Source organism: Sinohyriopsis cumingii, chromosome 3, assembly GCF_028554795.1.
Source record: "Sinohyriopsis cumingii isolate HCF-2022 chromosome 3, ASM2855479v2, whole genome shotgun sequence".
Taxonomy (NCBI): domain Eukaryota; kingdom Metazoa; phylum Mollusca; class Bivalvia; order Unionida; family Unionidae; genus Sinohyriopsis; species Sinohyriopsis cumingii.
In genome coordinates, this window is record NC_142963.1 from 38,379,709 (window position 1) to 38,501,604 (window position 121,896).

At 35.0% G+C, this 121,896-nt stretch overlaps 1 protein-coding gene across 2 annotated transcripts; it reads left to right on the forward strand.

Annotated features, from left to right (window-relative positions):
• The first annotated feature begins 60,178 nt into the window (after positions 1-60,178).
• On the forward strand, positions 60,179-120,759 carry LOC149802719 (intraflagellar transport protein 56-like). Of its 2 annotated transcripts, XM_089952129.1 has the most exons (18): positions 60,179-60,278; positions 66,924-67,061; positions 68,600-68,692; positions 70,989-71,103; positions 76,799-76,994; positions 78,120-78,189; positions 80,789-80,890; positions 84,752-84,826; positions 90,455-90,557; positions 92,599-92,708; positions 94,492-94,555; positions 97,844-97,932; positions 102,372-102,455; positions 105,192-105,261; positions 106,821-106,927; positions 108,455-108,588; positions 113,684-113,800; positions 118,982-120,759. In XM_089952129.1, coding segments are annotated over exons 1-18 (1,671 nt in total). In that variant the 5' UTR covers positions 60,179-60,275; the 3' UTR covers positions 118,983-120,759. The 2 variants fall into 2 exon arrangements, with proteins under 2 accessions (XP_089808255.1, XP_089808256.1); XM_089952130.1 differs by lacking the exon at positions 113,684-113,800.
• Positions 120,760-121,896: the final 1,137 nt, after the last annotated feature.

A 121,896-nucleotide genomic window follows, 5' to 3' on the forward strand; every position in this document is an offset into this window, starting at 1 on the left:
TATCTTTGGTCTGATTATTTCTTTGTATTAAAAGCCTCATTTACGATTAGAATAGTTCAGTTTCTGAGAGCATCATTAAGAGTTTAGGATATGCATTTTAAAATAACCTGATTTTGATAGTTGAGTAATTGACAAAAATACCTCCGACGACGACCGCGTGTAGTATGTCTGTCTGTCTGTCTGTCCTTCTCTCTGCGAATGCTAATATTTACATTTCAATCAATACTATACTTTAATATATTTATATGATGTCTCGCCACAGGAACGTTCTTTCCTTATCATGTTTATAATAGGTAACCGATAGAAATGAACCATTCTGTTCGCTTTTTTCTTTATCGGTGTTTTCGTCATTTAAACCTTTTTCTTTCTGCTTTATAGTGTGTGTGTGTGTGTGTGTGTGTGTGTGTGTCTGACGGCATAGCGCATAGAGGTTTACTATTGGTATCCATTATTTAGGTGCCGTTTTTGTTATTATTATATATCTTTTAGAGGCTTCTCGAAGTCATTAGCTAATTCTTTGATGTATCTAATGGATACAAAATTCATTATTCTATATTTGAAAGAATATACATGGAATCATCCCAACAGCTGAAGTTATTATTGAGCAATACACTTTCAAGGATGTGAAATGTCCTTTTCCTTGCTTTGCTGCGATTTAAATTTACTTGTATTTTTTAATCAAGGAAATAAAAAACAATTTTCTGATATTATATCCCTTGACGAAGAGAGAAGCTGTAAGGTAGAATACAGGTATTTAAGAACACTGAAATTTAGAAATGACAATATTATTCGCTAATAGGAACGTATGGGAGAAAGAGATTCACAAATGGTTGATACTTACTGTTTACGCTACACTTCCGCCAGAGTCCTGACCAGAATTTGTTATAGATGGCAGTTCCATTTGCATCTTCTACTTGTTTCTCCAGTGTATAGAGCCAGTAATCTGTGGCAACAGCAATGCAGAGTAAGCCAAATGCCGCGCACGCACAGCCACTCGTCATGACCATTAGTAACCTCTTTTTAGTGCAACAGTCCATGTTCTTCCCGCCCTTTCCACAAATTCATAAAATACATCAACCGTACTATCTCCGGAATCTTTACAGACGTAGAAGGGTTGAACTAGCGAATGCAGAAGCTCACAACCCCCCACCCTACCAAACAGTATGCGACATATGCAGCAGGCACAATTTTTTTCGCAGTATGCCATTCGCTACCTCACGTAGAGACAACACAATATTTTGCCTTTACCATTTCAGTAGGTGTAAGCAACTATTTGTGAAGAAACAATTAAATCCTCAATTATGATGTAGAGATTGCCCGTGATATAAAGTAAAGAACGTAAGCCCCAGGGTAGTAATATTCAGCCTCTTTCCAAATCGATTACCGTCATTCATTAACTACCTCTTCTGGTCAACACAAAATCCTATTAAAGCGTAGCTTGAAATCTGGTGAATGAACTTTGGTTTCAAGGATTAACTTATGAATTTTTACAAATAAAATACAGATTCTCGATAGTGCAGATAAATCCGTTTCATTCCTTTTCCAGCAGGACGGTTTTGCATAAATATTCTCTAGCTGGTGATATGAAAGAATATGCCATAATGCAATTCAATCAATTGACAGCGAGACTTCGGAGAAAATTATGGCCTCGGTAAAAGCAAGCATTTGTTTAATAGCACATGGGGCCGGACTCAGTAAAAGGCAGCCTCATATTCGGTTCTTTTATCGACCATATTAGTAAAGCTGGAAAGCTCGCGCCGTCAGTACAAAAGAAAGCATCACTAGCTCTGTACTATCATAAGAATCAGCTACATCATATTCATTCGATCGTCTGATGCACGACAAGTTAAGTCCATTAAAAGTATGTACCAGTGAGCATACAAAGAAAGAAACCTATAATTGAGGCAGAAAATTGTAATCCTTATTCGAATTTGTCAGGCTTCATTTCCCATGATGTTATCTTCAATTTATTTACACAGAGATATATAATGGTATAGCTTAAAGACATGAATCTATAGGCTGGACGTGACGTATAACATTATTCAGACAGTCTTAACTTGATAATTAATATGCACGCACGCGCGGTGCTAATATGAACTTCCAGGTGAAGGCTGATTTGGAACAGTGTGCGATAATGATCTCTGTACATCGAAATAAGAAGACGTGATGTCTTGCTGATTTGAGGAACAACGATTTAATGGAAGCTGTTTCAAGCTTTTATTGTAGATGGTGGCGAACCACAGTGCTGAATCATTTGATCTCAAATATTGAATGTCCCCAAATACAAGACGGAAATATCTCTTGTCAAATATTTTGAAACTCAGTTATAAACAGAAAAATTATCTTGAATTGTTATTTTGTGAGATTTTTTTGGTGCATTTTGAGCTGTTTTAAATCAATTGAGGCCAGTTTACATACATACATACATGTGTGCATACATTATCTATAAGATTCTGAAATATCTAATGACTTGGCTGCTATCAACATAGACTACTCAATGTTGAGGCGTAAAAAGTGTACATGGAATGTGTTTATTCATATCTTGTACTACCGTGAATAATAATATTAATACTAATAATTAGTAGTAGTAGAAGTAGTTTTGGTAGTAGCAACTTTTGTTAGTGCATTTTATGATGTTCACATCTTGTTGGGTACTGATCTAAAGGTTATCAAACACTGAACACAATCAAAACAAATTTTCTATCGAAATTTCACGTATCAACATTTCTCGATATAATGACCCCTTTTTAAATTTGCTTTCTGTCCAATCATCGAGAATTTATATTTTTGATGAAGCCGTTTGTAACGCTTAGCACACAATGTTATTGTCAAATATTACATGACAATGGATGTTCTTCACACTTTCCTGTATATTTTGTAGGAAAATTAAGAGACAACATTCTTTTCAAGTTCCAGGTTTTAATCCTGTCATTACCAAACAGTTGTATAAATGGGATACGGAGTATAGTCTTTTTGTTCTATTCTTTTTCAATTTATGGAATGGGTTTATTTGTTTGTAACTGAAATTATCAAAATTTAGACGATTTAAGATGATGTAGATAAGAAAAAGACATATTTTCTTAAATAAATCGATGATATACAAGACTTGTTTTTCAAGAAGATAGGCAGTTATGAAAAAAATTAAGACATGCTTCCTTAGCTATCAAAGTGTATGAACATAACAATTTACTTCATAATCAACATTAAAACCCATAAGAAAAACATTATGAAAATCTATATCTTCTCTTCCAGTAAACTCACCATCATGATGCTCCTTTGCTTGCATCTTGAAATCGAATTGCTGAAAGATCCTTAATATGTTTTCCGAAGTTTTGGGTTTGGGTCTCAGTTTAATTTTTATGCTCAGACTGTACGGCACATGAATGAAATGTTAAGCAGAGACTGTTATTTGGAAGATTGGAGTGCAAAAATGATCTCATTTATTTTAGAGAGAAATCACTCATTCTTAAAAAGATATACCTCTCCTTAGATAGGACATTTTATTTTACTGTCAATATATTAGATTTGGTGGTGTAAACCTTTTTAATAGACTTTGTCTTTACTACAAGCTATGAGTTTAAACACCCAGCAAACAAGAATCCTTCTATGTAATAACCTCTTCCTCAATCCACGAATGTAACTAAAAACAAAACAAAACTTTATTTTTCAGAAAGTTCCGAAAATTGATGCTCACGAAAATAAATAAATTCCCAGTAATTACTGTAAAATCAGCGATAAAACTGAAGACTAAATTAAAAAGAACACCACAACGTCTGAGATTATTTTGTTTACAAAAAAAGTCAGTATAATACGTGAATATAGTTTTAAATAGAGTCATAAACACTTTGTACTGATCCTTTTTTGGCAAGAAAATATATTCAATAAAGTAAACTCAAATACTTCATAAAAACTGAGGCGTTTGGTGCTTGGTTGAGCGTTTCATTGGTTAAATTTGGCCAAAGATGAAGAGCATTGTTTCTTTCTTTAATATGGTATATCAACTTTCCTGAAGTGAGTAGAAAAGTATACATACCTTTAAAACCATGTCATGGTTGAACTAAAGAGAACTCAAAAACGTGTCATAAGAACTGCCAGAATACGTTCCATTGCAATGAAATTGTACATCTAAAATATTTGTTTGTAATTATGGAGTTTGAATCTGGTCGTCACAAACACTTAACCATTGCATGTCTTTATCACATTTGTTTCATCTTGAATTCCTTTTTTTCCAAGTCATCAGGTGTATGCCTCTAAGGTAGTTTTAATGTTATATAGGTAGGAGTTATAAAAGAAGTAAACGCTGTTAGAAACATTGTCAAGTTCATTGGCCATTCCTTAAAGATACGTTCAATAGGACTCGCACGAGGAAGTGCTGAGTGCCAAAAAGATGACATTTATTCAACAGAAGACTTATCATTAAAGGAGAATAACATTACTACACCAGGAAGGTTTCTGTTATATAGTAGGTAATGAGAAAACACAAATTAAAGATCTGAACTTAATTCAATAATTCTAATTCAGGCGTAGTTACAGTATACGGATTCGATATATTTCGGTTCAGAATAATGGGCATACTACGTGATCTTCATTTCGATACTGAGCCAAAGGGACGTTTAAATTCAGTCATGAAGTTTGATTTTGTACAAAATTTACATTCAATAGCGTGAATTCAATTATTTTATTCTAACTGAGGCATTGAATTCCTCCTAGAGCACTGTTTTAATCAGCGCGGCTAAGTAGAACAGATGAAGAGCATTGATATATTTATATCTCATGACTTGTATATCCACCTTCCAAAAGTGCGTCCAAAAACAAACTGAAATGAGGAGAAGAAAATTAGAAATTGGTTTTAGTCATGTTAGTACAAGTTAGGCTATAGTGCGTGCAATAAAATCCAGTAAAGTCCAATTAAATTCACAAACTGATCTTTTATTCACTAGTTAGCATCATTACAGGTTCGCTAACCAATGAGTGAGAGACCTGTGTGGAATTCAAAACATCAATCAACATAATTTCTTTGTCGTGTATGAAGTCATGGAAATTAGCTATTTCGAGAATTGTTAACTCCCTTCAAACTACTCTAATGAAAATATTTACACGAAGAAAGGAACATGAAAACGAATACTATCTTATAGCGAAGGTTAATTCTTTCAAGGAATAAATGGTTTGTAAAGATTCATATTTCTAACAAATTATTAAAAAGCTTGAGCAGGGTCGCAGCTATCTATCAACGTAAATTCTATTTCGTGTAATAGGACTATTTCTGTAACAACGATTTTCTCCGAAACCAGTCTAATAAAATACCACATTATGCTCAACATTTAATAATGCTATGATGTGAATACAGGTCTTTGAACGCGACGTGCCATAAAGGGGGATTTCCTTGGATTGTCTGGGTTTAACAATATTGATAAGTAAAGACTAAATCAATTTCTTTCCAAAACAAATTAGCAGACCTGACATCTTGTTACAATGGTTTCGTTACGTTTAGTACAGAGAGAGAGAGAGAGAGAGAGAGAGAGATGGGGGGTCGGATGGATACATTTATCATGCCAAAGTATTGTATGATATACAAAAACACATTTACTGTGCTATATAATACTATTTCACGGTTAACACAAGAGCAACTATATTCCCAATGGAATAAATTCTTATTTTCCTTTTAGTTGCAAGGATATAGAATCGATAAAGCAAGATTTTTACGTTAATGCATCCCGAAAAATAGGCGTATTGTCACCTAATTATTATGCATAATTAAATGATTTATTTCCTACGTAGAAAAAGGAACCAAAATAGATATGTTAAACTGACGTCCATACCGTATCTCAATTAATAGTCACGGCAATTTTATTTATTTTGCTGAGGAGAAAGTCAATGATCGATTTAAAGCCATGTTTTAATCAAATCTGGGTTACAACCAAAGCAACATAATACAGTTATCAGCGCTGATTAATGTTTCGAAGAATGCTTGCTATGTCGATTCAGGTTCTCAAATAAACGGTTGAGCAGACAGCGTCACGCATATTAAGAAATTTCTATTTAGTTGTCAACGGCCCAAAGATGATGGGCTATTTCCAAACAAAGATTATCTCCTTAACACTCGAATAAAAAGTACTACATTATAGAAGCGCTGCATAGAAAAACTTAAAATATTAAATTTAACATAGTTAGTGTGAAAAGGCTGCTCTATGAAGGCAGTATGCCATAAAGGGGAATATCAGTGGTCTGTGTTGGCTTAAAAATATTTGTAAGTTAAGAAAAAAAATCAGTTTTTCCTAAAGCAAATCAGCAGTCCTGTAACGTCATCTTTGTCTTATATATCGCATTCTATTGCAAGTAAGCTTCCTTTTACTTTAGTTCACACATCTAATCTAATCAATGGGTACATGCAATAATATGCAACATGTGCATAGTCATCATGAAGCCTGTACGTTCTGCCATGCGTAGAGACAATGAAACAACAAAAAGCCCAACTAGGCCTGATATAACTTGCCTGTCTTGTACAACGTAGTAGTTGAATATATCGCTAAACAAGTTATATAGTATTGTCCGTACACAACCATATTAATATACGCAGGTCTCAGAACCCGTTTGAGACCATTATATGTTAATATAAGCATATTTACTACATTTGAGCAAATTGATCGAAACGGAGAGGCTAGCGTGATCTCAGCCAATCAAATGTAATATCATTCCATTAAAAGACATGGATATCATTCAATATCATACTAATCTGAAATCTTTATAATATAATTACATTTACCAAGTTTGATTAAAGGCTATTAGAAACAGGGCCTCTTGACTTAAACTCAGACTGTCAGATGTAACATCACCTATTAATATGCGTGAATAATGCTCGCAATGAAACTCTTTGGCCATCTTGATAATATAAGCCGGTGACCAAAGTTTGATTAAACTCGGATCGAAATTATAATATGCAGAGTGGTACAAGTCCAGCCAATCAGATCCACGAATTCTTGTTAAATTATATGACTATCACTTATTATAAATATGAATCGAGATATTGGTGTTATTCGTTTATACTCCATGTTTGAATACAATCTTACCGGAAATATAGCCTCGAGAGTGGTAACAAACCTAGCTAATTAGACTGGATTTCGCTTATTATTAACTCGTCCGAGTTAAACCAATATTCTTAGTTTGATAAATTTCTTTTAAGGTTCCAGGGGTTGTTGTCGCCTTGGGCGGATGTGGGATATAAGCACCCACTTCAACTGGAGATCCCCCAATGAATTGCGTCTGATAGATCCTCTGACAACCAGATCCAGTTCCAGACCTTCACGAGTGGCGGAACTTGTTTAAACTGACTGAAGAAGGGATGACAAGCGAGTTTCTGGCGCCTCAAACCCAGACGGTTTCGGCAGATGGGGCTCGTTAACCTAGCGTGGTAGCCCATCTAGGAGAAGGTAAACTCTGATTTCAAACATTCGCTGCTTTGCGACTCTACCCTCTGATGGGAAAGGTTAAGGGAGTAAACCGCAACAGAAAATTCAGAGGCGAAGTCCCTAAGGCTACTTATCATTGCTTTTAGTGTCATCTCGGCAACTTGTTCTTGTACAGGGTTACGCTGTTGGCGTCTCTCATGTCATGAGGCACTGACCCTTATCCCAGCACTGCCAGAGGAGACCGTGCAGGTGTGTGAGCATCACGCTGCATGTGCACTTGATGACCTCTGCGGGGATGCCATCCTGCCCTGGGACTTTACCTAAGGACAGTTTCTCTAAGGCCTTCGTTAGTTCGGCTACAGTAGGTTTCTAGTCCAGTTCTGCCATGAGAGGGAGATTTTCAACGCTCCATCTACTTGCCCTTGTTGTGGATTGTATCGCCTGCAGAAGACTTCAGTGGTACTGTAACTTTCTTCGTGGGACCCATTGCTTTGTTTATGCCATCGTACATTCCTCTGATGTTTCCGATATCTGCTGATGACTGTATGCTCTGACAGAGCTGAAGCCAGTATCCATTGGCGCACTGCCGTAATAACCTCTGCCTTTTGCATTTGGTAGACCTGTATGCCTGTAGTGTCTTCTGTCAGGGATGCCGTTTGTATTCCAGGTGAGCACTGCGGCGCTCTTCTGTGGCTGGCATGAGTGTGACGGAGTGGTTCTTCCGTTTCAACATCTACAGGGGCATATCCCGTCTCATCATCGTGGATAAAGTCTTCGCACGCGTCATCTTGAACAGACTACAGACGCTTGCTGACAGAGTGCATCCTGAGTGCAGTACGATGGCTCAACGTCCGACCCCTTTGACATCCGCAGCCCCCACGCTCTTCGGCATCTTCTTCGCTGTCCTGCTCAAGCACGCGTTTGAGACGTACACAGAAGGGATCTACCTGCAGACGCGATCAGACGGCAGACTGTTCAATCTGGCACGACTACAGGCAAATAGTAAAGTGCGTAATGCAAACATCAGGGACATGTTCTTCGGTGACGATGCTGCTCTAGCCACCCACACAAAAGCTGAGCTATAGCGCCTGATGGACCGCTTTGCTAAGGCATGCGATGAGTTTGGGCTGACCATCAGCCTAAAGAAAAGAAACGTGATGGCTCAGGACGCGCCCCCCTCCCCCAAGAATCATCATCAACAACGAGGAACTTGAGGTAGTCAGTCGTCGACTCTATCATCACCAACAACCTCTCGCTCAATGCTGAGGTCAACTAGTGGATTGGAAAGGCATCAACGACTCTATCCAGGTTGTCGCAGAGAGTGTGGAACAAAAGTATGCTGACCTGAACACTAAGATCTCCGTGTAGCGTGCCTGCGTGCTAAGCACTCTCCAGTATGACAGTGAAATCTGGACTCTGTGCACCTCACAAGAGAAAAGACTGAGCGCCTTTCACATGCAATGCCTCCGACGCATATTTGGTATCACCTGGAGCGATTGAGTAACAAACAATGAGGTGCTTGAACGTGCCAAGATTCCCCGCATGGCTACACTTCTCCGCCAACGTCGCATCAGATGACTGGGCCATGTATGTCGGATGGATGACGGACGGATCCCCTAAGAAATTCTTTATTCGAAACTTGCCTCTGGCAAAAGGTCGATCGGACGGCCACATCTCCGCTTCAAGGATGTCTGCTAGCGCGACATGAAAGCCCATGACATCGATGCAAACACATGGAAAGAGCTTGCTCTAAACAGGTTCAGCTGGCGACATGCTCTGATCACTGGTCTGAAAGCCGGCTAGCTGATGAAAAGTGATCGCAGTGGAAGAAGAAGCAGCTAAAATCCACACAAGACTCAACTTTCAAGTTCAGCAAGGACTGTCACTCCAGATGCTGCACAATCACCAACCGGGACAGGACATCACTTATGGGCGCACTTCCATCGTCTCTCGAGACTAATGGATGCCAACCATCAATGTCTTTTATTATTAAAATATATCTGAAATATGGCCTTCAGAGTGGTAACAAAATTGCTCATTAAACTCATTAAACATCTTGGTGATATAAGACTATTTGACGAGTTTTCATACAATTCACGAATTAATATGCTCGGATGTCTCTCATTATCGAACTAGTCCAAGATTTGGCGATACAGACCTATAATTGCTCAGATCGGATCGGAAGTATAGTCTTCAGATGGGTAACAAGCAACGACCCTGTAACACTCTCCTGAATGAATGATCATGTCCGCTTTATGACGATTTCATAGATTTATAGGTAGTTCTGGCCTACTGCAAATTGTAAATATGCAACTGTTTAAACTGCTGAAGTGACAGTGATTGACAAAGATTTAGACATATGTAAACTTACTTTCTACATTTTACCAATTTTACTGCTTGATCAAAAGAATTAGGAGCGAAATATTATTTAAACAATCAAGTCATTATATCTGTAAAATTGACACTCTTTGGACATGTAAAATTTAACATTGTACCACCATTTTGAAAATATGACCCTGTGCAGGTTATGGGAAGGTAATGTTTAAAACGTCTCAAGGTCTAATATCGTGGATCACTTCGGCGTTTGGCAAATTAACATAATGGGCCACTTTTGTACCCTATGGGAATTTAAGGTAAACAAACCCCAAACTTCAATATGTTTAACACTCCTGGTCACTTTGGCGAGTATGGGAATTAATTAATAAGGCGGTTATGGAATTTTAGCATGGGTCGGTATGGCGGTTATGGAAATTCACATTTGAGTCACTTTTGGCACATGGGTCATTTAATGTTGAAAACCTCCGAAGGTTTAAAATTGTTGATCACACTGAGGACTGTTGAAATTTAACATGGGCTGCCATGTTTAGGACGGTAAAGGAATTAAATGACGGCTGCCATTTCGGGCATACCATTTGTACCGTATTCTTGCGGTACTAAACAAAAGAAGAATCGTAAATAAATGATAATAATTTACATGCCAATGATGCTTTACTTGGTTTTTTAAAAATTCTATTTACAATAATGTATTCAGCAATAATATTGATAAGCCAGTTTTGCAGTAAACAACGATAAACAGAAAAGTCCAATAATGTGCCATTTACAATAAAATTGCTGAAATCATTATACGGAAGCGAAAGCAGATTGTAAAAGGGTCATGATGTCAATAACAAGACGCTGAATCGTTGCCTATAGCAAAATAAGCTCTCTGAAAATTACGAATTTGGAAAATATGTTCAGAGTTAAACTCATTATTAGTATAGAGAGATTTATTTCCAGTTATTATCTAAAGACATAATGATGTGCTCTTTACTCTGTACTCAAATATCTGAGCAGCACACTGACTCCATTGGGTCGGTCATAACATTATCCCCTCTTTTATTACATCCAGCTGATAGCGGTTGTCTGTAAGTACATTACCTTTTTGCCATTTTCCAGAAAGGAAACATTATTGACTGATTTCTTATTAGTTAAGATCAAACACGTCCTGAAAACAAAACTACCTCTATAAAAGACTTGCAGATGGTTCGATGATTAATTTAGAATGGAAATAGTCAATACCGCGAGATTATAAAACCAGCGAGAAAAGGAGATGCGACTATAGAACGATATGTATGGGGTCTAATGGGATTTTAACATTGTGGGTCACTGTAGGGATCTAACACACTTAATGACAATCCACGCACATCCCTACTAATCTGATGCCATAAAGGGCTCACGGTACTAATTCATTTCCCATAGTAAACCTAGGCAATCACCATGATATTAAAAATTCAATAACTTAAAACTGTTGAGTGCTCATGATCAAACCTATATTAATCAATATAGTTGAAACCTGGATGTCAGCTTCTGTATAGAGGAAAGGATATTTACCGCGACATTTTCTGGACCTGCATGTCTTTGAAACACGTGCTTTCAATTCAGCACCAAAGAGTCAGGTGCTAATTTTAGTAATGAGTGTTCCAAACTCAAAACTGTTAAAGGACTGAAATTCCATCAATAAAACAATGTCTCTATTTTTTTCCACTTACAACTAGGATAAGCTATCAAAAGATCATTTTTCCTAACACATAAATTACATTATTAACCAATCCTGGTCAACCAAACCCCATTTTGTGTTGACCCATTTACAGGCTGGTTCCCATTTTTCCATATCATTAGTACCGTTTGTCCTAAAGCCAATGCGGTGCACATAGACTTAGCATGAAATGTTCACGTGACTTTGTGAACTCCATGTTGGCGGCTGTAATGCGGTTATCTAGGTGAAGATAGAGTGTTTTGAAATAGACGGCTCATGTATATATATATATATATATATATATATATATATATATATATATATATATATATATATATATATATAATTAAACGGTATTAAGCGGATACTAAAATGTCACAGAATATTTTATTAAAATGGCTGAGACTAAACGTAATGCTAAAAGTCCGAAACTGACACTATGATATTGGAGAATAAAACAAATATATTTTATAAAAGTGTCCGAAACTTAAAACTAAATTTACAAAAGGATCACGTACTTTATTGAAAAAAAAATTATCATTTAGAAAACATGTAAAAATTGTATTTGAAAAATAAAATATTCAAAACTTTTAAAAGAGATATTTAAACACTTGTAAAACAAACTAACGGCGTTAGGGTGGGGTATGCAAAAGATGGATGGGAACTCAAACTGATCTGCATAATGTATCTGATATGTAATATCAGACATGCTATAATGTGCACTGGCTAAGAAAGAGAAGAAAAAAAAACATCGATTAAGATCGAAAGTTTAGAAAACTCTTAGTTTTAAAATCAGGAAATATGTGTTCATATTGAAACAAGCTGAAATTCAGTTGGGTCTTTTGTCTTAAAATGAAATGATTTGTTTTATTTTTAGAATATGCTATTTCTTTCTTTCAATTGAAGTTTATAATAAAAAGTAACATATTAAGTTAGTACAACTTTTCAAAAGAAATAGGAAAATTCCAGAAAATATTTTCAATCCGAATCACAATATCATAAAGCATAGACCGTATAGCACCCATTTAAACCTGCTAGAGCACGAATACTGCTTTTAAATGGGTCGAACATCAACGGGAGATCTCAGAGGCTTACAAACTTTAAAAAGGGAATTTTTCACAAAATAAATCAATTAATTAGTTAAATTGGTTGGGAGAGAGATGGATATGAGTCTGACCAGATTTAGCATTGTGCGATCTTCCAAACAGGTTTTGGGTTTCTGAAAAAAAGAAAGTTTGGTTTCTTCCGATGGCATAATGACTCAATTCTGCCTCTGACTGCAAGATTGTCTGAGAACATGATTAGAGAAAGCAAATTTTTCCACAAGACCACTTCTTCGGATAAGCATTCTATGGCAAGGTAATTTTCCAATATTTTTGTAATATTTATAACAGAATAGGACAATGAAAAGATAAATTGAAACTTAGATTCGCACTATGCATCTTGATTAATACGAAATTAGTAATTTTCCTATCAAGCGTAGCTTGAATACTTAGACGATTATATGCAAATTACCAACGGATCGATGACCAATAATATTCATGGTTGTTTACTTTAATTGTTTCTATGCTAGGATGAGGTATATTTGTCTTTTTCTTAATTTATAAAGAAATATTTGAAACTTGAACATCATCGTTTCAGCCAGATTCTTGAATTAAATGTACGTAAATAGCTTAAACTATAAAAAGACAAAATATCATAGTGGACAGATTGCAATCAGGACCTTTTCAAATGTAGCGAAAGATTAACTTATGTTATCATTTGCTATGACACCATATGCAAATGTTCGGTAGTTCAATTAACAGAAAATGACATCAACAAAAATAATCAATGTGGCCAGCTCATTCAGTCAGCTGCAAGCTTGAATAAATGGATTTATTATTCCACCTTGATGATTTTCCAAGAAAGATTAATTCCTTGAGACTGTCATTTCGAGACCTATTAGGATTATTGTTTCAAACATATTAATTGTTCGGTTTTGCAGGTCAGTTTCATCAAACTCTTAAAGTATATCAAATTGTTACTCATGTGGCATTGTCTCGGTCCGGGTTTCTCGTATCTGTCACACATAACTCGTATATTTAATTTCGTTTAGCCACAATAATATGCCTAGAAAATTGTAAATTTAGATAATTGTTTCTAAATACAACAGGCTAATATCCTCTCCAAACAAGATTCACGCTTACACCCCAGTTCATCCGAATTGTATTTCGGTGAAGGATTTACGTCTATATTTATATGTTACTATCCATATGTTAAACTGTCTATAAACATAGACCAAACACTATATACTAATCTCAAAAATGAACTTAAAGATATTAAAAGAATGGTATAAGAATGGAATAATTTATTTAACTTATTTGTTCCGTATGATACCAACTCCAGTGGCACATATTTTGAAAAACAATTAAACAAATATTCTGTAAATGTACTGGGAATAATACATTCGACATGTTAGGCACATCGACAATTATTAGCAAGTGTGAAAACAAAAAGCTTGAAAAGAATCATAAATGGTTCTTTATTGAATAACTCACGATATCTGACTTTTAATGACTCTAGTCGGAAAAAAATATCATCGATGACCTGCTTCACAAGCATAATAAATCCTGTCAAAATATCATAGATTTTTTTACCCCACAAACATAATCTCTCACTGGCAAACTACCACAGTTGAATTTCTTCATTAACATAATATATCCCTGGCAACATATCATAGATTACTTGCGCCACAAACATAATATATCACTGGCAAACTAACATAGTTTAATTTCTTCAAAAACATAATATATCCCTAGCAAATATCACAGTTTAATTTCTTCACAAACATAATATATCCTAGCAAAATATCATAGATTTTTTACCCAACAAACATAATCTCTCACTGGCAAAATATCACAGTTGAATTTCTTCAAAAACAGAACATATCCCTGGCAACATATCATAGATTACTTGCTTACAAACATAATATATCCTGGCAAAATATCATAGACTTCGTATTCTACAAACATAAAATATCTCTTACAAACTATCATAGATCAATTTCTTCGCAATCATAATATAACTCTGTCAAAATATGAAAAACTTTGTGCTCCACAAACATAATATATCCTGGCAAACTATCATGGATTAATTGCTTCACAGACATAATATATCCATGTAAATATCATCTATTACTTGCACCACAAACTTGTTATATCCCTGGCAAAATTTCGTAGATCAATTGCATCACAAAGATATTTTATCACTATCAAAATATTATAGATGACTAGCTTCACAAATATAATATCCCCAGAAAAATATAAAAGATCACTTGCTTCAAAAATATAATATATCTATGGCCAACTGGCATATATGCTTTGCTTCACATCGGGGCAAATCGAAGATTTCTTGGTTCACGAACATAAAATCTCATTACAAAATATCATAGCCTAATTGCTTTACAAATATAATAATTCAATAATCAAGAGTATTAGATGTCATCAATAGTATTAGATGCAATCAAGAGTATTAGATGTAATCACGAGAAGTAGATGCAGTTAAAAGAATTAGATGCAATCAAGAGTATTAGATGTAATCAATAGTATTTAGATGCAACCAAGGGTATTAGATGCAATCAAGAGTATTAGCAACCAAGGGTAATAGATGCAATCAAGAGTATTATATGCAATCAAGATTATTAGATGCAATCAAAAGAATTAGATGTAATCAATAGTATTATATACAATCAAGAGTATTTAATGCAATCAAGAGTATTAGATGCAATCAAGAGTATTAGATGCAATCAAGAGTATTAGATATAATCAATAGTATTAGATACAATCAAGAGTATTAGATGTAATCACGAGAAGTAGATGCAATCAAAAGAATTAGATACAATCAAGAGTATTTGATGCAATCAAGAGTATCAGACGCAACCAAGAGAATTAGATGCAATCAAGGGTATTAGATGCAATCAAGAGTATTAGAAGCAATCAAGAGTAATAATGCCATAAAGTGATTTGATGCAAGCAAATGTACTAGCTACAATCAAAAGTACTAGATGAAATCAAGATTAGATTCAATCAAGAAGATTAGATACAATCAAGAGTATTGAATGTAATAATTGGTATTAGATGCAATCAAGAGAATTAAATGCAATCAAGAGCATTAGATGCAAAAAAATGAATATGATGCAATTAAGAGTATTCGACGCAATTAGGAGTATTAGATGCAATCAAGTGTATTAGATGCTGTCAAGATTATTAGATAAAATCAAGAGAATTAGATGCAATCAAGTGTATTAGATGCAGTCAATAGTATTAGATGCAATCAAGAGAATTAGATGCAATCATAAAATCAAGAGAATTATTCTCAGTTAAGAGAATTAGATGCAAATATGAGCATTCGATGCAATCAAGAGTATTAGATGCAACTAAGAGTATTAGATGCAATCAAGAGTGTTATAAGCAATCAAAAGTATTAGAGGCAATCAAGAGTATTAGATACAATCAAGATAATTAGATGCAATCAAGAGCATTAGATACAATCACGATACTTAGATGCAATCAAGAGTATTATATGCTATCAAGGGAATTAGATGTTATCAAGAGTATTAGATGCAATCAAGAGAATTGGATAATCAAGAGAATTAGATAATCAAGAGAATTATATGCAATTAAGGTTATTAGATGCAATCAAGGGGAATAGATGCAATCAAGAGAATCAGATGTAATTAAGAGAATTAGATGCAATCAAGGGAATTAGTTGCAGTCAAGATTATTAGATGCAATCAAGGGCATTAGATGCAATGAAGAGTATTAGATGCAATCAAGGGTAATAGATGCAATTAAGAGAATTAGATGCAATTAGGATTATTATATGCAATCAAGGTTAATAGATGTAATCAAGAGAATCAGATGTAATTAAGAGAATTAGATGCAATCAAGGGAATTAGATGCAGTCAAGATTATTAGATGCAATCAAGGGCATTAGATGCAATGAAGAGTATTAGATGCAATCAAGGGTAATAGATGCAATTAAGAGAATTAGATGCAATTAGGATTATTATATGCAATCAAGGTTAATAGATGTAATCAAGAGAATTTGATGCAATTAAGAGAATTAGATGCAATCCAGAGTAATATATGCAATCAAGATAATTAGATCCAATTAAGATTATTAGACGCAATCAATGGTATTAGATGCAATCAAGAAAATTAGATGCAATTAAGATTATTATATGCAATTAAGATTATTACATGTAATCAAGAGAATTAGATGCAATCAAGTGCATTAGAAGCAATCAAGAGAATTAGATGCAATCAAGAGTAGTAGTTACAATAATTTGCAATCGCGAGTAATAGATGCAATCAAGAGAATCAGATGCAATCAAGAGTATTATTTACAATAAAGAGTATTAGCTATCATTTAGAGTGTTAGAAGCAATAAAGAGATTTAGATGCAATTAAGAGTAATAATTACAATAAAGATTGTTAGTTGCATTCAAGGGTAATAGTTACAATCAAGAGTATTAGATACAAGCAACATTATTAGTTCCAGTGAAACGTATTAGTGACAATGTGGTGTTTTAGTTACAATAAAGAGTTTTGTTTACAATAAAGATTATTAGTTGCAATCAAAAGTGTTAGTTAAAATCAAAAGTATTAATTACAGTTAAGAGTATTAGTTACAAGAAAGAGTATTAATTGCAATCAAAAGTATTAGTGACAATCAAAAGTATTATTAACAGTCAAACATATTACTGACAATCAGAATTATTTGTTACAATAAAGAAGATTAGTTACAATCAAAAGTATTAGTGACAATTAAAATTATTAGCGACAATAAAAAATATTAGCAACAATAAAGAAAATTAGTTACAATAAAGAGCATTTGTTGCAATCAAAACTATAAGTGACAATAAAGAGTATTATTTACAATAAAGAGCATTACTTAACATAAAGAGTACTAGTTATAATAAAGAGTTTTAGTTGGAATCAAGAGTACTAGTTGCAACCAAGGGTATTATTTGCAATCAAGTTTATTGGTAACAATAAAGAGTATTGCAGAATAAGTCACATGGGTCATGTGGGCATTCAAAACCGACTATTTCAGTAATGTGTGTCAGCTTTTAGAATTTGATTATACATACCTTTAAGTGGCAGGTATTTACTTCATTTGGATTCGTATGCATCCATATTTTTCTGGAAGCTCATTAGTTAGACGCTCAGAGAGGTGCATACGGCAAAATCAGTGTTAAAATACCTATACACTTTTGTACGAAATGAACCTAAAGGTGTGATTCAGTACAATCCGGATTGAATGTTGCACGCTGTGATGTCACAATAAAAACTACGCCTATTTTCAAACAAACCCTAGATTGCGACGATTCCAAGTACATGGCCACGATTGTAAAAGACCGTATAGATAGATAATTTTCGTCGGGAAGTTTCCTGATGACAGTTAAGGTACCGATCATTCAAAATTCAGGATTGAATAGACTTTGTTTAATGGAAATTATTGTTAAATAATACAAGAACAATTTATATTTAATTTTAAAATGCGTAAATGTGCATGCATGACCAATATGACTTTACTATAGTTACAATCAATTTTATTAGTAACAATCACGAGTTGTAGTTGCAATAAAGATTATTAAATATAATCAAGAGTATTAGCTACAATAAAGAGTTTCAGTAACAATAAATAGTACTAGTTGCATTTAAGGGTATTAGCTGCAATCAAAAATATCAGTAACAGCAAAGACTATTAGTTACAAGTAAACGTGTTAGTTGCATTCACGAATATTAGTCGCTATCATAAGTATTAGATTCAATCAAGACAATTAGTTCCAACTGCGACTATTCGTTTTAATAAAGACTATGAGTTACAATAAAAAGCATTAGCCACAATCAATAGTATTAGTTGCAATCAGGACTATTAGACACAATCAAGACTATTAATTACAATAAAGAGTATTAGTTGCACTCAGTAGCTTTAGTTGCAATCAAGAGTATTATATACAAAACAGTATTAGTTGCAATACTCTGTTGACAATTTATATTTATATGTTGACCACTCCGGTGGCCTAGTGGTTAGAGCGTCCGCCTCGGATGCGGGATGTGGTGGGTTCGATCCCCGGTTGAGTCATATCAAAGACTTACATAAATGGTTCTAACAGCTACCTAGCTTGGCGCTCAGCATTAAGAGGTTAGTGTTAGGACTGGTTGGCCTGGTGTCAGGATAATGTGACTGGGTGGACATCATGCTGCATTCAAGAGTATTAGGTACAAAGAGTATTAGTTGCAATCAAGAGTATTAGGTACAAAAGAGTATTAGTTGCAATCATGATTATTATATACAATCAAGAGTATTAGTTACATTAGAGAGTATTAATTGCAATCAAGAGTTTTGGAAACAATCAAGAGTGTTAAATACAATCAAGGATATTACTTACAATAAAACGTATTAGTTGCAATCACAAACATTAGATATAATCAAGAGAATTAGTTGCAATCAAGAGTATTAATTACAAAATAGAGTATTAGTTGTAATCAAGAGTATTAGTTGCAATCAAGAGTATTAGATACAATCAATAGTATTAGCTTCAATAAAGAGTACTTACAATCAAGAATATTAGTTACGATAAAAGTACGAGTTTCAATAAAGAGTATTAGAGACAATCAAGTGTATTAGTTACATTAAAGAGTGTTAGTTGCAATATCAAAAGTTTTAGATACAGATGAGTATTAGTTACGATCAAGAGTATTGTATACATTCAAGAGTATTAGTTACATTAGAGAGTATTAGTTGCAATCAAGATTTTTGGATACAATCAACAGTATTAGCTGCAATCAATAGAATTAGTTACTATAAAGTGTTTTAGTTGCAATCAAGAATAATAGATAGAATGAAGCTCATTAGTTTCAATAATGAATATTAGTTATAATATAGAGTATTAGTTACACCAGTGAGCATTAATTTCAATCAAGTGTATTAGATACAATCAAGACTATTTGTTGCAACCAAGAGTATTAGTTGCAATCAAGAGTATTATTTACAATCAAGACCATTAGTTTCAATCACGAGTATTATTTACAATAAAGAGCATTACTTGCAATCAAGAGTATTAGTTGCAATAAAGAGTATTATTTACAATCAAACATATTAGGTACAACCAAGACTCAAGGGTATTACTTGCAATCAAGAGTATTATTAGTTGCAATCAAGAATATTAGATATAATCAAAGGTATTACTTGCAATCAAGAGTATTAGTTGCAGTTAAGAGGTTTAGTTGCAAACAAGAGTATTGGATACAATCAAGAGTATTAGTTTCAATAAAGAGTTTTAGCTGCAATCAAGAGTATTAGATGCAATCAAGAGTATTAGTTACAATGAAGAGTATTAGTTGCATTCAAGTGTATTAGTTTTAAGCAAGGGTATTTCTTGCAATCAAGAGTATTAGTTGTAGTCAAGTCTTTTAGTTGCAATCAAGAGAAGAGTATTAGATACAACTGAGAGTATTAGTTTCAATAAAGAGTATTAGTTGTAATAAAAAGTATTCGTTACAATAAGAGTATTTGTTGCAATCAAGAGTATTAGATGCAACAAGAGTATTTGTTACAATAAAGATTATTAGTTGCAGTCATGAGGAGTAGATACAATTAAGATTATTAGTTGTAAACAACGGTGTTAGTTACTATAAAGAGTATTAGGCATGATATATGTTCGCCGGTCACTTTAACTTTATATTAACTAATTTGTCTTAGATGAACACCCTACCCGTACCAATTTTAAAATAAAGTTTTATAACAAGATACCCGACCCACTCCCAAATATTGTTCTTTTCAAATTCATATTTGACTCATTACCTTAGTCCTTTTCCAACACTTTGTTACACTGTTTCACAGCTATCAACTATATGCTACTCTAGAAGAAAATTCATGCAGTCTTTACCAAATATCCAGACCAACAAGTCTATGACCCTCTATCCACAAAAAATTACAACAACGGCCCCAGTAATAAAATACTTCAACTTTTATTATTGAAATTACAAGTACGAGGTTATTCACTTATTACACTTAGTACTTTGCCTATGCCAACATTAAGTGATAAACATCCACTACTAAGGCAGCTATACGGGCTACATTGTAACGAAAATAATACAGAATAGAGCACAATACGACGCACACTGTATGTAGCATAAAATTGCAAACAATCTTATACGTACTGACATTATAATGCACACGTCTGACAGCTGTTATATTACATCAGTTACATAGCCGATTGTTTCTTGTTACTCCTTCATAAAGATACATTTCTATATTCCGGTTATTCGATACTGCTCTAAATCCATCTGGTTCAATTTATCACACCCATGAACTAGTCTAATGTTAAATATTCTTTATACAAGAAATAATATCATAGCTTGTTTGATGATGCCAAATAGGATATTCATTTTCATTTATACTGATCCCTCCCTCTCTAATTTCTCTCTTTTTCTCTCTATCTTTTGACTAACCTGATAACCAAAACCTTACAAATTGTTCTAAATGTAGAAAACGCCGTAATCTTGAAAATTTAAATGCTCAGTTTTTCCCACTGTAAGAGCTGCTGTTATCAGCGCCGCTTGTTAGTATAGCATAAGTTCTAAAACCGCAAGCTTTTTCTATTTACCAATATTCCAGTAAAGAAATATTAAAAAATATATTTTCTACTTTCTCACATTGAGTATCTCCACAATTTATTATAAACAACATTCAAATTCTCAGAAATTTCACTCCTAGTATTCCTCACCACACGTTTGCAAGGAATTGCTAAACATCATTGTCTTGTTTCGGAAAACCAATATCTCAGATTCACAGTTAATCACAGATAAACAAATCTTGCACGGACAAATGAAGCAGTGATTACCGAAAATTGTTTATGTAAAGTATAAACTACGGTTTATGGTTAAGATTAAATAATGAAAATAGTGTAGTGGTACAGATAATTTTTAATATCAGTGCTGGTAGCGTGTCTCAACGATAAAGTTTATATTGGAAAATGACCAATGAAACACTGTATTCACAGCCATTGGTCAGCAGTTTATAGACTCACTCAAGCGGCTAATAATAATAATTACAGTATTAGCCTAATGTATTTTTAATAGTTTCAGGTGTCGGCTGTAACCAGTCTACATTATTTTCGAAAACTTTTAAAAGTCCTCTTTGGTTGAGATTTGTGTTTTGTTTGATCGTTAGGTCTTTACTGGAATCCACCTGAACCATAACTGCCAATACGGCAGAGTTTTTTCCTGGTATACGTCATGGGGACACACACATAGCTGCAAATAGGCTCAGAAAAGTCCAGTTCTCACAGTTAAAGAGAACCTACATCCGTCGTAAAGATTCCCTCAAAACACAGCCTTGCCTACATTGATCAAAACTGGCTTCTTTAACATCCTTGTAACCCATTCATTCATAATCGTTTGTGTTATTGTTATTGCCAGAAATATGACCACAAAAAACATGTGCAAGAGGACAATAACATTTTCTAGCTGTGGACATAAAAATCGCAATTGGTCATCCTGCTCAGAGAAAAAATCTTGTGCGAATTGCCAGCATAACATTTACTTTAGAGACTGCCCCATGTAGAAACTCGAAACTAGATCCAACGTGTGAACAGGACAAAACTACGAGGTTTCCTGAGGTCAGGAAATAATTGGAGGTCACAGCTCCACTTAACACATCAGGCAGATTCTACAACGGCTCAGCTAAAATGGATAAGAGACATGCCACAAATACTGTCTGTATCCAGACAGTTTTTACACGGTTACCAGCTTAAAGCAAATTCACAACATTGATTGCACCAAAACACGTAATAGGAGCTACCCAAATTGCTGAAATACTCAGTGCAGTCAAAACAGAAGTAAATTGCGGGATCTGGTAGAAATGCATGCTCTAATAAAGAGATGGGTTAAAGAAAAACTATTACACTTTCCAATGGATCTTACGATCTCATCAAACTCTTTAACAACTTCGGAAATCTAGAGAGAATAGATACTGGAAAAGGGCACAGAAGCCCGATGCTTCCACCACTTTCATAATTGTCACATAACATAATGTTACCTAACTCCTATGCTTTAAACGTTAATATTGATGAAATTACTTTTCTACCTTAACCGCAAGATACAGCCATTTTCTGCTTTTGTTGGAGCATATCAAGTTTTAAAGAAAACAACTAATAACGTTGCTTGAGGAGTGTACATCATCATACATAATGAAACTCCTTAGAGCAAAATCAATATCAATACTTGTGGCGTTTGGTAGGGTTGGTGAGGGGTGCTCCCAATCTATTATTTAAATTACCATAGAAGTCCCACCCCGGGAACGATTTTGTAAGGAGTGAAATTAGTGATAGAGAGAGGTAAGGCTCCGAACCCACAGTCAGCAATGCCGACAGTTAAATTATTGAAAACACAAAAGGTGAAATTCAAAAGAATAACAATTTAATACAATTAAATATTCAAATGATAATAATTTCCCGATCACTCTTCTTCCTCTCGACCAAGTGATAGCCTATTGCATTCTTGGATTTATATTGTGAGATCCCTTTCCACCTGTCCTTGTTTTCTACTCATCTGTATCTCTCCTATCCCTCCAATTTATTCTCTCCTTCCGACTTCCCTCCTAACTGCTTCTCCTAGACTGCCACTTCTCTAATTCCTCCTCCTCGACTCCTTTTCCCCCTCCTCATTGAATCATCTGTCCGACTAGCCTTCGATTCACAATCGGCTTCTCCACTGGTCTCTATTCCGTCTATCTCCTAGAGACTCAGGACTAAACCACACCGGAAGTCTGTCCCCTAAAAGCTTCACGTGAAAACACAAGGACGTTAGCATATTTCCTTAGCCATCTCGTTTCAGACTAAACCAACAATCAATTATCAGATAAAGGGTATTACATTTTTCGGACACGCATTCGTGCACATCGAAATACCCATACGCTCTTGTATGATAAACAACGTCGTAATAAAAGCACGGTATCAACTACTTATCATACAGACATCAATAAATTGTGTAATATCAGTATAAATATCCTTAATCTCATTATACTGAACAATAGCTCAGCAATCAGACGCATTTCTGTACAGTACACTCCCACAAGTGTATACAAATATTCAAATATCCATATTAACTAATTTTACACACTGCAACTATTTTCCAAAGTTACAATTCAATTAAACAGTTGCGAAATCTAGAATATCACATGAATATATGCACTAGTTTACTATGAAGTAACCAAACAGCGAATTACAATATTAATTCTAACCACGAGCTAGCAATCTACATAATTCTTTACATAATCATAGCTCATTTCTAAAATACGCATGTAAAATTAAACACTAAAAAGGTGATTCTACGTACTAACGATTCTAGTAATGAAGTATACATACTGCACATACTAACAATTCCAATGCCGTAATATTTTGCAACAATCGAGCAAATAACTAACTGACCTTTACGAAGGTTTGTCTTTCCTTAGCATTTCCTAAGTTTTCCCGCCAATGTACGAGTGGCTTTCCCGGAGTTATTGCTTTACTAAAGTTTCTAGTCTAAATTACTCAATTAAATTCGGATTGAAATGGTGACCACACCCTCTCTCAATTCCGATTGGATATTGATTCTACCCTGTTCTATTCAACTTAGCAGATAATGCTCCGGCCGTCTGTCGACGTGGTGAGATTTACAACGCCAATAAGGGTCTGTTCTTGAACAAATCTTTAAACTTCCACATCACATGTGATTTTGGACACCCAACAAAGCTGGCTCTCGTAACAATTACGAATAGGACCACTATAGCCGCGGGGTCTAATATATATACATGGCTTCTAACCAATTCCTTTGTTCTGGACTTACGTAATCGCGGGCAGGCAGCGTGACAATACTCTCTTACTGTTTTACAATCATTTCGAGTATCCATATATCTGGGACTGTAATGATATCAACAAGGAAGTGAAGAAACTAAAAGACTTATTTCAAAAGAATATTTGCCCATTAATAAGATGTAGCATACCTTCCTGCATCCTGCCGCCACATGTTTCTACTCGTCTTTAGGTCTGGCCATATGCAATCCAAATTTTTGTTCACATTTCATTGGAAGATGTTTACTACCAGATGTGGTAGTGACCTTTTTCCAATGTAATATTTCCAAACCTCAAGTGTGAGGGTAGAGAGGGAAATTGAAAAAGGCAGACTTTGCAAATTTAAATTCCTCTTTAATCAAATTTGACAGTTGATCAATTCAACGAAGCAATAGATCCAACACCCTTATTTACAAAGGTACTCCAGGATTTTGCTACGGATACAATGCCAAAAAAATTTCAGCGATTTCTAAACATGTCAACAAACCATTGATTGACGATGCACGCAAAGACGCTATCAGGGAACAGATAAAGGCCCCTTAACATTTCATTTCCAATCTAACAACTAAAATCTGAATAAATGCCTAAATATCAAACTAAAACTTGTCACACCATTAGAGCAAGAGAAAACGAAGATCATATGTATTATAAATTTCTGGCAAAAGCAAATGCAACTTGATCAAATATTTAAAGATGTCAGACGACGTGGTTAGAACTATCACAGAAATCTCAAAATAAATTGGCTGAAACGTTCTCGAAAAACATCTAGCATTAGAATTATGCCATATTTTTATACTTGAAGCATTTATTAGAGAAGATTTCAAAGAAAGTGTATATCGCTGCCGTCTTCTTAGACTGGAGAAAACTTAAGACACAACATGGAAAAAGTTGTAACTAATCACCTATCAAGCCTAGGTCTAAAGGCCGCCTAGATCTCTCCTACATTTTGCAAGATATAGGCACGCAGCGTCCTCTCTGAAATCTCCTCAGTAGATGGATGTAAACCATGCAACATATTGTTAGTCAACCTACTAAAACCTCAAAATTAACAGCGTAGTGAAGGCCTTAATCAGATTCATTGTGACGCATAGCTCTGTGTCCTATTGCTGCTAATTACATCGAATTAATGATGACGCTTAGCTTTATCTTGACGTTGGTCTTACTCCTGATGATTACAGTGAATTAATGATGACGCAAAACTCTATTTTGAACATATTTCTTTTGTCTGCTGATTACAACGAATTAATGATGACGCAAACACTATATTGACGATGGTCTTTATCCTGCTGATTACATCGAATTAATGATGGCTCAAAAATGTATGTCTTATGCTGTGGATTACATTAAATTAATGATGACTCCAAACTCCACCTTGCAATGGTCTTTTTGCTTCTGATTACATATAATTAATGATACGCAAAGCTCTATCTGAACGATTGTTCAATTCATGCTGATTACATCTATTGATGACGCAAATCTCTATCTGTACGATTGTCTTATCCATGCTGGTTACATCGAATTAATGATGACGTAAAGCTCGCCTTGAGGATTGTTCAATTCATGCTGATTACATCTAATTATTGATGACGCAAAGCTCTATCTGTACGATTGTCTTATCCATGCTGGTTACATCGAATTAATGATGACGTAAAGCTAGTCTTGAGGATTGTCTTATCCATGCTGATTACATTTAATTAATGATGACGTAAAGCTCGTCTTGACGAATGTCGTATCCATGATGATTACAGCTAATTAATGATGACGCAAAGCTCTATCTGTACGATTGTCTTATCCATGCTGGTTACATCTAATTAACGATGACGCAAAGCTCTTTCTGTACGATTGTCTTATCAATGCTGATTACATCGAATTAATGATGGCTCAAAAATGTATGTCTTACTGCCGTGGATTACATTAAATTAATGATGACTCCAAACTCCACCTTGCAATGGTCTTTTTGCTTCCGATCACATATAATTAATGATACGCAAAGCTCTATCTGAACGATTGTTCAATTTATGCTGATTACATCTAATTCTAATTATTGATGACGCAAATCTCTATCTGTACGATTGTCTTATCCATGCTGGTTACATCGAATTAATGATGACGTAAAGATCGTCTTGAGGATTGTTCAATTCATGCTGATTACATCTAATTATTGATGACGCAAAACTCCATCTGTACGATTGTCTTATCCATGCTGGTTACATCGAATTAATGATGACATAAAGATCGTCTTGAGGATTGTCTTATCCATGCTGATTACATCTAATTAATGATGACGTAAAGCTCGTTTTGACGAATGTCGTATCCATGATGATTACAGCTAATAAATGATTACGCAAAGCTCTATCTGTACGATTGTCTTATCCATGCTGATTACATCGAATTAATGATGACGTAAAGCTAGTCTTGAGGATTGTCTTATCCATGCTGATTACATCGAATTAATGATGATGTAAACCTCGTCTTGATGAATGTCGTATCGATGATGATTACATCTAATTAATGATGACGCAAAGCTCATTCTGTACGATTGTCTTATCCATGCTGATTACATCGAATTAATGATGACGTAAAGTTCGTCTTGACGTATGTCGTATCCATGATGATTACATCTAATTAATGATGACGCAAAGCCCTATCTGGACGATTGTCTTATCCATGCAGATTTCATTGAATTAATGATGACGTGAAGCTCATCTTGACGATTGTCTTATCCATGCTGATTACATTGAATTAATGATGACGTAAAGCTCGTCTTGACGAATGTCGTATCCATGATGATTACATCTAATTAATGATGACGCAAAGCTAGATCTTAACGATTGTCTTATACATGCTGGTTACATCGAATTAATGATGACGCAAAGCTCTATTTTGGCGATTGTCTTATCCATGCAGATTATATTTAATTAATGATGACGTAAAGCTCGTCTTGACGATTTTGATGTTCCTGCCGTGGAGGAGACTTTTTGTGGTCCTTTTTTGACGATGAACTAATTGTCTTTCCACATATTATATACCTCAGATACAAATGTCAAAAAGCCAAAGGCCTAATAACAGTCGTGGCACACATATATTGGGGACCAGATAGGAAGTCGTGCTCTGGTTATTCGGGTCATTAGTAAAATTTAAACTTGACTAAGGCTTGATTTTGTACGGATCAGTTTGTAAATCTTACTTGCAGATACGTGATCCGACACACAGTGATTGATTTAGACTATGGATTTGTGCATTTATAACATTCACGTCAGAAAACCTCGAGTTTGAGGCGAATGAACAATCACTTTATCTCAGACGAACAAAACATTGGGTTTCCAGTATACTACCAAACAGTCATCTAATCCCGTATATTATTTATTGTAGTCTTTAGTCCCAAGTACCAAGCATTGTACGCCAGAAACAATCTGCATTCTACAGTTTGACATTCGAATTGATCATCACTTATAAACATCAATAATCCATATTAAAAACACTGTTAAAATATGTTTTCCAAAATCACCGCTTTTGTTATCAACATCCCCAAACATTATATTTGATCGATGCAATTTTTGAAAGGTCCTCAACACATCTTCCCCTTATTAAGGGTAAAGTAGATGAAGTCAGAGCTTCATATCGTAGCCATACATCCCTGTAAGCCATATATCCCTGTAAGTCATACAACCGTGTAAGTCATACAACCGTGTAGGTCATGCAACCCTGTAAGTCATACATCCCTGTAAGTCATACATCCCTGTATAAAGACAGTTCGAACGACAGAGACCCAGCTGGAGAGGATGCTTTAGTACCACACTACACCACTTCCGGCCGGCTACCGAATAAGGTTTAAACGTTTACTGCAGAGATAACAGCCTTGCTAAAGGCTTTGAACTACAACGAAACCTCTCAGAAACAATTTCATCTTCTTTTCGGAATCCCTTTCCAAATTAAGCCTTGCATAAAAGTACGAGTAAGAGTCCAGAGAGCAAAAGCACCATCCGTGCTATTAAACATTTGAGTAAGCAAACCTTGTTCTCCTAGTCTTCCTAGTTTTATTATTATTTATTTACTTTCGTATTTCGTCTGGTAGTTCTCCCTTTGGTATCAGGTTATTAAATGACTCAAATATATAAGAAGAACCTGTTTCAAACCTCTTCGAAACCTCTTCAAACTTCTTCAAAATCAGTTTGTCTTGGTTAATGCAATACGATAAGTTTGTATCTCCTAATCTTCTCCCTTGTTCTTCATAGCCCCATTGATTCGGTACTAAGTAACAGGAATCAAAAAAGATATTTGTGTGTGTGTGTGTAAGATCATAAAATTATAACCATCAATTTTACGCTATGGCATTTTACTAGGGGATAGACAAAACCATAAATCTCGAGATATACAAGGTGTAAAAATATATATTTACTACTTCGTTGCATGCAAACAAAATATGCAAAAATATTTTGTAATATATCGTGTTTATTTTCGTAGGATTTGTTGAAGCAGTACGATAAGTGTAAGGACCATCCACATTAAAATAATCAGAACTGATCATATCCAAACGATCAGAGCTAAATATGGCACACTGAAATAAATACGTTTTTCATCTGATCTGATACATTTACACTCCGCGGCAAATAACACACCATCGTAATATTGATTCAATCAGACAAGATATGTTATTATTACAGTACACTGACAAGAGGGATCCCTGTTTCTAGAGAATTAGATTCCACCATTACTTAGGGTAAAATATCAATATTACTTGAAGCCTTATTAGACATAAAACAGTGACACCGACGAGATGATTAATGGGTTCTTTCATGTCGGTCAAGAGATACTTGTCCCTTTTTTTAAATTAACTTTTAACGCACTTCTTGATTGTGGTTTTTGTTACGTCTTGGAGATAGGGATGAAATCTTCTAATATTTAAAAGTCAAGTTAATTCTGTCTACCCACTCCTTTCCCCAAAAACTATTTACAAACTAATAAACAGAAATATATGTATGGGTATTACGTTCACGTGTTGCATTTTAAAGAATTATAACGTTATTCGTAACTACATCTGACACACTGGTCAAATACGCATGATAAAATTAGAGCTGTTTTGATTTAAGAAAGAGTTATGGGCTATTGATGCTACCTTTGTACTCCATAATCTTATAAGTATGTATGTATGTATGCATGTATGTGTGTGTGTGTGTGTGTGTGTGTGTGTTCAGCATGCATTAGGATTCAGCGGTACGTCAGCACTATATTGGCAGTATGATGCCGATTGCAAAGAAAGTTATAAAACAATTATACATAAATACTCCCCTACAACTCATTAAGGGATTGGTTCTACACAATGGATGCCACTCTCCAAGGACTGGTTTTAGATTTAGCTTGTTTTCAGAATTTTTATTTCAGCAGTTTTTTTTTATTTCAGAAGTTTTGCCACATATATTGAACATGCCGATTTATAAAATATATGAAGTCAATAACTGAATTTACCATATGGGTACTTGTCACTGCGGGCAGCTTTGACTGCTTTGTCTATCCTTTCATTATCGTTAATATCAATGTGGCTAGGCAACCAACAGTAAAATAATAAATAATTATGTAAGATTTTGATTATTAAAGGTTTTGTAAAATGTAAGATTTTGTAAGAATTTCAATGTGGAATAGGTATCCAAAAAGATAAAGAAAATTGTGTTTTGATAAATTTTTATTTTGTTCGAAGAATTTGTGTGGTTGTTCTTCTATGCAGATAATGTAGACTTTATTTGTTAACCGGTACGAAATGTTGCTATATGGTATTCAAACAGCATTACCAACCGTCCATAAATAGGTACTTAGACTCTGATGTCACTGAATGTACTGTAAAAAGCGAGAGGATTTTTAGAATTGTTTCATTTGACAAAGATGAAATAGCATGGGTGGAAGGGGATGCGATAACGAATGTTAAGATCTGATAGCAGAGAAGTTTTCAGTAATTTAAACTTTGACATTTGCTGCTTCTAGGTAAAGAAGAATCGTATTGCAAAAAAATATAATTAAATTATAATAATAATTAAAGCCAATATCATATGTGAGATTGGATGGATTAGATAATAGTTAAGTGGTATGATAGAGGATCAATATCTTTTGCATGATCTAAAGGTAAACATGTATTTCATTTGCCTCTTGATTCAAGCTTCCTGATGTGGAAGTTCTGAATGCCATCAGATAATGTCCTACGAAATGTATACATCAGCAATGACTAAAGATTTTATTTTGTTAGGTTATTCCGATACTTAAAATTAAATAGGTTTGCTTGCATTTTTCAGGTCATTTGGATACTAGCAATGTTCCTGCTTTTGTTTGACTGATCTCGATATTTATACAAACACAAAGGATGTTTTCTGTAGTGTTACACCCCCACCCCCCACCCCACACATACATACATATATATATATATATATATATATATATATATATATATATATATATATATATATATATATATATATATATATATATATATATATACTTTTTGCAACTCCTGGTGAATGATTATACCTGATCCTTGTACGTTTTATTCACGGTTGTAAACTGTGCAGATTATATTTAGTTACACTTTACCTACGTGACTTAGGTCTGTTTTAGGAATATTAAGAGCGTAAAATTACGTAGGATCTATAAATAGATGTTTACGTATGTGTTGACAATTACCAAATAATAATTCTAATAATAAGACCTGATGAAGACTTTGGTTTAATTTATAATTGGAGTGTGGGGTTTGAACGGTTCTAGAAGAAGTAAGCAATTTTCCATTGGTTGGGCTAGGTCACATGCATAATGCAATTTTGAAATGTATTGATTAGTAAAATCGTAATAGTTGGTGTATATAAGGAAAAAACTAAGCAATCAGATTCATTCCTATTTTGGAGTCATTATTTTTACCTGTGTTCCTGATGTAATTCTGCATATGTGCTTCTTTTTTATACTTAGAATTTATTTGAGAGATTGGACTGTTAAGTGGAAATAGAAAGTACTCATTATTTGGACTATAGTGTTATTCTGGAACTATTGTGATTTGTTGAAAGGAGTTCTGGACAATGCCATTCTGACACCGACACATTTCTTTACAGACCGGTACATTTCCGGTAAAAATGTATACGGAACTTTTTATTCTATGAGACATTCAAAGAACTTTAACATGATCACATGGTTATTTCGGATTCACTTCATAAGACTGTAAGTTCCTATCACATTTTCATTTATAACTTTCGTAACTAAGTTATTTGTTAGGTTTTACGAAACGTTTTGGTTTTGCTGCTTTCTTTTAATTAGTTTATGACCATAGAGTCGTAACTTTAAATTTGTAGCTTGATGCTGAAAATTATACTGTTATGTTGTTACGTTTGTGATTGTGCATTCCTTGATCTTTGATGAATCCAACTTAATTGCTTCAGATTACTTAAGTAAGTTAAGTATTGGTTAGGATGAAAAATTATATACTGAGTACTTCGTATCGACACTAATTTATTGACAGAGCCAAATAACAGTACTAACTGGGTTGCGCTATTAAAGATTCTTTAAACAAATTTGGGTTTGGTGAAGTTTGGATGTTTCCCGATGCAGTAAATTCCTCCAAATTTATTCAACGGGATGTAGTTGCTTTGCTATTAGACCTTAATAATAAATTATACAATTCTTAAACACTAACTTTATATTAACATATCAACATTGACATTCTCGGTAACCACAAACATAAATCAACTTGACAAAACTCGGAGTCTTCTCATGTGTGAAAGTAGAAACTGTAATATATGGAAACAACATAATCGATAGAAGTAGACGATATTCTTTGATATGATACAACTATGATCTTTAAGCTGGGTACAATTTACTTTTTGTGTCTAGCATATATTTACTTGTTTGTAAACTTAATTGAAAATTAATTTTGGAACAAAACACCACTGTATAAGAACATTCAAATGTTTATTTTAGGTAACAAGAAAACAAATTGTTCTCTGTAAAATTCGTTGATGAAGCGTTTAAAATAAGAGATTGTTACTCTTACAGTAATTTGATATAAAAAATATATCTGTTTGTTTATTCTCTCCTTTCCAACCGATGTAAATGATCTTTTATTTGTGTGTGTGTGTGTGTGTGTGTGTGTGTGTGTGTGTGTGTGTGTATGTATGTGTTTGTGAACTGCGTTTTTAGCATAGCTCTAACAAAGTTTCAGTCAAATCGATACGATGTCTGATGTGTGGCAGTTTATGCTGATGTCTAGCATCACGCAGCAGACATGTAGCATGATGTCCCACCCAGTCACATTATCCTGACACCAGGCCGACCAGTCCTAACATTAACCTCTTAATGTTGAGTGCCTAGCGAGTTGACCTTTTATGACTTTCCAGTGGCGTCACTCGGGTTGGTGTCACCCAGTGCGGTAGCTCATGGTGTCACCCCCATGGTCCTCCTTCCGTAACAGACCATACAGAATCCTTAGTAATGTCATTTTGGTGTCACCTCTTCTGATGGTGTCACCCGGTGCAGTCCGCACCCCCCTCATCCCCCTAGCGACGCCACTGCTGTGCCTGATAGTCATGTATTTAACTATGATCGGTTATCCGCTTATGAAATCCGACTAGACCGAGCAGTGTGTGCTCTGTAAAATTTGCAATTTTTCATTTTGGTGTCACCCCTCTGAGATGGTGTCACCCGGTGCGGTCCGCACCCTCTTAGCGACGCCACTGTGACTTTCTATTTAAAATTGTACATATAGCATTTGGTAACCATGTAATAGTTGTAGTAGGTATTATAAGAGCAGGAATCATCTAAGTTTTGAATCTTTCTTGATAGAATTTATCAAGTTCTATGCAACATAAATACTCAAATGATCAGAATTGTTTCTAAAATTTCAATTACTTTCACTAAATATTTGAAATTATATTGACAGCGTGAATCCTATAGACGACGTATTGAATCCTTGGTATGCAGGATGTAGGACAGGAAAAGTTCCACCCTCAGGATCAGAATTTTGTATCAGACCCGTGGCAGTATTCTGTCACAGATAACGAAATGTATTTAACCAATACCTGTGCTTAATGTACGATCATTATTCTCACACTCTTCTCACACTCTTTAACGAAAATTGATAGTCAAATTACAGCAGGGCGAAAGTTGATGCAACTCTGATCAGCAAAGACCAACTGAAAGTGTTCTGATCTTAAAAATCGAGAGTAAACAATCCGGTTTACAGTGACAACCATTACAATGACGGCTTAGTCGATGTGTACAAAACTCAGTTTTGGAACGTTATAAGTGCGTTGCAATCTAATATTTAACTTAAATTATTGTGACGAAATACTCTAGTGATTATAGAAATCAGGGAGGTTCTGTGCACTGTGAGGGTCATATGGTAAAAGACAACAGTCACCTGATGACAGATAAGAGATATCCTCTCCCGGTGTTCTACTCTGGAAACACGATCATACAAATATCGGAATGTGAGAAGGCAGTTTCCACCAAAGTATTCATCTCGGAACCTATTGGAATATGTTTAATAATCCCATAAAAATCATATATATATATATATATATATATATATATATATATATATATATATATATATATATATATATATATATATATATATAACGGCGCATACAGCAGTCTGGTCACCTTCTGTATTTGAAGATGACTGGGATATTCTCTTTAATGTTTTACTGACATACAATTGATTTTAATCCCATTCTTGTTTTATAGAATTCATTGCGAATCGGACTCCTACTCATCGATTTACATTAACATCATTTAACTAGAAGCAGCATTTTGCTTTGCTACATGATTAATAAAATCTTCATGGAACAATTAATGATTAACATATGTGACTATTTATTTCTGTTGATATCTGACTCAATTGATATCTGATGGTATTTGCAGAGTGGACGAATTCGTCGGAACCATTGAAAGAATAAATTGATATAGGGTAAATGAGTTTTAGATCTGAATGAAATATTTTTATGGGTTTCCAATAAACATTGGAATTATTAAATTATTGGAACGTAGGCACAAAGCATATTGCTTGTACTGCGGATACGGTTGCGTAGGCGAGACGTAAATATTATGGAAAGCATCCAACAATAATGCAACAGATACAACAGCAAGACGCTGATTTTCTTGAATAGAATGAAAACAGATTACTTATGAGATTGTGTAGGCTGAGTCAGAATGTGTTCTAGTGCCTTACAGTGATATATAAATCATGGAGAGAGAGAGAGAGAGTATGTTCGTATACGTAGCAATTAAATATCCTATTTTGTTTTGTTTTCGTAGTGTGAGGTCTGCATACATTTAGGCACACAATTAACACTGTCATTCATTGACATCGCACAATAGTTGTGTTTTTTATATAATGTTTTTGCTCGATTTCAAAGTTACAATCTTTACGCTGTGTTCAAATCTATCTACACAAGAGGATGTTTTAAAATATTTTTTAAGTAGTTGGTTTCAACTGATAAATCATGACTCAGGAACGTTAAGAATATTAAACCCATGCAAATATGTCTTGCACAGGAGGAAAAAATAAATGATATAGATGGAACGCGTAGTTTTATTTTCGTCAAACGAAAATTTGTTTTACCGCCGAGCAAATATAGGGAGATGATTGATTATAACACTGGCAAGATGCGTTGGACTGCATAAATGTTGTACATCTCCACCACTCAGGGAGACATTAATACATATATTAATTTCCACACTAATAATCGACATGATTTAGAATTGGTGCCAAGGTGGGGAGCCGAAACCTCGCTCATTATTCCGCATGCCTACCACAGCCGTGAGCATGTCGTTAAACTTGATAACTGTTATGACAATGTTGTTTGCAAATTAACTGGGTTAAATCATATGTGAGCCAAACAGAGTAACAACTACGACCTCACAAAGTGCTATCAATCTATTAGGATAGCACTTAATAAACAACTACTAAGATATCACAAACCGATATCACCTTATCAGAATGGCATATAATAACCAATTACTACGATATCACACAGCGATATCAACTAATCATAATATCATATAATAACCAACAAATACAATATCACAACGCGATATTAACTAATTAAATTAGGGTATAATAACCAGCTACTAAGATATAGAGCGATATCAACTAATCGTTGTAGATATTAATAACCATTTACTACGATATCACGAAGCGATATCAACTAATCAGAAGAGCATATAATAACCAACAAATACGATATCACAAAGCGATATTAACTAATTAGATTAGCGTATAATAATTAACATTTACGATATCACAAAGCGATATCAACTAATCAGAATAGCAAATAATAACCAACAAATATGATAACACAAAGCGATATTAGCTAATTAGATTAGCGTATAATAACCAACAAATACGATATCACAAAGCGATTTTAACTAATTAGATTAGCTTATAATATCCAACAAATACGATATCACAAAGCGATATCAACTAATTAGATTAGCGTATAATAACCAGCTACTAAGATATAGAGCGATATCAACTAACCGTTGTAGGTATTAATAACCACTTACTACGATATCACAAAGCGATATCAACTAATCAGAGAAGGATATAATAAACAACTACTACAATATCACAAAATGGTACCAGCTAATCAGGTGCAATGGAGGGCTGGTATTGGACAAATGTGTCAAGTTTTATAATCTCAAATTCTATTCAGAACAAATATTTTCCAGCACTAGCTAAATTAGGTCGTATTTCCAGGGACTGATTACCCAATGTGCACATAGGGATGTTAATTTGGCTTTCTTTAGATCTTTTGATTGGCTAAGACTAGCCAGTACAGCTAATTTGACATGAATTTAATATGACTCTTCGCCAGAAGTTAAAAATGTTTTGCAGTGTTACTGTTTCGCATATTTTACTCGAAGTGGATGTAAACTCTACCTCGGCCGAATAACCGATACTATTTCGTCTGCTGGATTTAAACTAAACGTCAGGAGCTTTCTAATCTTGCATAACTTGCTGATAACCCTTTACAGTGACTGTATTTGCATTGCTAGATGAGATACATAACGCGTAAATGTCACGACCGCTCATGTAAATGCTGCTTTTGTTTACATAGTCCAGAATCACGGGGATTAACAGATAAGAGTAATGATTAGCGTTTTCCTTTTACTTGACACTAGCCTGTGACTTAGATATGCCGACAAAATGAGAACGTACAGTGTTGGTAAAGTAGTATATGTCTGTATTTACCTTCTAGTCGTAAAATATCCAGGATAAAATTTGTGCCAGCATGTTAATATTATAAAGTCGATTCTGGTGGCGCTGCTCGTAATGTAATCCAAGTACGTACGTTAGACTGCGTGAAAATGTATGTAGTGGAAGTACGGTGGTTTGAGAATATAAGCCAGTGTCGCCTATTTACAAAATTTATTTTATTGCTTCTATGTTATTTTTTTTTTTTTTTTTTTTTAAATAATAATTTTTATACTAAATTATACATACCTGTCGTCCTTTTGCCCCTAAGACTTTCTCCATTTCCTCAAGAAAAAATTTGTGGGGTGGAAAGGAACTGGTCAGTGGAGAGCTCGAGCTCACGAACGATAATGACCAAATCGATATAGACTTTATCGCTCTGAAGATGTCATTTCATATGACAAAAATAGTTCATATGACAAAATGATTGATGTTTTTCAAAGCGAGTGCTGAATATGGCGCGTAAGTGTTCATTTCTATTCTTAACAGATTTCAAAATAATTCTAGTACTTGGTGGCAAAGAAGAAAGCATCACACAACCTGCTATTAGAAAGCATGTTACGCAAGTTATTTGAGCAGGGCAAGGAAAATGGTGCTGTTGAGAATCAAGCTGTCAGCAGTCTTCAGGAAAGGAACACCCCCCTTGTGAGCTACTGCTCTGAGTTATTTTCTGTGGAAAATATATTGTTTTACAAACCATATATGCAATATATTAAGACGGATAGAGTCGACAACTCCATCAACATCTATTGTTAGCGCATCAAGCACAATTTACGAATCTTTAACAGGTACATGTTCTGGGCAAATCTGTTTGGATATAGAGATTCTGATCTTTTTAGAATGTAGTTTGAAAGAAGGTTCTGCAGTCTCGATAGCCTCTATACAGGAAACATATTCTTGCATTCAGAACTTAATTAGACTTTTAAAATCTATCCTGTTTTTTTTATATATAAAGTTCTTAAACAGAATAGTGTTAAAAATACTCCACGCGTGGATTTTGCAAAACCATAATAGAGAACCACTTTCAGTTTGTATTTTTCAAAGATATAAAAGAAACAGTATTAGAACAAGCAGCAAAAACAACAGATACCACACAAAAACATTCAATCTTTGTTACATTCATGCACACGTGGTTCGTGCAGACCTTTTCAAATACCTCATCACGAACTTTTTTTTTAAAGTTCTCTCCATATCACTTTAGTCAAATAAAATGTGTCAGTTAGCCTTTATGTGCTTCTGAGATGGACACTTCAGATCTCAAAAATCTTCTCAATACAAATCGTGAGCCAGCCAAATATACGGATGGTTAGAATATTGCTCAAATGATTTGTTTCTTCGCTAACATGCCCCGATCTGAAGACTTCGTTGATCCATGAGGACTAATTGTCAAATCAGATGGCGATATGAATCGGTGTAAATAAGCTGACTTGGGCAAGAACTAACAACTCTTATCCATAGCTTCTCAGAATCTGTGATCTATAGTAAAATAATAGAGACACAGCTAGTCATGGAAGTCATGGAAAAGATGCGGTTAAAGATATATACCTACCAATGTTTCTTACCTTCATCGAACATATATTTATTTTGGAATCGGCAATTTCGATTTTAGTGAAGATACCGCTGATGACCTTACATACTATGGCCTTAGACATTTTTTAAAGAAAGTGGCCAGGTTCATATGCATTATAGAATCAGTTGCAAATGTTCGAGATAAATCTCTATCCGGAGTTCTAGAGTCGGTAAATTAATTGTTATACATTGTCTTATACAAAACCGCCAATAAACCAAAGTAGTTAGTCAATAAGAAGAACGAGACCAACATTGACATTTCTGTAACGCCTCTGCATGCAGATACAAGGAACACGTGTTCACATCTTCCCATATCAACTATTTTAGTTCATTTTGTGGCAATTCATTGTAGTTGCACGATTTATGGCTGCATTAAAATTGTTCATGGTATCCATTTATTTAGGGAAATTGCATACTCGAATGAGTATTATTGTGAATCGCATTATACCTTCTCCTCTTTTGAATAAAAATTGAAAGACTTAAATTTTTCGTGAAGGCATGAATACTTTTGTAATTGTAATTACCTTTAATATTGTTTAAAATCGTAGACCAGTCTTTTAAATTGTGTACCTCCTATACTCAAAGACGAGTCCAACTGCAAACTGGACACCCAGATCTAACGTCGCATAATTCGCCGGCTGATCTGGATCTGTGTAGTTTGTTAGGAGTAATCAGTAAAACAAACAAAACAGACCCTGATCTACAGGCGCATTACCCTACGGCTGATTATGAGCTTTGTTGTTTGCAGTTTTGATCGACTTGTAAACGAATACATACGGTATGTTTAAGTTGCGTTAGTGCTATTATATCTATAAATTAGATTGTCAAAGCGTACACCTATTTGTTTGGTCTCATTCTGAGTGAAATATTTCGACATTCTAGCCCCGAGATTTCTGTTACACATTTCCACTAAACCTGCTTTGTTGTCCGAGTCAGTTGAAGACTACGCAATGATTTCCTTCAATAACAAATCCTTCATTTTGTTTCTAAATTCTTTTCCCTAGCCAAACTTTATATTTTCAGGACTTCACTCTTTGAAGAGTTCTTAGAAAGTATCGTTAATCGTTCTCCTCTCCATTCTCGTTTCTAATTTTTCAGTCCAAGCTTAGATTGAGAAGGCAACTATCCCCAGTAGAGATGCATTTGTGTCCATTGTTTTACTTTTCATATTCTTGCATGTCAACAATATCTAACATGACTCTGATCATCCACGTAGTTAACATAAACCTTTCTGAAGTAAGTTGTTTTCTCGCTTGCCTGTGTAATGTAGATTATTCAATTAATCATTCTTTAGGTCAGCGCATTTTTTTCTCCGTTTCATTTTGTTTCCATACTTGTTTGATATTTGTGTAAGCAGATGTACTTTCAGAATTGTAGTTAATACATGTCAAATACAATTTCTTGTTTAACTGTGTCAAGTCCACCTTGGATGATCTGCCTTCAGCTGACGTCAGTTATGTGGACGAGTCTGCACTATCTCCGACGTCGGCGATTTTAAACGGTATAAAAACATAGTATACTTGATATTTGATAAAGTTTGGTTAGGGGTGATGACAAGCTAACAGGACATCAATTATCAACAGGAGCTTTTTCGGTAATTTACATTTTTCCCAATCCTTTGATACATTTGAATGATCTCAGACTACTAAAACTTTGAAACGTTTTAATGTGTATACATTATTGCATATGACACAAAGTCGTGACAGTTACCAAACAACTAAGAATGAAAAAAAAAACAAAAAAACCAAACAACAAATTTCTATCTAAATTTAATCTTAACATCACCACACAGCTTGCTGGTTGGGTAAGACTTGGCGATCTAATTTGAACCACCATATCAACCCACACCCTCACCACCCAACGAAAACATGTGCGCGATAAAAAATGTACATAATCTAACTCCTTTACAATTGAAAACACAACAAAACATTCAGTAAGGAACACGATAAATATTCTTTTATTAATTTGTACCTCGGGATTAATTAAAGAGAACAGAAAAGATATATTGGAATGCAGCATTTTCATACTTTTTAACTGTGTGACGATTTTTTTAAACCTTGTGACGACTTTTGGATAATACAATGATTGACCCTCAAAATTTAATGGCATGTGACACACATTTTATTTTGCATCGCTCAGTGACTTAAATGCAGTATCTTCTTGAAACTGCTTGACATTCGACATCCGAGCTGTAAGAAGTAAAATGTGGCATTCTATTTTAGTAATAGCTTTAGACCTCATAAAATCAAATTTATTTATACAGAGCAAACATTCTGCGGCAAAACTGAGGAAAACAGTATAGAGGTAAATACGAATGGAATAATTGTTTTGAAATAGTATGCTATGTGCATTTTCTGTTGAAATATGTGTGTAGTAAAGTGGGACGCTATAGCGTCAAGGGGACTTCTATGTTAAAAAAGGGAGGTTGTGCTCTGGCGTCAAGGGGAATTTAACATGGGGAAATTTAATAAAGAGTGAATGGGGAATTGAACATAGCGATAAGGGATTGGGCCACTATAGCCTCAATGGAAATCCCAGTCAAAAAGTACTGGGACTGTTTGGTGACAATGGGAATTTAACATGTGAAAATATTGCGGTGGTGTTTAGCGACATGGGGAATTTGACATGGGAATATTGCTGGAGCTGTTTAGCGACAAGGGAATTTGTCACGTTTGCCTGCCCGCGATTACGTAAGTCAGGAACAAAGGAATGGGTTAGCGCCTGTGTATGTAGACCCTGCGTCTATCGTAGAGATTCGTGTTTTACAATAGCCCACATCGTTAGGTGTCAAAACTAATATGTAGACGTTGGAAGCTTTGTTCTAAGAACAAAGGACTCTCGATGCTGTTGTAAATCTCCCCGCTTTGACAGATGGCCTGAGGCTCGTCTGTTAATCTGCACCGACTTGGGTAGAATTGATATCCAATCGGAACTGAGGAAGGGTAGGGCCATCGATTCGAACCAGAATTGAAAAGTCATTTGGGCTAGCAATAACTCCGAGGAAGCCACTCGTGAATTGGCGGGGAAAAAATCCTTGGTACATTCAAGGACAGAAAACTTCGTAAAGGTCAGTGAGTTATTTGCTAGATTTATTGCAGAATGTTACGGCATTGTAATTGTAATTATGTGCAGTATTTATATTTACTTACTAGAATTGTTAGTACGTAGAATTACCTTTGTATTGTTTAATTTACATGCATACTTGAGAAATGAGTTATGATTATGTAGATTGCTAGCTCGTAGTCAGAATTAATAGTGTAATTCGCTATCTGGTTACTTCGGGGTAAACTAGTGTATTTGTTTATGTGATATTCTAGATTTTGCAATTGTTGAATTAAAATGTAACTTTGGAAATGGTTGCAGTGTGTAAATTTAAATAATATGGATATTTGAATATTTGTGTACACTTGTGGGAGTGTAATGTACAGAAATGTGTCTGAGTGTTGTGATATTGTTCAGAATAATGAGATTAAGAATATACTGATGTGACGCAATTTAGTGATGTCTGTATGATAAGTAGGATACCGCTCTTTATTGCAACGTTGTTTCTATAAGAACGTGTGTGGTTTTCGATGTGCACGAATGCGTGACCGAAGATGTAGATAGCCTCTATCTGATGATTTATTGTTGATCGAGTCTCAGAGAGACAGGATAGAACAAGGCAGTAGGCAGAGAACAAGCCTAGTTGCTAGAGAAAGAGGGAGAGAAGGGAGAGGAGAAAAGGAAACAAAATTGGGACTGTTTATCTGCAATGGAAATCCCAGTCATAAAGGTCGTGTGTGTGATTAGCAACAACGGAAATATAACATGGGAATATTGCTGGGGCTATGTAGCGATAAGATGTATTTAATATGGGGAATATTGGGTTGTTTATCGACAAGGTGAATTTAACATAGGTTGGGTTTGTAAAGGGACAATAGGAAAGATGACGTCACGGTACTGAACATTGGCAACAATGTTCCAAGGGGCTGACCTCAATCGGGACCAAGCAGTGACAGCGGACAAAATCTTTAACACCTGGCCGGGGGGGGGAAGAAATTTCTTGCGGTACTGACCAGCAAACACGACATCGAATGGCGGGGCGGGACATAACTTTATAGACATAGTGTGTGTGTGTGTGTGTGTGTGTGTGTGTGTGTGTGTGTGTGATTTGGATTGTTAACGTAGCTTTAACAGTTCTTCAGTCATATGGCTACGATGTCTGCAGTGTGGCAGTTTATAGTGATATCTAGCACTGGGGCATCATGCCGCATACACGTAGCATGATGTCCCACCCAGTCACATTATACTGACACCAGGCCGACCAGTCCTAACACTAACCTCTTAATGCTAATGCGCCAAGCGAGGCAGCTGTTGGTACCATTTTTGTAAGTCTTTGGTATGACTCGGCCGGGGATTGAACCCACGACCTCTCACTAGGCCACCGGAGCGGTCTTAAGATACAGAATCACCTACCAAACGATGCATATTGATGAGAGTGCTAATCTAAAGTAAATTTTCATACAAAACAACACACTCATACTAACAAAATCCACCTTATTTACTATCAATGCATTGTGGAAAAGGACATTTTGTTACCTACAAAACACACCATTACCTGAGCTAAAGGTAGTGGTTATAGTCACACTACTGCACATTCACACAAGACAAACACATTGAGCAGGGAAAAAGCTTTTTGTTAAAGGAAAAATCAAACAGACAAACACATACAAACACATACTACACACACACATGTACACACTTTTTCTTAACGGATAAGTGTTTTGCTAAAGGAAGAAAACAAAATAAACACACGTAAACGAACGCGTGCATACAAAAACATACACACATGCAAACAAACGCCTGCATACAAAAACACATACACACGTACACTTTTTTGTTAATGGATACGCTTTTTGCTAAGGGAAGATAACAAACACACACACACACACACACACAAGCACACACTATCTTACAAATGAAGAGAAAGGAAATGTTTATAGGCACACTTCTTTATTTAAACTTGTACACATACACACAAAGACATACACAGGCCTGTTTTGTTCGGTGGGTTATTGCAATCCACCATTCAAAGAGGGATTACAGTCTTCCATAGTTTTTAATAGTCTAGAATGACTTCTCGCAAACGGTTGATATCTATCGTATTATCGAATTCGACATACAAGAGGACAGTCACCGTCTCGGTTAGAGCTTCTGAAAAGTGAAAATCCACACGCAATTGTCCAGAGTTTATAGGGTGGAAATGTCCCTCGTCGCTGCCTTGATCTGGAGTGTAATCAAAACCCACAAAGTGTAACTTTCTGAATAATCGTCGTTTTAAATGCCATGTCTGGCGTTAGTCCCTAGCTGTCCCATAGCTTCGTACAGGGACAAGTACGATCTCAAGTAATTTTTCTGGGAAAAGTTAGGTTCGAAGCATCTGGTACACAATGCCTTGCCATCGCGACTGACTTCGATCTTGGACACTCTGTAGTACTAAAACTGGAAAGGATTTTGATCGTGGGCTCAGTTGAAGGCTGTATTGCTAACAATACCAACGATTAAACGTTTGGGTAACTGTCCTTGGAACAGAAGATCTTCGATCATGGATCGAAGTCCAGCGGCAATGGTGAAGGTTTTCACTTCCACACGTTGTATCGGATACTTGGCAGTCGTTCTGCTCAAAGTGTGGCTAATGTCCTTTCCACTTTAGGTAACACTTCCACGCGTCGCATGCCGAGTCTGCTTTTTGGATGATGGTTATGTTCTCGTTGGCATGGGCCATCAGATAGAAAGCGATATTGCTGCGATTCAGTCTCAGGCAGATATCCACTCCGTTCAGCAAATATTTGTCTTGAAACCACATGTCCAAATGGAAACGATTCATCAGTTCTAAACTAGGTCCTTTCAGGATTTTCTTTTGACGGTCGTTAAAGCTCACATTGTGACGATCGTCATCTACGGTCAGGACTGTGTCGTTTAACGTGTCCATGCTCGCTGTGTCAGGTGAAGGAGTGGTCACTGTCGAGATTGTTTTGAAGGGCATGATGGTCACTTTTTTTTATAATCGATGACTTGCGAAGCGTCGATCCAAGAGTCGAAACTGGGAGAATATCCTTTGCAATGTATTTGACACATCGTTGTCCCACGTTCAGGGTTCTTCGATTGTGAATTCTTTCGATATCGTACACTTCGTCTTCTTTATTGGCCACGCGTTGTAACTCGGGCAAGCAAAACGTTCCTGTTAACATTTCACCATTCATGTCTTCAAATTTGTCGATGGCAGAACGACAGCCACGCATTCGTCCAGTGACACGAAATAATTCGGTGGTCCAATAGGGTAAGTAACCTTTGTCGAAAGTGCATTTGGTGTTGTAAGTGCGCACCCAATCACCCACGTCAACACTTCACCTTTCTTGGGGACAGCCACAGTCGGGGACGTACCAAACATACGCTGAAATACGGTCACTTTGTTGTCGGTAGTCACTTCTTGGGGAGTACATCCGATGCTCCGATGGTAAGACTGGTTATGCGCTTGGACAATGTGCGGTATTACGTCGATCTATTTGAGAATGTTTTAATGCGTAAAATATTGCCACATGCGTTCTTTCAAGGTGCGATGAAACGTTCCAGGATGCTGGTTTGGTTTCAGGATTCCTGGTCGTGAAAAAATGAACGTCTCGTTTCTTTAATTCTTTTTGGAAAGTTTGGTTCAGAAATTCATCGCCTTTGTTGGTTTTGCCATCGTACAGGGTGACGACCACTTTGTTTCAACACCAGTTTGAGGGCTCGCACTAACTCTTTGCTCGATTTGGAAGTCAAAGGCACAACCCAGGCAAATTTGGAAATGACGTCTATGACAAAAAACAGATATTTGTATCCACGATTGTAGGTGGCCAAATGAGAGACATCGGCTAAATCGGCTTGCCATTGATGATGGATGTCCACCACTCGGGTGCGACTTCTGGAAACTTTTCGTCGAATGGGTTTGTGTAAAGTGTACGTGCCATGTTCTTGTAACCATCGTTGCACTTGAGGTAAACGGACACTTTTGAGTCGAGTTTTTCAGCACGATACAATTTCTGAACTCTGTAGTACAGCACATGATGGGATGGATCGTAGTAAATGCAGGCTAACACATTCTCCATTTTTGTCATGTCAGCCACTCTTCACGGATGCTACTTTGGATAGTGTGAGTTGGTGGTTTGTAAACAGCTTTACGTGTCCGACGTGCCACGGGAGAAGACGTCGAGGGTAGTGGTGGTGGTAATGGGATGGCTTTGATCTTGCTTTATTTTATCACTTCTGGTTTCCCTTCTTTCTTTTTTACTTCTGTGGAAGGAGAAGTGGACATCATCTTTTTAACCATAGCTTTAAGTTCTCGTTGAGCTCTGGGGGAAGGGGTCAACAAGGACGCTGCAATCCTACTAGGGATGGGAGCTGTTGGCGGTGTTTAAGAGACTTCTCGTACGTCTTCTTCCTCTAGCACCCGTGTGGCTGCATCTGTCTTGGTCACTGAGGGTGATGAACGTTTCACCAGGGTCATAAAAGCTTTCAGTGTCGGTCAAGCTCTATTGATCCTCCGCGTTCTACCAACATCTTTATCTTTTGATGGATGGGTAGTTTCTCCATTTGGCGAAGAATGTGTCGATGCTTGGCTAAGCATTCTTTCTGATGTGGAGATAAATGTATTGTACCTTTCAATTCATTCAGTCAACATTCGCACACGTTATCTATAACATCTTTGGAAGCGGCTTGAATCATTTGTTTTCGCATGGGTGGAACAGCTTTGGACAGGACGGACAACATGTCCCTATGTTCGGCTAAACGAGGAGGCAGTCCATTGCTTTTCTTTACTCTGGTGCTAAAAGAGGGATGCCTTCTGAGAGGGGTGACATTTTTGTGTGTTCAGGAGTACAAAAACACTGATAACTATTGTTTGCCACATGTCTTTTTATCGTGGAATACGTCGCCACTGATTGTCTCTGCATCGTATCAACTTGATGACAAGCATCGCTCAACGTGGAGGGGTTCGGAACGGACTAAATCATGACAGTTCTTGCTTGGATAAGTCCAGAAAACTCTATAACATACCAGATCTCTCTTGGACTTTGATTTTTTTTTTTTTTTTTTTTGGGGGGGGGGGAGGTACTTTGTGAACCGTTACCACAGCAGCTAAAGAGTTGGAGCGAAAAAACGGCAGTTAAGCTAGGCTTGGCTGGCACCACCAGCAACGGAGAAGTGGAAGAATCTGAGGCTAATGGAGACCCAGTCACCGTGAATGTAACGTTGCGTCCTGGCCAAAGTGCTTCTATTGTGGGTAGAAGCTACTTTCTGGAATCTTTACCTGTGTCTTTTCTTTTTTCTGGTGACTTTTTGTTTTCAGAGACTGTAACCTGGTCTTGATACCATTGCTTTTTTCTACTGGGTTCCTTTGGGTCGGGGAGTGTCTTTTTTTCTTGGGGATGACTTTGGGGGCATTGTGATCCCATTTTGAGAGGGAACGAATGACGACACCTCCTAGAGAACCGCTACCACCAGGTTTAAAAATGATTTTCTTTTTGGTTTGAGTGTTGATGCGAGGATCTGCCAGTTGCTTCAAGGGTACTTTGTTTCTCTCAAAAGAGCGTTTGGTCTGATGTGGAATATGAATGATGCCTTGCAGTAATTGACGTGCTATCATCGTAAACCATCGTAAGCCTTCTCTAAGATTGGCTTTTTTGACAAGAACACGTATTAGTAGATTTATTTCGCGTATAATGACGTACTAGGCACGAATCGATTTGACGGGAAGATGACACTGAAGTAATGTCATCTTAACGATGTGTGAGAGAGACCCAAAGTGTCCAAGGTTGTAATAGATTTATTTTTAGTCGACGATGGGGCCGTGTACACGACCGGCCCTCCGTCTTGGCACCAGTGGTGAAACAGATCGGTATGAAATCGCAAATAATTGGGGTGGGGTGGGGGCTTAGTTTTAAATCCACGAGTAAATAGACATGTGTGGTTTGAAGATATAAGGCCTCCCAACTGGCACGATCTAAATTTTCTTTGATGACTTTGAAGTTGGAGGAAGAAGGAGCAGAGACGGTAGAGGTAGCCATAGTGCAGGGAGTGTCATTTTTGAAACGAAGACATACAAGAGTTTTATACTTTTCCCAGGACACGTTTATCTAAAAAAAATTGAAATGCAATATGAAAGTCAAAAATACATAAAAGCCAAAGGGTTAAGTATATCGATAAAATACACATCACAATGATGGAATATTAACAAATCACTGTACAACAGGATTGGTAACAAAAGTGTGTTGTCCAAGGGACAGTTTGTAATGTTCTTAGAGTCTCTACATCACTTGGCACAGTCACACAGGAGCCCTCATGGAATGGCCTTTCTGGGATGTCCATGTCGATGACAGTCTGGTAATAAACTATCGGTCTTGGAAGTTTTCCTTTTTAATATGTGGACCAATATCGATGTGTGCGTAAGGTAAAGTGTAGTGGTTAGAAAGCCTCACTCGCTTCTGATAGACGATTTGATACGGTTTTTCCAAAGGTCGACTGACAATTTGGTGTGTGGTTAAACCTACAACCTTGTGATACTCGTAGGTGGTCACCTTTAAATGTTGATCATCTCCAGACTGCAAGGCTTCTTTCAATACCCCAAGGTTCAACGCCTGACTGGTGCGATAATTGAGAGTTAATCGTTTCATTTAAACTCCTTGTGTACATCTCCTTGTGGGTCCCAATGTCTCTAGCCGTAGTTTTTGTTTCCACCACTAGCAAAACTTAGAATCTTGACGCTGCGATGCTCGTCCATCCAGGCTATAAACGGCCTTCTTCTATGTCAGGGTGACTTTGTCCCAAGCAATCGATGTAGATGTAACTGTCCGAATCAAAATACAGCACACGATCACCTAACTGGTGTAAAGCTTCGTACAATATTAAGCGAGCATGGGCTGTAACGTATGCTGCAATAATGGCATTTCCTAATTCGTCGGATTCTACAAACTCCAGTTCTTTTTCGTAATTGCCCAGGATCAAGTCTTCACGAAGGACGTCCATGGGTTTCATATATTTGGTTTTGTTGTGATTCATCTGGAAGTAACTGAAAGGTTCTGTCAAATACTCCGTCTTGAGTAAGCACGGTCGTTTTGCCATTTTGCCCCACAAACAATTTAACATCACTTTGGCAAACAATCGCCTTCCTTCCTTTTTCTCGACGTGGTCTAAAATGGTGCCTTCCTGCTCGAAGTATTTCCCAATGAATTTCTTTAGGTCTTCGGAAGTGTGGCACCAGGAAGAATACCCGCTGGCTTGTTTCAGTTTCAAAAAGGCATCCACGTAGTCTGCAACAATGCCTTTTTTAGTCTTGTCACCCTTGTGGTATTTTTCTGTCCTGGGAAAGGGTCAATTTTATACACTTCTAACAATTGGTATCCCATGTCCAGAGCTTCAAAATAATTCCACGCTGACCCGCGTTCCTGTCAAGGCGCGTTCTTCATGGGTGTGCTGACAAGATTGGTCTTGGTTGCACGTTTCGGCACAAGGGAAACATCAGTTTTCCTTGGCAATGGTGAGATGAAACAGGATGGTACAAGTCCGTGGGAGGCAAGACTTTGCATTTAGTCAATCCTTCGTGTGTCAAATGTTGTCCAGATCGATGTGTTTCGTCAGTAATTGAGGGTACCCAGCGGGATAGTGACGATATTTGCACACGGAAGGATACAGCAAACACACGTTCAAGAATTTGATTTCTTCTCATTTCTTCTCGTGGGCGTGGTCCATCAAACAGGTGGCTTTCGTCCGTCTTCCATACAAACTATCTCGCGGGTTCAGTGGGTCCACCAGCTTGTAACTTTCCACGATGCGTTTTAATTCGGGATCGATTTTCGATCTGTGATCGTACTGATGTTACCACATTTCCACCATTTGGTATCCTTGCTGTTCTAACTTCAAGCCCGCTGACAAGTAGCCTGGTTCAAGTCTTCAATAGTACATTTTAAAAAATGGTTGTTAATGTCGCGTTGACGGTAACATATGGGACATCCATGAAATAAGCACCCGTTAAACTCGTACACAGTCGGATGGTTTTCTAAGTCTCAGCCATCCTCCCAATACGTTCTGATGGTCTTCTCACTTCTTCCGTTTCTGGCATGCTGGATCCATTTGTCTTCCTTGTCGCACAAGTAATGTAGCCAGCGTAGGGCTTTGACCGAGTATTGACGTTTGATAAAATTGGTCGTTTGAAGGCGGATGACAGCCAGCGTGTTTTCGGGCATGAATCGATGGCTGTACACCAAAGAACACCTTTTTACAAAGGATCGAGCCCTCTGTGTTCCATGAATAGTTCTCGAAATTTTTCAAAGCAACGCCGTAAAATGTCCACGTCAGAACTACAATACTTTAACATTTCTTCCTGAAAGTCGAAATGGTCCGAGGTTTGAGTTTGGTACCAAGCGTAGAAAGCTTCTCGTTGTTTGGTGCGCATGTTGTCGGGGTCGTAGTAGTGAGCATTGTGCAAATCGGATGGAACGGCATGTTGATTGGCTTCGATATTGAAAAAGTGCGTAATATAGCCTGTGGTCATTTCTGTCATTCCAAACGTTTTAGGCATTTGGCTCAATGACATGGCCATAAAACTCATCTAATCTTTAAACTGCACTTGTCCCACTTGCATGAAAATGATTTGGGCTCCGTTCAAAGTGACTTTCAGACGTTCGATGCTTTGTTTCGTATAATATCTCAGAAGAAATTGTCCATCGTATCTAGAGAAAATGTGAACATCGCGATGACAATCTCCGTAATGTTCGATGTCCTCTTGGCTCCACGTCTCGTCGATGGAGTCTATCATCCACTGGACGAAATCGGCCAGCGTGTTCGGTCCTCGAAAGATTTGTTCACGTCCTCCATGAATACTGCAGCATTGAGAGAAATGACTTAACATAGGATATTGGATGCATTCTGGCACGCTCGATGAGCCACGTAGAAATTAGGAATGTGAATGCTAGTTTCTTGCATCAGTCTCAATTGAAAAAGATGAAATTCCCTTTCTCCTGGTCATCGTCATCTTCATGTTTAGACTGGTATTTTTGAATGTAGCATTCGTGTTTCACGTCCACGATTTGGTGAAAAATGTGACATCGTTTCTTTCCTGAACAAATGTGATCATTGACAGTTTTGGCAAGTATGCTTTGTTCACAAATAGGGCACAATCTCAGAAGTTGGCAAGCAATTTTCTACTGTGAACATTGCGTCTTGAGATGTTGTTGGTAACAGGTATGGCTAACAAAGGTGTGCTGACAAACAGGGCAAACACTCGTTGTTGTCTTTCGTATACACAGGGCTTCAGAGGCCAAACATCCTGGACATTTCGATCCGTAATGCTTGTGTTGCTCTCGATTGTTATAGCCATAGTCACATTTCTCACAATAATAACCATATCCCAGGAATGCAGTGATACTGGTAATGGCATCGAAATGTTCATCGTGATGATAACCGTAAATGTATTTTCCGTCTTCGAAATGTTTGCTTTGAAGCAACAGAGGACCGCGCACTTCTTGAAAGGTGCACTTTCAAGATGTAGCGTGAAGTCAAGACGTCTTGCAATTTTCGCATTTCAGGAATGCTACAGGGTGTGACTTTGGATAGGCCAGCCTGCTGTAACAAGAGTTCTCCTTCTTTTCGTTGTTTGGCTAGGTCAGATTGTTGAATAGTTTTCTCGCTTTTTTCGATTCTGCCGTGTCGTTCTTGTTGGCGTACGTTCGTCTCGCACGATGGCCCTGGATAAACACATATGTTAATTCGGACGAGTCTACGCTTGATGCACCGAAGTTCGTCCACCAATAACACCTTTTTTGCGTCCGGTCCCTTGAGGAAGAGAAACGTGGGCCATGTGCAGTATCGTTTTACCATCGGTGATTTGAAACCTGTTGTTGCATTGCTGTACGTGTTGATTTTTGTCAATGACATTGGAAAGTGTCAATTTGGATGGCCAGCTGAACTCGATCCAAAACGGGGGACTTCAGACTGTCGCGATAAATAGAGACTGTGAAGCGATCGTATTCTTTGGCTTCACATTGTCGTTTCAGTGTGGTTAACAAAGAATCCCACACATCGTTGATGAACTCTTCGGCTTTATCCAACGGTACATTGGACTTGAAATCTTTAAACTTCACCGTGTACGTGTAGATCGTGGTTCTAAATTTTCTAGAGGAGCGCCTTTCCGTCTCTCGAATGTGGTAATAGTTTTAAGGGGTTACTGGTGGTAACCATTGATTTGACGTAGACTCTCTGGGTCTGGATTCTGGCTCACTGATGTCATCTTCCATATCGCTGGCATGACATTGAACTAAAACTTCAGCTCGTGTGCGAGGCGATGCATTTCGTCTCTTCCACTTAATTTCTTCTTATTTTCTTCTCAGTCAATTCGTGCGATTGTTTCATATTGATTGCAAACTTGCAAATGACTAAATTTTAGACGCAACGGAGTCCTAATATATCAGGTTTGTGTTTTGAGGCTATCACTATACTTTGGTTTTTCCATAGGGATATTCCATAGGGATTTTATCTCATTCTCTTACATTCTACGCTAACACAAGGCGTTTGGAGTGTGTGTGTTTCTGTTTGTGTGCGCACATACGTTTGTGTGTATGCATGTGTGTGTTTGTGTTTGTGTGCACACGTACTTTTGTGTGTATTTGCGCGCGCGTACGTTTGTATGTGTTTGTGTGTTTTTTCCCTTAACAAAGAGCTTATCCCGTAACAAAATGTGTATGTGTGTGTGTGCGTGTGTGTGCGCGCGTACGTTTTTTGTTGTTGTGGGGTTTAACGCCATTTTTTCAGCACACGATAGGTTATGTTTTGCGGCCAGTAATAATGGTGGAAGAAGAACCCGGGAAGAACCACCGACTTGCTACTGGCAAGCTTTCTTATATACCCACATTGGCCGAATCCTAGACTCGAACCCACGCAGACAGAGGCGAGATGGCAGTGATCCATAACGGAGAGCGCTTTAGACCACTCGGACACTCGTGGCCCCGCGTACGTTCGTATTTTCCCTTTTAATAAAAATTACCTTATCCCTGCTTAATGTGTTTGTTGTGTGTGAATATGGATAAGTGTGAATTTAACCACTAACTCTTTTACTGAGGTGATTGTAGGTAATGGTGTGTTTGGTAAATAAACAATTTCCTTCTCCACGATGTATTGATAGTAAATAGCATGGATTTTGTTTGTATGAGTGTGTTGTTTTGTATACAGATTTATTTTAGATTAGCACTCTCATCACTATGGATAGTTTGGTAGGTGATTTTATGTCTATAAAGTTATATGTCCCGCCCCGACAGGCGATGTTTGTGTTTGTTGGCCAGTACCGCACGGAAGTTCTTTTTTTTCTTCTTCCGCTCTCAATGTTTGGTCCCGTTTGAGATCAGCCCGTTGCAAATTGTTGCCAATGTCCAGTACCGTGACGTCACCCCACCTGTTCCATTCATGTTGTCCCTAGACAGACCCAATACTTTTTGTCGCTATACAGGCCCAACCTTTTGTCGGTATAAATCTTGTCGTGAATCGTCCCAGGGTGTTTTGTAATGGTTGTTCCCAATGTCCGTGAATCGCCGTGAAAAGATATAACGTTTAGCTGAGAGGGACACATATAACTTTATATAACGCCTGGCGGAGCGGGACATGTAACTTTAAATAACGCCTGGTGGAGCGGGACATGTAACTTTAAATAACGCCTGGTGGAGCGGGACATGTAACTTTAAATAACGCCTGGTGGAGCGGGACATATAACTTTATATAACGCCTGTCGGACATTGTTGCCAATGTCCAGTACCATGAGGTCATCATTCATATTGTTCCTATACAAACCCAACCTATGTTAAATTCCCCTTGTCGCTAATCAAGCCCAATATTCCCCATTTTCCCTTGTCGCTAAACAGCCCCAGCAATATTCCCATGTTAAACTCCTTTGTCGCTAAACAGCCACATCAATATTTCCCGTTTTAAATTTCCCTTGTTGCTAATCACACCCACGACCTTTTTGACTGGGATTTCCATTTCAGCTAAACAGCCCTAATATTCCCCACGTCAAATTCCCTTGTCGTTAAACAGCTCCAGCAATATTCCCATGTCAAATTCCCTATGTCGCTAAACACCCTCCGCAGTATTTCTCATATTAAATTTCCAATGTCGCCAAACAGCCCCAGAACCTTTTTGACTGGGATTTCTATTGAGGTTATAGTGGCCTAATCCCTTTTTGCTATGTTCAATTCCTCATTCGCTCCATGTTAAACTTCCCCATGTTAAATTCCCCTTGACGCCAGAGTACAATTCTCCTATTTTAATATAGAAGTCCCCTTGATGCTTTAGTGTCCCACTTTACCACTCATGTGCTGCCAATTTGGAAAGTGCTGCTATGAGGTATATATTATACACGAAGTCCAAGTTCAAAAGTATGCTTTGGCTTCTGCACTTACTTGCTTTTTTTTGAATTGTCGTGTTATGTTATTCTTTACACGTAAACTATTTTGCTTTGCTCAAAAAAAAATATTGAATGAAACCTCTAAATGTCCGTCCCCCTGCGGGTCCGGGGTTGTAGAATTGGCCCGACGTGCCTCGCTACGTGTCGTAAAAGGCGACTAAGTAGAGGCAACCTGTTTGCCGTGGGTTGCGTCCCGTGTCGGAGGAGGAAAGGATCCTGGTAGTTGAGCAGAGGCTTTCCCTGCAACACACTACTTTGGCCTCTACTTCTCTTAGACGGGTGGTCGGGATGGGCCCGGTTCCGACAAATCGGCTGGTCACGCCGAGCCCTAGAAGGTCTTTATTTACTCTCTCACCTTCTTTATCTGTCTCCTTGTATCTCTCTTGATACCACCGTTGCCCCTAAACTCTCTTACTTTATCTTTCCCTTTTCCAAGTCTTAGAAGACTTCCTAGAAGGCGGTGGCTTAACGGGTCAATCGGGGGGTAATTTTACCGACCTTAGAAACTGGCGACTTCAGGGTCAATCAAAGGTAATTTTATCAACTGAGTATGGCATCTGTGTATCCCTGACACTTGAAAAGTGTCCCTTTGTTGGGCTCCTTGGTGGGTGGGGAGCACGGGTGCTGAATTTTTATTCAAGCCAAAATGGAAAATCAAAAAAATCAAAATAAGCGTACCAAAACGGGAACTGACTCAGATGATGAACCATGTAGTGTGGAATCGTTTCCTCGCTTCATGGTCATCAAATCAAAAGATGAAACCAAACCCCTAGCCGCACTATCGCCATTTATAATCGAAAAGACTATACTTGGATTAGTCGGCAAACCAAAAAGCGTTAAAAAGATTAAATCAGGTGGTCTGCTTGTGGAGTGCGAACGTAAAGCACACACAGAGAACATTCAAAAAATTCAAGCATTTCATGACATCCCAGTGACTTGTTTCGCACACACATCTCTAAATACATCAAAAGGCGTCATTCGTTGCCGTGACTTGGCTGGAGTCAGCGACAAAGACATCGTAGAGGGGATGAAAAGTGAAGGTGTCACTGCAGTTCGTAGGATTCGTATCAAACGAAACAACGATCTGCAAGACACCAACACCATTATACTCACCTTCAACAGACCAACGGTACCTAAAGTTGTCAAAGTTGGGTTCTTACAAGTTAGGGTTGAGGTATACATACCAAATCCCCTCCGATGCTACAAATGTCAAAAATACGGTCATCATGAAGACCGCTGTTCCAGAAACCAAGTATGTGGACGATGTGGAGACCCTTCTCATCGGGAATCCGAGTGCAAAGCCACTCCGCATTGCGTCAACTGCGGCAAGGAACACCATGCAAATTCAAAAGATTGCGATATATGGAAACAGGAGAAGGAAATCCAAAGGATCAAATACACATCCAACATCCCGTATCCAGAGGCCAGGAAGCTTGTACAAAATAGAACATCACTCCCCGGCCCATCCTTCTCAACCATAGTAAAAAGCAATCAAAAAGCAACGAAAGACGCCCAAACCCAAACAGACCCACCTGAATCCCCTTCTGTCTCGAACATATCGCATTACAAACCCCCAAAAAACTCAACATCGACGCAAACAACATTCAACAATCCTCCACCATCAAAATCACCAAAGAGTAAGAAAAAGTCGACAGGAAATAGGCAGCAAAAAGGGTCTGATGACCCAATAAAACTGCACAATAGGTTTGGAGACTTTGAGGATATGGATGCAGAAGAATCTGCTCCATGTCCTCAAGGTGGCTCCAGACCTAACAACAAAAAATTCACCCCCGTACTTCCTCCAGATAAATAACCAAAGACATTGCCTCCGCGAAAGGACTAATCTAGCTCCAGAATCTTCAATATTAACTTGTAATGAAGAACACCATCATACAATGGAACTGTAGAGGACTTAAAGCCAACTACAATGATATTCTTTTGCTCTTAAACGAACGTGATCCTGCAGTACTATGTCTTCAGGAAACATTTTTGAAAGATACAGATAACATCACACTTAAAAACTACTCCCTGTTTAACAACTACTCTCATAATGTTGATAGGGCATCAGGAGGAGTTTCTGTTATTGTGAACAACAGAGCTCCTCATAGCTTCATTCATTTAAACACCAATTTACAAGCCATTGCTGTAAGCGTCACTCTACATAGAGTGATTACATTTTGCTCTATTTATTTACCACCAAACACTAACCTAGTACCAAACGAACTCGACAATCTTGTTCAACAGCTTCCCGCACCCTTTGTTTTACTCGGGGATTTTAATGCCCATAACATTTTATGGGGATCGAATCATATAAGTGACAGAGGTCGCAAAGTTGAAGACTTTATTTCTAGACACGATCTGTGTCTATATAATACCAAAACACCTACATATTTACACCCAGGCACGGGTACATACACAAGCATCGATTTGACAATTTGTTCTCCTTCTCTGCTTTTGGACTATGAATGGAAGGTCGCTGATGACCTTCATAGCAGCGATCACTTCCCAATCTTTCTTGTAAATCTTAACTCTACAGTCGATGAAGTAATTCCACAATGGAATTTAAAGAAGGCCGACTGGGCCAAGTTTGAAACACTGTGTAAAACTAGGCTGAATGAGGATACAGTTTTCAATGTTGACGACACCATTCAGCATTTTACATCTATTTTAATAGAGATTGCAGAAGAATCCATTCCCAAGTCCTCGCCATATTGTAAAAGAACCCAAAAACCTTGGGTCACTAAGGAATGTAAGGAAGCCATTAAACTACGCCGAGAAGCATTAAGGAAATTTAATAATCAACCGACGCCCGAAAACTTAAATATATATCGTATTGCCCGGGCCAAAGCTCGCCGCATAATCAAAGAAAGTAAAAGAGCATCATGGAAGAAGTATGTTTCTTCTTTAAACTCTCGTTCCTCTGTTAAAAAAGTTTGGGACACTATACGCAAAATAAACGGAAAGAGAAAGCAAAACCCTCTCCGACATCTGACACTGAACAATAAGAACTTTAGTTCAAAACGTGACATTGCAAATATTCTTGCTGACAGTTTCTCGAAAAATTCCTCATCATCTAATTATTCAGAAACCTTCCGAAAACTTAAAACTCAAAAAGAAAAGTCACGTTTAAAATTCACATCCAACAACTCGGAAAGTTATAATCAATTGTTCTCACTATCGGAGCTTAGGGAGGCTTTAGATAAGGCCCATGATACATCCGCTGGGCCTGACGAGATACATTACCAGTTTCTGAAACACCTTCCAGAATCATCATTAACATCTCTTTTGAAACTCTTCAATGATTTATGGATTACTGGTAATGTACCAAAAATCTGGAAAGAAGCAACTGTAATACCAGTCCCCAAACCCGGTAAAGATAGCGAAGACCCCAACAGCTATCGACCAATTGCACTCACAAGCTGTGTGTGCAAAACAATGGAACGAATGATCAATTCTCGGCTTGTCTGGTATTTGGAAACTAACAATTTAATATCTCCTTTCCAAAGTGGCTTTCGATATGGCCGGAGCACCAATGATCATCTGGTTAGACTAGAAACATTCATTCGCGATGCATTTATTAAGAAAGAACATTTAGTAGCGGTTTTCTTTGATTTAGAAAAGGCATATGACACGACATGGAAGTACGGGATACTAAATGACCTGAACGATCTAGGTCTAAAAGGCCGTCTGCCCTCTTTCATATCCAGCTTTCTCTCCGACAGAGAATTCAAAGTACGAGTGGGCTCTACCCTCTCAGATCTGCACGAACAAGAGATGGGTGTGCCCCAGGGCAGTATTTTATCTGTGACGCTCTTTAACATCAAAATTAATAGCATCACCAAGTGTTTGACTCCTGGTGTGGATTGCTCGTTATACGTTGATGATTTTCTAATATGTTATCGGTCAAAGCACATGCATACAATTGAAAGACAACTGCAGCAAAATATAAACAAAATTCAAAATTGGGCCAGTGGAAACGGTTTCAAATTCTTGAAATCAAAAACGGTATGCATGCATTTCTGTCAACTACGAAAACATCACGATGAACCGAACCTCACGCTGGATGGAACACCTATTCCAGTTGTTGAGGAAACCAAATTTTTAGGTATAATCTTTGACAGAAAACTGACCTTTATTCCACACCTAAAGAACTTAAAAGCTAAATGCTTAAAAGCACTTAACCTACTTAAAGTAGTAGCGCACACTGACTGGGGTGCTGATAGAAAAGTCATCCTAAATTTATACAGAACGTTTATTCGCTCCAAAGTGGACTATGGTTGCGTTGTGTATGGTTCAGCCAGAAAATCGTATCTTAAAATGCTTGATCCAATTCATCATCAGGGAATAAGACTGGCTCTGGGAGCATTTAAAACATCCCCGTGTGAAAGCCTTCTAGCTGAGGCGAATGAACCACCGTTATCGCATCGTAGAGAAATGCTTTCCGCACAGTATGCTCTGAAATTAAAATCAAACCCTCTGAATCCTGCTTTTTCGGCTGTTTTTCAACCCAAATACAAAACTTTATACGAAAATAAACCAAACGCCATACCTTCCTTTGGCATTAGAATATCATCCAGCCTTGACACTACAAATATAGATCTTTCTAAAATTCAGAAAACATCGATCTCTGAAACACCACCCTGGCTAATTAAACAACCAAAAGTACGTTTTACGCTACACGATGGAAAAAAATCCGAAACAAACCCTTCTATCTTCCACAACTCTTACCATGAACTCCTCACCGAATTTAAAAACTACACCAGAATTTACACTGATGGATCAAAGGATGAGGAAAAGGCTGCTGCAGCCTTTGTTTGTGGAAATCACACAACGCAAGTTCGCTTACCAAATGGAGCATCAATTTTTACAGCCGAAATCAGAGCAATAGACCTTGCTCTGCAACATATAGAAAAGAACCGTATTTTAAACTGTATCATCTTCTCCGACTCGCTATCAGTACTCCAGTCACTACACAATAGAAAACTGGGGAACCCATTATTGAAAAACATACTCGTAAAAAATACCGAGCTGAGTGTCTCCCACAATATAATATACTGTTGGTTACCTAGCCACATTGGTATTAAAGGTAACGAAAAAGCAGATCGCGCTGCTAAAATGGCCCTTTCTCAAGAACCAACTGATTTTAAAATACCATATACTGATTTTAAACCTTGTATCAGAAAGTTATTACGTCAGAAGTGGCAGGCATCATGGAATGATGCTGTAAATAACAAACTTCACGCAATCAAACCGACTCTAGGAGAATGGACTCCTTCCTACAGAACCATTCGTAGGGAGGAGGTAGTCATTGCAAGAATCCGAATTGGTCATACTTTTATCACCCACACCCACATACTAAAAGGTGACGACCCACCAGAGTGCGTTTCTTGCAATGAACCATTCACTGTCAAGCACTTTATGATAGAGTGCTTTGACCTACAACCAACGTGCGATCGTTATTACATTGTGCATGACATGAAAGAACTTTTTGATAATATAAACATCACTCGTATTATAGAGTTCTTGAAAGCCGTAAATATTTACTCTAAACTCTGACTTTTATGCTATCACCTTGTGCAGTTTTATGCAATATATATACCGTCCCATTTTAATACCTATTGATCATTTTTACATCTCCCGTTGAGCGGGAACCTTTATTTTGCACCGTTATCATCTTACCGTTTTTTAATTTCAACCATTTGTTCTTTTATATCGCTGGTCGATATAGGACCTTTTATAAGTTTTAAAAGATTATAGAAATAACACTTTGTTTGGCGCTAAATAGCCTAAAAGTGCTGATGCGCCGTTAAAAATAAATAAATCAATCAATCAATCTAAATGTCCGCTCACAAATCTCGCCACCCCCCCTTCATTTAGTCTACCCGTAAAACAACCGTATCAGTTAAAAAATAAACGAAAGCAAAAACCGCAGCATAATGAAAAAATTCAGTTAATGTTGTAAGAAGTCAAATACATGATATCGATTAAAAAAAAAAACTCGCAGATTTATATAATTCAATCACCAGTTGATGCACATACCATAAATACGATGTGAAATTTCTGCTGACTATTTAATAAAATTTAGTCTACATTAAAAGTCAGAAGAGTTTAATCTTAGTTGTTCTATACCACATTTTACGTAATCTTTCTATAAACTATATGTAATTATTTAGAATTCCTACAAATAAAAATGTAATCAATATGACACTGAAATATTCTGATTTCTTTAGGCTATTTTCTGAAAAAATTAATCCACAAATGCAAAGCTTACCCCGCAATAAATCTAGTCTGTCGATTAACCTGTTCCCATACGGTGTTTATCCAAACATAATGTACTTTGGAGAGGTAAGAAACAAGTCATAAAAAAAGAAACTAACAAACAAGAAGAACAGCGAAAATTGGAACATACAATTTCACAGATTTTGCTAGCGTGTTGATAATTCCGGCATCATCTGTGTTAAGTAAGTCATGTAAATGGGCAATATTTGATCTTCATTTGCAGTATCAAAGACAACTAATTCACACTAGTAGGAGTTTGTATCAAGAGTCTTTATGTATATAGAAAAGTTGTGTCCCCTTATTGACTCTTCTTAAGAGCGTGCGCACTAAAGAAAGCATTCCTGCGACCGGGGAAACAAGCTGTTGTGATCGAACATAACAGTTGAAGTTTATAAACTAAAAGGGAGTGCTAAACAAAAAGGGCATTGAAAATGGTAATAATTCTAATTAGACTGACTTGACAGATGTGTAAATTTGTTTAATTGACAACTTAGTCAAATAAAAAGAAAAACTTAGTCAAGGCTACTTCAACTTGCCGTCGTCAGATGCTTAGATGGGGGATGGGAGTTGGTCAGGCTTTCTAGTTTCTGTAAATTTTTCGGACAAAACTAAGAAAAATATAAGAATAAAGTTTTTAAAGGAATAATCACAGCTCTTATTCACATATTATTTATTATATAAGAATGTAAAGGTGCGTTCTTGTGTCGCATACGTCGGATTCAAATTTATTTGCTATGTTCTCATTCCTTAAGTAGAACGTAAAAAACAATACAGTTAAAAATATTTGACAATTTATTTAACCAAGACTTAGTGTGCAGAAATGGTTTTCTTACATAAAGATGTATGCATTATTGGGTCAGAAATGAGTAGCCTGTATGTACATGTTTTTGGTTATACAGTGCATCAGTCTGTGGCGATTGTGATTTTTGTTCGTTTGTTTGGATGACTGTAGTAAAATAAGGTTGTGGTACCTCATGGACTGTGACTGCCACATCAATACGCCTGATATTCAGAAAACATACCTTTATATCTGTGTAATATGTCTCTGTGAAGTGCCTCATTTTCACATGTGATCTTCCCCTTTTTATATTTTCATCAATCTTGGCCAATCAGCAGAATAGCTGATGATTAGAATTGGGTAAACAGGCATGAAGCCAGTGTGACAAATTAACACTGAAGACATTAAACAGAACATGAGCTCTAAACATATTTAATGCTGACTCAGCCTCGATTATGGTGAAGAACATACATGGTTTTGCATACGATTTTAAAGTTGCAGTTTAAGACTCTTTCCTTGGTAGAAGTTGCAGTCCCAAGTCTAAAACTAAGAGTCCCAGTAACTACACTTTTCCCTCATGCAATAATTCAGAAATTATGTATCTCACCAATATAAATGTCATCTGATTGCAATTGCTAAATCATTGTGAAATAGTTTGAATTAGGTCAAATAGCAAAATATGTTTGGTTCTGGTTATCCAGTCAACCCTATTTTTCTTGCCAACCAGACATTTTTTATAAAATAAATTAATTCATGAAACAAAAGAAAACAAACATTAAAAACAAAGTAATCAAAGGTTTGAAACTACAATCAGGATGTGAATGATTCTTGTTTTCTAGTTTAGGTTTCATTTAAATCAATCTGTACAAAAAAAGAAATTATCCTATCTATCTACCTTCATTATTTTTTTCAATGTAACCAGTACCACACATATTTTTCTTATTTGGTCTTATGATAAAATATTGAAAATGATGTATAATAAGGTTTTAGAATGATTTATGACATTAACGTGGGAGTTTATATTCCTTTGACAAACAAAATAAGTCTCAAAATCTTGGCACTATTTGTGTAAGTGTGGTGTGCAATAAAATGCAAGTGCTCCAAATACAGTATCTTGTAATGATTTATAATAATGTGATGGATTAAATTTGTGTTGAGTAATATATATCAAAGATAGGTTCAAATTACATGCACGTATGATTAGACTTTTGATTACATTGATCATTGGGAACTGACATTTGATTAACAGACGTCTTAATCTCTTTGTCTGCTAAGATCTAATATATGTGGATCACCTAATCCCATTGAAATTACTTGAACTTTTTTTGATAGCTTGAACACTACATGATTAATACTTGCTTTGTACAAATAGATCAAATAAAACAGAAATTTGCAAAGAAAAGATCTTGAGTATCAAGGACTCAACTAATGGAATTTTTAGGTGTTCAGATTTAAAAATATGTGTACTTTTATGTACATCTTAGCATCTTGGAGAACCCTGGGCACAGATAAAAATGGTGGCATAACTATGAACATTAGAACTTAAAGGCCTGTGTAGGAGAAGTAGTTCTTGTGGTTGAAAAAAGCGGAATCAGTTGGTAAATTTAAAGCAATTTTTGAGTAGTTTAAGACTGCTGGAAAGCAAAGTACTTTCACTTGAAATGGAAGTACCAACTTGCATCTGTAAGCTTTTACACATCATGAATTTAACTTGGACCATTTAATTATTGTTGAGAAAACTCTTGAAATTGATGTGAGGGATTCACATGTTTATGCCAGGGACTTTTAGAAATAGGTTGGAAACTTGGAGTTCCATGACTGAAGAGTGCAGGACTCCTCATCTAGAATCCGTTGAAAGCCTATGAGTGTCTCTTGTGTGATGTATTTAGACTGCAAACATCCCATGTTGTAACATGGGGTTGCACAGTAGGGAGCAGTTACATGAGCTGAAATGGATGCTATTGCATTTAAAACAATAGTTTCACTGGCAGGAAGTTTGACAAAGTAATGGGTGTTTAGATTCAGATGATCTAGAAGAGAACCACAATGTCTAAAAGAAACACGCCTCTGCCTTATTTTAATAGCAACATGAGCAATGCAGTGCAGCTGCTGAGAGAAATTGGTTCACTGTAATTTTCAGCAACATGATGACGGTGATGTTAGACCAGCAGGGCTTGAAATTGTTGCTAATCTGCTATTTTGTAGTTAGTTGATGTTACTCAAAACAATAACGATTGCATATAACCAACAAGACTTGCAGATGACATGCCCTGCTTTGAATACTCACTGCAGAAATTGTGCATCATAGCCTCTCTTGTGTCATACGTTAGCCATTTGTGTTCATTTTCTCAGCATTTCAGATGTTTTCTTTGTGTCTTTTTTTCTTAATGTTATTTGCGATTGGGCTCTCTCATCATCAAGTCTCTGACACTTGGGTGGTGCTGAACATCTTTCAATAATTCGACATGTTTTCATATGTCACTGCACAATGCACTGAATGTTTAAAATATTACATTAATTTGAATTATAAATGTTGAAATGGAAACTGAACTGGCTTGATTTTTAGCAGGTTCAGTGAAATTTATGCAGGATCAATAATGAATTGAAACCAGAATGCTTGGAAATGTACAGCATTCTCCTCATAAAAACATTTAAGCTGTGTTTTGGGCTTATAACTTTTACAAGGATTGACATGTTGACACCTGTTGAAGAATGTAGCAATTAATATGGTAGACATGTTGACCTTTGTTGAAGAGTGTGTATGTGTAGAAATTAATATGGTAGACATATGGACACTTGCTGAAGAGTGAATGTGTAGAAATTAATATTGTAGACATACTGATACTTGTTCAAGAGTGGAATAATTTATATGGTAGACATATTGACACCTGTTGAAGAGTGTAGCAATTAATATGGCAGACATATTGACACCTGTTGAAAAATGTATGTAGCAGTTAATATGGCAGACATATTGACACCAGTTGAAGAATGTAGAAGTTAATATGGTAGACATATTGACATTTGTTGAAGAATGTGTATGTGTAGCAATTAATGTGGTAGACATATTGACACTTTGCAGAATGTATATAGAAATTAATATGGTAGACATAGTAACACGTGTTAAAGAGTGTGTAGCAATTAAATGTAGATATAATGGGTTGAAGGAAACAGTTTATAAACCTGTTGCCTAACCCTTCATGGATTCTGACTTTGGTTTATATTTTTATTGTTTTTTGTTATATAAAAAATTGTAACTCCATGATATCTCTGTCCATGTTTGAAGGAAAGTGTTGAGAGAAAAATTGTGTGCATTTGGCCCTGTGAAGTTTTGAAAACATTTCAATGTGCATAAAAAAATCTCCATCAGAATGCCAAAAGTTATCGTTGGATGATACATTTTTTCCATGCATTCTTTCACTTTTCAACTTTGTTCTTACTTTATTAGCAGCTGAATCCAAGAATGAATCAGCACTCTTAATAAAAAATGGACCTGTACTTCCAGCATTTTGAACACAGACACTTTATTATATAAAACTTTGTAAGGCCCACATTGCTAATAATAATAATAATAATAATAATGAGTGCTTATTCACCAACTGCTGCATCATGCGGGACTGGGTACCAACTACAAACTGCACAGAACCAGATAATAATGCATTGACAGATCTGGGTCTGTGTAGTTTGTTAGGACTAAGTTGTAGAACAAACATAGACCATGATCTGCATGCACATTATGGGATAGCAGATCATGGTCTTTGTTGTTTGCAGTTAGACTCATTTTATAGGCAAGTATATATGGTATAGCTTAGATTGCTAATAATTAGTGTTTACTTACATATATCTGGACATTTACAAGTTTTACTTTCAACAAAGTTACATTACTCATTAAAAACACAAATCTGAATGTTAATTACACCCATTTTATAACAGTGCAAATGAATAGAAACTTTATAATAGAAGTGTTTTCAGTTTTACATGATCAGTCATTGCCTGTGCTCAATATGTTGGCAGTACAGGTTGACCTTAATAATGGGCAGAAAAATGTGAAAATCCATAGTTTAAAAAAAAAATTCCTAGTATATTATTGTGGTTGCCCTAAAATTACAGTAATAAAAAATATTCAACAATTTTTGTCAAATCGGTACATATAATTTTCTAGAAAGCAAGCTTGCTTACTGGACTTCCAGACTACAAAATCCAGTTGCAGATAAAGTGGTATAGTTGTCTTGATTATAAATTGCTTAAAGTAATTACACTTAAATATTACCATATATACTTGCTTCAGTCCCACTGCACGCTGCAGAGACACAGATCTGCAGTTGCATATACAATATATAAAGAGGCTAAGCAGAGCAATAGCCATCCCAGTAGAATGAATATATTAAACACACACACACACACACACACAAAACAATCTCAAGTTGCAGCATGTGCAAAGTACAGTATGTAGTTGCTTTTTAGTGGGTTCCAATTGCAAACAACATAGACCCTAATGCACTGGGACTGACACATGGTGTGTATATCAAGATCTGCTGGCACATTACGTAATGGCAGATCTGGGTATATGCAGTTGGAATCCACTGATAAGCGAGTAGATATGGTATGACATGAATTTGTCCCTATAATAATAGATTCTTGAGACTATTCAAATATCAAATTGTTTCCTAACAAGGACTCTATTAATATGGGCTGTTTTCCATACTATCATAAGTCATACATTCAGATCAACTGGGATAAATTATTTATAAAATATAAATTAACACCAACATTCGAGTTTTGTTTTGTGAAAGCACATTTTTTTTAATCAGTGTGAAAAATTTGTAAAGCAGTCGAGGTAAAATAAAGTTTTAACTTTTCAAACTCATTGGAGGATTTGCTTTTCAGCAGTACACAGAAATGTGTGTTGTTAAAAGAATTATTTATAAGCAATATCTAGCTTTGAGGAAACCACCATCTGTAATTCAATGATATTCATATATGCGTAGGTGTGATTCTGTTGGCTGTTATATTTACATTCATCTGGTCAATCAATACTTATTAGTTATGGTAGAAAGGTGTTACATTATGATGGTAGATGGAGATGGACTAACAAATGTTATCAAAACAAGATTCTCCATAGGATCTCAAAACTGAGAATGATACTTTGGTTGTGAAACCCGGTGGTGAAATCTTGAAATCTGAGGGTGAACTTTTAAATCAGAAAAATAAAGGAAAAAATGGTCATTGTGATATAATGGCAAATTTTCAAGTTCCACAAATACATATTTTAATACAGTTGTAAGAAATTCCAATTAATATCTTATTTACCTGCTTTAGTTGTCCCAGTGAACCTGAAAACAATAAATATGCGATACCATACAAATGTTTTTGAAAAAAATAAGTTGAATGAAAACTGCAGTTAACTATTTAAGTATAAGATGAGATTTATCTTAGTTAATTGAAAATGTTTTTAGCAAATTAATTTTCATTATTATAACTTTCTCAGCATACTCACCTGTTTGGGTCTAATATCTAATGTACTGATATCCATTCAGTTAAAAATGATTCATGATTTTTCACTTGTACACTGCTCTAATTGACTGAATGATTGATTGATACACTCATTTACATATTATTGTAACTGTCTGGGTCGATCAGGATCAGAAATAAGTACTATGCCAGATATGTAACACCACTAACAACAGAGTGCCTGTCAACTTTTATCAATGCAAACATTAAGAGTGGTAATTGTCTACACTAGTAATTTGTCTGTCCAGTTTCAATACAATTTCAATGCATGATGAATATGACATTAGATCATAAATTTCTGTTTCAATTCTGTTCACTTTCTTTGATATCAATGACCGTTAACATTATGGGAAATAAAAGTGTTACTGTTTCAGAGATGATGTATTATGACAATATTTTAATTTGCCAGCTGGAAAGTTGCATGGCATTCATCAGAAGGTACACTAAGCAGGAGTTAAGTTGGTGGAGTTGTACTGGATCTATGTTTGAAGACTTTTGTCAATAGTTCTTCTGCTGTGCAAAATAAAAAACTGCATCACTTATACAAGCAAAGTTTAGAACAATCCTTAAAAACTTTGTTATGTGCAGAATTTAAATATATTGCCCAGTGAGAGCTATGTTTTAAATTCTTTTTAATTACAATAAAATTTATATTATTCTTAAAACTCATGGAAGTAGGAACAGTTGTGCCAGTGAACTGTGTCCGGTGCTGATATTTCTTTTTTCTAAAAGATATAATAATGCAACATTGGATTAATATTTTAGAAGAAAATATTCTTTCAAACTTTTTCAGATGCTTTCAAGGCAGAAGCCGGCCATAGGGCCCGGTTCTACCACACCAGCCAAAGAAAGCAAGAAGAAAAAGAAACTGCCCAAGGTGGATGATTATCTTACTGCTAGAGACTATACAGGGGCAATCACTCTTCTTGAGGTAAGATAGAACCTGTTATTGTAAGAGATGGAGTTTCACTGTCAGAACTTTTTGTAGGACATTTACACTGGAGTCATGGACCCTCAATCTCCAGGAATTAGAGGTCGTAAAATGAAAACTTTTGTCTAGCTGATAAATATGAGAGTCCATTCATTGGCATAATATCATTACTTTGAAGACAGATGGATACATGTTTAATGAAATAATTGATGATTATTGTTACTGTTTAGTTTCATTTACATTTTTAACTTAACTTTCTAAAATGAGATTTTATTTTACTTCTTTTCATTCAGATAATATTTAGGTTAAGTACGTCGTTTGTTGCAAATGGTTAGAGAAAATTTGCATCAGCTGGATTCTCAGTTTCAGAAGACTGTATGTCTGGGGTTAGGCAGGATTCTCAGTTTCAGAAGACTGTATGTCTGGGGTTAGGCAGGATTCTCAGTGTCAGAAGACTGTATGTCTGGAATTAGGCAGGATTCTCAGTTTCAAAAGACTGTCTGGGGTTAGGCAGGATTCTCAGTTTCAGAAGACAGTATGTCGGGGGTTGGTTATCTTAGAGCAGTGACAGTCTTTTGAGTGTCCATGGCTGGTTATTGAGAGTTCAGTGGATGAGCAATCCTAGAACAATGACCATCCAAGATTAGAATTTGAAGGTCCAGGATTTGCTGATAGTGCTTACAGGGTGCTCTGATCATGTGAGAAGAACAGAGTCAGCGTTTCGTAAATACACATGGAATTGCAGCTTGGAATGACTTTCTCATTAAAAATAACTGCATCCTTTCTTTTCAGTGTACTCTTAGCTTTGTTCTTAAGATGTTTTTCAAAACTGGAGCAGACATTTTTTTATCCTTGTTCCAACAAAATTGCAAACATAGCATATATATATATATATATATATATATATATATATATATATATATATATATATATATATATATATATATATATATATATATATATATATATATATACACACTCTGTATCACATCTTATGCTTTGGAAATTATTCTTTTGTAGTTGTGGATAATTTAATTGCATTATTATTATTATTATTATTATTATTATTATTATTTGCTCTTTTTACTTTGAATGTCAATTTTCATTCTTTGCCCTAGGAATGAATATATAAATTTTATATGCTGCAAGGATTTCACATTGCCATTAGTGTTATCTTAATTTTATCTCTTCTCATTGTGAACCACAAATTTATCTTTGCTGATATTTAAAAAAATATTTCACATAAATGCCAGGTGTTTCATACATGCTAAGACATATGACATAAATCACTGATTATTCAAAACATCTAACAAGTTTTTGACATAGACTACTATCAGACATAATCTATCATATTCTGGGCAGTGTACAAAATGTAACAGGATATGTATTTAGGTGCACTTATTCCAATGCTGTGGCTGCAGTAGCAATATTAAGATTTTATGGTAACACTATTTAATTTTCAAATACAAGTAGTATGGCAGGTCATAGCATGATTTGTAGGCAGCCCTGGTGTTCCATAGGACCCTTTTTCATTTCAGTTTAATAGAAACAGTGGGAAGGGAAATGAGGAAACAGACATGTGGATTGCTTACTGTGCTTTTCATTTGTCAGACTACAAGAGAGCAATGGAGGTAAGTGTGACGGCAAAATCATCTGAACTCAGTTGAGATTATATGAGACAGCAATTATCCAGACATTCTTTTTAGGTGGTTAACAGTACTTATGTACATATTGATACATTTCATAATATATAATTCATGATGCAATACATATTGTTGAGATTCTATTCTAAGAGGTGATTTGGGCAAAATAATTGTACTTGAATTTGTCATTTCATGTAAACACACACGACAAGTGACATAAAACTTGTCTTTCATTGATTTCATACTCCCTTCCCCTACCCTCATTTGTTTCAGCATAACACATTAATAATAAATGTAAAACATTTACTTTTTGTATCAACTTTCCCTTCTAAAGGGGCAGGTGGACAGTTAAAAACTGTTATGTTCTGTTAGTTTATGTGCAAATTTGATGAACATTAATAAATGCGAAAAATTACATATCTCTCCTTTAAATTCCAGCCCCCAAAAATCACTTCATGATCCTTAAGAATAACAAGTTAAAAATTAATTATTTTCCCCCAGTCAGGAGTGACTTATGCCTCAAGTTGATGTATCCATCCATGTCCATTACTAATAAAAGTAATCATTTGATTCAGTATGAATGAATCTTGTAAATTTATGAAAAAATATTTTTACTATATAAACATTTGCAGAATTTTTACTGTAGCCTATCTTCATAGCTACTGGCTTATTCCATGAGTAATATTTTTTAGAAAAAGTTTTATTGGTATTCCTTCAGTACTTTAATCATCTGTTATGAAAATGTGCAAAAACATCTGATGCGGGAGGTCATGGGTTCAAACCCCAGCCAACTCATATAAAATACTTTTAAAAATGGTACTAGCAGATGCCTCACTAGGTGCTCAGCATTAAGAGGTTAGAGTTGGGACTGGTCAGCCTGGTGTCAGGATAATGTGACTGGGTGGGACATCATGCTTCATGTCTGCAGCATGATAACCCAGTACAAGACATCACTATAAACTGCCACACTACAAACATCATAGCGATATGACTGAAAAATTGTTAGAGCTTTGTTAAAACTCCAAATCACACACCCACAGTCACACAGTTACTGTACCATTTTTGTTATTATTTTTGGATCAGACTTTACGCATGTATTTTTTGGCAGAATGTCACACAAGATATGCAACAGATTTTAGGTTATGATCTTTGGTGGTCGAGTTAATGTGATAAAAATATTGATGAGAATTGTGGTGACAAGCCATGGAAGTAGCTGTTGCTACTTTATTAGTTTTATTGGTTAATTATTAAAAATCTTTTAATATTGTTGGTTGATAGGATGGTAAATACGGATGTAGATTTAGACAACTTTGTTATAATTAGTCTTTCAGTCTTCACATTTGGTATCTTTTTTCCAAGTCCTTTTGTGTTTGGACAGGTTTAATGTATAGGTTGACTAACCTGATTACTGTTTTAAAAGTCACTTTACAGTTAGAAAAATTTTAATTTACAGTTTGAATATAAAATCATTAAAAATGCTTCTTCCCTTTCCATCTGTTATTTTGACCATGTCCCTAATTAATGTCAGAGATTTTCCCATCAGCAAACTGGACTTTAACAAAGTTAGGCAACATCTCTTTTAGCATATAGGGTGTGTTAATTTATTCCATCACTGAAGTGTATGAAAAAGAAAAAAAGAATAAAATTCAGAAGAAAACAATACATGCAGTGAATATTTTGTTTTGCATTTTGGATGAATCTGGCTTAAAATATTGTTGTGTTTAAACATACTTTACGTTGGGTAAGCAGTTTTAAAAAAAATATATATGCCAGGGTTTTCTGATTCTCACAGAGTTCAAATGAAAATGTTATTTAAAAAAAAAAATCAAAGCTGCATAAGTGAATAACTAGTCCTCTTTGAAAGTATCTACCCTGGGTCCCAAGTATAATGTACTGGATTTGTCCTAATGAATTTTGAATTGTTGTTTTGAGAACTTTCAGTAATATATAAAACTTCATATGTATTATGTATGTTGTATAACTTAATCTTTATGTTTATAGTACTGCATATACTTGCTTATAGAACAAGTCCAACTTCAATCTGCACAGACTTAGGTCTGCCATCGCACAATGTGCTGGCATATCTGGGTCTGTGTGGTTTGTTAGGAGTAATCAGTAGAATGAACAAGATAGACTCAGATCTGCAGGTGCATTATGCTATGGCATATCAGGATCTTTGTTGTGTGTACTTTGATTAGACTTATAAGTGAGTACATAGAGTATTCTTAGCTTTTAAGTGGAAAAGTTTTGTTACCTAAAAATTAATTTTCTTGGATTTTCCCAGGAGTATCTGAGGATGACAAAGAGGGACAATTATCACCCAGATGTATGGGTAGACCTTGCCTGCTGCTATTTTTTCCTGGGAATGTACCCAGAAGCTGATCAGGCTGCCGCTAAGGGTAACTACCATAGTGTTTGACTTTTTGTACGAACTTATTTTTTGTCAAGACTGCCTTGATGCATGGTGGCTCAGGATACTGCTCACTTTTCTGTGCCTGTTTGTATGTCCAACTATATCCTAGATTAACTTCAGTAAAAGAAAATGGTGAGTCCAATAAAAAGGTGCCTTGTGTATGGTTATATAAATACATGTTGACAGCATGTTGGAATAAATTTGCAATTAATTAAAAGTTAATTTTCTAATTGCTTATCAACTAAAAGCATTAACCATACATACTTACATCTTGAGAAAACTATTTTCTGGTTTATGTTTGTTTATAGGTATAACATTTCTGAAGAGGGATTAGATTATTGATCTGTGTTCTCCATTAACATTTTGTATGTTGAAGGTATGGACAATGCACTGTGTATAAATATTCATTTTCTCCACCACCATTCTTCTTCTTCCTCAGAAGTTTTGATAATCTCTGCAACCCAAATTCAAGTTTTCCCCTCATTGACAAATGATTTCTCTTTCTCAAAAGGGAGTTTTTGCATCTGGATATTTTGAGATGTGCCCGCATTTGGTTGAGGTAAAGACTTGATCTTTGTCCTTCAGGCACTTATGAAGTTAAGTTGCAGTACTATACATGTAAATGATCCTGTAAAGGTCTTTTCTTCAAACTTTCATTATGCTGAAGGAGATTGATCAGGCATATTAACTGAATTTTATATGAAAATTTACATGGTATACTGCCAGAAAAGTGTTTACCCCTGGAAAAGGCACAATCATTCAAAACATCAAAAAAGGAAAAGAACAAACAATAGCTCTGGAAGTCATAGACAGCTTGCCTATACCACAGTTTTAGATTGAAGCTGATTGTCCAATACCTAACTACTGTACTATTATTATTATTATTGTTATTATTATTATTGTTATTATTATTATTATTATTATTATTATTATTAAGGCTAACATACTGAAGTGGAACTTAATTTTTGGTTTTGGTCTTTTTGTCACCTGAATACTCCTCTGTTTATTCAGAAGAAATTATAGTGGTAGTGAATGAGTTAGCTCACCTAAAATGAAACATGCTATCAAATAATAATTGGAGGTCATTTTAATGCCTATATAAAAACGGAGCCAGATTTGATCAAATATGATGGTATTATTGACCAACTTAAAGACTTTGACCACTCTTGTGGTTAGATCGTCTGCCTCGAAAACGGAATGTCATGGGTTCAATCCCAGGCTGAGTCATACCAAAGACTTAGAAAAATTGTACTAAGATTAAAATGTACAAGTGAATCACTTGAAGATTATAAATTTTATAGAGAAGCAGGATTTAGAGTGTGATATTCCACAGCAGATAATATATTTATATTATATACATTAATTTGTAAATATTTAAGAAAATGTCAGGGTAGATTCTGTGCAGTATTTATTGACTATGAAAAAGCCTTTGATAGGATAGAGAGATGTTTACATGTTAAAAATCATTAAGGCAATTTATATTGATGTAAAAGCATATGCTAAGTCTAACAGTCTTATTACTGATGTGTTTAATTGCCCTTTGGGCTTGTACCAAGGTTGTGTTTTATCGCCTTTAGTCTTCTTTATTTTTGAATGATTTGAAACCCTTTTTAGCTGAAGGAAATGGGGGAGTGTCTGTAGATATGTTGGATGCAAGATTCACACCTTTCTCGTTCGGGACCAACTGATTATCATAAGTTTTGTTTTTTACATTTGTCCCTGTCATATCTAATATGAAGGAGGAATGTTAGTTTATGGTTTTAAAAAATGGCTCGACAAATTTAGTTTCCTCCACAACAGGAATAAGACAACCATCAAGTCATCAAGTCAAAACTATGGGTCATCATGAATTTGCCAAAATGCATACAAACAGTTATAGTGTTTAAAAATCGGTACTGGGGACAATATATAGCATCTGGTGATTTTTTTGGCAACATTTTGGGCTTTTTAAACTTGTGTATCAGTCTTGGGTTTGGGGTGGAGAAATTCAAAGTCACCATGAAAGGAAGCCGCAGACTTGGATATTAAATGCTCTGGAATCTATCTATTTTACATAAACTGATCTTTTGTTCACATTGACAAACAGATTTAAAAGCACATTTTTACATCGTAATCTGCTTATGCAGATACCTGGCTTGGGTACTTTGTGGTGTCATAAACATAGATAGTCATGCTACCGGATTAGTACAGTCGATCAAACTCTAAAGGCAATAGCAGGAATGGCTTCAGTGGACCAAATTAAAAAAAAAAAAATTTAACTAAAGAAATATATCCCCCAGCTATGATAAAGATCTTGTTTATCTGTACTCCTTCTAAATGGAAATTCATATCAACATAGTTCTCTCCAGAAGATTTATTATAATGTCTAGCTAGTCCTAAATTAAAATTAGGCCAGTCTCACTTCAATTATGGCCACCATGGCTGTCAGTTTGATTATTGCTACTCATCCTGAATGGAAAAGCTGCAGTGATACTTCTACTAAATAGATGGTAATATTAACATGGACTTTTCATTAGAAAACTTCTCATGATGTCTGTCTTGTCCTAACTGGAAACAATGCCACTTGGACATCCAGTATGACCAGCACAGTAGCTACTGTATCTTGAAAATTTTGGTATTGTTACTCCTCCTAAATTGATTGTCATATCATCATAGGGTTTTCACTAAAAAAAACTATTTACAGTGTCTTGTTGATCTAAATGAAAATGGTGCAGATCTGATACACAACATGGTCACAATGGCACCCATCTTTTGCAAGTCATTTTATTGTTGCATCTCGGGAATGGAAAATCGTATTGACATGGGCTTTTCACAAGAAGACATACTGTCTAGTTGGCCCTAACTTAAAATGGTGTTATGCTGACACATTTTAAGTAGAAATTGTTCAGAATTCTTTATGGCTCAGTAAGTTGCTGGATAGCCACCAATAAAATCTTTTCACTGCAGAATATTATTTCAAATTTTCTATTACTGAATAGCAGCTTTGATTTCATTTTACTGAGGTAAGCAAATAAAATGTCATACTATCTTATATTCAAGGAATAAATGTATTGCTGCTAAATATATGAAAAATAAAGTAAACATTGAAGTTTAATTCAGTTAACTTTATTTGCTTGTGAATGATCTATCCTTGTCATCATTTAGGATTCATGCTTGCACTGTCTTGGAACCTTTGATCATTAACATAGTATCTGATGCCATCACTTGAATATTTTGAGATGAATTCAAATTTCCCAGACTGCATTGCAAATATTTCATTATATTTCCAACATTCATTGCATATCGAATACAATTATTAAATAAGAGGAAAAATGCTGCTTCACATTTATCAAGTGTATACTAGTCTAAAAACTGAATTACATAGAATCAGATCTGTCCAGGTGGTCACCTTTGCATTGTGGTCTTCTGTTCACTGTCCGTTCTATTTTCCCCCTGGCAAATTTCCTGCATAAATGTTTTGTGAATGGTCACATGCTTTCTGTGGTCAGCAGCTAGGTGTTTCTAAACCAAACAGTGTTTTCTTCCTGCCTTAAGCAGTCACTGGAGTGTATCTAAAGTGACAAATCAGTCTATGCAACTAAAATTTTGCTTCATGAGGAAGGCTTTGTTTAGATATTTAATATCATATGAATAAATGTGCAATCATTTCTTATCTTACTTGTGGTCACATTGTCACTTTAACTCAGAAGTGTCAAGATGTTAGATTTGAAAGTGTCAGTTTTTATCATTATGGTAGAGGGTTGAAGCAATTCATTTGCTAGATGGTGGGGAAAATAGTTGTATTATCACAGCAGAAATAATAGTTGCCTTTGTGCCAGTATGATGGGTATAGTATGATTTGATATCTTCATTTATTTGCTGGTGAATTATAGCTGTTACCAATGAGAAAAGGGCATCTTTGATAAGAGGTACGAGTTATAATCCTTTTTATTGGGATCAAGGTCACTCAGTATTAAAAACTTGTTTTTAAAGGCAGGCAAAGTTTCAGTTCAGCCATATACAGCATTTTTTGATTCCCTTTTCATCACAAGCCTCTGATAAAAGCTTTTCATCTTGGTGAGGTGAGCAACTGGCTAATCCAGATATTGTTTGAAGTGTGAACATCTGTTTCCAAGCCTAATTTATACAAGTAGTGAAGTTAGTGTTTTTTCATGGTGTACAAAGCAGACTTAGGTAATTTACTATTTTAAGTCAGTGATTTAATTTATTAGATAATTAAAGTGTGATTTAATTTATAAGATAATTAAAGTGTGATTTAATTTATAAGATAATTAAAATGTGATTTAATTTATAAGATAATTAAAGTGTGCAGGATACAGTAATCTTGCATGGAACATAAAATTGCAACAGAACTTCTTATACAGATATTTTGATATTCTTGTTAATGTAATATCAGTACTGATATTTGGTGCATGTTAATTGTTAAAAAAACAATTTTGAAAGGCAAACCTGTGTAGAGAGGTCACCTGTGTACAAAGTCCAGTTTTGACTTTCCCCATGGGTAAATGCTAATGACAATGCACATCAATTTAAGGTTAGGGTGAATTGCTGCATACAGTCAATTAATGTATGATTGGCAAAATGCTGAATAGTACTTTAGAACAGGCTCAGTTGGTGTATAGCATGGATTATCTGATGATTTTATCAAGCTGTATCAGGGATCATTAGGAATGTGCAGCATGAATAGAAAGCTGCATCAGCATCTTAAGAGTCTGACACAAAACTAATGGGACCAATACTTCTTACTTGCCTGCAGAGAATATTGCTCAGTATATTTTCAGATATTCTTAAAAAAAATTATGACGATGCTTGATTTTTTTAATACCTAGTTTTTCTTTTTTGAAATAAGAATTGCATTTTTAAGCAGGACATGGCATACTGATACTCAAAACATTTTTCCACTATTTTTCATAGTTTAATATCAGTATCCATACAATTACTGTTGGTGTAAGTACTGAATACTGATTTAATACCAGTATCTTGCATTTACTGTTGGTGTAAATACTGAATATTGATATACTACAAGTATCCTTGCAATTACTGTTGGTGTAAATACTGTATATTGATATAATACCAGAATTTTTTATTTACTGATGGTGTAAATACTTTATACTGATGTAATACCAGTATTTTTGCAATTACTGTTGGTGTAAATACTGTATACTGATATAATACCAGTATGTTTGCATTTACTGAATAGTGATATAATAGCAGTATCCTTTCAATTACTGTTGGTGTAGTTATTGCATACTGATATAATACCATTATTCTTGCTTTTACTGTTGGTGTAATATATCCTGATATAATACCAGTATCTTTGCAATTAATATTGGTGTAAATACTGTCTACTGATATAATACCAGTATCCTTGCAATTACTGTTGGTGTTAATACTCACTACTGATACAATACCAGTAACCTTGCAATTACTGTTGGCATTAATACTGTCTACTGATATACTTCCAGTATCCTTGCAATTACTTTTGGTGTTAATACTCTCTACTGATATAATACCAGTATCCTTGCAATTACTGTTGGTGTTAATACTGTATACTGATATAATACCAGTATCCTTGCAATTACTGTTGGTGTTAATACTGTCTACTGATATAAAACAAGTTTGAAAATACTATAAGCATGAGCATTCTCTTTAAAATGAGTACTGAAACATTTGTATTTCAGCCCCTAAAAGCCGTCTGCAGAATCGTCTCTTTTTCCATCTGTCCCACAAATTTAATGATGAGAAGCGTCTGATGGGTTACCATCAGAATCTGCAGGATATAACAGAGGATCAGCTGTCTCTTGCTTCCATCCACTATCTCAGGTCTCATTACCAGGAAGCTATTGATATCTACAAAAGAATTCTGCTGGACAACAGGTAATGCATGCAGTGTATCTGTAACAGCCATATAAGGAAAAATAATAAACTAATTTGGGTTAAGAGAGGTGATCTTTCAAGAGAAGTAATATATATATATATATATATATATATATATATATAGTACGTACATAGCAGCAACAGCTTGGCTGGTGATCTGAGGTAGCTGATATTGGTGTTTGGACCAGTTTAACTGTGATCAGCCAATGCTACAAAATCAGATGGTAGCAAAGCTGACTTTTCGGAAAAGAAAGGTAAATTAAACTTAAGTCTAGAATCTAACTATCTAATTGGTTAAAGTGTTAATCGGACTTAAAATTTACAAACAGATGCATAATGTCTAGATTTAACTGCAGAATTTATGCTTGTGGGATCGGGACCTGGTGGGTTAACTTAAATTCTGTAGGCAACAGAGGGCACTATAATATCAAACCATTAGGTGTAAGACAACCCACTTTCCTTGTTATGAATCATTATTAATTTTTCTCATTTTTGAAATATCTTAACAGTTATGTTTCAGAAAGTAAAGGCAGTTGTGATACCATGTAGTAACTCCATTGTCGATCTCAATCCAGCATAATTGTTACATGAGTCCAGCATATGGGCTACCTAAATATTACATGTTTGTTGTGTGAAACCAGCATGTACGCTTCTTGAGTCAACATTAAGGCTCTCAGTCTTGCAGTTATGAATTCAGTTTTTGATTGTATAATTGAATGATGCCAATACACTAACTAGTTTAGCCAAATTCTTTGAATAAATTATTATTTGTATCTCAGCTTTAATGATTGATATGATAAAAAGAGAGCAATTGGAAATTTGTTAATTAGAAGTGGCAGTTGAAAAAGGAAGGGATGCATTTTTAATTGTCAAATTGTCAAATGCGTACCCAGAGACATGTTGTCATCTGTAATATTTCACCTTTCTTAACGAAGGAGAAAAAAATCATTTTTAGAGCTTACATATTGTAATGCATATTGCCATTTTGGTTATTTTATGATAAGACTAAGGTATTTTATAAAGAGTAGGTTGAATAACATTGCACAGATAATTGTATGATAACAATATCATTCATTTGAAACAGTTATTATTCACTAAAATAATATATTTTGTTTTCCATTTCAGAGATTTTTTGGCCCTTAATGTATATGTGGCTTTGTGTTACTATAAGCTGGACTACTATGATGTGTCACAGGTGAGCAACTAGAACAATTATCCTACTGTCAGACATTCATGCAAACTTATCAACATTTCATAGATTTGGGTCAGATACTTATAAGAACATTTTTAAATAATTGGCTGAAAGCTGTCTCATTTTTTAACTGCATTAGTGCCAGAAAATAAACTTGGATGATTGTTTTGTGCTTACACATTGCCGTGGATTGTACATGTAGCACAAAACTCTTATCCTTTACACTTTTTAATTCCTGAAACATTTTTAATATGTTGATTTTGCAATAATAAATGTTTTCTTTGTTCCTTGCAGTTTGACTTCCTATATTATTATTTATTTTATGCTAGGCCATGAATTGCTGGATTTTCTAAGAGAAATAATCGTGATTATTCACTGGAGTGAATTAAGATAAATGATGTTTCACTGCCCATCGGTAGACATTGATAACTTTATGACCAAGACATTTTGGAACTCTTTAAAAATGCTTACATGGTTTAGTGATAAATATGGTGCCTTGCTTGCAGATGAACCAAATTCAATCCCAGCAATATGCAAATGCTGTTTTTCCTCATTTTTTATTTGTTATGTGCTGTTTTACTTTGAATTGGAAGGAGAATAATGTCACTATGTATATTTTCAGTGTCAATGTACACAAACCACAGCAGAAAATAAACAGTTAACAGCTTACATTATTGGGGGTGGGGATACTGTTAGAAGTCTGTTACTTTAGTCTGTTATTCACATTGCTAGCCAATATGTCTGAGCATGAATCAAAAGAAAGTTTGATTGCTGTTAGTGAATAATCAATATGGGTCATCTTGTAAGTGAAAACCTTGAGTATTTTCATTCATTCTGTGAAATATATCACATTATTCTTTTCCGATTGCCGTAATATCTCATTTTAATCTGGTGTTTGCCACACTGGTATAATGCACAGCATTGTCTCTGAGTGATTTTATTTGACATACATTTTTTATTTTGATATATGGAATCCAAAACTCAAATTGATCATTCATAAAACTTATGAAACTTGTTAAATAGTACAATTTTCCACAAACTGCCAATTGAAGCAACCATGGCCATTTTCATTAAGCTAGAAAACCTCAGATTTCAAGGCAGAGTACCCTCCCCCCCAATTTTCAGGAAAGCAAAAAAAAAAAAAAAAAAGGAAGACATGTATTCTGAATTAGTTTGTTGATGACACATTTGCTGCATTGTATGTATTTTCATTCCTTCTTTTAATTGATGTATATGGTATTTAAATGCCAGGTGTTCACTCATGTAAGTTTCTTTCATGGAAATGGCACTAAAGCATATGGAGTTAAGCATTCATAGTGATCACTCTTGGGTTAGAAATTAATTGTGGATGATTTTATTGTTGCAGTTTATTTTTTGTTCTAGTTTATTTTTATTTTTTTATTGTTGTAGAGGTAAAAAAATTTTTTTTATAAGAATACTGTTTAAACATGACATTTTATTTAGTGAAGAAGTGAATTCTTTCTAGTAAAGTAATTATTTTGTCACAGCAATAATTCACAGGTGATACAACAGAACGTGTAGAAATTTTCTTGGTTAGAAGAAATGAAAATCGAAGACATAATGTAATAATTGGGAGTTCTTTGCTAAAATTGGAAGATATAAAATCAGGAGGTAGATGTGGAGCGATTCCAAAAATCAGGAGTTTTTTTCCCTCCCAGCATGAAAGTTGACAGGTACGGTGTAAGGTTGCTTACATAAAATCAAGCTACAACTCAGCTTTTACGGTATTAGCATAAATTTCAAATCATTATTTCTGAAACTTCATTTTTTTATTTTGGAGATATCATTAAAGTTTAGCGCAATGCTGTCCATGATTCGACTCCAAAGGTTGTGCTTAATTCAGCACATAATCAAACTTACAGTGTATATGCATTGACACCATTATGTAAATACACTCAGTAGCCTAATTGCGAGCATTGAATCGAACCGTATTGTTTGTTCCTTGTGTTGTCATACTGGGATTAAATTATAATGAGTTAGGTATTTACAATTTCAAAGCAAATTAAAAGCATAGTTACCGGTGTATTGATATAAAATGTCCAATGCAATAATTCATAAACAAAAGGGAGCGGTAGTGTTACAGCAACTCGTGATCGCTAAATCCTAGTCATCATTCGATCAGATTATACACAAATCTAAATTAGGCAGAAACTTTAAGAAAACAGAAAATTAAATATTTTACTTAAGATAAGTTTACATGTAATTTTTGTTAAATATAAGTTTGCCTAAATAAACGCATTGAAAACTTACTTCATGCATCTTGAGATGTCTCGGAGTTATCGGTCGGCTTATACACGGGTCATGCACTTTTTAGTGTTTATACCTGTTCTGTTTGTGGGTTGGCTTATACGCGAATGGGCTTATATGCAATTATATACGGTATGTCATGTGATAGGGATATTTTAAATATTGACCTTCAAAATGGTTGCCTTTGCGACATATCCAAAATGTTTCTTGGAACAGTCCAAGGAAGCTGTGGTTGACCCAATGTAATTAGATAATGCATATAATAATTAAGTCATTTAATAAAATTCATATTATTGAACGCTCGTATAATGTGAGATCCTGTAATTATTTACAGGAAGTCTTAGCTGTGTACCTTCAACAATATCCAGACAGTGCTGTAGCCATCAATCTTAAGGCCTGCAACCACTTCAGACTGTACAATGGAAAGGCAGCAGAGGTAAGCAAAGATCTCAGTTGGTAAAGACCTTAGTCCTAATGTAAGACCTGATGCTGATATTTATGTTTTGGGCATCAGGGTCTTACAGCCTAACTAACAGCGCTGTGTAGTGTGTTTTGATGTTGACTAACATCGTAATGAAAGTAAAATTTTCAGGAATATCTCACACAACTGGCAACTAAAATAATGGCGGTTTTCTACAAAGTAAGGTAATAATGTTTTAGTCAGACTTTAGTTACTCTGATGTCTTTTCTCTAATAAATTCAAATTCTCACAAAAGAAATGGACCTGTTTTCAAGTTTCGTTGGCCTATATTTCAGTTGACTGGAAAGAAATGAAAGCTGAGAATGCCGAAATCGGGTTAAGTGGAAATATTATTCTTTAACGAAACAAATAAAAATATAATATGCCTATTGGAACTGCGAAGCAATGTTTCGTTTCGTTCAAGAAACATATCTGCCACATGAACCTACTTAAATATACTTCGGTATACCTCGACTACCATCGCATTGCAACAAATTCAAATGTATGTCAACAGAACATGAAAAGGCATCCATTTGCTAGTGTTATATTTTCATTCCGCCAGGATAAAGACAGCACAGTAGTTATACTAATTACACATAAATTAGTGGAAGAGTATCGATATATGCTGTCAGATGTGTGAGATATTCCTGAAACTTTGACTACTCATTCCGATGTCATGTTGTTGGATGGTATGGAAACAAGTGGAAATAGGGATATTTTTGCACAATGCCTTTATGATGTTTTCATTTTGCAGAGGTAGTTTTAGGTCATCTAAACTAAGTGATCTTTAATGATTCTTCAAATGTAAATGCATGTCAGTTTTATACCTTTGATATTATAATTGTTTGTAATTACTTTTCTCCTGATTTTATGAATTTAATCATTACATATAAATTTATAGAACATATTTTTAATTTATAATAGATTTTTTTTAATGATAAGGATGGAAGTAGATGTTTATTTTAGATAGTGCTAAACTTTTTACAACTTTGTTTCTCCTTCAAAACCATTCCCCAATCACATTACATTAGGAATGTTAACTTGCTACCATGCAAATCCAGCCCTACTAAAAGACAAAAATTGTTTTTCCTGTCTATCTTGTAAAGACAAAAATGGTCTTTAACTATCTCATGTAGACGAAGGACAATAACTCTTTTTTTATTACCTCCCCTGCTATTGCAAGGTACTGCTAGTTTTTAGCTGAGTGATAGGCTAATGAGGAGATGTAGCAGACATTTGGGAGTTTTTTTTGTATTATGATTGCATAAGTATTCTTGAAAAAACATAATTTAGATAACAGTCACTTAATATTCCCAATGTAATGTGATTGGCCAAGCAAAAAAAAAAATACACTAAAGGGTCTTCTCAAAGAGCTCTTAATTATGCTTCCCTTCTTCATATAACATTATTAATTAAACTGAAGTATATGTTTGAAGAAAATGCTATCCTTTTTTATATTTTTGATAACAAATTTGTGAATGTACATGACACAAGATTCATCTTTTTTTCTTGATTTAACTGTGTATTCAGTACACTTCTACATTAGTGGCTGGTTGGTTGTTCAAGAATGATGTTACACATAACAGCAAATTGGGTCTTGGAGGTAATGCAGTTGATAATTTTGGACAAGCAAATTCTTCAATAAATTTAACAAGTTTCTGGAATTTGGCTGATTCAAATTTACCAGGGAAATGGATTTATATTCTGCATTGATTATTCTACTAAAAACAATGATTAATGAACATTTTGAAGATTTCTCCACAATTGACCTTTAATAATCACCACAGTGTCACATTAATAAGATTACATTGATGGGAAAATCCAAAAATGATCTATTTGCCGGTGACTGAGATTTTTGTGAAATGCCATGCATTTATGGACTCTTCCTTTATATATGATACAGACCTCTGGGCAAGCAGTAAAAGTTTGATAACCTAGCAAAGTTTTCAGGTTAAGAGAGCTGCTAGACAATGTTTTTGTTTTGTCCCTTGCTTTTTAAAGTCTTGATATTTTGCACACAATGCACGTAAAGTGTATATACTTGAAGCCTCAAAAGCCAAATATGTTTTACTCCAGTATCCAAATTTGTAACTGCCAAATTCATGTTACAAACCCAGAAATGGGTAATTGTACCAAATATATACTTTATCTACGTTTAATTTGTATTTGAATCCAAATGCATTAAAAGTATTTCCTTTGCTTTACATTAGCATTTCTGCTTCCTTCTCAGTTTTTGTTTACGGTCTTAGAAATGAATTCTGATTTTTTGGTTTTGTCACTTCGAATCATTTCCTTTAAGCTTTGTTTATTTGTAACAGAATGGAAATGAATTTAGTGAAGTTGGGTTTTCTATTTTTGAGAGGATTAAAGGAATAAAACTTTTGCTTTATATCTTATATTATTAAGAGTGTGCTTCAATAAAACACAGGGTTCATATGGTCTTTGAAGGTCTTTGACAGTTTGGGAAAAATGAGGTAGCATTTTCAAGGCCTTGAAAGTTTGGGAAAATTGAGCAAATTTCCCTGAGGTCTTTAAAAGTCTTTGAAAATTGAAATAAATCCAAACATTTTAATTTCTTTCTATAATCACAAATAAAATTGTCCAGGTTGTTAGATTCGGATGTAGCCGAGCTTTCCTGGTTTCTTTCTTTTGATGACCTGTTAAGTTTCATTTCATCATTAAACAGTATTATAGTATTTTGCAAAATGTTAGCAAAAATAGGTCTTGGAAATTTCTGTTTCTGGTCTTTGAAAGTTTGGGAAAAGTCTTTGAATTTATCATTCAGAATTCTGTATGAACCCAGAAACAGCAAATGCATAAAATGCAAAGAGAACATGGAATCTTTGACAAAGAAAAATAAAACAAGCAGCTGCAGTTGCAATTGCAATGTCGGTCTCAACAGGAACAATGTCGTGGCTTGTAAGGTGTGAAATATTGTTTCGCAGTCTTAAAAATTCTAATCCCAGTTTATCTTGTGTATGTTTTTTTTAGACTGGACATTTAGTGGCAACTTGAACATAATCAACTTTCAAGTCCATTCATGGAATACATGAGCATTTCATTGCATTCTCATTTATCTGTGTTTTGCACTTGCATACTCTGTTTTTAACTGACTTGTATAAAGTAGAAGAGAATGGTTATACTCTTTCATTGTCAGCTTTGGCTTTAGTTTCTACATAGATTAAAGCATACACTTATGTACACCCTAACTGACTCTACATTCAATCTTTTGACTCTATGCAGCATTTTTGTGGTGGATTTTTCATAGTATTTACCCTCTGTGGATGTGCCTAAAGGGGCTAATGTTCATGCAAGTGCATTGAATTTAGCTCAGGGCTTTTCTGCCACACCTTTACAAAAAAGGTCATTGTGACCTGTATTTCATATTTTGCTGTCTTAGCTAAAGATTTTTTTGTTGAGCTCATAACCACATTTTTTAAATCTCCTGTATATTACCATATGTCTTCACTTACAAGATGACTCAAGCAGCAAAAACTAAAGATCCTGATCTGGCATAGCATAATGTTTTTGCAGATCAGGGTCTCTGCTGTTTGTTCTACTGATTATTCCCAACAAACTGCACAGACCCAGATCTTCCAGTGCATCATGAGACAGCAAAGCTGGGTCAGTGCAGTTTGCAGTTGGACTCATCTTATAAGTGAGTACATACAGTGCTGTTATACTGGGAATCATGAAACTGGGCAAGAGGATGCTATCTGAGCACTACACCATCACCATAGAAATAGGTTACTGTGACCCATATTTTACATGTGACTGACTTTATTTCTGTTTGATATTTTTACTGTTTATCATTTATTTAATATATTCTTCTTACAGGCAGAATTGAAAAGCTTGCAAGAAATAGCATCACCCTCCTTTATATTTGCCAGAGACCTGATCAAGCATAATCTGGTAAGCACCTTTGCAAAGTTTGCATGTTGACATCAAAATGTATGCATCAATACCTTAAGGTAGAAGAGAAACATAACATTTATAAAGTTAAAGTTTATGGGTCAGTCTAAGGGCATAACATATTTGTGGTAGTTTTAAGCATTGAGACCTAGCTGTTTCTACTGCCTTGTAAACCTGGATCTGGAATTTGTAAAATCACTAGTACAGATGGAGTATTTGAGTAAATTCTCAATGTGAGTCTTAAAAGTTTTATGAATTCAAGACTGGGTGAATGTTTGTTAAATAAAATAAACTGTTACATTACTTTTTAACAAAATGGAAGTCAGCATATAAGCTTTTTATGGAAATTGTATAACAACTGCTGTTGACTTTAACAATACCTATATTTAAACAATCTTGTTTAGCTTGGTGACGTTTTAATTAAATTGTGTTTGAGTAACATGATAATTGAGATTATTAATATAGAAAAGCAAAATCTTCATTTTTTTATAACATAGAATAATATCTCTAGCAATATACCAGTATTTCCCCAAACCATGCCCTTGTACATTTTTTAAAAGTACAGTTTGAATGGGTAAATATCAGCATTGGCAACAACATATTGTAAAGGGTGCATGCAAATAGTTGTCTTTATTGTATACTTTAAGTGTGAAATAAAGAGACTTATTAGTGCAACAATTTTGTTGTTTTTCATTTTGTTTTTCCTTTATTTTCACATGTGAAAAATATATCCCATCATGCTATGTATCTTGATTGTGTGTACCTTCAAAAGTTTTACGGGGGCCCCGAGTGGTCTAAAGCGCTCTCTGTTACGGATCACTGCCATCTCACCTCTGTCTGCGTGGGTTCAAGTCTTGGATTCGGCCAGTGTGGGTATGTGAGAAAGCTTGCCAGTAGTTTCTCGAGGGTCGGTGGTTCTTTCCGGGGATTTCCCGGGTTCTTCCTCCACCATTAATACTGGCCGCCATGCATAGCCTATCATGTGCTGAAAAATGGCGTTAAACCCTACAACAACAACAACAACAAAAGTTTTACCTGCAACAACAACAAAAAAAGAGTACCTTGAGAGCTAGAACAAATAAATAGAAACTGCCTTTCATTTCAGATGGAAATTAATTTTTGATGATGAAATTTGACCAGGCACCATTAGTGTCCTGCTGAAGTTATTTCTCCTTACTTCCTGACATCAACAACAAAAACCTGTTATGAATCACTGTTGAATCGGACATTGTTTTCAGATAGGGTCAAATAGTTTACAAAATGAAAAAATGTAATTTCCTGCAACAGATTATGTGAACCCAATTCTACCACTTTCTTGAGTCGCATATTTATATGATCAGGACATGAAAGTGAGGTGAATTTATGAAAAAGGGGTGGGGGTGAGCATGTTGTGCCACTGAGTTTAATCTTCTAAATTTCAGTTCTGAAGCAAGTTTGGTATATGATAATAAAAAAATTCTTTTCCTACATTAATGCCAGGTATATTTCTTTTGGTACCAAAAGCTATATATTTTAACTTGTGGCTTTGACACTCATTAAAATATCATGTTTTTGGTACGACACAATGAAATATATTGGTATTAATGTAGGAAAAGAAAATATCCTCCATGTAATGTGCTGTGTCCAGACTATTAGGCAAGTCCACTAAGTCATCAGGATACATGATATTGTCTCTTTGGTAATGCAACAAGTTTCTCATTGGTCAAGGTTACCTTTTTTATGAGTGAATGGTAAAGAATTAGGGTTTTGTTCTGCTGTTTTATGATGTGCATATGGTTTGATTTTTAATGATATAGAATTTTATAAGTGTTATTTAAAAAGACCATGTATATCTTAGTTATTGTTAAAAGAATTATTAATTCCCTTTATTTTGATATCTAATTTATGGGTGTAATTTGGGTTTGAGAGTATACAGCATGGCCTTACTTGATATGTACAACTATCAAAAGTCTGCTAATTCTGCTTGACATTTTTCACTTACTGATCTTTAAAGACAAGTTGGAAGAAAATTAGCTGATAACTTTTTGGACTTTTTATATATTTTATGATTCATTTTTTGCACTTTCAGAAGCTGGTATTGCCTACAGTAGCAAAATTCATTTTCGATATTTTAATAACTGCTAAACTTAGCATTCTTTTGACTAGTTCATGTTCATTTTCCATCATATTATCAGATTGATCATTTGGGCATCATGAAACTTAAACACATCATACAGAAGATTGACCTTGCATTTTTTTAAAACTAATCAAACAGGCTTGACCTCATGTTTTTAAAAACATATCATATGGAAGTTTGATGTTTTTTTAAAAGAATTCAAGTATAATTCACTAACTTGGTACACAACAAATACACTGATTTGGTACAGAACAAATGCATAAATTTGGTTCAGAATAAATGCATTATTTGGTACAGAAGATCCAAAATGATCCAAGTTAGGGATCATAATTATAATTGTTTGGAGTTAAGTTAATAATATAGTAATCCAAAGGTTATTCTACCCATTCAGAAAAAATAATAATTCAAACAACAGAAGTTTGGACAATGGACTCTCTGTATAGTTCATAGGAACATGATCAGAATCAGAGTCTAGGAATTGATTGATAGAAGTTTATGACCAATATTATTCTGATAATTGTTTCTGTCTTTAGTCATATTCTTAATTCCCTTTCTCTTCCATTACTCACAATACCTAATGTGTATCATTTGCCCATTCTCATTTACTACTCCCAGTACCTAATGTGTACCATTTGCCCATTCTCTTTCACTACTCTCAGTACCTGATGTGTACCATTTGCCCTTTCTCTTTCACTACCCCCAGTACCTCAGATGTACCATTTGCCCATTCTCTTTCACTACTCCCAGTACCTAATGTGTACCATTTGCCCATTCTCTTTTACTACTCCCAGTATCTAATGTGTACCATTTGCCCATTCTCTTTTACTACTCCCAGTATCTAATGTGTACCATTTGCCCTTTCTCTTTCACTACTCCCAGTACCTAATGTGTACCATTTACCCATTCTCTTTTACTACTCCCAGTATCTAATGTGTACCATTTGCCCTTTCTCTCCCACTCTTCACAATACCTAATGTGTACCATTTGCCCATTCTCTTTCACTACTCCCAGTACCTAATGTGTACCATTTGCCCTTTCTCTCCTACTCTTCATAATACCTAATGTGTACCATTTGCCCATTCTCTCCCACTCTTCACAATACCTAATGTGTACCATTTACTTTTTCTCTTTCACTACTTCCAGTACCTCATGTGCACCATTTGCCCTTTCTCTTTCACTTCTCCCAGTACCTAATGTATTCCATTTGCCCTTTCTCTCCCATTACTCCCAGTACTTGATTTGTACCATATGCCCTTCCTCTCCATTACTCCCAGTACCTTATTTGTACCATTTGCCATTTCTCTTTCACTTCTCCCAGCACCTGATTTGTACCATTTGCCCTTTCCCATTACTCACAGTACTTGATTTGTACCATATGCCCTTCCTCTCCCATTACTCTCCGTACCTTATTTGTACCATTTGCCATTTCTCTTTCACTTCTCCCAGCACCTGATTTGTACCATTTGCCCTTTCTCTCCCACAGCTCCCAGTAACTGATCTGTTCCATTTGCTTTTGGTGTTTGTAAACTACAGATCTAAATATGATGGAATTGGCATAATAATAAACTATATGTATCATGACTTCATAAATTTCAAACTGATCACTTTGCAGGGTGGGTGGTGGGGGACATCACAAGAGTAATGTTTTGGGAATCAAAAGTCACTATTACCAAGTTTGGCATGACTGCAGATTAAACAGAAATTGGCTTTGCCAACTACAGACAGATATCATGTACAAAACAAGTTAGATGTAAATTGTTTGGAAAGAAAGTTACCTTGCTATGGAGTTTATTATTTTCAAACAGTTATGACAATTTTGGGTATTGTTCAGGAAGTTAAGTTTTTGCATTTGTAGTTTTACACCGAAGTACTAACGATACCCAAATTTATATACAACTGCTGGACTACAGACATAATAAAGATCATTCTTTGACATGAAATGCTTTAATCAGAGTTTACTGTCAGTCTTCATTTTCATGTTTTTAGAACTTGCTTTGCGTCAAAATGGAATGCACAATAAGGAATAAAAAATTAATTCAGGTACAGGTGTGGAGGATGTTTTTGACTTAAGAATCTGTCATCTTTCCAGTTTTCTGTCATGATAACTGATTTATCCTTCCACCCACAAACAGTTTAAATACCTACCAGCATTTGTGTATTCTGTTTGTCAATACATGTATTGATGTTATAGTGCAAAGCAAATGTCTGTGCTTTTGTAGTTCTAGTGATTATAGAATTCTCAAAATTTTATAAACACAAATTTAAAGTGTTATGTATATTTGATTTAATTTATATCTGATTTAATTGTTTGTAAATTTTAAAATCTTTTAATTTTTAATTTCATTTTATGTCAAAATAATGTAGTTCTGTTTACTAGGAACTCAATACTTTTTCCAGAAAATAGTTTGACTCTGACTGTTAATTTCGTAAGTACATAAAGCTGACCTAGTTCCTGACCTTAATTCAAAATTAGTAACAGTCACATCAACAATTTTTTTTTAAAATTTATTTTTATTGTGGGAATAAATAAGGTTGAGATTGAGGTTGTGTTGAATACGTGACCCTCGACTTGTAAGTAGTTTTTAGTGAAGTAAACAACTTTTTCTCTTGGAGTAAAATGATTGGTTCTTGTCAGGGCCATGCTGAGAGTACATGATGTAAACTTGATCACGTGACCTTTATCCAGGCATCTGTTTTGCGCAATATTCAAGTTTTGAACTATTGCTTGGAGAGATATCTCTCAGTCGGGCTTCTAAACACTAGGACGTAAAGGTGTTTCTTTTGTTGTGTCATTTTGGGAATTACATTTTAATGTTTATTCAGATTATTTGGATTCTAAAAGATTAATTCGTTTCTCTGGAAATGTTTTGATTGCTCATACAGAATTCTTGAACAAAGACATTTCTTAAAAATTTTATTTGAATTTCTAACACGGATTGTTTCTTCTTGTGCTTCTACAAGGAACTGTAGACCACAACACAATACAGGATACAGCATACATCATCGCCTTCCATCTTGGATTCTTCATTGGGACTCGAACTTGATTTCATTAGAACATTTCAATATTAGGACTTCTAAAATTTTATTCATGGATTATTTTTGGATTTGATTCTTAAAACCATAAGTTCTTATCTTTTCATTTTTACAGTATTTTTCCAGGGAAATAAATTATTTGTTAAATTTTTCAAAGCTTGTTGTTTTCACTCTTTCTTGTGTTACTGTTTATTTGAGCCTAAACACATAATGAAAGCTTGAGACTTTTGACTTATTAAAATGTGGTATCTGGAGAAAAAAATCCTAAAAAATGTTGCTTTTCTCAAGTATTGTTTCCTGTAATCAACAAAGAATCAAACTGACAGTTATTAACTTTGGTTAAAAAGAGTATTTGAATTGAATTGATTTTGTGAAACTCTGCATCCAGTCTTTCATTTTTGTGCATTAAAGTTAAGTTATTTTGGTCCTTGCATTATATCAATCATTATGGCAGTTTTCTTATTGCTTTGTCTTGCCAGGTTGTGTTCCGAGGAGGAGAAGGAGCTCTACAGGTGCTTCCCCCATTGATTGATGTCATTCCTGAGGCCCGGCTGAATCTTGTAATCTACTATCTCAAACAAGGTATATTTGTTCATTACCATATCAATATTTTGCTACCATTCAGTGTCTCAGGCCCTATTTCAGCTATACCCTTGAAAATTAGTATGCAGATTCATATCAGGAAGAGTAAATCGACTAGAGCTGGGTACCATGAACAATTTTGTACTATGGTATACCATGGTATTTATGAACATACCATGACATATATATATGCCAGAATATGCCAGTTATATTTTAGATGAACATTTTAATGTTCAGAGCCAGGGGCCTGACAAGTTTTTAATAAAAAAACATAATTCCATCTGTCAATAGCTGGAAAAATATCTTGCACTGATTTATATCAAAATAGCTGTGTATGATATTGATCACATTATTTGAATTTTTTAAAACTGTAATGAGATTTTAAAAAAGTAAGAATCCAAAAATTACCTCTCCCCAGAATTACCAAATAGTAGATGAATTTCATAAGTATATATTAATATGTTTTATAAGTTTTAATCTAAAAACTGTAACTGAAAGTGGAATGATTTAGCTTACGCTATTATGGAGAACCAAGGCATTGTGCTGACACTAGAGAGCTTGTTGATAAATATAGGAAGTGATGACAGTGAAGCCTTTAATTTACTAGCTACACTATTGATATAATAGAAAGGAAAACTTTGAGTGGGATGCCAACACGCATTTAAGATATTTGTCAAAGAGAGACAGTAAAATTCTGGCAAACATGAAACAACACACTTTGTCATTTATGTGGATTATAGAAATTGCAATATATTCAAACAGAACAACCAGTGCTCTCCTGAAAAATCTTGGGATGATTTGCAACATTACAAAGGAATGCATGTACATCACAAATTAACATATGCTATTAAATAATAAAATAACTTATTAAATAATAAATAAATGACTTTTTCTCTAAATCTGATATTTGTCCAAAAGTTGCACTTGACCCAGATATATGTCACAACATCTCATTTGTACCATATTTAAACAAGGTCATTGTGAACTTATGTTTATGCTTGAGTAACTTTTGTGTTTTCAGTTTTGCATTGGTTTGCCCTCAATATCTTGAATCCCTTGTTACCTATACTTAAGAAATGGTGCATGCTGAGGCATTTGAATTATTGCAACTCAGCTATACCAAACTAGGTCACTTTAACACAATTTTCACACTTAAGCAGCTTTTGTATCTATTCATTTAACCCTCATAATCTTGGACCCAGTTTCACCTGCACATGAAAATAGGTGCGTAGATGCATCTCAAGGAGAGCCAGTCGACTATGCCAAAAGTAGTTAGTTGTGACCTAGTTTTAGGCTTGAGCAACTCATATTTTTCTAATAACCAGTCTGTCTTTTTTGACAACTTGAAGTGTGCCCCAGTTGGCATGGGAATATATGTCTAAATGTAACCACCTTATTGTAATAGAAGCTCTGGAGTCTTAATTTAAATTTGGCAAATAAAATTTGAATGGTGGGATCATGTTAATGCATTACTAACCCCCTAAAGTTTATTGATACATTGCCAAGACATGAATAACAGTGATACTTCAATAGCACTTTTCTGGATGATATTCGTAGATGTGCCTGTGTAGAAGTCAGGATCATTTTGCATGTATGGGTTTGGTTAATAAATATCTTATACATAAACACTCACATATGTCTTTCTTTGTGTAATGCTTATCAAACAAGAGGTTGTGAGTTCGAGCATCCAAAATTTTTAAACCATTTTATATATTTTATTTTTAACTTGCTAATCCCAATTTTTTAAAAAAAAAAATAACTTTTTTTTGTTCCCATTTCTTATGATGAACAAGTATAATATTGAAAGATTTAGTGACATTTCAGTGTGACTTACTAGGAGCATATTTATTGCATGTTTCTAATTAGCAAACAGGGTAAGATGAGAGTTTCTCTTCCAGTCTGGTTTAAGGTAATGCAGATCCATCTTGTCATGTTTTCATTATCCTCATGTACTCTAGTTCTGGTAACATTCTTCACATGTATAAGTATATTTTTCACTCTTACGAATGACTTTAATTGAGTATTACAACTTCTGCTGTAGATGATGTAACTGAAGCATACAATTTAATCAAAGACCTGGAACCAACAACCCCACAGGAATATATTTTGAAAGGAGTGGTTAATGCTGCACTTGGACAGGACCAAGGCTCAGTAAGTAAACTGTTTGAGGGATAGTTGGGGCAGGATGTACTCCATAAGGAAAACTTTTTAAAACATTGTGGTGGTTCTTGTACACAAGTTCCCTTAGGCATACTTTTGCAGCACCCTGAACAAAAGCTTATTGAGGCTGGAAAGGGTAGTGGAAACATCTTTGCTTTGCACCTCTATAGTTGTGAGTTTGATCCCTGGTACAATTTTATTCAAGGATAAGAGATCACCTATCTAAATCTGATAGTTTCCTCAGTGTTCTCTTGTTTTCTCCAATTCAAAATGGATTCTGAAATCAAGAACTTGCTGTGTAAGTTGCTGGAACTTTTGTAAGTTTGATGCAGAATTGGTACGGTTAGGATTTAGATAATTGTAAAGGTGTTGAGAGCCAAGATACAGTATGATTTTCTTTTGATATAATAGTAATCAGCTATTCATGTGATATAATAGTAATCAGCTGTTGATGTTTTGATAGAATTAATGTATTGTTATTTCTCAGTTGAAGAATTTTGTTGTCATTGGAAACCTCTGTAACATTATTTCAACCTATTTTATAACCTGCATCTTGCAATTTATATGATTATTGGTATAAGCAATTAAAAAATGTTAAAAGTTGTCATTCAGCACACAAGAAATAAACATGGTTCAAGTTAAGTGTATTGTTACTATCTATTAAATTTGGTAGGAGGAGTTTATGTGGTTTGCACTTGGGGTAAGGAAGCAGCCTATTGATTTTGGGGTCAAAAGGTCCAAGGCCAGGGTCATTGTGACTGGAAAAAATGGGTGTAGAATAACTGTTTGTTTTAGAGTAATTTTCTAGACAAAACATTTTTGGATGGTTTACACTTATGTTGATAAAGAAACCTGTAGATTCCATGGTTTAAAGTTCAGAGATGATGGTCATGGTAAATCTGATAAGAAAAAAAAGGTTTCTGCACTTTAGATTCAGCAGAAAACTGCATGCCTTGACCAAAGGTTGATATTATTGAGACCTGTTGGTCAGTAATCTCCCATGTCAGCCATACCACACTGGTGCCTACATAGACGATTATTAAAGATGTGTGTAATGTGATATGCATGGTACTCTTCATCTTTTTTATTTTTCAAAAATGGCTTCTGTACCTAAGAAACTAAAAATTGTCGAAATATTACCATTTTGCCTCATGGATTATTGTTATTCTATGTTGCATTTATCTTAAAAATGGTCTCGACTTTCAAATGACTCAGCACTAGAAAAAACTAAGGTATTTTGGTGCCATCATGGCAGCCAACTAATTGCAATTGTGCCACAGGATTTGGAGTGCATGGATGCAAAAGTCAGCCTTTATATCATAGTGCATGAGCATAAATTATAAACAGAGCAACATTATAGTGAGATCATAGGTCATAATTGAAATGAACATCAGAGCATGCTGTGAAAACTTCATTCCGTGCTAAAACATGGCTGTGCACAGTAGTTTTGTTTTTTATGCTAAAGATTATAGCACGATGGCTGAACATTATTGTAGGTGTCTGGAAGCCAATTGCTATATGGAATGATTAGAAAGGGATTTTAAAAAGCACATAACAGCGAAATTTTTAAACTATAATTATTCTTTAAAAAATGCTGATGTTAGTAGTAAGTGACTTATACTTTAGAAATTAAGGTATTAACGAATACCTTAACATGTGCACATTTGACATTGATCATTTGTGATTTTTGTTTTTCTCATAGTTGATGACCTTCAATCTAAAGAGCATGCCAGTACTTTAAAATATCATTGACGAACACTTTTATTCTTTGCAGAGAGAACACTTGAAGATTGCTCAGCAGTATTTTCAGTTGGTTGGAGGTTCTGCTAGTGAATGTGGTAAGTTAAAACTCATATAGAACAGCGCAATGTGGTAAGTTAAAACTCACATATAGAACAGTGCAATGTGGTAAGTTAAAACTCACATATAGAACAGTGCAAGTTAAGAATAAAGTGTTTTTTTTAGGCTAACTGTTGGTTTGTAATGCTTAACCTCATTCAATGAAAATATCCTAGAAACCTCCTTGAAAATTACTTGTCATAAAATGTCCCAGAATTTGATATTTAAAAGCTAAACTTAATATATTTTTAGAGAAAATAAGTTATTTTTTACACTGCAACTTTGCAGTGAATGATTTTTCAACTGCAGTATTGTGTGTTGAATCAAAGTATCAGACTTTAAAAATATCTTCTGAAATTTGTCATTTCTCCTAAAAATCTCCCAAAAATAAACTGGAAAATAAAAATCATTTTGGTGCAGGAACTCTGAAATGAATATCGAGATATTTGAATCGGCATACATTTTGCAAATGTTTGAATAAAAATTTTGTATTTGAATATTTGCTTTTCTGCCAAGCGAAAGTAAATCCTAAAACCAAAGAGAGCAGGTTTATAAAAGATGTGATTTCTAAAAGTAAACTCATTTAGTATGTATAATATCAATGTCCTCACCTGACAGCTACTTCTAAAGTGATCATAAACTACATTTTGTTGTTTATTTATATATAAAAACACAGTCACAGTTCCTAAAATAACAATACTGCATGATGAGAGTTGATCTTCCATAAAATTAGTTAACAGTTTAAGAATCTTTACTGCCATTTTTAATCAGATCATAAATGAAAATGGCATTAAATTTGGTAAAGTGCCTTTTCAGTAATTTAATTGCATTTATGTGCTTGATTGCTTGTGAGTATCTGGAAACACAATATAAACAAGGCTGATTAAAACTGCATACTAATCATGTTTTGATTGGGAAGCAAGTCCATCAAAGGTTACTTCCCACTGCCCACAGTGTATGAAGGTTTTCTCTGTTTTGTGTTTATGTCAATGTAGACTGTATAAAATTTTGATTCTATAATGATTTTGTAAGATAGAAAAAACTTGCATGCATTGTATAGGTTAGAATAACTGTTAATAGCTAGTATTTAATTGTTCTCAAATTTCAGCAGGGGATATTTGATATCCTTATTCTGTCCAATCATTGGATTATCAGTCTCTGTCATTACATTTCCTAAACTGCAATGTTGTTGTTGTTGTTGTAGGGTTTAATGCCATTTTTCAGCACACGATAGGCTATACATGGTGGCCAGTATTAATGGTGGAGGAAGAACCCGGGAAAACCCCGGAAAGAACCACCGACCCACGAGAAGCTACTGGCAAGCTTTCTCACATACCCACATTAGCCGAATCAGAGACTCGAACCCATGCAGACAGAGGTGAGATGGCAGTGATCCGTAACGGAGAGCGCTTTAGACCACTCGGCCACTCGGGGCCCCAACTGCAATGTTAAAATTCATGATACTTTGCACCTCTGATCCCTCTGTAGGAGGGGGTGGTCATTATTAGCTTCTGCTTTGGGGGTCTCTGGGTGGATATCAAACATCAGATATGCAAACATTTTAATTACAATGACTTTTTCAAATATATTTCAATCAAACTTTATATATGCAATCATGACAGGATGATGAAGCATTTTTTTTTCTCCATTATATCCCCAGGGGCTGGGCATGAGTTAGAGTGTGAAGGGAGGCAGTGGGGGTAAGGATGGGGCATTCAGTCTGTGCAGCAAAAACCATGGGGATCAGTGATAGCAAGCCATTGTTTAAATTTCTACAATGTTTTTCCTTGAGAATGAAATAAATTACTTCAAGTTGGCAACTGCTTGTAATTACTAATATATATTATATACATGGTATCTACACTGTATCATTGATATAGTACAAGATGTATACATTTTTCATTAAAAGAAAATGAGGCTTGCAGAGTTACATTTGAATAAAGAATGTATACAGTGAGTGGTAAATGAAAGATACAGGGTATATCCTATACATATTTTATTTATATCACATAAAAATGCACATACTTGCATATCCAAAGCAGTAAGATTGTCTACCGATAACTTCTGTATGGATGGAATAAATGAACTCTGCACATCCCTGCCCAGTGTGTCCACTACAAAATATAATTCTTTTTACCTTATGTGGTTAATCTCAATCTTTACAAATTGATAGGTTGTTTCTTTATATTTTTAACTACTATTTTCATTCATATTGATTAAAAATTATAAAACACTCTAAGATTCATTAAGAAAGATTGTTTAAATAAAGAAAGTAGAGCACTACAAAGACAGCAGTGCTAGGCTAGCTACTGGAACACTGAATGTTCAACCATTCACTTACTAGCGAGTGGGGACCACTCTGATGGCCTAGTGGTTAGAGCATCCACCTGGGATGCAGGAAGTCGTGGGTTTGATACCAAAGACTTACAAGAATGGTATTAACAGCTGCCTCGCTTGGCGCTCAGCATTAAGAGGTTAGTGTTAGGATTGGTTGGCCTGGTGTCAGGATAATGTGACTGGGTGGGACATCATGCTACATATCTGTGGCCTGATGCCTCAGTACTAGACACCGCTATAAGCTGCCACACTGCAGACATCATAGCAATATGACTGAAAAATTGTTAAAGCTACATTAAAAATCCAAATCACACACACACACACTGGCGAGTGGGAAATAAACTATGCGAATGATGAACCAACAAGAGGCATGTTTAAGTCATTTAGAAAATAGGGATTATTAATATTTTTCTTGTTATTTTCTTTCTTTGCTAATGATTAGTCTGTAGAAATTCGTCACTGGTATAGTGGGTATAGAAGCAATAGCCTACTGTTTAAAACCCATGTTTTTTTTTTAATGTGTATGGATGTATGTGTGTGTGGGGGTATGTATATATAACATCAATTATCAGTTTCATGTGTAGAGAATTTTATCTGTAAGGGTGTGAGCATTTGATACTCTTTTTAGTGAAGTTTGCTAAATATTCTTTCAACACTCCATTCTTATTTATAAATACTTAAGATCATTCTTTTCAAACAGAATATGTACAAATACTAAGGTTCTACCTAGTATGAAATTCTGGCATATTTAACGTGTAGTAAGATATATTGATGTCGTTGAGGAAACTCTTTAAGCAAGTGATTAATCAAACTTGAAATTTGAAACAGAGATTATTTATATTTCTTTGTAAAGCTTATATCAGGACAAGTGTATAATTATTGCCCTTTACCAACAAACAATAATCAGGCAGTGTGTTGAAAGTTCAAAGAGAGCATGTTTTTATTTTCAGACACAATCCCTGGTAGGCAATGCATGGCTTCATGTTTCTTCTTGTTGAAGCAATTTGAAGATGTTCTCATCTACCTGAATTCTATAAAGGTAAAGTAGATGACTTTTTTTTGATGAATATTTTTGCAGAACTGCAGATGTTAGCTTTCTCATCCATGTGATAGATGAATCTCATGATATTGTGATCCATGTGATAGATGAATCTCATGATATTGTGATCCATGTGATAGATGAATCTCATGATATTGTGATCCATGCATTTTGTGAGGGTTAGATGATTGTGTTTAGCATGTGGGTTGTCTGTGCATCATGATGTGTGTAGTGGATTTTGTTGGTCTGGTGGTGTATATGGACATCTTATGTTACAGCTATTTTCCTATCGGCCCCTGAGTGGCCGAGTGGTCTAAAGTGCTCTCCGTTATGGATCACTGCCATCTCACCTCTGTCTGCATGGGTTTGAGTCTTGGATTCGGCTATTGTTGGTATGTGAGAAAGCTTGCCAGTAGCTTCTCGTGGGTTGGTGTGCTGAAAAATGGCGTTAAACCCTTCAACAACAACAACAGCTATTTTCCCAGCATTTCTATCTAAGTAACACTTTACCCCAGTTCACTTCATATTTGGAATATAATATAATCACATACTTCTCTTAGTACTGTTCTTGCCCCAGACTGAGAACATGCTATTAGGAATTCTAATGGGGACACATTTTGGTTAAAAAAATTTTATTTTTTTTCATCACTAATACAGTAGTCCCCCTCTTATAAGGCCACCCCTAATGTAGCAGGAAAGTGGCCTTATAATGTGGGTGGCCTTTCTAGAGGGGGATGACAAATGCGAATAGTAAATACATATGAAAAAAGTCACAAGTACATTTAATTTTAAATATTTAATATTTTAATTAAAAAATCACATGCATGATGTGAAATAAATGTAAAACAAACTTTGTCATCATTTGCAAAAGAATGCTATGAATAACCATTGATACAGTTATAAAACTGTCTTTATAATTATGTTACAGTTCACATCACGTCACTTTGTTGGTAACAGTCTAAAAAACAAACCAGTCTCATCATATTAAAAATATCCTTGCTGTCATATCCCCTGCATATATCGTTTAGTCTTTTGTTCCAATCTTCGACAACTTCATTATTAACATCAGCTGATTTGCCGCTAATGACAGAATACTTGATATTGTGTCGCACTTGAAATCTGTGCAACCATCCGTTACTTGCGGTAAAGTCGTCATATCCCAGCTCAACTGACAAAATTTTTGCTTTTTCTTGTGTTTCAAATCAGGATACAAACGTCTCCTGGCTCAAACAATCTTCCTTTCTCCGTCCATTTCACCTTTCCACTTCTGCAGAATTGTTTCATTATCTTTCACGATATTGTTTATCTGAGTCTTCCCGATGTTAGTTTTCTGCAAGGATCCTCGGCGACCCCCCCCCCCACACCTCCCGTCAGTTGAATTACTTTCACGTTCTCCTCTAAACTGAGAATTTTTATTTTCCTCGATGACATGTTGATCTTTTTGCAGTAAGTTATTCATGTTGCCAACTACAATACTAATAAAACAATTCTGTATGCATCTGAACAAATTGCCATGTGTTTTTAAAGGAAGTGATCTTGTCACGTGATTCGTTAGTCGCAGTCTGGTACCCTATTGTTTTTATACATTTCTTGAAACTAGGTGAGAGAAGCCAAAACGGCTTCGATATGTACCATTAACATCACGCAGGTTTGACCTCGCGGCCGCTAGGATTCGTAATTTTGACAATTATTGTCAGTAGTAATAGCCACTGATTACCAAAGTGAACAAGCTCAACATCTTACTAAGGGAAGCCATAAAGGCCATTAAACCATTTTCCTGCTGACTTGGGTATTGTACATCGATACTGCCACTTCTCAGCGGTTTCTACTGTTCGATAATTGTTTTCTTAACAATTATCAGAGTGACTAAACCAGACATCTTATGATAACACAGTAGTAAGGCTAATTGGATTACATGTACGTACCCTTTTGTATGGATTAAAATTTGAGTCTTTCTCGGTTTTTATGGAATAAATTTGGCTTCTCGTGAGGCATAAATGATATAATATTAACCTTAGTGGTAAATGTACTTTACTCAACACTTCTTTCAGTAACGAAAACATGACATCGGGAAACAGAAATCGGATTACTTAACACACGTTATGAATACAATACTGGTTCTGGATACATATTCAAATAAAATGCGGCCGCTTGTGAAGGGTAAATTTTATGATTTTGCACTAATATGCTGGCCGCTGGTTGCGTTAGCCGGGTGGCCTTTCGTGAGGGGTACTTTTGAACACAAACTCGTCGGTGCCAACGGATTCTGGCCGTAAGGAGCGGGTGGCCGCTGGTCAGGGGGGCTGTTCAAGAGGGGGACTACTGTATTTCCATAATATTGTATTCCACTCTTCACTCATAACCACTCTTGTATATTTGATGACTCAAGTGCACAAACCAGTAAATGTTACAAAAGCCATGACCAAAGTCATGCAGAAAGTGCAACTCCCAACAAAGAATTGGATTGAAAAATAGCAGAATTAAAGAAGAAAATCATTTTTACACCCACAAGAAATTGCTTGAAAACTGAAACTTCATGAAGACGATTATCATGTTAGAGGGGCATAAAATTGTTGACTTTGACCTCTCCCACTCCCATCAGATATGGTTCCAGGCATCAGAGAGGACAACCTTTAAGTAAAGAAGGTATTTATTTGGTGTTTCATGCAACTAACATGTAAAATAGACAATATAATACTGATATCTCATTTTTTAATGAATCTGACTCATTATGATCATTTCATTGACCTTCTTTTGCAAATCAAGGTGCCATTTAACTCATTTTGTTGAGCCTGCTTTAATGTGAAATGAGAAAGTAATTTTTCTAGTAGCAATGTTGTCAGTTGTGGTGTCAACATTTTGTAAAGGGTATTGGTTAAAGTTTTTAATTTTCTTATATCTCCTGAACCTCATGAAAGATTCACATTCTACTTGGCATGAATTATTATGAAACTTAGACAATTCACTTTTATGTGCTGGCTTGCCCCTTTTACCTTGGAGTGAACATTGCCATCTTAAAAATATGCATTAAGGCTTAATGGATTTTCTTCATAACTTGGATTAAATCATTATAAGACTGAGATAATTTATAATTGCTCCAGTATTCCTGGGGCCACGGGCAGTCATACAAAACTTGCATTACAGTTTTATTTGAAGTTTTTTCATTTGTTTATATTTCTTAACCCCATGAATGAGTTTCTTCAAATTTGGGAGGAATCGTTATGAAGCTAAGACAGTTCATTCAGTGACTTGTTTGCCCCTTTGATGTTGGGGTGAAGGTCTTATCAAATTGGCATTACGGGTTTGGGTGGAAGGGTACATGCTTTATGATCATGGACTTGATATGTAGCCTCTGGTCTTTTTTCTCAATCCTGGTGGAAACACTGTCACAAATACTCCTTTGAAGAAACAAGCACACCTGCAAACTGATATATTTCACAATGAGTGCCACGTATACATGTTTGACAAAATAACCTGACCTGCGAACTAGTCTATTTGACATTGTGTGCCACAGATACTCTTTTGAAGAGATAATCTCATCTGCAGACTGGTATATTTTAATTGTGTGCCACTTGTACTCCTTTGAAGTGATAAGCTCACCCACAACTGATATAAATCTGACTGTTTACCACAGATACTTCTTTGAAGAGATATGCTCAACTGCAAGCTGATATAAATTATATTTTGTCTACCACAAAGACTCCTTTCACTACACTTTAGTAAAAAGGACAGCTCTTTGAAAGAAAAATTGTCTTCCTTTACAGGAGGCGAGATCTTGAAAAAAAGTAGTTGTGCTAGGAATATAGAATCTTAAAATGGGTGGATTTTCCTATCTTGTACAAAGACATGGAAAAATAAGCTCCAGTAGCCACTGTAATCAATAGCTATTCACACTTGTAAGATGGAAGCCATACTTAGCATAAATTTTGAGGCCAAAAGTTCAAGTGTTACCTGTCTGTAAACAACTCTCAAATAACCATACATTTTTTCATTTGTAGACATGTTATTTATAAGAGTTTGATAATAAAAAGAAAAGTTAATAAAAGAGGTTAATTGTCTGTTACTAGCAGCTGCCCTTGATATCAAGGTGCCAGCTATTAAGACAATAGTTACTGCTTTACTGTATTGTGTCATATACCAGAAATGTCAAACTTTTTATGTTATAACTGATGAGTTATAACAAAAGGGAGGTCTGTTTCTGTAAATTTAAAATAGATGTTTTAGCTGATACTTCATTTTTCACTTTTATGTAACAAGAGTAATTTTGCTGTTACATACAAAGTTTAGTGTAATTAAGTGAAAACAAAGTTTACATGTATGCAGGTCATATGTTTTTTTTTCTTCTTCAGATTATTTAAAATATACATTACTTTGACGTCTTTAAGTATGTATTATGTAGGATCATAACTGTTCAGAACTGTTGCCTGTTGTATTTTCAGAGTTATTTCTACAATGATGACAACTTCAACTTCAACTACGCTCAAGCCAAGGCTGCTGTTGGCAACTTTAAAGAAGCCGAAGAGGTAGAAAGCTGTTTAATAAATAGTGAAATATAACAATTTTAGTGGGCGAAAGAATTGTCTCCTAATCTTATGTCACATGTTTAGGCTCGAATAAACAGTAACACAAGAAAGAGTGAAAACAACAAGCTTTGAAAAATACAATAATTTATTTTCCTGGAAAAATTCTGTAAAAATGAGAAAAAAATTATGAACTTACAGTTTTATAGAATCAAATCCAAAAGTGATCCAAAAATAATCAGAGAATAAAATTTTAGTACTTCTAATAACAAAATGTTCTACTGATTTCACGTTAGAATCTCGACCAAGAATCCAAGATGGAAGACAATGACATATACTGCAATCTGTTGTGTTGAAGTCTTCAGTTCCTTCTAGAAACAAGAATTATCACTCTAGTTTCTGATAGCTGAATAAATTTTTGTAAAAAAACTCATTGTTCCACAATATTACGTGAGCACACGTATTTTCCAGAAAAATAACCGAATTAATCCTTTTGAATCCACGTAATTGAAATAACTCCAAACTAAGTAATTTGAAATAACTCCAAACAGCACAAAATACAACTAACAATTTAACAGCCCAACTTTTACTGATTAGTTCCCCAAAACATGTGTTATATGGGCTTTCTAAAACGTAAACAAGGGTCACGTGATCATCTTCTAGAAGTTTATAGAAGCAAGTACTTGTTACAGCTCACGTTTACCCAGTGTGACCCTGATGAAAACCAATCTTTTTTACTCTAAGAAATAAAAAGTAAAAAATTGTTTATATCTTAAAGACAAGGTCCCATCATGACCTTGGAAACAACCAATCATTTTAAAATAACTTGCTTACGAAGGTTGCAACAAATTCTGAAACAAGGTCAGGATTTAGATCAAGACCTGATGTTTATGAACTAAAAGTCAATGTCAAACTATTTTCTAAAAAAGGTATCATCTCTAGTGATTAAATTTACATTACAATATCATGTAATAACATTTTATTTTTTTTAAACTGACAAACAATTAAATTGAAATAAATATATATTAAATCAGATATAATTAAATCAAATATACATAACACTAAAAAGTTTTAATATCCATCTATGTATCAGGGTTGAAGCAAAGCAGTTTCTTCATATTGATGTCTTCATTGGGACAGTAGCTATTTACACCATATTTAAAAGAAGACCTGTTGTTTATTTTCCATGTTGCGCACAGTACCACAAAGTTCCAAAACATTTCAGCTGCAGCAGCTTGTAATCTCTTGACATTGATTTGACATTCACATTCAGAAACTATTTTTCCTTTGTTTAGCAATGACTGCTTCTGCTAACTCATTCATTTTTGTATTTTTGCAAAAAAACATTACATAGTTGTCGGTTACTGGATTTTATAAAGAGATGTATAGCTTCCACAAAAGGCTTATTGGTCATTCAGTTTTAAAATTTGTGGTTTGCAGCAAACTTTAAATTTGTGACAGTTGGAACCGCAAGAAAAACAGTAATTCATAGTATGCGTTGTATGGTTTTCTCCATCAAATACATTACCTGATCACATTACATTAGGATAACTTTCTTTGTTACCTCTGAATCCAGCTCTCCCAGAAAGACAAAGGTCCTTCTGCAGATAAAGGGTAGCAACCCTTACAGGTTAACTCCACTTTCTAACCACTAGATGGCTACTCTTATACCTGGTTTAAACCAGATTTTGCTTTTGCTGCTGTATGCTAAGATGACCTCCAGACAGGGGCCCCGAGTGGCCGAGTGGTCTAAAGCGCTCACCGTTCCGGATCACTGCCATCTCACCTCTGTCTGCGTAGGTTCGAGTCCAAGGCTCGGCTAGCATGGGTATTTGGGAAAGCCTGCCAGTAGCTTCTCGTGGGTCGGTGGTTCTTCCCTGGGTTTTCCAGGGTTCTTCCTCCACCAGCTATACTGGCCGCCATGTATAGCCTATCTTGTGCTGAAAAATGGCGTTAAACCCTAGAACAACAACAACATCCAGACAATCCAGTTTACATTCTATAACTTCTATAAATTTAATCATCCTTATTTCTTTATCAGTAGTGCAATAAGTAAAATGTTGTTTTATATGGTGCATGCAACATTGTTGTGAATTAAGTGAATTTATTCTTAATTTTACAATTATCATACTGTTCGTTATTGTCACATGATTTTGATTTGGAACATTTACTTTTACCAAAAGTGTCAAAAAGCTTTTGTGCAGGCATATAACTTTAAACAAAGCAAGACATAACATTCAGCAAAAACCTTGATATAGTTGTTGCAGTGAAATTAAGATGGGTTTTGTGATGTACTTATCCAGTGGTAAGCCCATACATGATGATAAATATGCACATATTATTATAAACCTTTGACAAATATATTGGAAACATGCTTTATTATAACATAAATTTTGATATGACATTGTCATGGCATGGCTCTTGAACTTTCAAATCCTCTTCACGAAGTTCTGCCAACTACTTTTTTAATTACTCCAATGTTTTATTGCCAGAGTAAACGAATTTGATTAGTTAGGCTAATAATTATTATTCTAAGTTGTACTGAACCATCAACAAAATTGCTAACTATTTTCTTGGCTGTATTTATTAGTACCTAACTTGTATATATATTATTTTGGCTGTTATCCACATCATTGATGAGTTCCAGGGTTTTCTCGTAATATTAAACTATCGTTTTTTTTGGCCATAGATTGAGAAAGTTATTTTAACACTGTTTTCTGATATATATTAAATCTTTAGGTGTTCCTGTTGATTCAGAGTGAGAAGATTAAAAATGACTACATATACCTCAGCTGGTTGGCCAGATGTTGTAAGTTTACATTTGTGCTTTCACTATTGTAATCATACATATTTAAACAAGAATAAATGTGTTGCAAATTTAGTGTTAAGACTGAATTTGCAAGATTTTTTTTGTACAGTAAAAGCTATGATGTATAGTAGTCCACCTGTAATTGTTCATTAATTAATGAACCGTTTGTTGCCATTATGCTGTATCTAGTTAACTTGTAGACATCTGACGACAAAAATTATTAAATACAATTTTGACCATATATACTCACAAACTAGATCCAGCTGCAACTATATAGACCCAGATCTTTCATTGCAAAATGCACTAGTAGATCTGGGTTGATGCAGATTGTTAGGAGTAATCAGTAGAATAAACAACATGGACCCTGATCTGACAGTACATTATGTGATGGCAGATCAGGGTGTATGTTGTTTGCAGTTCAATCCAGCCTGTAAATGAGGATATATGGTACTTTGAAGTTTGGCTTAATCAGCTTTCTTTGAAATCAGTCAATGTGTGTGATATTCATCGAGTGATTATCATAAGATAAATCCTCACGATGCAGACTTGTTTTTTTATGTATAAATTAATGGTACAGTGCAATAGATTATACGAAAGAACATTTTTTCAAACAGAATTCTGGTTCTTAAAGGGCAGTGAATTTAGAATTATTGTCTCCTTTATATATTTTATCACTAGCCTTGTTGATCCATCAGCAAGCAAACATACTTTACTAGTACTTTTGAGATTTAAAAAAAAAAGGCAGGTTTTTGTACATAATTTAGAGGCTATAATATGGCCTAGCTGTATACATTGTAGATATGTTAGCTGGTCTTGGCTGCAGGTTTATGCATACATGTATGTACAATGAACCCTGTTTTCAATGACCAAGTTGATTCCCAGGCATATTGCTGTCTTATTAAATATGTTTTTCTATAAATCATGTCTTTAATTTAGAGTATTTATCTCCTTTGTCTTGCAACTTTAAACCATTAGAGTAGAAAAATCATTTAAAGATACAAATCTTTGTTTCATATTGGATATAATTATAAACATTTTTTTTATCCAGTACATATTTACTTTTATGTAAATTCATTATTTTTAGAAATAGTATACATTCATATACTAACATACTTCTGATGACACATTTCCAGTACACGTGCAATCCTACAGAATGATGATGTTGTAGCAAAGAACAAAATATGATGGAAATAGTTTGTGACTTAAAAACTGATGTTGGATTTGGGAGTTAAATATTCCAATATTAATGAAATTTAGATTTAAGTACATTTGTTAATATTATCTGCTGGAACCCAAACTTTCCCTTGTAATGAGTGTTCTTGGAACATATGTTAACTCTGTGTGTGTGTGAGAATAAACCCATACACACAGACATATATACTAAAATCAAATTTTTAAAACATGTCAAATAAAATGACTTCTACAGGTAACATTTCTATGCACACTATAACACTGAATGAATATTTCTTGGTCAACTTCATCAATCAACATTATAAATTTTTGATTTTGAAATGATCTGCATGGTAGATGAAATATCATTTCTTGTGTATTTTCATTAGATATCATGAACAGAAAGGCTCGTTTGGCCTGGGAGCTGTACCTGAAGATGGAGACATCAGGAGAATCATTTAGCTTGCTCCAGCTCATTGCCAATGACTGCTACAAGGTGCAGATTTTAAAAAAACATAACAAACTGATCAGGGAATTATAAATACATGTATTTTCATTCTCTCTCTCTCTCTCTATATATATATATATATATATATATATATATATATATATATATATATATATATAAATAATATACCTTATTTAAAATGTGCGAAACCTGCCAACATCTGATTGAAACCAGGACTTTTTCTAGCACAGTGACTAGAGAAAAACTGAACATACATTGATCAAACAAAATGTGCAAAACAGAATGTAATTTATCTTATCACATGTAAGATCTGTAGCATCCAGTAAGTCGGAGAAACTGAAAAACTACACAAAAGGATCAACCTTCAAAGATCTGATTGGATGACAAAGAAGCTGTACAGGAGCCCAGTCACAGAACACTTCTCCTCCCTTGGCCACACTTTCAGTGATATAACACTTATAGTAATTGCTCACAACCGAACATGGAGTTCTGAAACCAGGAAAGAAAAGGAATCTTACTGGATATGCCGCCTTAGAACATTGAAACCAAGCGGTTTTAACCAAGAAGACTAGAAAAAGACAGCCATTCACAAATAAAATTACCTTTTTGCAGCCAGCATATTCTCTTTTCAATAATTCTGTAAATTTGCTTATTAGTCACCCAATAACCTATAATTACAACTATAATAATGAAATATCCGGGATATAATTTGAGCGTACATAAATTTACATAAAATAACATATGATGCTATGGCTCATCAATTTCTAGGTCAGTTTAAAATATCTTTCAGCATTCACAACAGGTCATAGTCATGTAAAGTTTTACAAAGACAACGGTTTGTTTTGTTTGTCTTGTCTATGTTTTGTATTTGCCTTTGAAAAAGACTCATTAAGAGTCGAAAGCACTTATTCTAGCTAGATACTAGTTTTGCACTGTTCGTAGTCAGCAGTTTATTACATTTATATATATATATATAAACACTTTGTTATATATATATATATATAATACACTTTGTTATATATTTGGAAATTCTCAGAATCAGCATGCTGTAGTAAAACAACATTTGGCTACAGTATCAAGGACTTTTTTCCTTAGGAATCTTGGGATTTTTATTATTACATTTTGTCCTGGAATGCATTTATGTACTGTGTTACTCGTTACAGATGGAGTGAATACTTGACTTTTCTGGTCCTTGTTATAATGTTGTTAATTTCTGGTCCTTGTTATAATGTTGTTAATTCCTGGTCCTTGTTATAATGTTGTTAATTTCTGGTCCTTCTATAATGTTGTAATTTCTGGTCCTTGTTATAATGTTGTTAATTTCTGGTCCTTGTTATAATGTTGTTAATTTCTGGTCCTTGTTATAATGTTGTTAATTTCTGGTCCTTCTATAATGTTGTAATTTCTGGTCCTTGTTATAATGTTGTTAATTTCTGGTCCTTGTTATAATGTTGTTAATTTCTGGGCCTTGTTATAATGTTGTTAAAATTGCTGTTAATATAAAAGTTTAAATCAGTGCAATTGAAATGGATATCCATGTTTCTCTTTCATCAGATGGGTCAGTTCTACTATGCAGCAAAGGCATTTGATGTGTTGGAGCGACTTGATCCCAATCCAGAATACTGGGAGGGGAAGAGAGGAGCCTGTGTTGGAGTATTCCAGCTGATTATTGCAGGACATGAACCAAGGTAACAGTTCAGGGAAATAACCTTATCACCAAGACTTAATTAAATCAGACATCCATTTATATTGCAGATAATATAAGGAAGGAATTCATACAAACTTTGCAGTTGTATATGGTCTATACCACTAATGGGGAACTGGAAGGCACATTATTAAAATCCTTGTAGGTTGTTCTTGTTATAATTTCATTTCATTCTCCAAGTATTTGGTATAATCTAATAGGTTTTGATTGGTGGTAGGTACTTGTAATAGAGCCTTAATACATCTCTATAACTTTAATTCTGGAAAGGCCATAATTCTTGATTTTTTCCTGAAAGAGAAAATACATGTCTGTCTGTCAAGAATTTTGTAGTACTTCATAGTATTATGTTGCCATAATTGTTCACTCTGGCTTAAACTTCAGGACTGGTCAACCAAACTACAAATTAGGCTTTCAAGACTGACAACATAAATTCTAGTATTCAAAGAATATTTTGTCATCATATTGATTTAAAATATGTACCAGTAGTACAATGTCAATTATTTTATAGTCCACCATTTTCACTTGAGGATGAAATTATGTACAGACATATGATAGAGTCAGGGAGGTAACTCCTAATTTTCCAGGCATAATTTCCTTATCAGTTTATTCTGAATTCTGGTATGTTTCAGTCTTTTTTTTGTTCTTTTTATGTGTGTTGGGGGGTATATACATTTTAATCATTTTCTGACTTCTCAGTAATGCAGACCTAAAAGAAGGATATTTTTGAATGTCAAAATAAAATTCAAGTGTCTGTCTTTTATCACCAATTGTCCTGAAGTGAATTAAATTTTTTGTTGATATTCTGTTTAGTTGTCACTGTTCAGGGCATGTTCATTTAATTACCATTTTGATAGTTAATTCTGTGAATGAAACTGTCATTTTGCTCTTATATTAAGTAAACTCTGATTAGTTATGGGATCTGTTATTTTAGCCAGAACTGATCCATACTAAATTAGTAAGTCATTAGTTCTAAACCCTCTCCAACTTTCTTTTGAGAAGATCGAAATGGTGCTAAACAAAAATGGTGCTGATCTGATATCTAATATGGTGACTATGACAGCCATATTGAAATATTATTACTACTCCTCCTGAACAGAATGTCATATCCACGTGTGGCTTTCACCTGAAGACTTCTTACGATGTCTAGTTGGTCTTAAATGAAAATGATTTCATTCAGACATGCATCATGGCAACCACAGTGGACAACTTGAAAATCATGCTATTGCTACTGCTTCTGAATGGATGGTCAAATCAACATCCGGTTTTCGCTAAAAGACTATTTATTATGTTTAATTGGTCATAAATGAAAATGAAACCAATCTGATATTACAACTCCTGAAAATCATGTTATTGCTAAATGGAAAGTCCTATCAACATGGTGTTGTCATAAGAACAAAAATTATGATGGTTTTGAATGACAAAGGTGCTGATATAACCTCAGATTTGGTTGCCAAAATGAACGTTAAAATCTTGTCGCTCACTCTCCTGAATGGCTGGCCATATTGAGATGGCGTTTCAACAATAGTCTTTTAATGGTATCCAGTTTATCCTCAATAAAAATGGTGCCAATCTTCATCCATGTGGCTACCACAGTGGCTTATTTTGAAATTCTATCACACACAAATATCAGAGATGGTTTAAAAATTTGTCAAGAAAAAATAATTATTTTTTATTGTCTTGAATTCCTGGATATTCTTTTTGGACAGTAGAAGATCTAACCCATAAAGGGACTTTTGATAATTCCTAATGCCTTCTTCATGTTCAGTGAAAAGCTCATGATTAGAATCTAAGCAGTAAGAAAGATACTGTTAAATCTCAATTTGAGGAACAAATGTGAGATTTTTAGGGTAGGGCCTGTTATTGTAATGCTAGAATTTCTTGGCATAACATTGACCCACTTGAGAACATCGTAAGTCCAGGTCTGCCTTGATATAACATGGACCCACTTTAGAACATCGTAAGCCCAGGTCTGCCATTGTATAACATGTTGCTAGATATTCACTCTTTAGTATTTCAGCTTTATGCTTTCAAATGAACAGGTGTGACCCAGATCTGCCATGATTGTATAATTCGTTTTAGTTGATCAGTCTTCACTGTTCAATCCTCCAGCAGTAAGCTTTCAAGTGGAGACTAAGATCTGCCATTGTATAATGTGTTGGTAGATTAGTATTTGCTGTTCAGTCCTTATGTGGTACACTTTTAATGGAGCAGCGTAGATCCTGAACTGCTTATGCATTATGTGACAGCTGATCTGGGTAAATGCTGTTTGCAGGCGGGTTTCCATTACTCTTGCTTAATATGGTACAATGGTTAGTCTTCACAGAGGGTCTTTTATTATATTATGTAATTTCAGTGTTGTGCTGGTTATCCTATATTGAAAGCCAAACAATAAACTTTCAGCAGAGGAGCTTCTTTATCTCTTGGAACAAATCTTATTACTTCCGTACATTAAAAGTGCAGGCTGACCACATATGAAGATTTGACACATTAATTGTAGAATTGCACTGTGCCCCCACCCTTTTTTTATTTTACTCGCAGTATTGGAATGATTCATCATGAAATGTTAATACTGTTCACTAAAGTGGTGCTTACTGCCTTATAATTACATACTCCAGCATATTGCATCCAGGAGCTTAATACTCTATCACTAAACAAGCCAGTTCTTGGTTCAAACTAGATACCAGCGATATTAAAAAGCCAATTTTAGGTGAAGATTAACTAAAAGTTGACTTTAAAAGATGTTTTTCTTTTTTGTCTGGGGGAGGCCACTTACCTAGGAATTTTCCAGTATGCAGAGGTTACATGAAATTTCTTTGAACATCCACCCAGATGAGTCTTAGCAGCATTTTTTAATTTTGTACCTTTCATTGTCAGAAGTCATGAGTGACCTAGATATAAATCAGGATCAATCATAATTCTTATTAAAGCTTTAAATGTATATTTAATATTGTAAATTTTAAATGAATATTTAATATAGTAAATTTTAAATGTATAATTTAATATTATAAATTTTAAATGTATATTTAATATTGTAAATTTTAAAGGTATATTTAATATTGTAAATTTTAAATGTATATTTAATATTGTAAATTTTAAATGTATATTTAATATTAAAAATTTTAAATGTATATTTAAATTGTACATTTTAAATGTATATTTAATATTGTAAAATTTAAATGTATATTTAATACTGTAAATGACATCTTAATTCAGTCATGACCTGAACATAAAAAAAATATTCCTGTTTATCACCAGTTAGGTAATCATGTAGAATCACTGTACTGTTTGTATTATTTCTGTAGGGATCATCATTTTGACTTACTGTGTACTGTTTGTATTATTTCTGCAGGGATCATCACTTTGACTTGCTGTGTACTGTTTGTATTATATCTGTAGGGATCATCATTTTGACTTACTGTGTACTGTTTGTATTATATCTGTAGGGATCATCATTTTGACTTACTGTGTACTGTTTGTATTATTTCTGTAGGGATCATCATTTTGACTTACTGTGTACTGTTTGTATTATTTCTGTAGGGATCATCACTTTGACTTGCTGTGTACTGTTTGTATTATTTCTGTAGGGATCATCATTTTGACTTACTGTGTACTGTTTGTATTATTTCTGTAGGGATCATCATTTTGACTTACTGTGTACTGTTTGTATTATTTCTGCAGGGATCATCACTCTGACTTGCTGTGTACTGTTTGTATTATATCTGTAGTGATCATCATTTTGACTTACTGTGTACTGTTTGTATTATATCTGTAGGGATCATCTTTTTGACTTACTGTGTACTGTTTGTATTATTTCTGTAGGGATCATCATTTTGACTTGCTGTGTACTGTTTGTATTATTTCTGTAGGGATCATCACTTTGACTTGCTGTGTACTGTTTGTATTATTTCTGTAGGGATCATCATTTTGACTTACTGTGTACTGTTTGTATTATTTCTGCAGGGATCATCACTCTGACTTGCTGTGTACTGTTTGTATTATTTCTGTAGGGATCATCATTTTGACTTACTGTGTACTGTTTGTATTATTTCTGCAGGGATCATCATTTTGACTTACTGTGTACTGTTTGTATTATTTCTGCAGGGATCATCACTTTGACTTACTGTGTACTGTTTGTATTATTTCTGTAGGGATCATCATTTTGACTTACTGTGTACTGTTTGTATTATTTCTGTAGGGATCATCATTTTGACTTACTGTGTACTGTTTGTATTATTTCTGTAGGGATCATCACTTTGACTTGCTGTGTACTGTTTGTATTATTTCTGTAGGGATCATCATTTTGACTTCAGTGTATTGTTTGTATTCTGCAGGGATCATCACTTTGACTTGCTGTGTACTGTTTGTATTATTTCTGTAGGGATCATCATTTTGACTTACTGTGTACTGTTTGTATTATATCTGTAGGGATCATCATTTTGACTTACTGTGTACTGTTTGTATTATTTCTGTAGGGATCATCATTTTGACTTACTGTGTACTGTTTGTATTATTTCTGTAGGGATCATCATTTTGACTTACTGTGTACTGTTTGTATTATTTCTGTAGGGATCATCACTTTGACTTGCTGTGTACTGTTTGTATTATTTCTGTAGGGATCATCATTTTGACTTCAGTGTATTGTTTGTATTCTGCAGGGATCATCACTTTGACTTGCTGTGTACTGTTTGTATTATTTCTGTAGGGATCATCATTTTGACTTACTGTGTACTGTTTGTATTATATCTGTAGGGATCATCATTTTGACTTACTGTGTACTGTTTGTATTATTTCTGTAGGGATCATCATTTTGACTTACTGTGTACTGTTTGTATTATTTCTGTAGGGATCATCATTTTGACTTACTGTGTACTGTTTGTATTATATCTGCAGGGATCATCACTTTGACTTACTGTGTACTGTTTGTATTATTTCTGTAGGGATCATCATTTTGACTTACTGTGTACTGTTTGTATTATTTCTGTAGGGATCATCACTTTGACTTGCTGTGTACTGTTTGTATTATTTCTGTAGGGATCATCATTTTGACTTACTGTGTACTGTTTGTATTATTTCTGTAGGGATCATTTAGGAGAAGTGCTGCTACTGCTTCGCAACACAAACAATCCACAGGTTGAATATATTATACGGGTGATGAAAAAGTGGGGTCGGGAGAATAAAGCCCCACTTCAGACATGGTATTATATTATGTACTGGAATGATGGATATAGTTTTTTATTTGTTAGTATTACACTGCATGCCTTCCAAAGTTCCATCATCCAATTCAATTCAGGAAAGCTTCTTTTGCATAGTTATTGCATGAGTTAGTGCTGGTCTATCCTGGGCCTAAATTCAACAAGAAAGTTTTATTTGGAGGATTTAGTACCAGTCTGTACTATATCTAAATTCTGTAAGAGATTTGTTTGGGGGATTTACTGCCAGTCTGTACAATACATGAGTTATTTGATAAAGGTTTTTTTTCGTTTGTTGAGGATTTAGTGTGAGTCTGTACTATACCTAAATTGTAGGAGAAAGTTTTATTTGGAGAATTTAGTGCCAGTCTGTACTATACCTTAATTTTGTGAGAATCTTTATTTGGATGACTGTACCACATTGTATGGGACATTTGTGTGTGTGGAGAATTTAGTGTAGACTGTACTGTACCTATATTGCATGAGAAAGTTTTATTTGGAAGAGTTAGTGCCAGTCTGTACTATACATAAATTTGATGAGAAGGTTTTATTTGGAGGCTTTAGTGCCAGTCTGTACTGTACCTAAATTATATGAGAAAGTTTTACATAAAGGATTTAGTGCCAGTCTGTGCTGTACCTAAATTCTATGAGAAAGTTTTATATAAAGGATTTAGTACCAGTCTGTACTGTACCTAAATTATATGAGAAAATTATATACAGGATTTAGTGCCAGTCTGTACTGGACCTAAATTCTATAAGAAAGTTTTATATAGAAGACTGTGCTCAGAATCGTAATAAAATTATTATCTATTTTGAAAGAAGTATTAATGTGCTTAAGCAATTGATGTTAATTGTGTTAATGAATGGATCATAGTAGATACCTGACAAGTATCTTTTTTATGATAGTGATCAAGTTCTTACATTTTTTATTTCTTCTAAATTTTTTGCAGAATCATTAAATCTTTCAATAAATAAAATAACAGCATACTATATTTCCTAGAAATGCTTGAAAAGTGTTTACTGCCAAAAAGTTGCAGATGAAATGTAACTATTTCCTATAAAACAAATTCCCACCAATATTCGAAAAGTTGGATGTACTGTTAGGATCATTTTGTCCAGTTATTAATAATTTTTTCATCTGTATATAAATAGGTAATTTTCACCTTATTTGATAGAGTATGTTTGAACATAAACAAAAATAAATTTAAAAATGGATGTTTTTATTTACAAGACAAAAATAGTCTTCAGGGTAGGTTTTTAGTGCCACCTTACCCCCACCACTCTCCCAGCCCCTTCTTCCAAGATCTCAATGTATTTAATTGTGTGACATAATATAGATTAAATAATTGAGGAATAAATAATGAATTCATGGAATTAATGAACTAGCCTATTTCTATTTTGGTCAGCTTTGAGGCACTGTGGTGTGGCATCCTGGTTTACTTAACACATTTTAAGTTTCTGGGGAGTTTTTTTTTTCTTCATTTTTTTTTGTTACAAAAAATTATTCATGATTTGTGCCATAGAAATGGATTTTAAGGTGTTGGATTGTCATGAGCTTGAATGTAAGTTCTTTGAAACACTTATCATTATAAGAATGTGTAAATTTGGTATAGTTTCGATGTATAGCTGTATCTCGTATATATCATTACACAATTGTCTTGGATGTTTTACAATCAAGAATGCATGCAAGTAAAGATTGAAACTGGTGCCCTTCCATCTCTTTCATTCCTAACTTCATACCCATTTTGAACTTTATGGTGGAAATTGCATTGAACAATGGCTTTCTTGGTGTTGCAAAACTCTTTTCCTATTAATATAACCTTCATATTCTTATTGTTATAAGCTGTAAGTGGTGCATTGACTGTTTTTAAATTCTCTTTTATCTTCCTTTTTTCAGTGTATTTGTTTGCATTCATTTCAACATAAGGCTGTTATTTTATATACCTTTTTTCTAAATTTCATTGGTATCAAGTTTCACTTAATGACAATCAAACAATTATTGCCATTCCTTTGGATTTTGCATCCAAATCAATATTGTTTACTGTAAATACTGGCTTTATAAGCATGGATGCCCCACACATGAAGCAAGGGTGGGGGGGCACTAATAATTATGTGGGTGCCCCTGCTTATCAAAAGTTGAGTTCAACTGCAAACTGCACAGACACAGTTCTGCCACAACATACATAAGCAGGCAAATCTGGGTTTGTGCAGTTTATTAGGAGTAATCAGTAAAACAAACAATATAGACCCTGATCTGTCTGCACATTGTTCAACATCAGGTCATGGTATATGCTGCTTGCAGTTGGACTTGACTTAATGTGAGTATAATATTGTAATTTCATCATAGAACTCGTTGGTAAATCATTGGTTGGCATTGATTGATAAAAAGCAACTTTGTTGAGCCCCATGTTGAGGCAGAAATCTAGTTTAGTCCTGGCAGGTGAGGTTATCTGAAAATCCACAAACATGAAAGAAATGCATAGGTTGGTTGCATTAATATTTTTTGGCAGTAAACTCGATTATCTATCTCACGCAAAATGAAGCCACAACAAGAAAAGTCTAGAAAAGGGGAACTTTGTCAGGAAACATTAGATACACTTGGGTAGTATTCAATCCTTCATTAAATTCACACTTCTAAAAGCTATAGATTTTCTACATTAGACACATCAAGAAAGGTATATGTTGCTTTTTGTAATTTTCATCTATGTCACATTAATCATATGACATCAGGAAATGTGAGGTATTAAATAGGTCAAGCCAGCCGAAGGTTGGTCTTTCAAGCGATTTTCAGGATTTTGCATAATGTTTGTCGACTTGATCATTTTTCTTTGAGAATAATGGTGTTATTATAATATGAATTATAATTTAAATTTTTCCTCATCAAGATGTACGTTACACACTATAATTGTACTTGCTATTGCACATCCTAGAATGGGAGTGATAAAAGAAAGTTTCAAAATCAAAATATAAAGAAAAAGATTTTAAAAAATTTGGCTGAGTGAGTCTAAAAGAAACTTTTGAAGATAAAAATAAAAAGCATAATTGTAGAACAATTGGGATACTGCCATGAGTTTTGAACTTGTGATCTCTTGCTTGGCAGCCTGATGCACAGGACGATAGATGAAGGTGTTGATATAGAAGATATTGAACCACTGAGTTCATTATGCCATGCAGAAATGACAAGTAACATCATAATGCTGATATAATAGTCAGTTATTAGTCATTTTGAGTTGTGTAGTATCACAATATGATTATCTTTATTTGTGAAGAACTTTGCAGGCAGAAAAATTAATTTGACTTGAAGGAATGGGTATAATTGAACTCATTTACTGCCTGGCTGACTTTTTGTTTGATCTGTTGTTAGATAAGGGCTTTATTACAGAACAGAGTTTTAATGAAATATTTCATACAGTGGAATCTGACTATATGGAGAAGTTTTCTAGATAATGCAAAGATTTAGATATTTTGTTTGGAAAACTCCGCATAATGTCTACTTCATCACAAAATATTGCTTTTGAAGCATTTCAAATGAGCAATAAGTGGCCCACTTGGGTATCTTGATGTAGGATTTTGTAATTAAAACTTTCATCAGTGATGTCTCTGTGGTGACAGATGACTAAAAAAAGTAATCTCAATGCACACATAATACATATCATCTATGCTTGCTTATTATTCAGACCCGACAGCCAACTGCATAGACTCAGATCTGCCATTGCATTATGTACCAGTAGCTGTGGATCCATGCAGTTTGTTAGTAGTAATCAGTAGAACAAAAAATGCTGTTTTGCTGAATGAATTATGTAATGCCAGATCATGGTCTATGTTGTTTGCAATTGGACATGACTTGCAAATGAATATAATGGTAAACACCCTTTCAGACTCTTGAAGTTTATATTGAAACAATGATTTCTGTCTTTGCTTTAAATGAAATATAGGGAAAGGTTGTAGATGCTTAAGAATTTCTGATAAAACAGTGCTAATGTTTGCCAACAACTCCAGTCAAACATACTGTCTGCATATGGCCTTCCCATTTGTTCATACGTATAACACATTTTCGTAATATTCACAAGTTTATTTGTACACTCACATGCATGCCCTTCACACTGTAGCAATGCATGTAAATATGTGGTGAAAGTTAAACATATATATTGCAAAGGTACATTTTATTCAAACAAGAAGCATGCGTGCAGAGTTAGATCTAATTAACATTTCTGCTGATTTTCTGCTGCCTAATTTAATTTGTACAGGAAAGATCAGAACTCATGAAAACATGTATATACTTACAAGTCCAATCCCAGATCTTCTGCCACATAATTCATACTGTGCCTTCAGACCAGGGTCTATGATGTTTAATCTACTGACTACTCCTAATAAACTGCATAGACCAGGTCTGAAGGCACAGTATGTGACAGCAGATCAAGATCTGTGTTGTTTGCAATTAAACATGACTTCTACATGAGTATATTTGGTACTGATATTGCAATGGCTAAATGAATGAACCTTACAAGTTTAATCACAGTGATAACAAGATTTTCAGTTGTTACAGCAGCAAGCTATGATGCTCTCCTTACTTTTAAGTTCACGTTGTGGACCAGGTTGCACAAGTTGACCTACATTGAATTTTCATTATTCAACTTGTCCTAGGCTCATAGTGGTTTTTATTTACTTTCATTATTCAACTTTTTATCGTAGGCTCATAGTGGTTGTATTTACTTTCATTATTAAACTTCCTGCCCTAGGCTCATAGTGGTTGTATTTACTTTCATTATTCAACTTCCTGCCCTAGGCTCATAGTGGTCTTACTTACTCAAAGCATAGAGATGAGATGCTGAGAAAGGATGATTTCCATGGCAATGGAATTGTTGATTTTCACAGTTATTTATAACAAATATACATAGACAATGGTGATTATAGACCAAGGTTAAATATTCCTTCTTTTTATTTCATTTTATTAAGGTACAAAAAGTATTATATTTATATATTCCAATTTTCATGGCATTAAATGTCACAGGTGCATTCCTGAATTCATTATGCTAAACCTAACCCATGTCATTACATTTTTATCATTTATTTAAAATTTTAAAATTTTGAATTGCCATGGTATCAAATATCATACTTGGTCTGAACAAGTGAAAGATCATTCTAAAAGTTGTAGATTAGACATTTGTTGCATTCTTTGCATTTCAGAGAGACTCTGAGGGATGTAATCAATATGCTGAGGAACACAAGCAATCCACAAGTGGAATACATGGTCCGCACTATGAAAAAATGGGCCAAAGATAACATGGTACCGATACCATGATTGCTGACTTCCTCATTGAAACAATGATAATCTTTGGTTGGGAGAGTGAGAGTGTTCCTGCTTGGTCAAATTTGACCTGTCTGTTAAATATTTTATTATGTGTTCTTCCAACTGATATCCAAGACAAGAGACCCCCTTTTGTTGATCCAGCCTTTTTGTTTAGCTAGGAAAGACTTTAATACATGTAAGGAATGCTGAACAATTTAATACTATGAAATACATACATATAAGGAAAGTAGAACACTTTAACATGGAATATAATTTACAACATACTAATATTGAGTTTAATCTATATTGTGGTCAGTCGAATGGAGATGCTAAGCCTGGATCAGCAACAAGTTAATCTCTTGTTTCCATCGATTTTTCTATGATATATGTAAATATAGAAGAATTTATTTATATAATGATGGGAGATATACTTGAACAGTAAATCTTTAAAGAAATTTTCAAGTTGCCATCACTGTAAGAGCCAGGTTGAGAAGAATGTTTTGATTTTAATATGCTGTGAAGGAAATATCAGATTAAACTGTTACTCCAGGATCTATTCTAGGATGCACAATTGCAGGATTAATGCTGATTTTTAAAAGTCATGCTGAAAAACTAACTGAATGCATGAAAATCATGTGTGTGTTTGAAAATCACACATTTCCCAGCTCTACCTTTTATTTCTTCATCAAAACCCTTTAATATTGCCATCATTAAATTACATTTCAATTTTGAGATCTTGGTTCTCAATTATTGCTTTTCTCAAGCCCTGTTGTTTAAATGCTTGGAATAATTTTGATGTGTGTATATCCAGGATTTCGTTTAATCAGGGTTCCAAGAAGTGATGGCTCATTCTGCATAAACATGGGTTACAACTGACCCATCCTCTTTTATCCACCACTGTTAGGTCATTCAAGCTGAACGTGCCAGTAAAAAATTTAAAGTTTTAAAAATTGAGAAAATTTCATTAATTTTATTTTGTTATTCAGAATTCAAATAGTTACAATTTTTAGACGAATGGTAGGTATTTGTGTATGAATAGTTGCAGCGGTTGGGTTGTTCATACACTTCATGATGGTGAAGATGGTAAGTTTGCTTCTTCCATGGAGGATAGAAGTGCCTCAGTGTGGACAGATTTCTCAGATTTCTCAGTTAGTTATCAAGAACATTGACAAATTACAATGTAACTTTTACAGTGACTGTGGATATTTCACACTACAAGGGACCAAAGGACAAAACATTTTGTATAAGGTTCTCACAAAAGGCAAAAATAAATGCACTTTAGCTGATACACTACATCTCTGTAAGTTGTGAAACACGTAATACAGGTCATTATTTTAATTTATACGTGGCAGCAGCATGTTAGTGTGTGCCTCTTTTATCATTCCAACTTATTTTGTTTGGCATCAGTACATAACTCCCATCCTAATCTTTGTATTATCAAATATAGAAAGAATCCGTCCAGTGTTTTAAAATAATTTATGTTCTTTATTGGTCATAAAATGGTGTATATTTGGTTAAGAGATGCTTGTTACTGAGTATAATTAGATTAATTATATCAGTGCCAGGTAGTCTGTTATTGTCATTTGTTCTTATACTATAATAATAATTGTGATGAAGCTGTCTGAATTATTTATCCATGTAAAACATTCCAGTGATAAATTGGGCTTTATACCAAGACTATATTTGTTGTTTATTTTCCATTTTGTATAACAAATTAAAAGAACACGAGAAAGAAAGACATATATATACATGTCATGATGTGAATTTTCGTTTTACATGCCAGCAAAAGTTAGCCAACCTAAATACATGAATATATATATATATATTATAGAGAGAGAGAGAGAGAGAGAGAGAGAGATTTCCACAATTTCTTACTACATTGATAGAATTTCAAAGCCCTCTGTTATACTGCATCCAAAGGGGTTATCATATTGGTCCATGCATCAGATGGTCCCCCTGTCCTTCAGTCTGTCTGTCTTTCATTATGTCCATCTGATTAGGACAAGCTCATTATCATGCTCAGTGTAAAACTATTGAGGTGGGATATAATTTAGGGTAGAAAGAATTTCTTCTTCTCATGTATAGGTAGCAGTTGATACCACAAATAATTAGGTCATGATAATAATAATATGGAAATCTTTCATAAGCATAAAACTATTTAACATTTTTGCGCTGATATTTTGATGTACAGGGAGTTTAGCGGATGGATAGAGTATATACAAAAAGGAAGACTGAATTGTGGAGATGCACGTGTCCTGCATGTCATCTATATATACATGTATATATATTTTAAATGATCATTAAAATTGCAACCATTCCATCACACTCAATTGCTTGACTGCGCTTGCAAGTTGGTTTTCCTTCTTTTCCAAGGAATGGAACCTGATGTTTGATTAGACATATCTACATCTGAAAGGGAAACATTACTAGTCTTACAGTTGAATGAAATTCTGTGAGTAAAACCACATTTTAGTGTCGCATATTATTTTTAGTGTAATACTCAAACTATACTATAGTGTTACAAATTATATTTTTTCTGAAAGCTAAACTATTTTAGCATCACAAATTACTCTTGATATAATGGTAGTCCTTATAAGATTTATCCGTAATACACTTATTTTATAATGTTAACTCATTGTATTTATCCATATAGCACTTACTTTGTAATGCTAACTCATTGTATTTTCGAACATTGTGTTAAAGTTCTTTATGTCCAGGGAGTTCATTTTTTATGTAAATTTTATGAATAGTTTCGATAAACAAAGAAAGCCCAGAAATATGTAATTGCCATGGAAAGAATTAAGGAAGACAA

Coding starts and splice junctions, on each gene's coding strand:
- LOC149802719 (XM_089952129.1), top strand. Junction 78,190..80,788: donor ACTACTATGATGTGTCACAG/GTGAGCAACTAG, acceptor AATTATTTACAG/GAAGTCTTAGCTGTGTACCT. Junction 97,933..102,371: donor TCTACCTGAATTCTATAAAG/GTAAAGTAGATG, acceptor TTGTATTTTCAG/AGTTATTTCTACAATGATGA.